At 38.4% G+C, this 144,179-nt stretch overlaps 5 protein-coding genes and 3 long non-coding RNA genes across 8 annotated transcripts in view; 3 read left to right on the plus strand and 5 right to left on the minus strand.

Annotated features, from left to right (window-relative positions):
* Positions 1-8,841: 8,841 nt before the first annotated feature.
* On the minus strand, positions 8,842-10,199 carry LOC116289615 (uncharacterized). Its single transcript, XR_004196348.1, has 2 exons — positions 9,865-10,199; positions 8,842-9,244 (listed from the first exon to the last, which is right to left on the minus strand). It is a non-coding gene; the product is annotated as an uncharacterized LOC116289615 (long non-coding RNA).
* Positions 10,200-15,018: 4,819 nt separating this feature from the next.
* LOC116289614 (uncharacterized) lies at positions 15,019-16,576 on the plus strand. Its single transcript, XR_004196347.1, has 2 exons — positions 15,019-15,353; positions 16,335-16,576. It is a non-coding gene; the product is annotated as an uncharacterized LOC116289614 (long non-coding RNA).
* A 28,925-nt stretch (positions 16,577-45,501) lies between these two features.
* Positions 45,502-54,552, plus strand: LOC116301980 (centrosomal protein of 19 kDa). Its single transcript, XM_031711158.2, has 4 exons — positions 45,502-45,690; positions 48,284-48,335; positions 50,344-50,419; positions 52,927-54,552. Exons 1-4 carry the CDS (start codon positions 45,615-45,617, stop codon positions 53,212-53,214), a joined length of 492 nt encoding a protein of 163 aa, XP_031567018.2. The 5' UTR covers positions 45,502-45,614; the 3' UTR covers positions 53,215-54,552.
* A 5,953-nt stretch (positions 54,553-60,505) lies between these two features.
* LOC116301979 (ski oncogene) lies at positions 60,506-63,882 on the plus strand. Its single transcript, XM_031711157.2, has 2 exons — positions 60,506-60,657; positions 60,926-63,882. Exon 2 carries the CDS (start codon positions 60,944-60,946, stop codon positions 63,104-63,106), a length of 2,163 nt encoding a protein of 720 aa, XP_031567017.1. The 5' UTR covers positions 60,506-60,657; positions 60,926-60,943; the 3' UTR covers positions 63,107-63,882.
* Positions 63,883-75,701: 11,819 nt separating this feature from the next.
* On the minus strand, positions 75,702-113,478 carry LOC116301985 (uncharacterized). Its single transcript, XM_031711161.1, has 23 exons — positions 113,365-113,478; positions 111,639-112,827; positions 110,398-110,639; positions 109,140-109,287; positions 107,081-107,268; positions 106,434-106,607; positions 105,515-105,631; positions 104,304-104,396; positions 103,604-103,768; positions 103,393-103,446; positions 102,854-102,942; positions 102,338-102,495; positions 101,300-101,412; positions 100,373-100,482; positions 82,162-82,253; positions 81,889-82,016; positions 81,044-81,342; positions 80,016-80,096; positions 79,391-79,458; positions 79,090-79,238; positions 78,548-78,722; positions 78,093-78,467; positions 75,702-77,950 (listed from the first exon to the last, which is right to left on the minus strand). The coding sequence occupies exons 2-23, from the start codon at positions 112,651-112,653 to the stop codon at positions 76,884-76,886; spliced, it is 5,100 nt and encodes a 1,699-aa protein (XP_031567021.1). The 5' UTR covers positions 112,654-112,827; positions 113,365-113,478; the 3' UTR covers positions 75,702-76,883.
* Positions 113,479-115,524: 2,046 nt separating this feature from the next.
* Positions 115,525-118,267, minus strand: LOC116301984 (uncharacterized). Its single transcript, XM_031711160.2, has 5 exons — positions 118,108-118,267; positions 117,847-117,999; positions 117,564-117,737; positions 117,323-117,487; positions 115,525-115,996 (listed from the first exon to the last, which is right to left on the minus strand). Exons 1-5 carry the CDS (start codon positions 118,162-118,164, stop codon positions 115,937-115,939), a joined length of 609 nt encoding a protein of 202 aa, XP_031567020.1. The 5' UTR covers positions 118,165-118,267; the 3' UTR covers positions 115,525-115,936.
* A 169-nt stretch (positions 118,268-118,436) lies between these two features.
* On the minus strand, positions 118,437-120,650 carry LOC148911215 (uncharacterized). The gene is made up of 2 exons (XR_016119766.1): positions 119,385-120,650; positions 118,437-119,300 (listed from the first exon to the last, which is right to left on the minus strand). It is a non-coding gene; the product is annotated as an uncharacterized LOC148911215 (long non-coding RNA).
* Positions 120,651-121,908: 1,258 nt separating this feature from the next.
* LOC116301981 (nephrocystin-4) overlaps positions 121,909-144,179 on the minus strand; it is a 29,358-nt gene continuing 7,087 nt past the window's right edge. The window contains exons 7-37 of the mRNA XM_031711159.2: positions 142,722-142,789; positions 141,936-142,016; positions 141,694-141,750; positions 140,891-141,023; positions 138,605-138,750; positions 137,947-138,126; positions 137,443-137,687; positions 136,820-136,859; positions 135,484-135,602; positions 135,057-135,248; positions 134,467-134,535; positions 134,104-134,209; positions 133,806-133,949; positions 133,160-133,261; positions 129,991-130,102; positions 129,578-129,791; positions 129,239-129,302; positions 129,000-129,058; positions 128,333-128,500; positions 128,176-128,234; positions 127,933-128,060; positions 127,583-127,672; positions 127,252-127,408; positions 126,879-126,964; positions 126,692-126,777; positions 126,096-126,155; positions 125,833-125,944; positions 125,061-125,172; positions 124,295-124,413; positions 123,265-123,360; positions 121,909-122,628 (exon numbers count right to left, since the gene is read on the minus strand). Coding sequence (XP_031567019.2) covers positions 122,488-122,628; positions 123,265-123,360; positions 124,295-124,413; positions 125,061-125,172; positions 125,833-125,944; positions 126,096-126,155; positions 126,692-126,777; positions 126,879-126,964; positions 127,252-127,408; positions 127,583-127,672; positions 127,933-128,060; positions 128,176-128,234; positions 128,333-128,500; positions 129,000-129,058; positions 129,239-129,302; positions 129,578-129,791; positions 129,991-130,102; positions 133,160-133,261; positions 133,806-133,949; positions 134,104-134,209; positions 134,467-134,535; positions 135,057-135,248; positions 135,484-135,602; positions 136,820-136,859; positions 137,443-137,687; positions 137,947-138,126; positions 138,605-138,750; positions 140,891-141,023; positions 141,694-141,750; positions 141,936-142,016; positions 142,722-142,789 — 3,545 coding nt within the window. The 3' untranslated portion in view covers positions 121,909-122,487. The remainder of the gene's footprint in view (positions 122,629-123,264; positions 123,361-124,294; positions 124,414-125,060; positions 125,173-125,832; positions 125,945-126,095; positions 126,156-126,691; positions 126,778-126,878; positions 126,965-127,251; positions 127,409-127,582; positions 127,673-127,932; positions 128,061-128,175; positions 128,235-128,332; positions 128,501-128,999; positions 129,059-129,238; positions 129,303-129,577; positions 129,792-129,990; positions 130,103-133,159; positions 133,262-133,805; positions 133,950-134,103; positions 134,210-134,466; positions 134,536-135,056; positions 135,249-135,483; positions 135,603-136,819; positions 136,860-137,442; positions 137,688-137,946; positions 138,127-138,604; positions 138,751-140,890; positions 141,024-141,693; positions 141,751-141,935; positions 142,017-142,721; positions 142,790-144,179) is intronic.

Raw genomic sequence — 144,179 nt, forward strand, 5'->3', positions numbered from 1 at the left:
TTCATAAATATAAATAACGACATTATAAGGATTTGCCCGGATTCTTTGCTTAGCCTCTGCGTAAGCGTTCATCCCGGTGTCCTAACATTACCTAGTTATATATCTTATTTAAATTGGAACTAATGAGCGTAGCCCCTGCATACGCCCTAACAGTAACGTTATAGTGGGTATCCAGCGTGTGCCAGTGTCTAAGCTGATCCGAGAGTTGGTGTTCGAATATAGCGCACGAAGGCGCTAGACTTCCATCTTCCAAATAGTTTTATCTTGGAATCTGACATCCCTTTTTCAGCTGCCCATGAGGCTGCTCCGATCCTGAAGCTATGTGTTTTGTAGTCCTTATGATCAAGGCCACAAAATCCGAGGGCATTATTCAAGGCATTAACAAAAAATTGTCTGCGTACAGGCGAGTTGTCGGGCCAGCAAAACAGGGGCCCGTTTGTGTATCCCCTTAGTGAAAGGTACAGGGCTAATATGGACAGAGGACATACCGGTTTTTCAGGACATATTGACAGGACAACCGGACATGAGGTGTCACTGTGTTTAAAGAATTTCATCGATAATTGCATGGCTTCCACCTGACCTAGCCGGTTCCTCTTGAATGATATCTGGTCAAGTTGGATGAGGTTTCTGACACATGTAGGGTTTCTGATTGTTATCTCGCCTATTCGAAGAGCGGCAAAAAAGGCTGTGACTGACATGGCTTTCATTAAATTTCCTTTATAAGTAGAAGATATGGTGTGATCAAAGGCTGATAACAGTTGTTCCAGAATTGGTAATGTGATGCGAAGTCTAGCGTCCCCTGGGGTCTTTTGCTTAGCATAGCCTCTTAAAGCAAGTCTTATGAGCTCTGATTTTGAAGGGTCCGGTAGAGAAGACAAGCGGTGCACATAGCCTATGGCTGAAATATATGTTAAGGCTGTAGATGCCGCATACCCACTATCTGATAAGTAAGCTACAAACAGTGCTAAAGTGTCAGGCGAAATTGGGATTTCTGTTTTTGTATGAAAAGTGTTGGCAGAAAACTGTGCGAAAACTGCCCACGGCCGTTGGTAAGTGTTCAAAGAGGATTTAGACAAGGATCCTGTCAACAGCTTTGTCAATGTGTGACCCAGTTCACTGGCCTCAGATGGTCGGGAACTGGTGTAGGACTCTGATCGCTGTTCACCGCTAATTCTTTGAACTTGTTTACCTGCAACCGAGACAGATGGTCAGCAAGTATATTTCTTTTACCCGGCACGTGCCTTGCTCTAAATAGTATATTGTTTTCAAGGCATGTTAATACCAGCTTGCGAATCAAGCTCAGTAGCTCTTTATCTTTAGAGGTCTGTTTATTGATAACGTGAACCACACTTTGGTTATCGGAGAAAAACAACACTCTTTTGTTTGCTAGATAATTGCTCCACATGCATACTGCTATTACGATAGGGAAAAGCTCTAAGAATGATATGTCCTTCTTTTTCCAGTCATTCGGCCACTCGCCATATGCCCAAAATTTGTTAAATACTATTCCATAGCCTAGGGATTTTGCTGCATCTGTATAGAAACGAAGAGTTGTGGATGAGGACCAGGCATCCTCGAGAAAAAATGATCTTCCATTAAACCCTTCAAGAAATTTTTCCCAAAGTCGAAGATCGTTTTTGACTTCTTGGGTTATCCTTTTTACTTCTTGGGTTATCTTCTTGGGTTATCTTGGTCTTGTCAAATGAGTAGGTCGTTTAACCCCGATTGTCAAGTTAATCACTGTGCGTCCATCGAGTTATGGATGGACTTGGGAGGTTGCTTAACACTCAAAAAAGCTAGAGTTGCACTCCGCTTCGCGTGAAGCCTGAAACAAATGACGACTGGGCACGAGTCTGTTAACAAGGCTACAGTGACCTACAAGTTTAGATATTGGTATATGCATTGAATTCACAAACTAGTCTCTTAGCTCCCCCAATAGCATTTGTACCTCTGGTTAAGCCCCACACGGGTTTTACGACCGCTTTGCTTGGTTATTTTAGGATTATTCTTTAGAGTCTTATGATAGAAACGCTCTTGTAATCTTTTCTATGCATTACGATGCATTCATATATTAGCCTTAGTTTCAGCTATGCTTAATTCTTAGATTTTCGCTCGGCGAAGCAGAATAGAATGAAGATCCCGAAGAAGGCAACACCGAGAGCGGTCCATCCCATAACATAAGATCAAATATACATTTAACTTAACAATCATGTAGTAGAAAGCTAGCATTTCAAAGGAAAAGGAATAGATTTATAAATTTATACGTTGAAAAAGAGAAAAAGCGTATTGATGTTTATCTTATTTTTGATAATTTTACTTTTGTTTTATTTGGGAATTATGAAAAAATCGATTTTGGCCGTCGGCGCCATGACTCAACCTGAATAGAACGTAGAATGGTAGGTCTGGAAAAAAGGTATATAAAAATGAAGTAAACTAGAGAAGATTCATTTCTTTTGGATTATATGGTAAAAGGAAGATATAAAAGATACATATAAGATGAAATATGAATAGCGAAGCTCGATCTTACGAAGTAATAAGGCGCCCACAACGAGACTTCCCTGATCAGTAATTGAAAATAGCTAAGGTCATTCCAATTTCTAAACAGGAATCTCGATTATTCTGTAATATATTATAGACCAATACTGTTCTTTTTGTCTTCAGTAAGATTTTTGAAAAATGTGTTTTCAATCAACTTATGATTTTTTTTTTATCTACTGAAATGATATTGGTACCCAACCAAAATGGTTTTACACCCGAGAAATAACAACCACAGACTGTTTAGTTGATATAATTGAGGAAATAACTATGTCTCTTGATCCAAACAATTCTTTTCATACCGTGAATCATTCTATACTTCACTATTCCTGCTGTACATTAATGATTTTGTCAAGGCTAGAGATTTGTCCTTTGTAAGACTCTTTGCTGAAGACACTACTTTATTAACTGTCTCTGGTAAAGCGGATCCAAGTGACCTTTTACTTCATATCATAATACTGCATTGCCTAATATTTACGACTGGCTTTATATAAACTTAAAACACTCATTAATAATTCATAAGCTTATTGTCCAATTGGAGCCACCATACACGTCACGTGCATGAACCTTTATACCCGATAAAGTCCTCTTCATTAGAATTCAAGTGAGTTTATATAAAGACACATGTGTCTTTATATAAAGACACATGTGATCTTTATATAAAGATCACTCGAATACTATGAGGATGACTAATGATCTTTGACTAACGTGCCTGTCTTTGCCTTGGCACGCAATATCCAACGTGTGGGAGCTTCTATTGAATCTGGTTGCGCATGCCCGTGACGTCAAATCTCTATCGAAGTATAAAAATCCATGTTCGTGACGTGTATGGTGGCTCCAGTTGAACCAAAATCTTATAAATTGTTCATGAGTGTTTTAAGCAGTTCAAAAAACTCGTAGATCGTGTTTTATCAGGTATAAAAGCACTCGGCTACGCCTCGTGCTTTTATACCTGATAAAACACTCCTACTCGTTTTTTAAACACTACATATAATTTTTCCCGCCTCGCCAAAAATAAAACTTTCTTACGTTTCCTCTTCTTCTCCTAGCTGATCACTACTTGGAGCAATCTTTCAGGTGTCAATGATCTTGGGGGAATGATCGATAGCCATCTTTATTGGCACGATCACCTAGACTACATATGAGCAAAATCAGCAAAAATATCAATTTTATGGCTAAGCTGAAACGTTTCCTCGGAAAAAATCTTTAATAAACTTTTTACTACTCACTTGTTTATCCTTATCTCACTTACAACTGTGTATTGTTGGGAAGTAACTATGCTAGTCGTCCTATATCTGATATTGTGAAGCTACAAAATAAGGCAATCAGAATAATTAATGATGTCCCATTAATGATGGGTTTAGGGTTAGGGTTATGGGGTTAGGGTTATGGGATTAGGGTTAGGGTTATGGGGTTAGGGTTAGGGTTAGGGTTAGGGTTAGGGTTAGGGTTAGGGTTAGGGTTAGGGTTAGGGTTAGGGTTAGGGTTAGGGTTAGGGTTAGGGTTAGGGTTAGGGTTAAAAAGGGGAATGCTGTAAAACGTTGCCCAATGACTCCAATATTTTGTGTAAAATAGTGCTATCAGTGTGCAATATCCGAATTCCAATCATTTGATTTCATTTTCAGCACGGTTATAGTATTACCCCTTTTACACTATTCCTGAATGACATGAGTGTAGGTTGGAAATTGACGTAGTGATAAAGAAGTTATCGTACAACAGAACGCGAGATCCGGGCCTGGTTCACGACGCCCGAGAGGATGAAGGTAGGGCCAGAAATGCCAAGCGTTCTCAAGGAGGAGTATGTTGTATTGGGTGAAAAACAAAATCTTAACATCAGAAGATCGTAACAACAAAGCAACTCCAGAAATTTTAAACTTTGAATTATTTTAGTGCCTTGGCGTGTATTGTCCGCCTTGTCACGTTGGGACGCATGTGGTCGCGCAAGCGTGGTTCCTATCGTTGTTCACCTAAAATCGTCTACAGCTAATTGTCGTTGCGTTCTGCACGGATTTTGACCTAGAGACGTTCAGTCACAATCCAACAGATGACAGTTTTTCAGCAAAGTACAAATACCAATTGTCTGAATCTGCTGGGTTCCACCCGTACTGAGTAGAATTACTATTGCAACAACACTTCATCAGTAGGGTTAAAACTAACCTTGCTCACGACGGTCTAAACCCAGCTCACGTTTCCTATTAGTGGGTGAACAATCCAACACTTGGCGAATTCTGCTTCGCAATGATAGGAAGATCTGACTTTGTAGGACTCAAAAAGCAACGTCGCTATGAACGTTTCTCTGCCACAAGCCAGTTATCCCTGTGCCAACTTTTCTGACACCTCTAACTTAAAACTCCTAAAGACTAAAGGATTGATAGGCCATACTTTCTCAGTTTGTATTCATACCGAAAATCAAAATCAAGTGAGCTTCAACCCTTTTGCTCTACATGAGATTTCTGTTTTCATTGAGTTCACCTTAGGACACCTGGCATTATTATTTGACAGATGTCACGCCCCAGCCAAACTCCCAACCTGACAGTGTCTTCGACTAGGATTGGTCTGCAAAAGATAGACCTTAAATCCAGAACGTGAACCTTGCGGTTCGCCTCCACTTCATCCAATAAGTAAAATGAATCCTCGTTAAATGATTTACGTTGTGCTCGTTCCAATTACAAGACTTAGAAAAGCCAAGTCTTGTTATTTCTTCTCATGCTCCCTCTCTATACAATACCTTACCATCAGCAGTTGAGATCACACGCATTCTTTAGCCGTATGAACCCAAAGTCCAGACTTGCCCTCCAATGGATCCTCCTCAAAGGTCTTCAGTTGTGCTCATTCCAATTGCAAGCCTTAGTAAAGCCATGTCTTGTCATTTCTTGTTAGGCTCCATCTCAATACATTACTATCAACAGCTAAGATTACACGCAGTGTTTGGCCTTGTGAAACCAAAATCCAGACATGCCCTCCAATGGAACCTCGTTAAAGGTTTTCAGTTGTGCACATTCCAAATACAAGACATAGAAAAGCCACGTCTTGTTATTTCTTGTCGGTCTCCCTCTCAATACAATAGCTTACCATCAACAGTTAACATCACACGCACTCTTTTGCCGTGTGAAACCAAAATCCAGACTTTGCCTTCTTTGCCCAACTTTCACAGCGTCTCCCCGAACGCACCACTGGCATGCACGCGACCCAAAACTCTTATACTATAGAAGTGGATTTGAAAACCCCGGGCTTTCCTGGACATTTTGGTATATAATTCATAGGAATTTGTTAAAATTTAGAACCGTATTTTTGCTGATTTTATAAGCTCATACTATCTGTTGGCATATACATTCGCCACTTATGGTTTCTTAGGTTTCGCATAATAAATAAATAATAATAATAAAAAATAAATGAATGAATGAATGAATGAATAAATAAATAAATAAATAATAAATAATAATAATAAATGATAATAATAAATAATAATAAATAATAATAATTAATTAATTAATTAATTAATCAAAAAATAATAATCATCTAACAAGCAAATATAATTTCTGGTAAAATTCTACCACTATCTCGATTAAATAAGATGCTCTTATCCTTTGCCATACTGCATGCCTCCCACCACTTCCGTTGATTCCATTTCGACTCTTTCGATAGGATTTTTACACTGTTCCAGTCGATGGAATGTCCTGTCTCATTCACATGGACAGCCAAGGCTGACTTGTCCGCTTTTTGAAGGCGAACTGCCGCCTGATGTTCTTTCTTTCTTTCTTGTACCTAAAGATCTGTAGTCATTTGTCGGAGGATTTAGCTTAACAGAATTTTTTAAAACCAAAAACGTTTGAACAGTTGAAGTGTATTGAGTTGCTACGTAACAAAAAGATAACACTTTTTGAATAAAGAAACATTTATGAATGAAGAAAATATAACTGCCAGGGATTAAATAAATTATTAGTATTAGTATTATTATTAGTATTATTATTATAGGATAATTCAGTTGTCTCAAGCTCTTGTTAGTTTTCTTCTTAGACAAAAAAGAATGTCACATATCGTTATGTAAGTGTTATTTTTATGGGTGAAATTATATTTTTTTCAGATAAAAGCGGTGGAAATCTCCAGCTAGCAAGCTCCTCCCGCTAAATAAAACACATAGGCAAATTGTAGATTTTCCCTTTCGACTTCCAGTCGGCAGTATACCATTAACTACAAGGCGCCAGTAATAAACAAAGAAATAATTGCCTGGTACTATTTTTAGCAACTGTAAAAAATTTTTTTTTTTTTACCATCATATTATCTTGTATCATGAATGCCAAAGATTATTCCAGCCCCCCCTCCCAATAAAAATACTTGGATATATCTTATCTGGTCTACTTACCCAAACTAGGCACTAAATAGTAACTGTACTAAATAGGTAAAATAGGTGAATTTATTATAACAATAGAAATTACTATAAATCAACAATTATAGCCTTCATACGTTTATTCGGGTAAAATGTCTATGTATATTCTAATAGCCGATACCAGACTAGAAGAGGAAGTATAGTTCATTAAAAACACATTATTGGAATGTGGGTTTACTCAAAGACCAAACATTTTTTGTCGTAAATTATTTTCACAAAGGATTTGACATTCATGATAAATTGGTGACAAAGGTTTTTGTTCTCAGCTGTTCGTATGCAGCTGGGGCCGTAGCCACGATTTTCCGAAGGTCGCGGAGGGGGAGGGGCGGTTGGGGGCAACTAAAAATCCACCACTTTGTTTGCCAAATCGCCAAACCAAAAAAAGCTCTTACGTTTTACGATTTTTACAAAAAATATAGCAATATAAAATCGGAATTACATTTTACGGTTTTTTTTACAGGAAAAATTAAATATACCGGCCGTATTAAAATCCAAATCAATTTAATGCATGATTACGTTTGGAATTAACAGTGATAGGTTTCTTAGGTTTTTCATTTTGCCATGACCAAAAACAGAGATGGTCCATCCCTATGCCTCGCCAGTATGCGGTCTTGATCATCCCCATCACTGACCATCCATCCCTTATCATCTCTACTGGCGGTCTTCTGATCATGCGTCAATATCATTCATATTCACCGTTGACACCAGAATAATCCCCACCAGAGATGCAATAAATTCATTTTATAAACCTGTTAGTTCTCCATCAACAGCTGCAGCAATATGACACTTGCGAATCACAAACATTTAACATCATCTTGTTATTAATCTTAACTTTACGATCACCATAACGTAACAACCACCCAGTCTACCATTACCAGTCTACCATTACCAGTCTACCATTACCAGTCTACCATTACCAGTCTACCATTACCAGTCTACCATTACCAGTCTACCATTACCAGTCTACCATTACCAGTCTACCATTACCAGTCTACCATTACCAGTCTACCATAAGTACACTTAATCGTAGCTAGTCCACGTATGCCTCTCGTCTAATCCTGCCTTATAAGATGATCGTTAAAAAGTCAATGAGCAAGCTTGCCGATGGTACCATTCTCAGTGCCCGTGCTTGGTCCCATAACCCTGCATCGAGGGCATTTATAAAATAACTATCATTCCTTGAAGTTCGCAATGGCTATTTCAAGCAGTAGATCAAGATCCCAAACATATATTATAACACCTCACTGGCCAATCATCATCATTGTAACTATTGCTAAATCACTTGCCATCACTATTTATCATCTCGTATTGTGATGTTTTGGATTGGTTAACCCAAGGACGTTTTGGACCGGAATTTATTGAATATTGCTCGCCTAATCAGGGATAACGAGGCATGAAGTATCTTCCCTAAGAGGCAATAAACCTAGCTTCTCCCAGGGTGGCCAGTATCCATTACTGCTAAACCCTCTATCAGCGGATGAAGTATTTGCTTTTGAAGCTAATGTTTACATAGTTATTTTGATTACGTGCTGATCGATATTTGATTTATAACGCCATCTTGTCGTTATGTGGAGATAATTTTATTAGGTATATTGAGTATACGAAGACTGACTCATCGCCATTGACAAGACATTCTCCTCATTCGCTCCGTTTTCCCAGAACGCGATAAGCTTTCCAGGCTTAAACTCACTATGGTTGCTAATAATAATGTTTTAGATAATATGTGCGAAATGAACTAGATGAACTTTACTATGACATCCTTTCACGCGTTAGAAGGTTGTTTTAGGTAGTGTAGTTGAATTCGCCCGTCTTCCTTTGTTCTTGCCCAATGCATGTTATATTGTACGACGTACCAAGCCTAGTCGCTACAGTGTTCCTTTTTATATACCGAAGCACTTTACAGTAAGTTTACTCATCAGTCCTGCACCTGTCAGTTTTATTGCTCTACATTGTTCAAACTCATTTAGCTTATATCCATTATTTTCTTTTGAACTGAAAACATATATTGTAAGCTAATTCACCAACTCAGAGTACATCCGTCTATTGTTCTCATTATAGCAATTTCAGACGGTTTTTGAAGACAAGGATACTGATTATATTTTATTGGCATTGATATTAACAGTTTCAAGAATATAAATACATTTTCATATAAGCGATAAATTGGTTAAAATATATCTCCAATCTTACTACAAGAACTGATTAGATTTTATTGGGAATACTTGTTTTGATTCGTCTATATCTTGCACAGCCACGGATTGTTCCAACTGACGCCCTTCTTGTTGTCTGAAGGAATACCATTGCGTTTTTTCTATCTAACAAATCCTGCAATGAGATTAATAAAAAATGCAAACATAAGTCAATAAATGATCGACTGTGTAGGTACGTGTGCAGTGTGCATTAACACTTGTTTATTTAGATAACGTAACTTATATTAAACACTGTGTTAAAAGATTATAAGTATACATACTAATGTTATAATATACTAATTACTTGTTTATCGTTGTCTGAACTAGGCTTTCACTAAGTGACTCGAAATTGTGATTCTTAATACCTTCAGTAGTTTACTCTAAGACGTTTATTCACAGAAGCGACCTTTCGTTAAACTTACTGTAAACTTCATTTGGAATTTCGTTTACCCAATGAGCTGGATATACGTGTTCAGTCTGTTTTACCACATTTCTACCGTAGGTTATTTGTACAAACTCCCCACCCTCCAACTACTGCATGAAGGAACAGAAAGAAGTGATCAAAACTACATGAATTTCAAAACGCCAGGGTTGGATACAGGGAATTTCTTTGAAATAATTTCTTTGGAGTAAACCAGGTGAAAAAAGCAAAGGAAAGACAAAACAGCGTATAAGTGTATTTGGTAAAGACTGAAAATAAAAAGGTCCACGTACGACAAGAAATCAACAACCATTAATCTGACAGGGGGGCCTTACCTGTTTAACGTCAGTTATTGGAGGCTTTTAGCCAGTAATTCGTCATCGAATATCGAATCTTGAGCCGAGGGAATGTTAAGGTTTTCGACAGTTCTTTTTCCCGTTCTACATCTTCCTTTAAAACACATGGGTCTGCCTGCTGCAGAAGCTTGCCAGTTGGGTGGCTCAGGCCTTCTAGATTCGGTTATATCCAAGAACATGACGGCTGCAAGAACAAGTATCAATCCTTTATTTAACATGGCGGATTAACAGCTTTGCATATAAGACTGAACTGGAGAACAAACTGAGGCAAAGATCAGATGCAGACACCGTTCGCAGTTCAACAAGAATGCCTTCTTTACTGAATAGTTGTCTTCTTATATAACTCGAAATTGTAAATATTCATAAAACAAAAATGAAAGCGTACTATCAAGTGGTTTTTTGATGGTTGAAGATAATGTCATGAATATTTTAATGTCACAACTGAGAAGTCCAAGGACGATCCGAACTTTCAATATTACAGCCTTAGCGATATTCACACTTATTTGAGCAATATTTTAAGCAATATCGCATATGAAAACAGTTGACATTCGTACATGAGTGTTAGGATTTTTCCCCGACAAACAATTTCTCACAAACACTAATGCTGACGTCTCTAAGGACGGAACTCGATAGCATGCGTGGGATCAACGGTTGCAAACACCAAAGGAGTGTCTAAATGGAAAATGTAAGCGTCGCTAATAGCGGTAAGTGGTGGTTGAAGTGAAGAGTGTACTTGATGATGGACGATGAAAGAGAGTATTGTTAGTGGGTAAAACGGTATGATAATGTCAACGTTAACGACACACAATCATTCACGGTAAAAAAAACTAACGATGCTTTCGGTGAAAGAAAAGCACGATAATCTGGATGGCGCTTTGATAAATTATGACTTAATCTGAAAAAAAACTATGTGGTACACACAACAAGTGAGTCGTGTCCATTTCCGCGGTTTTTGAACAGAAAAGAAAAAATAAAACTGCGAGACAAATCTGCAATACAAACCAGTGTACACGTATTTCCAAACGAAATCTAAAATAGGCTGTCTGAAACCAAACAGAAGTTTTGTCCTATTATGTTTTATGGCTAAAATACAAAAAATTACATTTCTACTCTAAGGTTTATGCCTCATATTCCAATCAAATTAAAGCAAACTACGTTGTTCGGCTGTGAATTACAATTTACAGCATGCTACTCGGTCTCGGTCCGACGTTGTTTTTTTTCCAATTTTTAAATAGGTATACGGGTGCATGTATATCGTTTTACATCGGGTATTCTGCGGTCAGGGTTGAGACTCCATGCACCATGCGTTGGTAGATATCCCCTCACATAAAAGACTTCGACAAGTTACTGTACAATTATTGCATTGTTCTTGGACCAAGGGTCTTAAGATCACTTTCAACAACGGTCCTTATTTTAAAACCTACGATTAGCCCTAAGTTCAATTTTGTCGATAGTCGAAGCATTTTGATAACTTCATTATATTCTCATCGTGTTATATTGAATGGCCTTGAATGGATTTGGATGGCACCGCATGGTTTTACTGCTATTCTTGCCACTTAGCCATTATGAACAGTAATTATGTAGACGACTTAAATCACTCCACTTCTGGCTTCCATTTTTCCTTTATAATTGATTTTAAATTACGTCCACGCGAACAATTTATATCAATGTTCAACAAGAAAAACGAGCTATATCACACACAAAAGAAAAGAAAAAAAAGAAGAAAAGAAAGAAAATAAAAATATAAAGAAAAAGAAAAGTGACCGCAAAATATAGTTATGGTCATAAGGGTTTTGTAGACAAATAAACCTCAGCAGAATTAAGAAAAAAATCTACTATTTCGACTGAGCTGCGTTTGTTAACTAATGCAAGATTATGGAGTCTTCGTGAAGTCAGTTCCTTTTCGTTGCTTGAACTCTACCAAATGAAAAATTGAAGTTTCCTGATAACTTTAACACTATAATGTGAATAAACCTCTTGCAGCCTAATGTGTTATTGGTAATGACACGAGTGAAAAACATCTGCGCGTGCTCTGAATCCGTATGCAAATTAGTCAAAACATAAGTAAATTTGACTTACAAACATGCCTGATAAATTGGACTTCACAAAATGCTAAAACTTAGTGTCCATGCTTGAAACTTAAGGGTAATTCTTTCATATTGTGTTTGTTAATACACTATCTTTGTTTGACAAAAGTATACTGTCGAAATTGTTTTGGATACTTGAAGAAAACAAACATTTATTTTCTCACTCAAACTCTTCAAAATTCTGAAGTGCTGAAGTGCACGCATGCGCAAACGTTTTTCCCTGGTGTCTGTTATATATTCAAGGGGTATTTGAATCGCCAAGCAATATCGATACATTCAACAAAGGCAGCTGACATCAAGTTTGGTAGCTTGCATGTTTTTGGCCTCATTTCGTTTTGGAGGCTTTCAAGCAACCGCCAGTGACTTATGAATGCTCTGCTAGAGCACTGCTAGGGCGCTCGATGGTTCTAAAGGAAAAAAATGTCAAGTAAAAAATAGTTGATTTGAATCCAGGATCGTGTGAATCGTGTGTTGAGTTTGATCGTCGAGGCGAGTTGTGTAGTCTTGTTAGTTTCCATCATAGCGCTTCTGAACGAAACTTGACTCATATGACTCTTTGAGTCTACAAACTAGTTTGCCCACATACCTATTGTAGACTGAGCATTTTCGTAAAGAGTTAGTGATAGTAATAATATGATTATATCATCATTTATCGTATTATGAAAATTTTAAAAAAGTCATTGATTTTGTCAATAAGATTGGGTAAGTACGGATGGATGGATATATAAATAAATGGAATAAAAAATAAAAATTGATTGATTGATTCTAACAAAAAATATATTGCATTTAACGGTTGCAAGTTGATTTTCACGGAGAAACGAAAAGCTGAGAACATGGCGAGAACCAACCAGCAAATCTACTCAGTCACTGTACTCACATAGGACACTGAGTCAAAGAATCAAACCCGGTGTCCTTAGTGATATACATGCCTTCATTTACAGTGCTACTAGAACCAAGGCCAACCAGACTGATTTTCATACAAATAAGTTAATTACAATTGAGTATTTTAATGAATCAAAAAATTTTTAAAGTTTAAAATCATACATTTTGCTTCATGCTTGTGATCAGGAGTGAACAAAAAACAGGGTTTAAATTCAAGAATTCGTCGCCCTATCATGTTATTTCAGCGTTAAAAACGTGATTTTTGACACGGTAACTCTATCAGCTACATAAGTATTGAAAACATAGAGCTGGTATCCCTTGAGGCTGTGGGTTAAGTAAATAGTAATAATTACAAAGTTAAAGTGTATTTGAAATCCTTAGAAAACAACGGATCATAAACACATTTAGCTGCCTAAGTCCTATACCTCTTGACCTCAAAACTTTGTAAAAGAGTCCTCTTATTTCAATGAGATTCGCTCTGCAATTCGGCAAAGCTATGTTACAATCTTATACATCATTATCGCTTTTGGTGCTGCCTGCTTTCATACAAGGAAAACAAGGTCTCAAAATACTGTTTTTGTTTTAACCGTTTAGTAATCATCAGTTCTTATCGTAATTCTTGTTATTCATGTACAATTGTTTTATTAATGCGGCCATCCCAGACTAGACTACTAGAATCCAGTAAACGTTTGCTTAATTAAACAGTTACGATTCAAAAAGGGCTTCAACTTCTTTAATAGCCTGAACAACCAAGCAAGTATAATCGCTCTACCAGTGCAGAAGTCCAAACAAATCGATCATCGATATAAATTAGAAAAAGTAAGGACCGAGAATTGTGCCCTGTGGTATTCCACAAGATAAAGCTAATAACCCTTAAGAGAATCAGTTTAGACTGCATTGCTGTTGTTAACTATTAGAACTAATAGATGAGAGTTATGAACTAAGAAGGGGTACGCGATGGCGATTGATTGGAACTAGAATTATTGGAAAATAGGTAAAAATAAGACCCACATTAATTAGTCTACAATTTATAATTGCTTTAAACATACTTTTATTACATGAAATGTTTGTGGCGTGTTTATCCTCACATTTTAATTATATGTCACATTAATTTTCACGATTTTTTCGAAGTGTCACGAAAACATTTTTTGTTGAATTAAAGTAATTAATTTGAACCATGATGAAGAACTAATCGAGTTGGCTGAAATTGTAGCTCATCGGTTAATTGCTATCATTTTTTAATTTATCGGAAATACGTGGGGGATAATGTAGCTATTTTACCCGGCTGCTTGAATAAGGTTTGGCAGCGGGGTAGGTGGGTGCGGTAACCCTGTGGTTGAGCCAATTGGTCTTGATTTCATCACAAGCTCAGCTCAGTAGCAGGTAAAGATTATCCAATTTGAATCATCAAATATCAAAGGAAAATATCTCTGTGATAATCACGTTCATTTTGTCACTGCCGACAAATCTACGTTGCTGTTCTCCAGACGCGGAATGCAAATCATTAAATTAAATCCATTTTTTCCCCTGAAAGAATAAAACGCATAATCCTTGACTTTCTTGTTGCTATTAATTGAATACTACCGAAGAAAACCTAATAACGAAACGAAATGTTTGTATTATAGCGGCAGTTACGTCAGCCGGACCCGGTCTTGGTGTGGATAGCGTTTTTACACGTGTTTTGCCGTCATTCGTGGACCTCATTAAACTTTTCAGAGAGTCTTTGTAGTATGTGGGCTATCCAACTCAGTGTAAACAATGGAGAAAAGACAATTACTAGTGGAGGTTTAGGCAGGCAGGAAGAATGCTAAACGTGCTTACTGAGTACTTTCCATCAAATCCCAACTGTACCGACCGGATAACAGGACTCGCTGCTCACCAAGAAACATAAACGCCTCTGTAGGAAGAAGATTCTAATCACGTTTTGATTGTATACAGAAGAAAACATTGTTTCTATGTCAATGCATCATAATTATCCATGCGGCGACATTGAAGGTAGATTTGACCTTCTTTGTCGCCTGTAGAACATGGGAGACTAATAATGTTATAGAAGAAAGAAAGCGCGCTCGGAACATTTCAGTTGGTGGTAAACTAAATCAGTTATGATTATATACAAGATACTAGTATTTAAGGAGATGATTTAGTGAAAGCTTTCACTCAACCATTGAATGCTTTGGTTTAGCTTCGTATAATATTCCTCTTACAAGAATTTTGTCCCAAAAGACCGATTAAGATGAAGATTGTTTCTAGTACGTCTTCTTTCTATGTAACTATAGTCATTGTTCTCATGATGGCGTGTCTTATAAATGGAAGGAACGCAAGGAAACCGAGCGGAGAGATTATTGAAAGTCTCGATGAAGCTGATCAAGATGTTCAACGAAGACAAAGAAAAATATGTTTAAAACCACGGAACTGCAAGAGAAACGACAGAGGTGATTGGATAACTGTTGGCGCGGAAAATAGGCTTCAGGAAAGACTTTGGCAATAGATGTTTTAAAAGTATGAAGCCATTATAGTACTATTAACTGAGTTTTAGAATTAGCACACTAATTATCATTCAGTAACTTCCTATTTCCTAAGAGATATAACAATTTCACCACTTCCACTCACTAAACAATAATGACAATTTAATACTGTCCATCTGATGGTCAGGCAAGTGTATACATACTTTTCAGTTATATACAAATACACTGAATCGAAATTTGAGAACTTTCAAAACATCACGAGTATCTATAAATTCCGAATTGTACGAAAACATTGTGCGATTTTTTGTTTATGATACACTCAACAAATTTGAGCAACTTAACTGGGACTCTACAGAGTACGATTTGAGAATTAATTGTACGTAAGTGTCGGTGTCATTCACACTGAGAGGATTGCCCTGTCTAAATAAAGGTTATCATTATAATCAAGGAATGCTGTAATAACAAACTTACTGTTTTCAATTCCATGGCAACCGATTTCAAAAAAAGTTTTTCAGTAAAGGGTTATTTGCATTTCGCAACGGCTGCATGTTGTAAGTTGTTCACCAAGCTTGAAACCTATTATATTCATACGTACAAATGAAACAAAAAACAAAAAACAAAAACAAACAAAAAAAGAAGTGCACACAAAGTTTGCTAAGATTCCAAATCGTTGTTAACTTTTGCTGATTGATTCAAGTGCATTTCTGGTTTGGTATACAACATGTAACAAATCCTTCGTCAACATTTGTTTTTGAAATTGCTGTCAGTACCGTAACTGCTTAATTCATTGCTTCCACGCTAAAGTTGTTTAGATTCCTGGGGTGCATGTTACGACACACGGCCGTCATGTTGGTTTGCGATAACAAAGCATTCCTCAATAGCTTCTTGTTAGATCAACGTCAAGTATACATAGTGTGCTAAGCCTTCTTTTTTTAATTATCTCATGTCATGTGTATTTCTATTATTTCATGTCATTTATCTATCCTTCTTTTTTATTATTTCATTCTTCTCGCAGGACATTGACAAGGAAAACGCAAAGGTCCATATGCCAAACCTTCAACAAATCCTAGACTAGTACTCTGGGGCAGCTTACTTTAAATGCATCAAGTAAAACAGCAAGAAATGTACGTGTAACACACAGCCTGAATGTACATGTTAACGAAGTGCTGTAGATTAAGCTCGATAATTGAATATAATCATCAGCTGAATGTGTTAAAATCGTAAAATTGAATTGAATTAAAAAATAAACTAAACATGGCCTGGGCATAACTGTGATCATTCAGCGTGGTTGAATGAGAGAGACCATATGACATCGTAAGCTATAAATCCCCTTGGTACCGTTCCATTACACACAATCAATTAGGGAATGTCCCGTCTTTTTAATGAGTATTTTACAAAATTTCAAAAACTAACCAATAGCTCTAATTCTCCACCTTTAATTTCATGATGCCGTGCCTCCTCAGGCCGAGCCTGTTTCCTTTTTGACCACCCCAAGTTTGCATATAACTAATATACTTCACTGCTGGCTTTTCAAAACGCATCCCACATGGAAAGGAGGAGGACTTTGCTAGTCACATATTTCCGAGTTTGAGAATTAAGGGACATATTTCCAAGACGGCGTCTATTTTTCTTAAAACACAGAGAACATACATCAAAAATAAAAATAAAACAAAGAACATACATTGGAACTTGTCCGATTGCCGAAGAATCTATGGAACACGCAGAACACGGCAGAACAACCTCAGACAAAAATAATTTTAATGCACCTTTATGCAAAAAGACATTTATATCTATTTAATAATATTGTTGTACCAGATGGGCAACAATGTACTCTTTTTTATTATTTTTCTTTCTCATTAAAAAGGGGCTACAATACACTCTTATTTATTTTCCTTTCGTATAAAAAGTCTATACACCTATGTTATCTTTATGCCGATACTTACGGTGGCCCATAAAAGGCATACAGGAAGTTAAACAAATAAGAAATGAGATATATGTTAAGTGTATGAAATGAGATGTTGCACGTTAGACAAGTTGCTGTATTAGTTAAGACGAAGTGCTACGAATAAGAAACAAGTTGCTGCATGTTAGACAAGTTGCTGTATTAGTTAAGACGAGTTGCTACAAATAAGAAACAAGTTGCTGTTGACGGAAGTGACCTATTCAAGCCAAAATCAACTCGATGGGTTACCAATTTTTCTTAAATATGGTGCTCCACTATAACATGTAACGACGATTAAATTAATTTAGAGTATAGAACAGAAGACTGAAAATCCAAGTTTTTATTTTTGTTGGGGTTATTGTCATTATTATCGTTTCGGCTTATTTGACACTTCCAAGCAAAAGACAAAGAACGATAGAAAGGCCGATAGGACCCGATAGGAGGTGATCTGAACGAAACACTTGAAAAACACTTCTTGATCCATCTTTGACTACATAAAAAAATTTTGTTGTTGTTGTTGTTATTGTTGTTGTTGTTGTTGCTGTTGTTCTTGGTCCAAAACTAGTCCCAAAGCGATGCTTATACAACGCTTTCAGTGCATTCGCGAATTTCGTTTTGAATTCAAGCGGGAGTCCATGTGGTGTATACAGGGAGGTACGGACGGACGAAAGTGACGTAGTCACGCCATGATAAATCAACTTGATGGTTTAAGGACGTTCATGGGTATTGTTTGCGCCTGTCCTTCCTACGCATGAATTTAGTGAGCGCGCGCTCATTGTGATGACGTCAACCAATGTTTTACAAGCAAAACTATAGAAACGTCTGTAATCTATTGTAGCTCTTCAACAAAGTCAGGAACCCCCTTTTATTTGTTTTTTTTGAAAGTACTTTGTCATACCCAACTCAGTTTAGAGGGAAAATATTAAAAATCTGACGATGGGATCAAATCGAAATTACATACTTTGTGTAAAATTGGAATTCTCTACTTTCACATCCCCATAATACTTTGCGTCTTTGGGGGGTAACCAGAGGATAAAAACCCACTTATTTTGCTGAAGGCTGATCAGATAATGTTGACAATACCTTGTTTGGTATCCAAAAATAAAATGAGGAAGTAAAATCAGAAAAAGATAGAAGCTTGAAGACATTTAAGGTAAATTTTAAAAAATTTTTCGTAAGCCAATACATATTCTGTAAGACCAAAACTCACACGCAAAAATAACTTGGAATAAACTGATAATCAGTATTGTCAGATAAAAGCAGGTATAGTATAAATCCAATTAAGAAACCTTACAATTTGGGACAGTTTTTCGATTGGTTACCCCCCAAAGACGCAAGGTATTATGGGGATGTGAAAGTAGAAAATAGAATTTCACGTAACGTGAAGGCTTCCGAGTCCATACTTGTAGCCCAATAGCCTTTTATATTTCAATAATAACTAGTTATTATCATATGTATTTCTACGATAACTAGTTATTTGGTTATTTTCTAGACTTGTGTAAAAAATGGGAACGATCAATTAATTTTTCAGTAATTTTGTTTTTGACAGCGTTCTATGTTTACATTGTTTGCGCGTTTTTACCGTATGAAAGGCGACCTTCTACGCATCCTGACGGCTGAACAAAGTATAGACCCCATTTTTATGTGCTTATTTTACTTCTAGCATGATGAACTTTAATCATGCAAAGTTTTTAAAAAATCTGACGATGAGATCTTTTGCCCATGAACGTTCTTAAGTATGGTGCTCAGCATCATTAAGGCATGGCTCTCAGATGAAAAACTGATTAGCTATATCATAGCCAGTTTTCTACGAATCTTCCCCAAACTTGGCAAGTTAATGTCTTTTGTGAAAAGAAGGAACCTTAGAGCCTTGGCTACCAAGGAAACTAAGTCACGTGACCACAAGGCCGCCATCTTGGATTTTTAAACAAGCCGTTTGTAAACGTACCGAAACATCTTTAAAAGTCATGAAAATGCAGATTACTATTCATTTTTACAATGCCTATATGAATCTAATTGGATATCTTGGAAATTATTTTAAGTTTAATTTTTAGAATATTTTCTATTTTTTCCAAAAAATTTAAAATATTCTAAAAATTAAACTTAATATAATTTCCAAGATATCCAATTAGATCCATATAGGTATTGCAAATATCAAAAGGAATATGGATTTTCAGGATCTTTGAAGTAGTTTCAATACGATTACAAACGATTTTTTTTTTTAATCCAAGATGGCGGCCTTGTGGTCACGTGACCTGGTTTCCATGGTAACAGATATGCGGTAATTGCTTGCGTTGATAAATTACTACTACGAGCCAAATTTGGGAAAGATTCATAGTAAACTGTCGAAGATATGAATAAATAACTGATTTTCCATCACTTCCTCAAAAGAGCCATGCCTTAATGGTGCTGAGTGCTCCGCTAAAAATCGATTTGCTGCAAATAAGAAACTAATTGCTGCACACAATAAAGAAGCGAGTTGATGCAGGTTAGGATGCATCATTTAACAATAAGTACTAGAACACAGTCCCAATCGGCCGGCAAACTCAGCTGCACGCGCAATGCTTATCGTTTAACTTGCAGCAACTAATTTCATATTTGCAGCAACTCATTTCAAATTCAGCAACTGCTCTAACATGTAGGAATTTGTTTCTTAACTGAGAAACTAATAACTGAGACAAATTGAAATATTTTCTCTGAGGTTGTTTCTGCGGTCTATCAATCGTGTTTAACAACATCCTATAGCGAGTTGTGAGGTTTCGTTTACTTTCACGCTTTAGAGTGACCTTCGGCCTTGGAATTTTCACAAATCATGTTTTATTTCATTTCTTTAGCTGTTGCGATTTGACGGGATTGTGCCGACTAAAGACTATAAACGAGCTATAATGATATTGATGCCATAGCACCCATATCCATATAGCCCACGAGCGCGAAATCTAAAAGAATATCATAAAAATCTAATTGTAACTTATTTGCAGCGACTAAAAAGATGTTGACTCAAACGATATTTTTAATTGAGTGTCATCATGTTCCCCTTATTCACACTGACATCTCGAGGGGGGGACTGACATATTGCTTTCTTTCTGTTAAATAAGAGGCAAACCAGGCCAGGGTATCTTTGCTAGCCTTGAAAGCATGAGCACTGTGGTTGACATAGTCGAACACTACAGATATGAGTTCATCTGAGGAGAAGAACTGATTTTCTTTCATCTATAGCACGATGTATGTACTCTAATCAACGCTGTTTCTAAGCTGACTGAAAGCGTCATTTACTAATTCAAGGTGGCGAAGGTCTTTGCTATGATATGAATTTCAGGTTAGATATGGGTCTAAAGTATTTTATGATTCCTCTTGGTCAGTACTGGGCTTTTTGAGACGGGACTCGAGAACAGCCACCTTAAGGTCGTTTGGTACTCAACTGTTAGTTTGCGATAGTTGCGATTTTAGATATAATAGGGACCAGCACGTGCAAACGGTTCTTGGCAATAGCAGAAGGTATCGGATCTAAACTGCAAGATTAAGAAGCTGTGATAGTAGCAAGTTTCATGTTTCAACTGGTTTTCCGAGACCAGGGAGAACGCAGAGAATTAGTTTTTTCCAATGGGAAATGGTTCTATCTATGCTAGAAACTGTACTTCGTTTCGTGAGGTCAAGGCTGTTCGCGGTGAAGAAATCAGCGAAGTCATTGGCTAGCTTAACAATTGCTGGCTGTTGGATGAAGTTTTTCTGTAGATCTATGTAGCATCTTACCAATAGCGCTGAAAAGCACCCTTTGATCAGAGATATGGTAGAAACTAGATAAACTAGTTAACCGCGTCGGTGTTTGGAATAGAACAGTAGGAGAATTGATACACCGTATGGTTTGTGATGTTTAGAAACTGACGTTTCGGACGTTAGTCCGTCTTCGGAGTAAATGTAAAGTGATGGAGGTGGAGATGTGTATGTATAGGGAACGTGGAAGGTGAATAACCAATGAGAGATAAGTAAGCGGAAAAACAAAAGAAAACAAGAGGATTAAAAGTAACAATAGACTAATTAAAGGCGAAGCGCTCGTTCATGCCAAGGGTCAGAGATAGAATGATCGGGAGAATTAAAATGGCGGGAAACTGGTTTGGAAAGATCATTAGTCCGAATATTATATAGATGATCCCTTATGCGATCACTTAAACGGCGTCCAGTTTCACCGATGTATAACTGATTACAGTTAGAATTATTGAATGCAACAATAACGTTAGATGTGGTACAATCAAAATGGTCAGTGATGGTAAAAGTAGATTTGGGACCTGTTACAGAAGTGCGAAGAGCGATGAAAGGACAAGTGTTGCAACGTTTGCGAGAACAACGAAAGGTGCCAGGTTCTTTATCAGAGGGAAGAGTTCCTTTAACTAGGAAAGCACGAAGGTTACGATCTCTTTTGAAGGAGAAACGGGGGCGTTCACTGAAAATATTAGACGTCGTGGAATCTGATTTGAGTAGATTAAAATTGCGGTTTATAATGGGTTTAATGGAATTATTGATAGGATGAAAAGTAGTAACAAACGGAATACGATTATTAACAGAGCGAGTTTTAGGTATGAGAGCAGTGGTACGGTCAATAGAAGATGCCTTCTGCAAAGCACGATCAACGATAGATGCCGGGTACTTACGATCAATAAAAAAAGAACGCATTTCACTGCATTTGTTAGAGAAATCAATGTCGTCACTACATCAGAGATATACTTGTCAATATTATAGAAGCGTAGAATTGCATCTTGGAGTTTATTATAGCTGCATTCAATCGTGAGCAGAGTTTGACATACAAGCCTCGATCTGAGGGAAGTTTTGATGCACGCCAACAACGTTCCTAACGTCTCTTTTTCACTTTCAGTTGATAGATTCCGTCAGAAAACCACGGTGAAGCTCTTGCCCTTTCGTGGTGCGTGTTGGGACGACCATCGATCTGAGGGTGTTGTCGTATAGTCCTTAGCCAACAAAGAGATGTTGATATCAGAAATTAGTTTAGCATAGTCAATGTCTATGAGATTTCTGTAAGATATATATTTTTCTTTGGAAGAATGGGTTTTTCAAAACAGACTTACCAATAACAGCAAAGTGATCAGAGATTCCAAGGATCTCTCACAGAGCGTCGAGATATGATGAGATTTAAAAACAAGAGAACGAACAGGAAGAAGACAAAGATAAACATACTAAACACAGTGGACATTACGAGCAGAGAATACATATGAACACAAAGTAATCTCGGAAAAACGCATTCGAATCTAAATCAGACTCCCCGGCCCTCATTTCAATCATGCATGTCAGGCTATCCATAAATGTAAAATGGCCTATACTAAAATCAAAAAGAATGTTTTTCTGGACGTTATGATCATTCATTAATGAGCAGTCCCGAACGAACTTTATAATACATATGGGATTTCGAAATAATACTTTACCACCAGTTAAAATAAAGATTGAATGAGGACCCTGTACTGACCCAAAACCAAAAAATAGAATGTGCTAAGGTCTGTAAGCAATTTATGTAACCCGGGTTTACAGGCGTGATGTACTGTGAGCAGGCACGCTCGGCGGGAAAACCACGTCTCTCCTCATTGACAGATTGCATAAGTCTCTTACAATACAATATTTTAGATACTGTCTCAAACTACATGTTCTGTCCAAGATATAAACGTTTTCCAAAATTCTTTTTAAAGAAACAAATTGCAGTTTTATTTGTTGGTTTATTTTCAGCTTTTGCCGAAGAAAGTAGTATAGGGAATGGGGGTTCCAGCGCAATCTCAACACGGGGCAAGACCCGCGTCAAAAATCCACCTACGGACGACCCCCACTCCAAGTGTGGTTGAGGGCAACAGCGCACTTAAATATGTTAGTCTATATATGGAGTGCGAAGAATGTAAGAAGTTCGTTAACGACTTTTGCATAATTTGTCTAAGACCTAAAGTTATCGTACCTAAGCCAGAACCCTTTTGGTGTTGTGGTAAGAAAATGCAAATAGAAGACGACACGTCAGCACAGTGTTACGAGTGTGGTAAGAATATTCGTAATGCCGTACCAAATGCTACCAGAGAGCAGTATTACGCCAATGGAGGTCGTAAGAAAACGCCATATAAGAGAATAAAATACTTCAGGGACTGGATGAGTCATATCCAAGGTTATCGACCGGTATATTTAGACAACGAAGTAAAGAAGAAAATCATAGACCATTTAGAAGAGCCAAACCCGCAAAGTCTACGGAAAACGCTGAAAAAATTAAAACTAGGGAAATATTACAAAGCTATTCCCTATCTTTTGTCTGAAATTACCGGTAAGTCTATTCCCGAGGTTTCTGATATCACAAAAGCCGAGTGGATGTTTTGTCGGCTGGATAAGGATATTCCTTATTATCCTGACGTAATCTACGAAATATTTTACGAAATTGACCCCAACCACCCCCTGTTAGGATGGATTCCGAGAAGATAGTGAATCTTATGGCATAAGATGAGCGAATAGCATAAATCTTATGCCATAAGATGAGCGAATAGCATAAATCTTATGCCATAAGATGAGTAATTAGCATAAATCTTATGGCATAAGATTACGCGTAATTTCCAGACTGACGTTCGATATGTAAATAGAATCCTGTCACGCTTTTTTCAAAGCAGATGTTTACTGAGCAAGCTTTCTTTGAAGCTCTTCTTTTGCCTCCTGGTAGATTTTTTTGCGAGATTCCTCGGAAAGATCTTTTACGACTGTTTTTTTATTCCTTATGTCCGTCTTTAATTTCTCGTATTTGTCTTCTTCGGTCAGAATAAGCGAGAATTCTACGTCGTCTATCTTTCTGTCACGCAAAGCCTTTGAGACAAGATCGGTAATTGTATTTACTTTAGCCCTTGATAGAGCTATTGTCGTGTCATGCTTGGATATTTTGCTTGACAACTGTTTCATAATGCCCGTAGCAACAGCAGAAATAATACCACAGGCTGCCCCAACGCCGGCCAAAGGAACTCCAACGATTATTCCCGGCCCAGTAAGCGAAGTAGCAACGCCGGAGCCCGTTAACACAACAGAAATGGATCCTGAAGTTATCGCAATCTTATGTAGCGTACTCCGGGCTCTGACGTACTTTTTTCGGACTTTTTCGTAGTGTTTTGTCTGCCCTTCCAAGTAAGCCAGGATTAAGTTTGCTTTATTCAGACGAAAGTTTTCGCCGTTTAGTTCGTTAGGTGTAGTATAGGGAACATCTGGGTACAACTTAGGTGCTGATGGTATAACATCCATTATATATACTAATGTACGACGCTTTTGGGAATGATATTGAGGAGCAGCCACATCACGACAACCGGGATTACTGGAACTGGAGGGCCTTCAGGAAGATGTTTCCGCATGCAGACCCTAGTAAGTTCGAAAGGAGACCCGATGGGATTTACTATAACGGCTCTAGGATGTACAGCAATGAGGATTTGAAACCTACGCTGGTCGATCAGATAGACTCTCAGCTGAAGCATCCTAAGCCTAAACCCGTGCAAGGTTGGTCAAAGGAATTATTGCTTGGTACCAGTACTTATCCGATACCCGCAGTTACGTTTAATGAACATCCAAGCTTGGACCTAACGTTGAACATGCGGGTCTCTAACAACCATTCCTTTCCGTTAAAGGTGCGAGATATCTTCAAAGACGTACCCATTAATCATACCACCGCTAAGGAATCTCATGAATGGTTAAGTGGTCCTAACATGCGTTATTGGCCGCAGCAACTAAACTTTGCGGTTTGGTGTGCCACCAGCGGCTGCGGTGTAAGTGCGAAGTTGATGAAGAATTCGATATTTATGTTTCACTTCCACTTTACCGTCCGAAGAATACTGCATGAGATGGGTGTTATTGCGCTGCCGGGAGATGCCGCGTTTTATCCAAGAGATAATAAATACAACGTTCCTGCTTACGACCGACTTTGTAAGGAGTTTGGTGTTGTAGGGAAGGATTTTAGATGCACTACCGGTGCTAACAATGGTTTGGGACATATTTGGGCTTATTGGGGGATTGGTGGGCACGAGCTAAGCAACAGGGAAGTTCATGCATTGAATCTACGATGGAACACTGGGTATCATAAGGAAACTCACGACAGTAGCACCTTCTTTGAACCAAATGCCAAAACCACTAAGGAAGTCAGAGACGGACCTCTGTTCAAAGACGAGGGCGGTAAGTATGCAGGGGCTAACCCGCTGATTATTAAGATTACCAACGACGAGCAAACGAAGCAATACTTTAATTTCATACCCCCAGAAGGTAAAGGACTAACCAAAGCCGGCCTTGCCCGTTTGAACCGCAGCATAGAAGCTTACGTGTATTCTATCCTTGGAGCCCAAGTAAATACCCGATCAAGCATAGTGGGGAATACCGGCGCCGCAGAAGAGACGCGAGCCGAAGCCTTGATCTTATTCGAAAGTTCAATCTTGGAGGGCGACATTAGCAAGGGCGTACAGCGTTACCAACTAGCTATACAAAATTCTAAGGCAAGGTTGGACTATGCAGTAGCCCCGGGTTGTTGGTTAATGCCTAGTAATTTATCTATAAATACTGGTTCTGTAGTAGGATACAACAACAAACTTCAACGAGCTACTAAGGATATGAAGTTTGGGGTGAACGACGTGAACTCTGACACTCTTAGGAACATCCCCCATTTCGTGGAGAAGTCAAAAAAGTCGCATGAAACGAAGCTACCCGTAGTTAAGAAACCATCAAAGAAGGCCCTGCCTGCGATACCTGAGGAATATGACCATAACTTACTAAAGGTCGGCTTAACCGCTGCAAGCATTGGTCTGAGCTATTATATATGGCGATGAACAACCCCTACGTAGCTGGAGTAGATTGTGTTTATACGACTTACACAGGCGAGAAAAAATACACCCAGGCATCTTGGGTTGATGTCACGGGCATGTCCGTGAATTTGAACTACTCAGGAAAGAAATTGATCCTTCGTAGTATTTGCATTGGCACGAGCAGCCATGCCAACGTGGGCTTCAGGTTCCTGGATGAGAATGGCATACTGCAGCCTATGCGTACGAAAACGAACAACAGGGAGCCTGCGCATTTCTCCGTAGAGCCGCCAACGAATAGCGCTGAGAATCTTACGACTTGGACTTTTCACATGGTTGCTGATTGCCATGGGAAGGTAAAGCTGCAAATACGCGTAGACGACACTGGGAGCGTTTGCGTAAATAGCATAGAAAATCAAAGGGATACGACCTATAACCACGAGACCATAAGCACTCTTACGGTGCTTAGCCTTTAGGCCTGAAATATATGAATCCGCATTGGAAGGAAGCCCATTACGCTTATTACTTAAGGGATGGGCGGTATACTGATCACACCTGGCTCGATATTGGGATGTGGGTTGAAGTTGGAGGTCTTGCGTTGATCGTTTGTAGCATTATCGTTACCTCGGGGCGGGCGGGAATCATAGGGTTTAGGTTGGTTGACGAGAACGATGAGCCTTTAGCCCCTTATAGGGCATCGACCAACAATCGAAGTCCTACTCATTTCTCGGCGCAGCCATATCCATTTAGTAATGAGGCGTTTTACGTGGCTACGTTTCAAATGGTAGTCAATTGTAAGTATGCTAAGTTACAGATTTACCCTGACGGTAGTAGCAATCTTGGTTATTATGCTTTCATAAATAGCACGGACGGATACGCTAACACCCCCGACAGGACCTGGCATCATAAGGTTATTAGTACCATGACCGCTATACCACTAGTTCCGCATTATCAGGGCGGCGCGAATACTATCTTTACTTATCCCCAGTCGAGAACGCCTCGGACACCCGACGACGATAAGCCCGACATAATACACAAGGATAAGATTAAGCCTTCATCTTCTTCAGGAGTACCACCCCAATAGCGACGACCAAGATCCAAATGTTGTTGCCCACAAACTTTAGCAGTTCTCCGCCGGCCCTAAGTGCCAAGGAAACAACCGAACCCAGCAGCCCAGGAAGACCGGCTGCCATCTTTTTTCCCAAGTCCGTCAGCCCATTGCCTAATTTCTTTACGCCCGCGCCTGTAGCCTTAAGCGTGGATAGGATAACTCCTACTACGCTCGAAATAGCAACCGCAAATGCCAGCGGAATACCATACTTCAAAAGGGCTCTTTTTATTTTTTCCTTGGTGGTAAGCCCCAGCTCTTTTTCCAGGTTTTCCTTTTGCGCCCGTAATTCCGCAAGGCGTATTTCAAGCGTATCTACTTCCTCTTGAGCTGCCTCCCTTTCCTCTTCGGGGCGAGCTTGGTCCGCAATTACTTCTTGCTGCCGCTCTATTTGCCCCTCCAGGTCTTCAATAGCCTGATCTCTTTGCCGGATTTGCTCCTCCTTAGTATTGATTTCAGCCATCAACCGTCGCCGTTCCACTAAAGAGCCGGCTATGGTGGTTTGCAGGTTATCGGTATCGTCTTTAATTAAGTCTAACTCTTGCAGGGCGAGGTTAAGAGCCCTTTGAGTTTGATTTCTTTCACGTCGAATTTGGGTTCTTTGGTCTACCAGCTCCCTTATTTCTTGATTTTTAAATTCGACCTCCCTCCTATGCGCGTCGGCAAGCCGCTGGTTTTGCTTCATGTATTCCTCCTCCCTTTCTTCCAACGTTTCCCGCAGTGCTTCCACTGAGGTGCCAGAGCTTTGGGCTTCTCCTAAGTCCTCCCGTGCTTTGTCTAATTCGCGCAGGGCCTGATCCACCTGATTTCCTATTTCTTTTATTCTTTCATCTTGATGGGCGGACTTCTTTTCAGCATCGGCAAGTAGCTGACCTTGCTTTGCATATTCTACATCTTTTTCTCTTAACTCCCTTTGCAGATCCGCGGCACGTTTTTCCGCGTTGGTCCTTTCGGTTAAGTTGTGCAGCCTTTCTAACAGGCTTCTAGTAGCACGCTGAAAGCCTCTTAATCTCAAGACGTCACCCCTAACGTTGCCCTCCTCATCAAAGAGGTTTTGCGGTTTTGTCCAGCGGTCTTTGTCGGGAAATCTTAAGTCTTGGACGCTTATGAGGACTTTGTTTCCCTTTTCCGTGAGCTTTACGTCGTCAGCATCAAAGTTGTCGTAGCGCAGCTCTAGCTCCCGCGCTGCCCACTCTACGGTTTCCCGTGCGGCTGCTTCCGGCTCGCCCATGTTTTGAAGCTCTATGTGCTCACGCGGAAACGTGTACTCGCGTGCTTTGGGATGTCTTAGGGCCTTTGCAATCCTATCCCTTAGGGAATCGTCGACTTGTTGGGTGGGAAGCAGCGGTTCTTCATCACCGTCGTTAATGTCAGCCTGACCTTCCTCAGTGGTGGGATCGAAGTCGGGGTCTGTTCCTTCTACTTCCATTATATATGATAAGCTCAAAGTTAAATCCCAACGTATTACCTAAGCAGGTTGGCGGACTGAAAGCAGAACGCACCTTTCACCGGGTCACCTTTACCCCCAGCAGCGCTAAGCCAGGGGAAACCCTGTACGTAGGCGTGCCCCGCCTAACGGATAACCTAGTCTTAGTTCCTGGCACCTTGGCGTTAAGGTTCGACCTAGCGGTGCAGTCAAGCCCCACAGACGAAAGGATTATCGTTAACAACGTGGGCCGCAACATTGTTTCTAAGATGCGCGTAAAGTTCGCCGGGGAATCGCTATTAGATTTGAATAGGTACGATCTGTATACCACCTATAAGGATCTATGGTTAACAGCATTTGACCGCGCGCAAAGGATAGAGCAGGGAATTGGTAGTGTCATTCTACGTAAGGTCCGCACACCTACGAAAACGCAACCTACTGACGGCAGCGGAGAAACCGCAGTGGCAGACGCAAAGCGAATAAAGACCGCCTATGGTAGCAAGTATGTCATACCGCTGGACTTTGAAGTGATTACGAATCACGGTGTGTATTACCCAAGACAGTTATCCGAGCTACAGTTTGAAGTAACTTTAGCAGATGCTAATAACATCATTGGTGGGCTGAGCACTGCACTTACCACGACAACCCCATACTCTATCACTAATCTAGAATTACAGTACGAAACGGTGTACAGCGAAGAGCTGGCCCGTAGCGCTGGCATGGAATACAGCTCCGGGAAGGCATTCTTATACGACCACGTAGTGATGTATAAGACGTTCAGCTTCCTGGATAAGACGGATGAGGTTATCAACCAAAGCATTAACCTCCCCCGAAGAAGTCTCACGGGGTTAATGTTGGTGTTTGCCAAACCCTACGAGGCCGGTAAGCGCGACTCCGAAGCCTTTCACAACCCCAACATTACTAACGTAGGGGTCAACATAAACGGCGTTCCAAACAAGGTCTACTCCCAGGGGATAAAGCCCGCAGACGTGTACAGAGAGGCCATGCGCAAGTTTGGCGACCAAATTAGCCCTGAGGAATTCTTTAAGGACAAATATGCGTTATGGATTGACATGCGCACCATTAACGACGAAGACCTACATGGTCAGGGTTTACGTCTAGTAAATACGCAGGACGGCATAACATTGGAGATCAAACGCACCAAAAACGCCAGTGCGGGCGACGGCGATAAGATAAACTGCTACGTCTTCGTCGTGTCTGACGCGCAACTGAGCGTAGAAATGAATCAATTGAAAAGCGTTGCATATTAATGTTAAAATATTTCTTAGATATACCATGTTACGCGTCTTCGAAAACAACAACACCAAACTGCAATGCATAGTGCAAGGCGACAAACTATACTTCAAAGCGAAGGAGGTGGCAGCCGCGTTAGGCTATGAGCGCCCCAGAGATGCAATCAGAGCACACGTATCTGAAAAATACCAGAAAAAATGGGCTGATCTACAAGGGGCTGCGAATCACCGCTCCTTTACTACGCAACCAAATGCCGTGTTTATATCCGAACCTGGTCTGTACGAACTGACATTTAGCTCCAAACTACCTAAAGCCGTGGAGTTTCGCGATCGGGTCTTCGAAGAAGTCCTACCCGCGCTAAGGAAAGCGGGTAAGTATGCGATGGACAAGCGCTTCGACGGTCCAAACAAGTTAGTATTTAAGATCGAAAATGAAGCCGACCTACACACGTAGGTTTTACCCCGATTTCATCATAGCGCCGGGTCTTGGCGAGCTTCAAGATTCAGACAGCAAGCGAATAACCTGCTGGCGAAAAGGCTACCAAGCCGGTCAACCCGACCTCTTAATCCTAAATGCGCATAAGGAATACCGCGGGTTGTGTATCGAGTTGAAAACCCCAAAAGGAAACGGCGTCTTATCCGCGAAGCAATCTAAGAAAATCTCGCAGCTTGACGTAAATGGTTACCTAACGATGGTTAGCAACGATTACGACGTTATCTGTCGTGCCTTAATAGGTTACGCGGATGGCATTCGTATTCCCTGTAGGGGCTGCGTGAAGCGGTTTAAGTCCTACGCCACTTTGAAAACGCATTTAAAGATATTCCATAGGTATAATGAAGCTCAGCTTGACTCACTGGCGTGATCTTGTCCACGGTAAAGCATACGAAATAAAAAATTACGTCGTCTTCGAAGACATCGACCGTTTACGGTTAGTCCTCAAAGACTTAGAAGGCAAGGAATATTCCCTTTGGGCGCCGGATTGCGTGCGGTACGTAATTCAGGGCGAGGAATTCACCCACTTACGCAGCTATGGTAAGGTAAATGGCCGATGGAAGTTTGACATTGAAAGAAGAGTCACTCCATCTCCTCTTTGTAGTTAAGCGCGTCTGCTAAAGTCCGCTGCGCTTTAGGATCCGCGGAGCACCAATGCCCCACAAAGGATTCTTCCAGGAATACCCTGTCGCAATGAAGGCAGGTGTATTTTTTACGCGGCTTACGAGGGGTAATGCAGTCGGCAGGTAGTTCGCAAGTAATACAGTCCATATATTGAAAGGGCGATCAGGAATCCTCCAAAGAAGGCGGCTGCGTAGACTAGCATATACCTTTAAGAGGGGTTCTTATATTTATTAATGTTTCTTCTTTTCTTATTGAGTTCTGCATACCTTCTCCAAAAGGGGTTCTTATATTTATTAATGTTTCTTCTTTTCTTCTTAATAAACAATCAAAGAATATTAATAAATATAAGAGTGTGTTTTGAGACTCTTTGCGCAAACCCTGCTTTACTAATCCTTACGGGCTTTCCTTACCTCCATGTTCTGAGCATGCCAATCATCAAAACGATCCAAGTACTCCTTAAAACCACGTGGACGATGCTGCGGGCACAAACACTGCCAGATATGATCATCTCCTTTCCTTAAGCCGCCACACGCATCACAGGGCGCACTCCAATACTCTGCGTTCTCCCAGCGCGTACCTTCGGCGCGGTCGAACTCCGTAAAGCGTTGGTCTATTTCTTTCTTACGAAGAGTTAACTTCCTTATGGTTTCCGCTGGGCAACATCTCGCAGCGATATCACCATGCTCCTCGCATACGACGTCCAAATCATAATTACCACGACATCTATGTTGATGCCATGCGTCGGTTAAGAGCTCCCCACAGCGCGCACACACATCCTTTAAACACACCCTATTTTCTTGGTGGTATTGCAACATTTGGGGCGTGCTAAAGAGCCGATTGCAATCAGCACAGCGTCTTTCCTTAGACTTCAAACACACCCTTCCTTCCACGTGATATCGCAGCGCCTGTTTACTGCTAAACTGCCGGCTGCAAGTGCCACAGGTGGTGACGTTATCCACCTCTTTAAAACATACCTTCTTTTTTTGGTGATACTGCAAAGCCTGTTTGCTACTGAACTCCCTGTCGCAATCCTTACACTTCATTATATAATAAGAATTTATTAACCCTTATAAGGGATACTTAATAAAGTCCTGCACGCTTTCTTTTGCCCAACCGGCCATCGTCAAAAGCGCACCAAACCTTTCCGCGCGCTTCAGACCGCACATTTCATCGTACAATTCCTGCACGCGCTCTTTCAGCCGGTCTATCTCCTCCCTTTGCATTTCTATGGTGTCTCTTTTATCTTTTGCGTCGGCGACAATTCTTTGCACTGCTTCCACCGGCTCCATATATATCAGGGAACAAGTTCCCTTCGAAAGAAGGGATATAATGAACCCAGATCACATGCCTTGTAACGCTCTGATAGTAGGACCCACCGGCTGCGGCAAAACGCAGTTCGTCGTGGAGCAGCTATTAGGACCCTTTAGATACCGCTTCGACTATATCGTGCTACTTTGTCCCACCTACGTGAATAACCGCACCTGGACGGGCATAGGAGTGAAAGATGACGACTTCTTCGTAGATATCTTAGACCCTAACGAGTTATCCAGCCATCTTAAGTTCTGGCATAAGCAATTCCCTAAAGATACACAGACTTTACTCATATTGGATGACATCGCCTGCGGGGACGACGTAAAAAGACGCACCTCCGAGCTCGTTAAGCTCGCTTTCAGCGGCAGACACGACAATATCAGCGTTTGGTTGCTCTCGCAGCAGCTTACCAGCGTCTCTAAGCCCTTCAGGGAAAACATAGGCTCTCTCGTAGTATTTTATACTCCAAGTAAGTCTGACCTGGAAACCATCTTAAGCGACTACGGCGGTGAGATATCCAAGGAACAGTTACACGAATACATGCGGCACCTAAAAACGCACCAACATTCCAAGATGATCTTCTCTTTGAGGTTTCCGTATTCCATTAACATATATGGACATTGAGCAGCTCTTAGATGAAGTCCACAAGCAGCTAGATGAAAGCAACCTCAAGGAACAACTTAACATCCTTGTGTCATCTGGGAAGTGCAAAGAAATGATAGGCAAGGAACTTACCCATGAGCAAGTTAATAAGTTGTCAGAAGAGGAGGTTAAGAAGTTCCATAAGAGGTACGAGGCCGCCCTTGCAAGTAAGACCACGGACGCCGTAGCAGACTCAGCCATTAAGCTGGCCACCAAGCTTCTCGGACTTGCGCTGCCCATAGACGACGTGGAGCAACTACGGAAGGACATTAGTGAAGACTATGTCATCGCCCAAGAACTTAAGATAACCTGCGGGTGGTTGTCTTTGAAGTGCGGTAAGTTAATGGCAGTCGCCTCTGCGGCACTTCACGTAGCTCAGCACGTTGACTTGAAGGAGGTACTGGTGTCTTGGAAGGACTTCAAGAAGGACAGAGAAGTCGAAAAGGTCTTCCAGGCAGCACTTACTGAGGTACCTGATCAAGTCGCCTCAAGTACTTAGTCAAGTCGTCCTTAAGTACTTACTTAAGTCATTCTCAAGTACTTATCAAGTCCTTCAAGTCCTTAGATATAAATGAGTGAACCAGAGTCGAAGGTAGAGCAGCCCCAAGAGGAGCAACGAATCACCAAGGCTAAATCTCCAGGCAGAGTTGCCGCGGGGAAGAAGCTCGCGGAGATGAATAAAAAGAACAAAGCCAAAAAAGAAGAAAAGGTGGAGGAAAAAGAAGAGGAATCCTTCATTAATCCTGGGTACGTCATTGGCGCGTTAGGAGTTGCTATAGCAGCAGGCAGCCTTTACTTACAATGGCGGGCTACGAAAAAGGTAGAACCACCAACATATCACGCGCCCGTGCACGCACCTGTGGAGCCGGCTGTTAGAAAAAGTAAGATCCCTGAAATGGAGTAATAACCTTCTCGCTCTGTAATATAATGTCAACCGCGTTATTGAAAACTGTTGAAGAAGCAGCTATCATTACTTCCATCGTTGCGGGTATTGGTTGGGTAGGTAAGAAAGTGCTCAAAGAAGACTTTACTGAAGACCCAAGCAAGAGCTTCGCTAATTTTGCTAAGATGACGGCTGCCGTGGGTGGGGCTATCATGGTAAAGGATTACCTACGAAAGGAAAAGTACCTACCTACGGTGTAATATATAATGGCTAGCGTGGTCGTAGGCGGAGTTATTGCAGCTTTAGCATTCACTGGAGCTAATTATGGTGGTCAGTATTTGGATAGATTAGTCAGAGGCGACAAAAGCGGAGATTTAGCCGCCGAAAGGAAGAGGCATGATTTAGCGCTGGAGAAATATCAAAGGGACGTGGCAGCTTGGAATGAAAAAAGACAAGCTTACAGGGATTGGTTGGATAAGAACTACCAAGACAAGATGCAGGCGGATAAGAACTTTGAAAACACAGACTACGCCTTTAAACTTTATGCGCAAGCACACCCCGCGGCATTGACGGGGTTGAGAAAGCCCCAGTTCAAGAATTACTACCAGCCTTCTAAGAAACAAAAAGATAGTGAGCTGGTCTTCGTAGGAATCGCAGGGCTGGCAGGAGGCGTAGCTTTGGCGTATCTGCTCTAATATATGATCGTCTTTTTGGAAAGCAATAAGAATAACTTTACCACTTATCTGAATCCCCCCATCAAAGCCTGTAAGGTTCGGTTGGTTAGTTGCTCTTTGTACAATTCTTGGTATAATTTAATTAATGGCTTTGTCATCGGAACTTCCGGCACCAAACCAAAAATACCAGATTCCCATTACACCCCCATAACACTGGCTAAGGAGCTAGCAAAGCATGGATATACTCTTACCACAGGATTACCCCATGAAATGAAATTCAAGAAAAATAGTGGAAGCGCTAATCTAAAGGACAGTTCATTGGTAGAACTCCTGGGCCTTACTAGTACCACGATAAATAGCGGTAATACATATGATGTGAAATGGAAAGTCGCATCCTCTTACGAAGTCTATTGCGATTTAGTCAATAGTTACAACAATGGAGAAAAGTCTTCTCTTATGTCCAAGTTTCTGCCCAAAGGTAATCCATTTGACCCAGTAGAATACACTCCCATTTCTTTGAGCTATGATTTGTCTAATTTGGTAGAAAGCATAAACATCACCATTAAAGTGGACGGAAAGACGGTGGATTTCAACGGGCGAAAGATCAATCTCGTCCTGGAATTCATATAATGGGCCGCGTAGAGGACAAACTCAAGAGGATTTACTATGGGCCTGAAGGCTATTGGAAAGGAGCGTCGGCCATCAAGAAACTCGCGACCGCGGCCAGGGTATCAGAAGAAACGGTTAAGAACTGGCTAAGAAAACAAACCATCTGGCAGGTTTATCTTCCCGTGCCTAAGTACATTCCCAGGCCCAGCTTCACCGTAAATACCCCCAATGAAGTTCATCAGGCGGATTTGCTTTTCTTACCGCACGATAAGGTGAGAAGAAAGACCTATAGATACGCTTTGACCGTAGTTGATATCGCAAGCAGATACAAGGACGCCGAACCCATAACCAGCAAGGATTCTGGGGAAGTCGCAGAAGCCCTAGGTAGGATTTATAAGCGCGTCTTGAAATGGCCTAAGCTGCTGCAAGTGGATGCGGGGACAGAGTTCATGGGCGTGGTTACTAAGACCCTGAAAGACCACAGCACTAAGATTAGGAGAGCTGAAGCTGAGTACCACAGGGGTCAGAGCATCGTCGAAAGATTCAATAAAACCCTGGCTGAGCGTCTCTTTGGATACCAGTATTGGAAAGAGCTGGAAGATCCCTCCAAACGCAACAGGGAATGGACTCAGCGGCTCCCCCAGGTCGTCGCGGCTTTGAACAACGAGGCCGCTAGGGCTACGGGAATAAAACCCAAAGATGCCATAAAAAAGAAACACGTGGAACACAAGTCCTACGTCAGAAGTTCAAGGGCGGTCTTCCCCCATGAAAAAAAATTAGGTAATGTCACAGTCCGATATCTCTACGGACCGGGTGAATTAGAAGGAGGATCCAAAAGAGCTACGGATCCTAATTGGTCTTTGGAAACTTATCAGATCCGAAGTGCGATAGCTAAGAAGGGTCAGCCCATCTTGTATTATCTTCACGATGGCCCCACACGTGGGTTCGTCATGGAAGAACTGCTTATCGTGTGATGTCCGAATGCTATCGTATGCACTCCGTCATCACACATCCATCGCTTACCGTCAAATGCAGACAGTGACACCTTCTCCTGCGTGACGTTATGTATCTGATGACCATAGCTGCGCAGGCTGTTCATCTTATGCCGCTGTTCCTTGCGTGTTCGTAATACGTTGAGGTAGGACTCGTGCGTAATGTCCTTCTTAACCACGTACTTTTTTACGCCTTTAGCTTTCTTTTCTACGCCGTCTAACTTTAGCACGCTGTACATCTTTGGTTTCAGACCCACGTACTCTACTATGGGTTTTCCTAACATTTCGTCTTTCATCTTCCCAATTACCTTCTTATTCTTCGCAGAGTAAAGGAAGTGCTCCTTCGGGTAACCGCTGGTGTCGTACTCGTCTATGTCGGGGAGGCAGTCTTTGTAAACGTCTTCCGTTTGCACTTCTAGAATTAGGGAGTCGGTGTCTGTGTACAGGAGGCGACAGCGGTCTCCGTACTTTGGCTTAAGCTTATCGTAGTAGAACTCGTACATAAGCAGCTTCGATAGATCCAGCACCGTAAAGCCTGTGTAAACGGGCTTGTTTAGTAAGAGGTTTGCCCTTTTCATGTGAATCACGTAGAAGTTCAGCATTTCTACGTATCTAACGAAGCCTGGCTGTGACACGTATGCTTCTGCTTCCTCTTTGGTGCTGACTATTTTTACGCTTACGCGCTTGCGGATGTTCTCCATTGTCTTTCCGAACACGCTGTTGTTCATCAGTTTGAAGAGGTTTTTCTCGAAGTCATTTTTCGCTGCGGTACGCTTTTGCGTGTTAAAGTCAATGTAGGGGCGCATCCAGGGTTCCTGCGTGAATTTTAGGACTCTGTGGATCTTCTCTACGCGCATTCCGTGTCGCACGTAGAACTGCAGGTTGCGGTAATGTACCACATACTTCTTCTTATCCATCAGGTTCATAGTTAGTTTCCTGTACGGTTTGTAACCAGGGCACATTTGCTTTTGCAGCGGACTTAGCTGCTTAAATGGTATCTCTATCGCTTCTGGTGCTAAGGGGAACTCATTGTGTTCGTCGTGCAGGCGCTCTGGGTACTCCAGATCCACTTCTAAGACGTAACCCTTGTCTTCCTCCTTTCCTACCTGCATGTAGAAGTCTATCGGCTTCACTGGATCCCATTCGAAGTCTCTCACAGGTAGGTACTGTGACATTGCCCAACCATAAAGGTTATTCGCATCCAGGTAGTAAATGTATGTGGTTGGTTTCTCTGGGTCGTGCTCTACTAAGGGGTTGTTTGCGCGGGCGTAACGTCGGCTGGGTCCGCATACGCCGCCACGAATACCGTCTTCCATAAACCGATACATGTCGTACTCCGTTAGGAGATCCAACTGCGCATTTGTCTTCTTTAACAAAGCACTCCAGCTGAGCCCAGGAGCCGTGTAGAAATTAGCGGGATCCAATCCGTAATATTCCATAGCCATCTTTCTGAAGCTTTGGAAAACATCTGCAAGCAGCACTACGTCAGACCTTAGGTAGATGTCGTGGTAGTCCCCCATGTTCTCACAGGAGTACTTTTTCCACACGTCTAACGCATGCTGGTACTCCTCATCCTTTATACCGGACTCGTTTAGGGTGCTGTAGAAGCGATCTTTGGGTGGTAGGGACTCTTTGAATCGATCCCAGGAATCCATGTATTCGTATGGGTAGACTCCTTTCCTTTCCGCGCCATATTGACTGGAAATGGGAAAGTTGGTGTTATACTTTACGAGGTTTGCTAAGGAGTCCGCCATAAACTGCTGCGAATCTAAGAACTTTAGCTTACCCACAGTTACGGACATGTAGCGCTCTTTGTTGTTGGGTATGCATTTGACGTCGGAGCCGTCTGTTCCTTGTAGTAGCAAATGGGAGTCATAACCGCGGAGGTTGTGAAAGAACACCGGAATCTCCATGTCTGGATTTACTTTGAAGTTTATATTGCATTTCCAATGAGCCGCTCCTCTGTATTTACCCGTGATGTGGCAGTGATCCCTAACCTTATCCACATAGAAATCCTCAACAAATGCTTTGTGGCAGTGAATGCAGTGCGTGGAGGGCTTTCCCGGCTTCTCACCTTTCTTAGCATACTTCCCGCATTTAAAATGAGCTTCTCCTAGATACTTTCCATCTTCATCCCACGCTTTCTTGGCTCGTCTTCCAAACTGAAGAAGCGTATGTTGGCAAATGTGGCATTTTTTTGCCTTGTTAAAAGCCTCCTGGTTCTCTTTGGTAAATTCCATCTTCTTTGGACGTCTTAATTGTTCTCTAATCTCCCCCTCCTCTTCTTGCAATGCTTCTAGAAACTCATTAGCTGCGTTCTTACCTCGGTAAATCACAGGAGGGTTTGCTTTACCGTCTGATCTGACTACTATGTAACCAAAGGAGCAGATCTCGTGTAATCCTACCTTATTCGTGGCACCACGTTTCTGCTCTTCCTTAGTTATCAACGCTTCGAAGTCTGCATATATCACGTAAGGCACTTGCATCTGCTTTTGATGGTCTGCGTATGAAAGCTCTTTGTTGGTGGGTATCTGGATCCGTTGCGCCACTTCTTCGACTCCGCGGCAGATCTCATCGTGTTTCTTTAGGGCATTTAAGGATGTAAATGACAGCAAGCAGCAGTCACAGAAGTACTTTTTGCCTTTGTGCTTAGTATGTCTGTAGAATAGTCTGCTAATGTGTTTAACCCATGAGTAGTGTCCGCCGTGGTAGAATAAATGTACGCGCTCTCCTTTACTTTTTGACAGAACTAACGGTACTATCGTCTGCTCTCTGACTCCGTAAACGTTAATTGCTAGATCGTTTATTTCCTCAAATATGGGGATGTCTATCAACTGCATGGGAAATTCCACACCATCCCACTCTAAATCGTCCGTGGGATACTTACTTGTCCTACAGGGATCCTTCTCTGCTGGATACAGTGCAGACCTGATTGCCCACATAAAGCATCGATTGTCTTCATTCTTCACGTTTACAATAGCCTTCTTCCTTTCTACCCACGTTGGTAGCGGTACGTAACTCCCCCCTCGTATGGGTACGTACCTGGCCATACTTATCTCTATTCCTTCAACCTCCTCTACTGTCCAACCCGATCCTTCTTTCGTGTAGTTAGACAGCGACTCCATTATTGCTTCTAAGGCTTCACTGAGTGACCTATCCAGATTCGTGGATTCTAATATCACTAACGACTTTGATCGCAACATTGCTGTCGTCATTACCTCGTCTTTTGACAAACTTACTTCTACCATTATGCTCGCTTTCAGGGCTCCTAATTCTTCTATACCTTTTCGGAGAGTCCTTTTAACCTTCCTTTCTGACTGACGCCAAAACTGTCTAACGTCAATCTCACCGTTACCGGGTATTGACACCGTGCTGAAGTTGCTTTGGGATTCCATCTATATAATAGGAAATATTTTATACCTAATACCAAGCACTTTTTAGGTCGTCGTAGTCGTACTCACAGTCCTGACAATGCCAAAACAATTTAACCTTAGTCTCAAACTTCTTACCACATCCACAATCATAACTGCTCATACACTTCGTCTTCATTTTCAAATGCTTTTTCAAATCCGCTTCTTTCTTAAAAGTTCTCTTACATTCTTCGCACTCCATATATAGACTAACATATTTAAGTGCGCTGTTGCCCTCAACCACACTTGGAGTGGGGGTCGTCCGTAGGTGGATTTTTGACGCGGGTCTTGCCCCGTGTTGAGATTGCGCTGGAACCCCCATTCCCTATACTACTGAAGAAACAACACTAACAACTGCTGCCTTCAAAGCACCAAGACTGAACACAGAAATGAAGGATATGGAACCATCTTTTATTTTCCTTCCTCAGTACATTATTTGCAAATGATACAGACAGACATATTTTAGCATCACTTTATATAAACCACTTGTAAAGGTATTAATCTCATGCAGTGGCGATATTTTATTAGCGATAAAGCCGCTTCACAACCGTTGAAAAGGTGCCAATGCCTACGGACTAAAACATCTTTTAACAACTGCATAAAACTAATCATTTGTAATGTCAGAAAGCAAAATATCTATCTATTCATTTAGTTTGAGTTCTTATCGTAGTAGTAGTACTTTAATAGCTGGTGATTATGATAAACATCCCATTGAAATTGAAATCCGTTTTTGTCAAGCTCTTTTTTTATTTATTCCAAGCCATATATCTCTGATCAGTTGGGACACCTTCCTTTAAAGCACGGAGGTCTTATAGCACGCTGCGGGGTTCTTGGTAGTTTGAAGTCTAAAGATTCGAACAACCGTTCACCTAAGTTTTCATCTGCGGAATCTCCTGACGGGCAACGTCCTTTAAAACATGGTGGCCGTTGGGGGTCCTGCTCTTCATAGTTCTGTGCGATTGATCTCAGGTTTTTTGCCATTTCAGTCGACTTAGAATTTTCCTCTCTTTTGTCGACGCATCTTTTGGTGAAACACCTTTTTCTGGGATGGAACAACTGTGTGGAAACAGCTACTATTGGCAATGACGTATCCAAGTTACTTTGACTTGTTTCTTCAGTTTTCCTTAAGATACCTGGATTCTGGCTTCGTCGTTCATAATCAGGTAAGGCAGGTTTACCTTTAACGTCCCTTGCTTGGCAAACACACAAAACGACTATAAACAGTACAAAAACCAAACAGCTCTTCATCATATTCTACTTTCGAGTGTCTTTACTTCAAAAGTTGAAGATCTGATTGCGCTTCAAATAAACATCGAGAAAAAAGGCCCCAACGCTATTTTATAAAGTGCGGCTCGAAAAAAAATACCTTTAATGACGTGAATACAACGAATTTGGATATTCATCCATCATAATTGTGTCACTCATAGAAAGTATTTAAATATACTGGTCCGCCTCGTCGGGTTAACCTGGGGGGGGCAAAACCAGGTGTCGTTCCTGCAGAAAACCAATATGTCTTTAATTTAGAGCTTCCTGGCACTAGTGCAGCTCTAGAATACAATTAAAGTTCAATTGTAATGCTCACTGACGTAATATTGCTGGCTATTAGAGTATTTCTCTTGAACAAAAAATCCACTGAAGAGGAAGGGATGAATATTGTTTCCTGTTGAATAACGATTTCTCAAATCGCCGGTTTATAACATGTCGTGTAAATTCAGTATTCAATTTCAAACAACCCGAGGGAAGAGAAGACTTTGATCAAACTCAATTTCCGTTTACTCTATCAGGAAGCGATGAAAGATTTTAGTCTTTATACAATCGCATTTTGTCCGTTGAAGAGATTAACCATCTCCTTCTCTTTATCTTCTCAATCCTTATAATACTTTAAACTTTCGTAGCATTAAAAGCCCTTGTGCGGACTTCTAAATTAAAGACGCACTTAAAGTTAATCGCCGGATATCCTAAATACAAAAATATATATATACAAAAATCGGGACACCATTAAGCAATGCTCAATATTAGTTGGACTATTGGCAACTAACCAAATAATTAGGAGAGCTTAAGAAATTATTGTACAAAATACAAGTCTTTACGACTTAAATTGCATCAGTGAATGTCGTTTATCACTTTGGTCAGAACCAGCCTCATTCAAGACAGCTAACCATCCCACACGGGAGCGCGCGCCGTGGTCCGATATATATAACTAGATACTTATCGATATTCTGGAGCAGTTGACTATTATTAATTTTGAGTTATTTTTTGATGCACAAAGAAAAGTCTAGTTCTGTTTTTCTGTACGGAACCAGTTCTCACTTCGATCTGTTTCGTAGATAATTGATTTTAATTTTAATCTTTAGATGCGTACGATAAATCACTGAATAGTTACGTACAGGAAGGGATATGAGTCATTCAGTTTGCCTAAATCCCACCACAGGTAGGGAGGCTCCTATCCATTTGTCAAGAAGTCTTTGATAAGGTTGTGTGGGCGCTTCCTTTAAATTTCCAATCTTTATGTTGTTAACGAGTAAGAGATGCCTCCATCAAACCTTCTTGCTTCTCAATCAGTCTCAGAGATCAGCGTCAGATTTAGTCTAACCTGGCCCAGTCCAGAGTTATTTTGTTTATTTGGTTCATCAGCAGCCCCCAGCCAAGAACGACCGCCACGCAGGCTATTGCCCTAACTAAGTTGATGTTTGGATCAGTATCCTATTACAGTAAAATATAGGAACGTAGAATGAATAACGATCAATATTGTTCTAGGCTGAGCACTGGCAGGTGAGGCAAGGGCGCCATTGCATGAGTAATTAGAGGTCAAGAAACTCAATAGGTATTGAAAACAACATAAAAACGACGTTCCTTTTCTCGAAATCAAAAAGGAAATGGGGAATTCAGTCAATGAGGCTTAGAGTAATTAATTCTTAATCTGCAGAAGATTACTTGTATCCTTACTGTGATAACTTGGTAAATATATATGTTTTAAAAAAATCGCTTTGTTTTTCCCGCAAATTGCCGGCAAACTTCAGATTAGAGACATTTTAAAAACAGTCTAGTTCGCATAAGAAGAGTGTGACGCGCCCATCATCGGAAACTATATTAGAATATTAATAGAATTAAAAATAGGCTTTGAATCGCAATTTTTGAACTATTAAACAAAAGTAAAACAAAAAGATTATTTCCGATGGTATTAGTTTAGTACTTGCATGCAGTAATTCATTCGCAATGCCAAAAAGTGGTTTATTTTTGAATGGATTCGACAACGTCTCTTCATATGCCATTCTTTAGACTAGGGGTTCTACTTTTCAAAGGTCCGATTACTGAAAAATCTATAAAATGGTAGTGTGGCTAATGGTAATTGATTTATAACAATCATGGAAGTAGATTTAATTTAGCCTAAAGCGTGTATTTGAAATTATGAATTTTCAGGGTAGGGCTGCAACATATTTCATTTCAAGATGCCTGAGATTAAAGACAAACCTCAGCTAAATGTTTTATTGCTAAATAAATCTTGTTAAATAGTTATTCTTTTTAATTCCTTTTTTTACGCTTATTTCCTACCGATACACAGTCGATTCGATAGACCGTTGTCGTCGACCGGCTCAAGCCCACGCGACTGGACCGAAAGGAATATGGGTAAAAATCATTGAAGCGGTTAAATATTCGTTCTGAATTAATTCCTGCTAGTAGTAAAGATAATTATGGCGATCAAGAACCCATTAAATGTGCTTGGGGTCTAAGTAAAGAAAAACAAAGTAGCTATGATTCAGTTTACAATTTTAAAAATGGGAAGGCATTATAAAAAAACGTTTCAACACTTTACGCTCGAGCTCGTCCTGTAGCCATTGAGCATAATCAATCAGATAAAGCTATGCAGTCAATCGCTTCAGTGATGTCTACCCAGATTTCCTTTCGGTCCAGTCGCGTAGGCTGGTCAACGACAACGTTTTATGAATCGACTGTAAACCCTAATCTCTCGCTAGCGCTACAAGACTTTTAGTCGAGCCTTTGTTTGGTCTTCATTTCCTTGAATTGTTAAAATCCATCCAACGCTCTAGACATTTCACTGAACGACCTCTAAATTCCCTTCAAAGGTGACTCATACATGATCAGGACACCTATTCCTTTTCTATTCGCTCCTTTTGATTCGAAATTACAGAAAATAATCATGTCATTTTTATCTAGGCGCCATGTATTTCATTCACCGCGGCCCTTGTCATGTTCGAAGTTCGGTTTTTTAGAAGGTGACATTTTAATGGGAATCGATTGACTTTCTCGCTAGGGGTTTAAATCAAGTAAAACGTACGTGCATACTGAAAGGTCGCTTCCAGCAAATGAAATAATGAAATTTTAAAAATCTTAATGGATGTTTTTAACTTTAATAGGAACGACAGTGCACCGAATAAGCTTTTACAGCCATAATAGAACGAATAAGAGACTCGAACAGTTAAGACAAAAAAATACACTGAATGAAAATAAGAAGGAAAGAGAGAATTACGGAAAGGAGGAATGAAGAAGGAATAAACGAGAAAGAGAGAAAGAAAAAAGGAAGTAAAGAAAAGAAAAGAAGAAAGAAAAGGAAGGAAGGAAAGAAGAAAAAGAAAAAAAGAAGAAGACAACAAGAAAATGAATAAATTAAGATGGACGACAAAGAAATGAAATGAAACCAAAAACAAAAAGGGGGGAAAAAGAAGAAGAAAAAATTAAAATGAATTGATTCTATAGTCGCCTATAAGGCTTTAATTCAGTTTGAGGAGGGATAGAAAACAGTAGCGCCTTATAAATCTCATTAGGGCTTGCCAATCACTTCCAATTATTCCTAGCACGGACGTCTATGAACTAAATAAATTAAATTCCAATTTAAGAAAAACAATTTTCTTGATAGACAAAAATCAAAGGAGCAGGAAGGAGTAGTGGGTGGAATTCTTCAAAAGACGGAGAATGAAAGCTTAATTGCCGGTTTGGGGCGAATAAAAACAAAAGTGAGGTTTGAGCATGCGCACTTTTCCGTTTTCAGATTCAAGGTACCTTCAGTCTTTGTCTGATTTCGTTTTAAAGATATTTTTCAATGGAGTCAAATTTAATATGGAATATAATCCTATTTCCTTTACATACCAGTGATCCATGTAGCATCTGATCAAGGAAGGATTATAATGGATTGCGCCAAAAACTGAACAGGTGTGGATTTGATGATTGGATCGGACAGCAAGCTAAAAGATCTCAGTTCAAACGGAATCAAAACTCTAGAAAGAAAAAAAAAGAAAAGAAAAGAAAAGAAAAGAAAAGAAAAGAAAGAAAGAAAGAAAGAAAAAGAAAAAGAAAAAGAAAAAGGAAAAGAAAGGAAAAGAATTCGGTGCACTTGCATTAAACAAACTTGTAAGTTCACAAGATCGGCAACAACAAAATCAATCCAGTGGTGCGCAGAAACTGTGACTACTGCCATTTAACCATGGTAACGCTAAAGCAACGCCAAGTAAGATAACGTGTTGATCAGGTGACCCAGCGGCCTGCTTCGCTCATTTGACAACTGCACAAACTGCAGTTATTAAAGCTTTTTTTTCTCGCGCAATGTGATTGGTCTGGCAGTGGCGTGACCTGGGCGTAACCGACAGCAACGACATATTGGGTCTATGTTTGCTAATAGCAAGGTGTAAATCCTTTACGGTCTAGGGGACGACTAACCTCTCCCTTAGCCAAGGACGGCTTCCTGATCAGTCACTAGGTAATAGCGGTACTGCTATACCGGAAACTAAATCACGGGCATAGCCGTAGATACTCACGCGCTGCCATACCAAGTGCGATTCGACAGTGCGTCTAGATGCATGGCCCTAAATTTCTTATTTCAAAAATAAAAATTAACCTAAACGGTAATCTCCACAGCATACGGGAAAAAAGGAAACTTTCGGTAGTATTTTTATATTTGAAATTTAGCTTGGGCTACCCGTGATAATATATCTAATTCAATTATGATTAATTCATGGTCAGCAGTATATATGAATTATCAGAGAACATGCGTAGCTAAACATAAGACCGCTGACCATGTAAAGTTTCAGAAACATAAACAGAATGGATAGTAAAAGCGAAATCCGACTCTGATGCAATTAACATGACAGAAGCACTGGAATAACACTTGGAATTCTCATCTACGATGTATTCACCTAAGAAATGTGGAGTTAGATACGATCCACCGACCCTTGTGGTATTTTATGAGGAGAAATCTTCAGGTAATGTAATGTACGTTGAACACAATTTGCAAAACAACCTACAACAGCTGTAAAACAAACTCGTTCATATTTTACATGATAAGCTTTAACCTTGTATTATTTCCGTTTTCATCAACGTGTATAAAGTTAACACTTGTGAATGTTTTTAAACTATGATGCTTATTGAAGGTTATATTGATACACTGTGTCATTTAAGCTTTTGAGAGGTGGAGGGATGGCTTGATGCATTTTACTTTTGATCTGCATATTTTTACCTTCCCCTTTCCTACTGCAGAAAAACTTTTACTCAGTAGAATATTTTGCATACAAATAAATTGATATGACATTCCCCCCTCCACACCCACACATATTATGTTTCCCTTCCCCCTCCAATAAAAAGAGGTATTTTCATTTTTTACAGGTATTTTTACTACTTATAGATATAAAATACTGCGACAGTATAAAACGTGAAAACATACTTTTAAATATATTTAGCCACTGCCTAAAAGCGGAGCTCCTGATACGCAAGTCACAGTGAGCCCAATTTTAATGAATGTGGAAGATAAAATTAAAATCGGAAAAAAAACTTCAATTTTTGTATCCAACATTCAGATAATGTCTCCCATAATAAAAAGCATGCACTGAAAACGAATCAAAATGCACTACATCGTTTTCTTTGCGCGAGAATACTCTCCCGATCTTACTTATATGAATTTTGTACACAACTCACCACCAACCCCCCCAGGGGCTAGTTTTTTTCTTGGAAGATTCTTCGACAAAGTTTTCGTTCCATGGCCGACATTTTTTAAGCTTTGAATTCCTGGTTAATTTTACTTATAAAACGAAAGATAACTACAAATAAACCAATACAATATCAGGTTTAGTGAAATTTACCTCGGATGTCTTTCATTGAAATTAAAATTTTGGAGATTTCCGAACTTTTTATATATGGACAAATCAAGACTATGAAACAGACTTGAAAACTGGTAAAACAAAAGGTGAGCAAAATACATAAGCTTACTTTTACTTAATTCTTTTACACTAATAACAATGTTTGGTTAATTATCCACATCAAAAGTTTTATGTTTTTACAAGAACCGTATTTTCATTCATAAACGTCTTAACTATATTTTTCGAGAAGCTTGAAAACATGAGCTTACTAGATTTTGAAAATTCAACTTTACCAGTTTTCAAGTAACAACAAAAGTTTTTGAAAAACTAATAAGTTTACATTCAGTTATACTTGACAAGAACAACTGAGGCAAAATAGAAAATAACAAAAAAATAAAAAATTTTTTTGTCAGTAAATTGGCATTTGGAAAAGTTTTTAAATATTTTCTTAGCTTTTGAAAGTGAAAGACAAAGTACCGCTCTTTATACCATAACATATCTCACAACAACACAAATTTAAGCTCATTTTTATAATCATGTACTAGGTCGAAAAGCTCAATAAACAGTTGAATATTTGGTGTAATTTTAAAACTCATTCAATATTTAGATAAATTATCTGTAGAAAGATATAAAATTATTGAATGAAATTAAAAATGAAAGTAATCTTACCATAATAACAAAACAGGTACACTTTTTTTGCACATTTGTTATTCTAGTTTTTTGCTCGTTTGCCAGTAATTTTAGGAATGTTATTTAGCTTTAAACTTTGTCAAAAATCTCTTGGATTTGTTTAATTGTGGAATTCAAAAAGTGCTTTTTCGAATGATTTTGTTTTTGATCATGTATGGACTACGAATACTCTTACCATAAGAACAAAACGAGTACTTTTTTCGCTCGTTCATCATGCTAGTTTGTCGCTCATTTTCCGGTAATGTTGTAGCTATGTTATCTACACTAAATAAAACAAAATAGAAAATGTCCTAACCTCTATCTTCACACTGTGGCAAATTCTTTTTTTCCAGGATTTCTTTAATAATTTTTTGTTTTGTTTTTACAATATTTACAAAAAAATGATGTCTTTTACAGGTATTGTTAGCAATATGAAATACCAACCGTTATGTACTTATTGACTGAGTGGGAGGGCCGTACGAGAAAATATTTGGCTCTGTACAAATGACCAAGAGCCAAACATTTTCCCGTACGGCCCGACCTAACTCAGTCAATAAGCATTTTATCATATGACCCTCATGAAAAGAAAAATAATAAAATAAAAGAAAGAAAGAATAGTAAATAAGAGCTAAAAATGAGAAAGCGTGTGGATTCGAGCAGGGCCGTATTGATTTGTACAACCCTGCTGGCTCAAAGATGTACTGCCCTGCTCACGCCATTTTCCCGAAGGTTTTTTCAAGAGCATGAGCCCGGGCAGATACGGGTCATATGAAAATGGTTCTTATGTCAGACAACCCAGTATTGGTCTTTTAGCATTGAATCGCAGAGGTAGCTAGAGCAAAGTAAAGTTTGTAAAATAAGCTTTTTAATGAAAATTGGCTTTGATTGAAAGCTGGTCACCTAGCATTTCTGCCTTATCATTTTTCTTACTGAGATGACTCTTAAAAAACTTGCAGAAGAAATACTTCAAATTGCAATCAGGTTTTTAAAATATAACTAAAGCATTCAATGTACAGTAAGGCAGCAACCTTCATTATTATTTCAATATTTACAGGAAAATTACACAGAAGATCAATACCAATAAGGAAATTCAATGCAGATACCAAGTAAGAATTCATTATTTTTTAGCAGTTTTCATATGACTGTGAAAATCTCGGTACCATATATGAATGCCTTTCCCCAACCATGATGTTTTGTCCAATTTTTGTAGGCTGATTTTTTCTAGCACAATGCAATTGGTTTGGCAGTGCCATGACCTTGGCATGACTGTGTTCTTGCTGTTTACAGAAGTATTCATTATCCAATTTCCAACCCCTAATGACCCTCCCTTCATTAGCACCAGAATCCTCTCTAATTTTTGATATTTTAATATTTCATTTTTCTTGAACAGTCAGAGACAATCTCAGTACCAAACTTTATTTATGTTATTAGTTCTCTTGTATACCAATTTTTCTTGGTCTTATAAGGAAATAATTTGTTCCTATAATAATGCTGTCGTAAGTCAGATCAGGTACAAGGGTCATTCTCATTCTTGTACCCAGACCCTACTCACCAAGAAATCCAAGGCTCTGTTAACACAAACTGGATGACCCAGATGTCGTCAGATATGAGTATAATCCACATATTCTGACTTCTGGTATAAATTGAAAACGAACTTTTTTCTTCAAAACAAAGACAATCAAGCTTATTTGTATGTTGTTTATGGAAAAGTTTTTTATCTGTGATTAACATGATTAACACTATTAGTAAAGTATTATTAAATTTCAACCATTGACTGTAAAATCAGCAAACTGGAAGCAGATGACTATGCAAAAAATTTCAGGTACTGTATGTTACCAGAGCCTTCGATTTTTTGTAAGGAAGCTGAGAAGGCTTTGGGTACAGAAATAGGGTTACCCTGACATGCAGCCAGTCTGGTGGCACAAAAGCTTCTATCAAATACTGCAACTGGAACAAAAAGGGTGGAAACGCCTCCATGCTAAAATATGCGCCAGTAGTAATTATGTCGGGTGAAACCATAGAAACAACATGGCAGCCGCCAACTGTCCCACTTTTGCTGTCTTTTCCACCAACTGGATTCACTTTTCACTCTGACCCTGGGAGAATATACAGGAAATAGTACTAAAAGTTCTGCTTCAAGTTTTGCAATCTTCAGTAAACATATTTTTTTAAAATTTACAGTGTGTAAACATATTTTTTTATTTTATGCCACATCTTATAGAGGAGTTCATGGAGTTCCCATGTTCAATTTGTAGGCTTGGTCTTAGGCTGCGTTCATAATGTATGGCATGGGGGGGGGGGATCAGGTAAAAATTTGAAATGACAGACAGACAGACAGGTACCGACAGACAGACATATTTCATTTGGCCAGAATAATTCTTAACACCCCCCCCCCCCCCTCCAAAGTCATGCCAAAAAATGTGATCCCCCTAAACAAGGCTTATAGCTTCTTCCAAAACTTGTCCATTCCCCCCATTTTTCCTACCAAAATTTTCTAGATCCCCCCTTAATTTCACCTGCCCTGCCCCCCCCCCCCCTCTGCTATACCCCCCCCCCCCTCTGCTATACATTATGAACGCAGCCTTATATTCTGATTTGCCTATTTGCCTTTCTTTGCTTATAATCTACAATAGTTGCAAGAAACATTAGTTATCCTCCTACTTTATTCTAAGAAACCTTTGTTTGATCATGCTTTCTTGTGCACCGTGCCTAAATCATACATAGAACAATCTTCCTCTTGAAATTAGATGTTCCAATTCTATTTTATGTTTTAAATCTCAGCTTAAGACATTTTTATTGAGTAAATCTGTTTATTGATATTATTCTTATATGCATGTATGTATATATTTACTTTTTACTTATATATATATATTTATTATGATTTAGTTTACAATTTGTCCGTGATGCGCATTTGAGTACGTATGTAGAATTTGCACAATACAACATAAAGTTATTATTATTAAAGTTATTATTATTAAGTACAATTATTATTGTACTACAATTGTCTGTTTATTGAAATAATGTGAAATTTACAGAAAAAAGCGGTTATCAAGACACAATTACATGTAAGCCATCCTAAACATAGTATGTAATGGAATTTTTTTCCTTTCCCAGTATATCAGAAGCTACTAAACATCTTAAAGGAAGTGACCATCATTTGAAATACCTTCAAAATATTCCTCATAAACAGGTAATAAAATGTACATGTAAATGAAATATTATTACACATTTAGGGTCAATATCTGTGTGATAAAGCCGTGAATAAAAACCATAATTATCAGTGAAGTGATATGATATCACTTCATTGTAAACTGGAAACTGCAAATTTTGTCATTTTATTGACCCTAAATGTGTAATAAACAAATTACTACGTGTTAAGAGCCTGATATTTTTTAAAATATCACTCATTTTCCATGTCATATCGCACACTCCCTCACAGAGTTGCTAGTTCGCAATATGATATGGAGACTTCTGAACAAAAACGATATCAAGCTCTTAACATGTGTTTATCTCCATGTATCTGGTTGTCTGCTCAAACCAACTGAATGAAATAAATAGTGTTGTTATAAGCTACAACATTTTCTGATATAACAAACACTCTCATGGGTTGAAAGGTGACCAGGTGACACTAGTTAAATCTAAATGTATCCTGACCAGCAAATAAGTTACTTATTTCCCGGTCGGGAAATAAGTTGCACGTGACAATAATTGGGAAATTAAACAAGTGCACGTGATCAGAACGTGAAAATTGATGATGGTGTGATATTTTGCTCCAATCAAAAACAAAAGAGTGGGAGCAGATGCTTTGCTTGAATTTTCAGTACAAATGGAGCTTGAAGTGAAACAATAGAAATTTTCCAGTGTTTCTACAGAAAAATTACAGACTTTTATTGAGAAAAAGGATTCAGAAAATACAAAAAAAGTGACTAAAAATGCTATTGCTACTTTCCTTGCTTTTTGGTAGAGAAGACCGTATGTGAGTTGTAATAATTGTAAAATCATGGTCAGTTTTCATGCAATTAGCTTGCTAAATAAAGTTCTTTTTTCATAAACTGACTTCTCAATATTTCTCAATTGCTATATAACAAAACACTTAATGTCTGGTCCCTCAGGAAATTAGTTTAGTTTTGTTTTTCCTCAAGTCTTGATGTTTCCCTCAGCTTCCTGAAACATCGAGACTCTTGGGAAAACAAAACAAACTATTTCATTTGCAACCAGACGTTAAGTGTATATTGTTATATACCAACTGTCAAAGACTATGTTTTCTCATTGGACAAGTGTGTGCCACATGATTGGTCATCAAATTTCACAGTTTCCCAGCAACAAGTTTCAAGTAGGCAATACGCCTATAAAAAACAAAACAAATAGTAATTTCACCATAAATTTAAGTTTTTCTAAGTTTAAAAAATCAAACAATGAAATAATTGTATTGTGTTATTTGTCAATTGCTAAATAACAAAATGCTTATTAGCTGGAACCTCAGAAAATCAGTGTGTTTTTTTGATATTTCCCTCAGATTTGCTACAGGAAATTTATGTCTTGAGACTGCAAAACACACTGTTTCCTTTGCTCCCAGTAAATAAGTATTAGTATATTATTATGTATACATTCATTAATATTGTTAATTACAGTCAAACTACCTCAAACAAATAGAAGTCATTAATGACTTTATTTTTGCATTATTGATTACATTATTAGTCTCCTACACAGATGCTATTAGTGTTGTCACACCCACTCTTCTAAGTAGCTACTTAGGGGAGCGAGCATGGCATGGCGACACATAGCGGCTGTGTAGGAGCTAGACTATTTCATTATTTGATTTGAACATTCATTATTGAAAACAAATCTTCAAAGCCTAGCATAAACAAAAGCCAAACATATATGCTGCTGAAATGCAAGAACAACTTTTTGTGCAAGGAATATGTAATACTAATGACATACCTTCTGTTTCTGCTGTAAACAAGAGCCAAATAGACCTAATAGGCTAACGTATTGATATAAACGTTTCCACCCAATTCCATCCACATGGGAGTAAGTTTCATTGTTCGTTATATTTTGGTTTCACAGTTGAATTCGTAGAGACAAACGCTTCTATTACCAGAAGGATTGAATTGGGTGGTAACGTACATAGCAACAGGTTAGCCGATTAGGTTATTAATCAAATTTCCAAACTATCATAATTTTTTGATTATTGAAGATTTGTTTTTAATAATAAATGTTTCAATCAAATAATGAAATGAAGAATGCAAAAATAAAGTCATTAATAATCTCTATGTGTTCATGCTTGAGATGGTTTGACTGTAATTTTTGTTAAAGGCCCATTGCCACTTACCATGATGCACCGCAGTCACAGATGAATTTCGTGGTCCATGAAATTCAAAGATTCATATATTGAATAATAACTTCATATTAAATCCTTTTCTGACATAGCACTAAGGCACAAAAATGATTCTTTCACATTCTTTTAAGAGTTTATTCAAAAGGTTAGAATTGTTTTTTCAGTGGTGACACGATTCAAAATGTAAACAAACTGTGATGAATCACGGTAAGTGACAATGGGTCTTTAAAGTTTTGAAATCTGCGATTATTCACACACTTTTTCATAGCTTTTCATAAATATACTATAGATTCACTTGTTCATTTGTTCATTCATTCATTCATTTTTATTCATTCATTCATTCGCTCATTTATCCAAAGATTGAAGGACTTTTACAAATGATTCAAGATAAGTTAAAAGGAATTGAACCAATACCACCTTCATCTTACCACATAAATGTAAAATTGAACCCAAACGAGGATATGAACAAGCTTGATGATGAAAGGTTAAGACAACGTAAAGCGGCTATGGACATTGATTTTGAGAAAAATCGAATTAAACCAGGTGATGATGACTTCATGTATGATAAAGAGATAGAGTTTCCAGATACAGGAAAGGTTGAATCAGGTTGGGATGAAGAAGACGATTACTCAGACCCTGACTTTTGAAGTATAATCATGTGTTTACTAAACCATAAATTAAAGTCAATAATTGCAAGCCAAACTTATTCCAAAAGAAATCTCAATTCCAAAAGTTTGCCAAACTTAATTGTGCTGTTTATAATATGAATACTATTGATATTTTTTCATGTTCAGTCTGTTTCTTGGTCGTATTTATACAAAGGAACATGAACAGTATGCTGATATTAGATTTTTTTCATGAACCTTGATAAAATATCTTATAAACAATTACATTCAAGTATGCACTCACTTGAAAAGTCATTGTCAGATTAAAAGCATAGACATAGAAGCTGAGACCAAAACGTATGTTGGGAAATGACAAATACTGTACCCCCTGATTTATTTATTTGAGATACAGTACACAGTAGATACAAAAAGTGTTAAAAGCCGCCATGCTTACTGTCAGTGCAACAGTTAATGACCATCTTACAAGTATAGGTATCATACCATGTAACATTTTGGTCTCATCTCCCATGTTGTATGTTTTGAAGCCAACAATGATTTTGCAACTGTGTATGCAGACACTGTACAAATGAGTGCAGCAAACGAGTAATGTTGGGGGTAAAAAAAAGTTTTCACAAACACAGCGTTTCGCTTAAAATATTTTTGAATTTAAATTACTATGAAAATCACCCAGGTGTGGAATAGACCCGAGCTTTCTTTTGACAGCCAAGAACTCATTTATGAAAATGGGTGGTGCAATCACCCAAAAGTGGGCTTGGCTGTCATAAGAAAACTCAGGCCTATTCCATGGCTGGGTGATTTTCACAGTATTAGACTTGCAACATTTTTAGTAAATCTAAGTGTTGCAAATAAAATATGATGATTGGCTTGGAATAAAAGTGCAAGTCCCATATTATTACTTGCTCATATAGTATATTTTACAACCACCACTCCCAGTACGGGGCTCTTCTTTGTAATTTGCTCCAACACACTACCACTACATTCTATATAAATTTAAAACATGCAGCACTCAACTCACAATTTACTTTGAATGATAGTATTTCCTTCTCCATTAGTACACTGTAATTCCTTTCTACCTACTGCAATAATTATGTCGGTGAAAAAGGAAGTACTAACTGGCTATTATGGTATTTAACCACTGTGCTAATGACCCCTACATGAAAACTATGAATTGTAGAGTAGCCATTTCATGCTCTGTAAATATTCTGCTTATGGTTACTTATAGTTATTATTGCTAAAATACATTTAACTGATTAAACTAAGATTTCAACTTCTGCAAGTGATAATCTTAATATCAGTAAAGAAGCATGCTTTATGATAGTTTGAATGATGCAGCTACAAATTAAAATATAATTTTACAAAGTACCCTATTTTTGTATTTTATAAACTGCATTTTTCAATAAGTAATGAAGATACACTAGTTTGAATGTTTTTTCATTTGTAACGTGGCTATAAAATAATTTTATAGTTATTGGTTTGAAGAATAAGAATAGATAAAGATTATTTCTAAATATCGGAAAAATTATATGTGGGTTTGTACTTTATAATATTTTAATATGAAATTAAAACCGTACAGAAAGAAATAAGAATTCTCCATATTTTATTTGTCTCACTTCACTCTGTTGAATGAAGTGTGAATTTGATTTTGTGTTGAGAAATTTTCAATTTCATATTTTGGGTTAACTGTTTACCTTAATATTGTTGATGATGATGGCTGTGATGATAATGATGATGATAAAAACTATAGACAAAATACGTATCTATAAAAAGCACATTAGCAAATGCATATAAGGATGGCAAATGATACATGCAAAACTATATGAACATATACTTTAAAATTTTTAAAAACTTCAAAAATATCTAATCCATATAAAAAGTTTATATATAAATTTTGCTTAGAAATGCTGTATAGTAATCTTAAAAAGCAGGCTACTACTACTCATAAATAATGTTTTGCTTTTTGGTAGTTTTGAACAACAGGTGGCTTGGGTTCTTATTTGCTTTTTTCAAAGCATGAATTGTGATATATTTTTTCCAATTAATTGAATAAGATGTTTATTTTAATTTCATAACAGCATTGAGAGAACGTTTTTTACCAGATCTATCTAGTTCTAATAATGAAGCTGAATACTGTAAATATAATACAGGTTTAACAGTTACATATCTCCCTTAATAGTAATTATAATAATAATTCGCTTTACCAGTTTCTGGTATAAGTGAGGATGTCTGGAAGGTGTAGACACCAATTTGTTTTGCATATTTATGGAATATTGCTTGACAAGATAAAAAATAATGCAATAAAAGTGTGAGCAAAATGTCAGCAAACATATTTGGCATTGTTATGACTTGTCAAATAAGTACTGCATAGAGCTGCACACGTAATGGATATATAATGCTTTTGAATGGTATATGATGGTATATCCTATGCATCACTTGTAATTTCTATGTGTTTACAAAGAAAATGCAAGTGACAAGTGGGATATTTCATGGTATGCCACGAGATAGCTTTATAAATTAATATTTTTAGTCTATGCCATAGAATTAGTATGAATTCATAAATTCAAAGTGCAGTGCATAATGGGAGGGAAGAGTGAAATACCAATGAATATACAACAGCTTTGCTGCATTCTGATTGGTTGTCTTTTCTATGAAGTGGGATAAAACATAATACAGCCATATTAATAAGATGAAAAAAGAGTGTTATCCACAAGTTGCTTGCATTGTGATGTTGCTAGAGAACATTCCATACAATTTTAGTTTCATATATTTAGTGGTACAGTCACTATGGGAATATGGGATAGATTTCAGACAGAAAGGTTGCTGGCATTATCAGATAAACCAGCAAAGGAGAATCGCAAAGTGAAGACTTTCTATCAATAGAATGTGTTTTACTCAGAACCATAAGAGAGCATATGCAATGAAATGCTATCATATACACCACCTGACAGATGATAATATATTCTGAGAGAGAGATTTCATGATCACAACTACCATACTATATTGTCTGATTCAATAATGCAGATGGGATATAAAAGAAATGAGGGATAGATATCAGACAGACCAATATTTACAGTAATCAGAGCACTCTTTGACATTAAGTAGCTGTCTGATTATTAAATGTGCCTTCAGCCCACACCTGCATGGTGTTATTAAGTCTATTTTATGTGTTGAAGTGAAATTAGAATTTAGTTTTTATTGAATTACATGATTGCTTTGAATTTGAAATATGTTAAAGGTTTTATGAACCTCTTCTCACTGATTAAGGTATTTATATTTTAAATATTTACTTTTTATTCTCTGTTATCACTTTTTTCCTGTAGTGTATGAAATTTCCAAACAAACCCTCATAGAGACTTTAAGATTTCAGATTAGATAATTAAAAAGTAGATTCTCAATCTAGTTGAGCCATCACTGGTTTATTAGCCTGTAATTTGTAGTCTGTATATGATTATTATTTCATGCTCATAATTTGACGTTATCTATTTAAAACCCCAATAATTCCTTTTTTCCTATGGCTTTTATACATTTTAAATGCGTCCATTTTTATTTCATAAGAAACTAACTTAAAAAAACGAAACCATAACAACCTGATAACTTAAAATGAAATAAAATGTCATAAAATTATAATAATATTTGAAAATTAGCATTTTAAAGAGACTGGCCAAATAAGAAATAAGAAATTTTGTGTCTTAATTTTATTTTCATTGAACAATGATTTTAATTTAAATTAAATGATTTTAACATAACTGAAAATCCACCAGAAAATATGAAATTGAAAAACGCTAAATCTTAGTGAGATATTTCTAGAACCTAATGTAACAGGTTCAAATTATAATTATTCTATAATTCTATTTATAATATTTGCCAAACGTCTTTTCATATGTTTTTTCGATGAAATCTTATTATTAGACATAAATTTTTTTCAAATATTTTAGGTTAAAGTTCCTTACTTTTTGTGTTTTGCGATAAACGTATAGTTTTTTCTGTCGGATTCAATCAAGCCTATCATTTCACCTGTAACTATATGACGCTTTGGGAGTAGTTTTCTTAAAAGTTGCTATGCTGATAAGCTTATAACGAATAGTTTGCGTTTCTGATTGGTTCAGTCTACGGTTCATTTGAGAGCCATGCTGGTTTTCCACTTATTCAAAATCCAGACAAGCACGAAAAGTTTTCTTTTTAGTTGTGCGACTTTGGCTGGTTTTTGCTGTAATGGAACATAAGATACGAAATAGGGTCGGGTTGGGCAGCAATGCCTTGAAGCTGCCTTCAGCTTTGGTATTAAAAGAATATACTTCTTCTATTCTAAAGTAACTTACGCATATTCTATTCTAGTCTAGTTCGTTTTATTCTATCTTATTCCATATTCTTAGTTAACTTTTAGGAATTCATTTAAAAAATTTGACCTTGAAGAAATTTAAAATTCAGGACCCCCTAAGATATACGAAGCGTCTGTGGGCCAATTACCAGCCACTCCAGGGCTTAAAGTCCTTGTAGCACCAGTAGATCAAGTTAAAATTGCCTTGAAAATAACTCAATATTGACATTGAGACTAAAGGCTTCAAGGTTGACGAGCGAGGCGTTTAAAACAATGCAATGTATCAGATGTAGTCGGGTTTTTTCGACTTTTTTTTGACTTTGTCAATCAATCATTTGACCAAAATGAACGACACCCGTCACTAGTCATTGATTGCTATGAATAGGCCAACCTGAATCATAGCAAGCTTATTTTTCAACGTGGCCTTTTGTTCTTATTCTTAGATTTACTTTTTTTTTAAGTCGTCAGCCATGTATAGAATTGCAAACTATAGCTTCTAGGACCTTCTAGAAAAAATTACCACTAACAATGTGAGGGAGGAAGAGCAATTTTGATAGCGTAGCAGCCGGGTACGATAACTGACTACTTTATGCTACGGAAGCCCCGGCGTATCAACCATGAGGCTGGCTATCAATCTATTTAAACACTGCAATGCTATAAAGATACCTTCAAAAGTATTGTTCGTGAACACTACACACAAGCTTAACTGTAATGCCCCTTAAATGATGTTATAATTACAGGCTTAACTTTACTTTTTGTTTTCTATCGATATCCTTTTAAACATAAATACATTGCTTTGAGTTCAAAATGGAACTGATAATGGTAATAAACATTTGGGAAGCGAAAAGCGATATGTGCCAGGGATACGTGAGATTTGTGTATGGGTATATAGCATAACGGATTGTGAGACTTTCTTTGAAGTCCCCTAAATAATTACCAAACCAATAGTTTGATAATAACCCAGAGAGATCCGATATCCATGTATGTCAAAGAACATAAGACACTAGTGGTTCAGGTAGTGAGAATTGAACTGCTATCGACAAACGGGTGTAGGTGTGGGATGTTCTTTTCACGGTTGTCGAGATCTTTCCACGAAAAACCTTTTTTGGTGTCTGTCGCGTTGTGTATTAATCAGTCATTTTGGCTTTTCAAGACTACATTGTGTTATCAATTATTTATCGTCAAAGTAAATCACACAGGTGGCTTGATGGTTTTTCCAAGAAATTCTGACACCGGCCAGTCTGATTGTTGTCTCGATCCAAATTTTCTAACAAAACCAAGTGCTTTGAATAAAGATATACTAATACCATAAAACGTTTTAAAAAACAAGTTGTAAAATCTCAGTGAATTTGACTAAGAGACATTCTGTCCTCGGTCTTCGCTGTGTTTTTTTTTTATTCGTTTGAGTCGATTGAGGGTCAGAATAGAAATAGATATATTTATAAATTGATTGATGTTTGTTGGTGTTCGTGCAGGTCAGACAAGCATACATGTGCTCTTATTATAGTCCTTGGCAACGTCAGTTTGGCGCCGAGAATAGGGAATCTAAAACGAAACGAAACGTGAGCGCACGTAATCGAATTTCTGCTTTAAAAGATAGCAAGCTTTTTTTTTACTCACGATTTTTCCCCAATTTAGTGCTGATCATTCATGAAAACTTTGTCTCGCCTAAATTAGCCATAAGTAAACATTAGTCAATCACGCTGGACCATTATCTGTGAAAGACAAGTTCTTGTTTTCATGATACGAGCCTTGCTTGATCTTAGATAGGAATCAGTGGATAGAAGTACCAGATGGGCAATCTATCTCCTCTTACATCTCTTAAACTCATCTCAAGAGAATATATGATTATTCTTTTAAGGTTAAAAAAGAGTTGTCATTTCCGTGACCACAGAGCCGAGGACCCTTGCCGACATAATCTTTCAGACAATAATTTCTTTAGAAGCAAACGATTCCTTTATTTAATATAGATATGGATGATAATTAGAAACCACAGTTATCATCAAAACAAAATATGTATCCAATAACAAAGAAGTTGGAGGAAAACCAGAACAATCAAAAAATTTTAGTTCAGTCTGCTTCCCTTTTTTCTCTTTAATTTGTTCTTTTCTTCCCCAGAACAAGAGCAATTAAGAGAGGGGGATGTTGAACGCGGACAACAAGTAAAAATTATAAGTCATCTCTTGTTTCATTATTATCACTGTATTTTTATATATGTTAGCGTATGTATGTATATATATATATGTTTATGAGCTTGCTGAAGTATAAGAATAAGTAAAAAAACTATATATATAATATATATACACAGCGAAAAATATATAAAAGGCTTATATAGGATATTTCAGTCAGACAATGTTTGTGGTAGACTTTTAGGAAACGTGTTGGAATAAAAACAATGGTATTTTTGACTAAATTCGAAAGAGTGGTTTTGTTTGCTCGACCGAACGAGACAAAATATCTTGGCACTAGAAAAGACTTTGATGTTTTTTGAGCTAAAAGGTTTCTATTTGTGAGTCTCATTGTCAAGGCTCATTAATATTTTAGCACATCCAAAAGCAGCTGTGGGTTTTTCCTTCATTTCTATAATTGAATGGCGACTACTTTTCTCTAGCTCACCGTATCTTAACGCTCATGGCGCCATGTTTTCAAGTGATTTCCTGATTATTCCCGCCATATGTCTGTGGACGGTGGCGAGCGTGCAACCTAAGAGGCACTCTGTCGGATAAAGCAAATATTAAAATATATCGTGAGGCGACAGAAAAGAAGCGATCAGCGATCTCCCACCCCCATTATTAACACATCTTAGCTCCTAAAGCCTTAAACCTTTAGACGTCACGGGGAAGTCTAGACAGAACAATCAATATGTCTAGACCACGTCTCGATGACTAAACGAAAACATTTTACATTTTGCATTCTCTCCTGGTGAAGACTTGTCTGGTGAGCTCAGATGTGATTGGTTGAGCTCAGTCAGGCAGTAATTGACCTGGCAAGTTGAATATTGTGAAACCTAAAACAACCCTTCTAGTGCAATCCTCTACCTGTTCTCCCTGCTTTATTGGAAAAGCTATTCACAGTTCAATTATTTACGCCACTGGGTTCTCGTTGCCTCTTTAAGGGATTGAATAACAGTATTTCTCTTGTATCTAAAGGTAAGATCACTTGATTTCTAGAAAGAACTTCGAAGTGTTTGCCTGAAATGAACTCTAATCCGACGGTTTAGCTTTCAGTCACGTTTTAAAACTGTGTCAACTCTTGTTAAATCGCAGTAAAAATTTTGCTAAACTAATCGAGTTATTTTTGAACTAATCACGTGTCCCCAGAGCATGTGCAGTATCTTGGTAGCAGTCGGTAGTGTTGTGAGATTTGTACTTCCTTCAATAGACCAGTAAAATAGCGCTTGGTTATCTCCGTGTCTAGGTGACAGCCCGTCAGAAGATGGAGAAGGAAAAATATCAGAGAACAGAGAATCCATTGCTGGACGAAATCCTTCAAAAGTATCGAGACTGTTCGACAGACTCCATCTCAGGTCCCAAAGGATTTGGCGAGCGAGTTGGCAAAAAGCCTTGGCCTACTACAGACTCAAAAGAGAAGCAAGTTATTGTTTCGTCTGTCGATAGTAAACGAACACTAAATCCTGTATTGAGGTCAGTTACTACAAGAATGCATGTGCAGTTTCGTGATCAAGGAACTCTGAAATTCAAGGAAACTTTGGTAGACCAGTTCCCATTGGCGTGCTTCAGTTACGGCGGAGAAAAGAGACTGTGTTTTAAAGATTTGGTTGATAAAGTTTTAAAAGGATTCAGTACCCAGGCTATCAATACTGCACGCGATCGTCTCCAGATTTTCTGCCCTCGGTGCACACCTCAACAACTTGAGATTCTCAAACTCGCTGGAGTGCTTCCCTGGTCATGTACCTCTGCAGGATTGATCTCTAAGAGCGATGCTTTTCGACTGATTGGAGTTTTAACATGTTCGACCGTCCTCGCCAGAATTAACCGGCTATTTTCGGTGGACAGTCTAGAGGTATATCACGAGTGTTTTGGCGGATGTGTTGGAACACTTGAGATAGACCTGTATACAGATCCTTACGCTGAATGCGTAACCTGTTCACAGTGCGATGGTATTTTTTCTCCAAGAACATTTGTCACTCATACCCACAGTTCTGGCGAGGTACACACATGTCACTGGGGGTTTGACAGCGCTCACTGGCGTCTTTACTTGATGCTTTGTAATGATCACCCTACTATACATGTTCAGATGATGTGGGAAATGCTAACGAGTAAATTCACCGAGGGAAGCCGACGAAGGCTCAAACGGGAGTATGTGGAAACAGGACTCGCAGACAAGGAATACAATTCTTCGCATTCTGGAGAGTCACGGATAAGTCCATCTCTTCCGGAGAAGAAACCCAAAGATGGAAGAAGTTCAGCAAGTCCTAAGGATAAGGAAGTAAGCGAGGAACGATACGTCTATTGTTCTAATGGAGTTGTTACAACAACAGGGGGGGAAATCATGTGCCGGAGATCTGCATTTAGACCCTGGTCTCCAGTGGGAAACAGAACAAATGGAAGAACAGTCGAAAATGGAATTGGAACTCCTTTGGCAATGTTAGGTCCTGTTTCGCCAGCCAGAATTTTTGCCCCTTCGACAATATCTTGCATCAACTCCGACTGCCATGGTACCAGTCCTTGTTCTCCTAGGGGACAGTACGCTTACAAAAGTTCCCTAACAAAGTCTGACGAAGGTTCGGAGTCGAATAAAATTTCGGAAGTTATTTCAACTCCCACATCCAAGGACCCAATGTCTTTAGAGAGAACAGCTAAAGATATGCTTGATGTTGTGGCACAAAATGACCACGGATGGAATGCTTTTGAAGAAGCCTATTCGCATATAAAGAATGGAGTAAAAGAAGAGGTCAATGTTGACCGTGTCGTTTCATTCAACGAGGATAATATTTATCACACTCTTCTTGGCTACTCTAAAAATGGAGAGTTACCAAGTGTGAAAGAGCTAAGCTCTCTTCTTGCAAAAGACTTCAAAAATCTTTTCATTCGAAGTGAAGCCAAAACAAAGCAGGTTTTGCAAGAAAAATCAGATCTCGAGGACATTTGTGAATTTTCGAAGAGAGAAAACGCGAAAAAAATGGAAGAGCTTTACGAAGAGCTTCGAAAGTGCAAAAAAGACTTAAGACTTTGCCAAGCTAGATACAAAGATGAAACACACGAGCAAAAAAATATAATTAACGGTCTGGAAGCTGAATTAAGAAGATATAAGTTGGATAAAGAGGGAAGCGAAGCAAATGGATCGAACGAGTCTCTTGAAGTACTTCAACAAGAGGTACGAGATATGTGCATTAAGTTGGAGCAAAAGGACAGTTTTTGTCGGGAACTGGAAAACGAGTTAAGTTCCATGCACGCGTGGATTAAATCCCAGAGATATCATCCGGCTTCCTCTTTTGTCTACAGCTATGGAAGCCCTCGGCGCCCAGAGTCACGTACGGTCATCAGAAGTGTACAACTCGTTAATGGAAACTCGGAGAACAGTCCTGTCAAAAGTAATGGAATTGCCCACCATGATAGTTCAGAAGAAGATATGTAAGCTCTACAGACAGAATAGAGATTGGTTCAGTGAATCTAAAAACAATGAATTATATCACTAACTGATTCAAAAGTATAGTTCATGTAGTTTCTGCTTATTAAATGCGTGTTAAAAAAACTAAAGCTTTGAATACTGGCAAATATCCTTTTTAGATTCTCTATTCTTCTCCTTCACTTTAATTTTAATATTTCGATTTTTTTCAATGAGTCGAGTTGCCGGCGCTTTATAATATTGATTAAAGCAAAAACAGCGCTTTATCAAAGACTGGCAAGCTGCTTAGAATCTTGAGTTAGACCAAACAATTCTTTTTGTTATCTCCGCTTATAAATATTTACATTGGACTTTCCATTATAGTCAGACATAACATTCACGGCTCACTATAGTGGTCGTCTGCGCCTGCAAGAACTTGGCAAAAGCTGTCAAGTTAGTGGCTATTTTTATCAGGATAAGATCGATCATCAAAATCCATGAAAGCAATATGAAATTCATCTCGAATAGATTGCGTTAAGAAATAAAAGCGCTACCAGTCTAGGCGCTGACTTTCTAGAAAAAGAGAATGTTAAATGATTAAAGAGAAATGGTTTGGCAATGAGTTCAGTTTGCGTGTGTGCGCTCACGGAGGCAAGATTGTAGACATGATAAAAATTGCGACAAAAAGAATTGTTTTCTAAATAGATTTTAATTTGTAAATGACCTGAAGAGAGGAGATAGTTCTTGTGAATATATGGTCAGTCAAAACAGTATATAGACAGTAATAAAATACTAAGCAAAACAGAGACACAGGCGCAGTTGATCGAATAACAACCTTGAATTATTTAAGTACTAAACGAGTTAACACAACTGTGTGCTTTAAATATATTTAGGAGTGTCTAGAGGGAAAGATTTAACTTCTATTTAAAAACGAGTTTCTAATCAGGGAGGTCTTGTGTTAAGTCTCCTAACCTATGGGGGCCTGGTCAGTGTTCTATATAATAGAACAGTTTTTTAAATATTCAGCGAGATCAGAATGTTTGTGACTGTATGGAGACACTACAGATCCACAGGGTTTCTAGCCGTTTGCATTTCCAAGGATCAAAACGACCAAACGAGTGTTTTTATATTTCTCAGTGGGATGCATTTTCAGTTTCTCCAGACAGCGCAAAGTTTAATATTTTTCTACAAGAAACACTGACCCCAACTGGAATTGTTTTCGTCTAAGTTGGCCAGAATTAAAGGAACTTAGTGAATATCTTAACTAACCTTTCCATTTGACAGTTCAGATTATTTGAGAGCTTATAATAGTCACCGTTGTGTCTGCTTCGTAAGCGCGCCAACGCCTTCCCCTTTATTTTGACATGAAAAAGATGTGGCGAAGTGCTAGATAAAAGCTAAAAATAGACTAGTATTTAATCGACCAAAATCGAATAATTTTCGCCGGCGTTCACGCATTGCTACCGGCCTAGTTCTATCCGAGTTGCCTTTTTTGAAAAACTGAAGATGGTATGCGTTTACTTCGAACCAAACGAAACGGTCACTAAAGAAACTAAGGAACCTGAGAAGCAACGAACTGCTAGCTATACCTTCGTCTCCGTGAACCGAGTCGTTTATGACAGGGATTTATTAGCCTAGTAAAGTAAGGAAGTCTAAGCTATATTTGGAAATGAAACACGGAGATGACTCGTCGCACGTGTGCTCAAACGTTGTCCAAACAGCTGCCCGCCATGGTAGCAGAGCGAAACGAGGAACAGTTTACCATGCAACCCAAAATGAAAATCTTGGTTCTTTGCCAGAAATCAATGATTATCTGACACACATGCTATAAACCATACTTGACAGGGTCATTGATAACTAGTTTCATATTCTAGCTATTTGACTGCCATTTTGTTAATCTTGTCTGGAGATACCGAGTCTTATTAATAAAGCTTCAAAGTTGTCTATCATAAAACGTAGCATTAGTTGTGTTGTGCACAAGAAATGTTTGTACATAATACATCCAGCAAAGTTCATCTTGTTTATCTATTGAACAGTGGATTATTACTCAATGGTATTCTAACGGCTGCGCAAACTACAAGGCTGCTGCTGATGTGATAATTTTTATCTCATTCCGGCAATCATTTGTTTTTAGTTTTACACGTCTTGGATTTCAGGGTGCAAGGTTTGGTCATATATCATCAGCTCTTTCTATATACTCTAGAATTATTATATATATAACATATACACAGCCATTTGCAAAAATTATGGCCGTTTCAAATATACATACAAGTATATCAAAAGTATATCAGACACGGCGGGATATCTTTCTTGATTTTTTTTCAGAAAGCCCTAGTGATATACAACTAAAAAAAAATATCGTGGATGATATCCCATAATGTTTGATATGCTTTTGATATACTTGTATATATATTGGAAGCGGCCATAATTTTTTCAAATGGCTGTATATATATATAAGGTGCTGAGGGGCAGAACGTAAAACATGCTAAAATACGATTGCTTAGCCACTACATTTTGTGGAAAAAACTTTTTTCACTTGACTTTGTACAAAACCTATGTCTCTGATATATAACAGAAGATAAATAACACCAAATAAGTTACTTTTTTACATTCTGCATCTCATTTGATATCTTGCATCTCATTAGATATGTGTATAAATGTATTCTACAACCTTTTTGCAATCAAGTGCATATATATAGACAACTCGAAAAAAACATCAGGGATGATATCCCACAATTTTTGATATGTTTTTGATATACTTGTATATACATATGGAAGCGGACATAATTTTTGCAAATGGCTGTATATATATATATATATATATATATATATACACTTGATTGCAGAAAGGTTGTAGTATACATTTATGCAAATACCTAATTTATTCAGTATATCTAATGATATGCAAAACAGAAAACTCGTTTTATTTATTATTTGTTTCATTCAATGAAGGTCAAAATAGTTTATTCTTGTGTTTTATATCCTACAGATTATAAATCAATTGGTTTTGAGGGTTAAAAATGTAAAATTGCAATATGCATCTCATTAGGTATTTGTATAAATGTATAAATGTATACTACAACGTTTCTGCAATCGAGTGTATATATATATATATGTAGTGTTTAAAAAACGAGTAGGAGTGTTTTATCAGGTATAAAAGCACGAGGCATAGCCGAGTGCTTTTATACCTGATAAAACACGATCTACGAGTTTTTTGAACTGCTTAAAACACTCATGAACGATTTATAAGATTTTGGTTCAACTGGAGCCACCATACACGTCACGAACATGGATTTTTATACTTCGATAGAGATTTGACGTCACGGGCATGCGCAACCAGATTCAATAGAAGCTCCCACAAGTTGGATATTGCGTGCCAAGCCAAAGACAGGCACGTTAGTCAAAGATCCTTAGGGTTGACTATGGCCTTGATGAAGCTCTATGTCTTCATCTAAACTTGGATGCATACTTCATCCCTGATGAAGTCATCCTCATAGTATTCGAGTGGTCTTTATATAAAGATCACATGTGTCTTTATATAAAGACATATGTGTCTTTATATCACTTGAATACTAATGAAGAGGACTTTATCGGGTATAAAGGTTCATGCACGTGACGTGTATGGTGGCTCCAATTGGACCATAAGCTTATGAATTATTAATGAGTGTTTTAAATATTTATAATATATATTCAAGGCCAATTGTCAGATATCATCTAAAATGATAATACTAATCAAGATACATGTAGTAGCATTAGCAGTAGTCATAAACAAATCAAGAGAAAAAGAAGACAAAACAGAAGTAGTAGTAATCCTTGTCATTGTCCACTCATTTCAGTAAAGATGCTATGTTGTGGATTTCAATTGAATTTAACAACTCATTTTTTCAAAGGATGCAAAACATTTATTTCGTGAAACATGATGTGACCGTTTACGTGAAATACCTATTTTCTTGACATGTTTTAACCATTCGTACTCCCCTTCACCCTTACCACCCTATGAAATAGGAATAGCTGAACTTATAAAAACCCTAACTTGATCAGAATAAGCAGTCAAAATGAAAATATTAGAAGAATTTGGCCGCACTTCCATGCTGTACTTTTCTTTTCTACGTGCTATATAGATGCTTAACAAGATTCTTAACAAGAAAACTAGTTGTAAAAGACGTCTCACTGTCATCTCGACAACATCATCAGGTCAAATGAAAACTGTAAATTCTGACAACATACTGGCTTTCTAGAAAACAGCCACCCCCCTTTGGAATTATCCTAGGATCCACCAAACCCCTTAAAGAATAATGTAAGATCTAAGGAGGAACTACATACTAGCTTTCGCGATCGAAGAGTACAAGGACCCCCCCCCCCCCTCCCTCCCTTGGAATTGTCCTGGTTCAAGCACTGTGTTAAGTTACCTCTAAAGTTCAATGTGCATTTTGTATTAGGAGTCGGGTCATCCTCAACAGTTGGAGAAAAACGATTATGTCTGATTGGAAATAAGACCAAATAAAAACAAGGTCATTTATGGAAGTTTCCGAAGTCAGTCCTTGTTCGGAATAACAAATAAATTAAACTATTATTATTAATCTGTTAATATTGCATTGTTATTATTGTTTTGAACCTTGCGTTGGTCCACCTTATCCAGACAGTTTTGCTAACATTAGAAGGTTGCTTCACCAAGGTCTGAATCTGTGAGTTAAGCGAGGTTACTTGTGCACGTTTAACCAAAAAGAAAATCCAGGATAAAACTTAATCACATGCAAGTGAAAAGGAGCAAAATATGTTCGCATTGGATATATTGCGTCCAGATTGCTAATCAGCCTGGTCAAAGAAGCTAACAGATTCCTGGGAGGACTATTGCGAGTACTGCTGGGAACAAGAGTCACTTGTAGAGGTTACCGAAGTGAAAATATCTTTCTAAAATAGGTGGAAACAAAGGACATTGGCACCGGCAATAAATCTTTATCAAAGAGGGGTCATGTCTGGTTAAGAAGAGACACGACGCGTTAAGCCTCACGCAGAGAACGTTGCATGCATTACATCCAACGTCCAAAAACACCATTTACTGCAGAAATAAAATAAAAACCTATATCAATTTATACCGTCTGATGTTATGGAAAACTCCTGTACAAGGGAGCTAACATAGCAGATATCAGATCACTGCAGCCTTACGGATAATGTGCATTATAATCTAGTTAAAGCATTGCCTATACACCTAAGATCCTTTAAAACCACACAGGTAGTGAAAACAAATGAATGCAACAAATTAATCAGCCCTGACAGATGTTTTATTCTCTGCTGAGGATGCATGGCTTGATTCTGGGATATGAAATACGAAAAATAAATTAAGAAAAAAGTATTTATGATTAAATGTGAATTAGTTTAATCCGTGGTAAACCAGTATCAGATGCCGGCCGAGGGTTTAGATTTTTCCTCATCGCGTGATTTAACGTGAAAGTGAATACAAGAAGAAAGAAATAACATCACTTTAATGATATTAATGCAGACAAAACAAAGTGCAGACAAAGGAAGCGACACCCGCTAAGGGAGAACGGCTTGGCTGAACCAAATGATACGATCCTGATGCCAGAACGAACTTTCAAAGTAAAAACGGGGGCGGATCTAATGATTCCCACAAACCGAGGCAAATAATGTAATATTCTTTGCTTTCTTGTAGATGGTTTTTGTCATATTTTTTTAACAAGTCCTGGACAGGAAGGAGTTTCCCAGGCATCCAGTGAAGTAAAAAGGAAAATCAACTTAAGACATGAAACCAAGTCAGCAAGTACATCCATCTCCAACAGAGATGAAGTTCAGACTTCCAACAGCAAACTATTTATTTGGAGAATGGGTGTGTTTTCTGATAAAAGTTCAAGGGCTACGTTAAGCAAATCTTTTAATAAGATGTTTTGGGTGGAGTAAAGTTGAGTCTTAATTGAACGCCAAATACAATGTGCATAGTACCACTGAGTTCTCATATCTAGCTTTGCAGGTCACTTCTCAGAAACTATCTAAATATTCAGTTGTTATTCTTACCGCTGCTACACTAAGGGATAAATCTTTAGACAAAACAAAACACAAAAATAGAAAAGCTACAAAAATCTTTTTGTCATCAATGCTTTTCGTTGATTTATAATGGTTTTGTCATGAGACGGTACCATGAATCTTTCTCCCTGTGAAGGTGTCATTGCTTTAGTAAAACACACCAAATTGCCGGGTATTTCTAAGGCTTAGAAAACACTATCCTAACTAATGAATTCGTTTTCTCTAGAGCTACTGACCTTGGCCGGTTAGACTTGGCACCGCAGGCGAAATACCTAATTACAATTCATTATCAGATACGCCCTACTAATTCCGTTCTCACGAAGGTGCTTTACCTTGGCCTAATAAATGACCACTACTTGAATTCATCTATTTTGTATCCACACGCCCCTTGTGGAATCATCTTCAGTTGACAGGGCAAGCGTGTTTAAATAAAGTTAACCCACCTTAAATAAAGTTAACCTGTATATTCCCTTTCATTTGCTCTTCAAATTGTTCGTTCCAAGAGAAAAGAACTTCTAACTGCAAGTTTGCTCATCTTCACTAAGAAATGTTTTATGCATGGCTTTTGGTTTCTTTTCGGGAGAATTGCAAGAGAAACTAAGAGAGAATTCTGGACCCGATGTCTGATTGCCGTCGTGTTTGAAGGTTCCACACATAGACATCACTTTTCAAAAAAATCTTCTAGAAAACCCGACCAATTTTAGCTCATTCGAGTGGTGTTTCGTATAAAGACCATACAAAACCCTATCATATCGGACTCACTTCAAACCAATCACGCGCGGCTCTTTATTTCTCATTTTTATTACGTTAGTCAATTAATTTAGGGTACTCGTGCCACAGTTCTACAATCATATTCTTTGCTATTATTTTGTGCTAGACAGTCTCCCCTATTGTAAATGTTTAAACGATAATGTATTCAAGGGATGTAATTACAAAAAGTGCTCTGCGTTGTCCAAGAGTCGGTGTGGGTGTTCTCCTGATTCTCGATCGTTTAAAAAAGCCACGCAAGTCTCCTTTCAGCTAATCGTTATTACTATCGTAGTTTTTGATAAAAAATTTGTATTTATGCTAGTGATACTTCTTTCTTTATCGCACATAACTAACGAGAGTGAAAAAGCATATACGACTCAAAACAGTTTTCCTACAATAAGCAGTCTTACTAATCACGTTGACGACTTTGATCGTTTTGTTTCGAATGCATTAATTGGAAAATAATGATGGCACTAATTCCACTTGGCCCTATATTGTAGGCTTCTCGAACTTTCGGGCGTGGGTTAAGATATGGTTAATGGATTTTTGTTTGTACTCAAAGCAAATGTTATTTTGATTCAACTATTCTATGACTATTCTTTTCGTAAGATACAACAAACAGTACATGCAAAAAGACTTTTAATATAGGTGTAGACGTGGAGTGATTCCGTCACGATGTCACGACGAGTATCGTAGTCAAATCTGCCGACACCTAATCCACTGTCCTCCCATTTCAGAGCCATCCCTAGAGGGAGTATTAGAAAGCATATGAATATAGATACAACTCAAACAAAGAATCTCACGTGAACTGAAGTGGGAAAATATTGGATTGGGTCAATAAGACGTTTGCACGATGGCGTCATTGACCTTTACTACCAGATTCCCTTGCACACTTTCTTTTTTTCAGTTAATTAGCACCAATTATCTTACTATTCTCATGAGGGAATACAAATTGAAATAAGAAAGAAAATTCGTAAAGCATACATCTTGGTAGTGGGAGTCAAATGACGCCATTATGCAAACGTCCTATTACTAAAAACGTGAAAGATTGGATTCTTGAAAGTGGAGGTGCAACCAGGATTTATAATATCGACTCTAGACTGTTCTTTGGCTAACAACTTTTTTAATAACAGGATCAAGATTGGATATTGTCAACTAATGAGTTTGCCTAATGGTCGTGGGTCGTGGGTCGTGGGTACGAAGTCGTGGGTCGTGGGTATGACGTCGTGGGTCGTGGGTACGAAGTCATTTATAAAGTTAAATTTATCACTATACTTCCAAAACGAAATCGTGTGGCTTTGTTCCTATAAATTCGGTGTAATTGTGGGTTGTGCAAGGTAGTCTGTGTCTGATTTGCGTGACAGTGTTATAAAAATACACCAATTGGTGGCCTGGAAAACCTTTTAGCACTTTCTTACATTTCATTTATATTGGCCTTACTGTTCAAACATAAATTTGGCGGGAAAAAAAAAGAAAAAGAAGAAAAAACAACAACTAGTCTTCTACCTTGTCTCGCTTCAACGAGGAGTCTTCAATGGACTTTATCAAGATGTTACCTAGAAACTAGAGCGACAAGCGGCTGCAAACGTGTGAAGTTGATGGACAGCAAATTTGCGTTTTCGGCATCGCGTTTCTCCTCGTTCTATGTTTTTTGTTGTTGCGGGAAAGCTTGTTTCACTATTTCTTAGTAGTTCTCTGCGTTAGTATGGAAATCCTGAGTAAACGACTCGAAAGTGCGGGGTTTACCGTTACCTACGACTCCAAGGTTGATAGGGACTGCTTTTATGCAGCGGGAGCGTATCAGTTGGGCTTAAATACCAGGAAGGTCAAAGAAGTTATATTCACTAACTTAGAGAAGAACCGATTTGATGTAAGTATAATCAAAACGATGTTTTATTCTTGATTTTGCGGGTCCATACCTAAATTATAAGGAAAGTGGAAATTCCAATAGAGTCAGCTCTTTAAAAAATCATGTCCACCAACTACATGGAATGAATAATCGCCGGTTTAGGAGATTCCAACACGTGTCTCCATCTTCATCTTCATCACCAGTCTCAAACCTTTTATTCAGTTTTATTGGAACTAAATTTTGATTTTATGTCTTAATGTATACGAGAGATCTAGTATCTTTTCTTATTGGGTGCGACTGGAAAGAGCCTAGATTTTACTCTGCATTGCTCACGCTGTGTGGACACTACAAAAACTTTTTTGAATTTCGAATCATTCTCAACACACTTCTAATTCGATCGCTTTTCACATAGTCTATTTTTGCTTCAAATTGTTGGTGTAAAGTTTATGGAAATATCTGATAAGATGCTCCTTTCGTTTTCTATTATCAAGCCAAAACTCAAAATATTTGCTTTTAACAACTACCAATGACAAACAAGAGGTCAAGATTTGCGTGACTAGCTAATTTTGAGGACAGCAAAGTTTGGGGATTTTATAGACGTTACCGGTTAATGAAAAAACCTATAATCTAATAATAGAGACAAAAAGCTATAAGCTTTACGTTAATACTTCGAGTCGAGTTCGCGAATTTACAGGAAGAAAGCCACACAATCTCGTTTTAGAAGAATAGTGAAGAAATGATAAATTTGGAAATTTGGGGAAAAAAATGGAACCCACGACTTTTTACCCACGACCCACGACTTCGTACCCACGACCCACGACTTCGTACTAATCCAATGAAAACATTTTTTCCCAAATCAGATTGACAGATTTTCCCAATGAAAACCTTCATAATACTTTTTGTACATTTACTGTTATCTTTCCTGTATCATCATATTTAGCACACAAACATTGCCACTACAAAAAATGCTTCTGGATGTATTCCATGGTGATGCGGATTTGCAGTAAGTCAGAGGAGAATTTCTCAGTTGACCGGCATTCCACGAACCAATTCGTATAAAGGGTTTTATTTTTTACTCAGTCTTGATACATTTCCCCCCACACAAATATGTAATTTGTCTTTCTCAGTTTTGAGTAATGTTTTCTTCCTCATTGTAAAGACAATACCGATCTCACAACCAATACACAACACATCATTTCACAAGACTAAGATACGTAATATACTAGTCCAATAAAATACTGAACTTGCAAGTCGATAAGTTTGATATCAGAAAGCATGCAGAAGCTTTTATTCCAGGTTTGCCGCCGTTAAGGACGTCGTCACCAATGAAAGCAACTTCTTTCCAGAACGATTTCAACATCTCATAATGTGAGGGGGGGGGGGGGGGGGGGGGGAGGAGTCACCCAATTTACCCCCTGAATTCGCCCTTGTTTTTCCAAGGCCAGTTCTTATAACCGAGGTAAGAGGTCTACCAAAAAGGCGTTTCTAGTCAATTGATGCGGATAAAATTTGAGCGACATTTGTTACTGACCTTTTTCCTATTCAGTCTTTCCAAGGGTCTCAGACTTGTAGGCGACAAGGTTCAATAGGAAGCACGTACTCCTAAAGACTTGTACCTTTAGTGTTGATGGCTTTCTAAAGTTATTTTTGTCTCGACGGACGGCACCGAGTAGAGATTAATATCGTCTTAGATATCATACAACATAAATACTCGACTACTCTTTAGACGTTTTGGCGCCAGCATTAAGCAGACGCAATTAATATGGCGATCGTGACCTAATACCGGTGGATGGATAAACTCAAATGAAATCTAAATCAAAATCTCTTTAAAGTACCACATCTAGTTTTCGTGCTTTTCTTTATGAAAGTGATGTCAGCGTCACTTGCGCTCCCGGGGCGCTTGTCAACAAGTAATTCTTAATATAGAAAGCTTGGAAAGCAAGTACTGACGTACTGTAATTGGAACTTAGTAAGATACTCCCTTTTGTGTATCTTAAAAGCTACTGCATATTGTGACTTTGAATATTTTCATTTTCTTTTATAAAGTAGAGATAACATTTCGTCTAGTTTGTGTCTTTATGTCTCATTAAAGAGGACTTAAATCCTTAAAATAACTACTAATAATGCCTAATAATTTTGACTGGCGTATGATTGTCAGTGAGTATCGCAAACTTCGTGACCTCATAAAAACGTCTTTCGCCCTTATTCAATAGATATAGCATCTTTATTGTTAATCAAGACTATCAGGAGAAGGGGTCAACATTGGCAAGTATGCGAAGAATGTTAAGAGTTAACAGACCAGTAGGTCCTCAGGTAAGCAATTGATCAAGAAAGCATAGCTGTTCCAAAAAAGCCCGCGAAAAACGATCTAGTTTGGATAGTTCAGTCCAAAGGCAACATTCCAACGCTAGTCCAGTGAAAAGTCACTAGAACAGACAAGCAGGAAGCTAAAGTCTCGCCTGTACCTTGGTTAGACACAGACAAATTCACAGACTGGGACGGCCGGTGAGGAGAGCTTTTGAGACAAACGAGAGCTAGACGGATGGTTAGACGAGATGGCGTTAGAAACATGAAACTAATCACATCAATGTGCTGTGATATATTTAGGTGAACCCAAGACACAATGATGATTATAATCACATATCTGCACATATCACAAACACATATCACTTATTAACAGCAGTTCAGGAATGCAACAAGCTGAACCGCTTCCCGAAAACCAAGGGTTAATGTACGTAAATCCCTACAGACATTTGATTAATGTGTAAAATGCTTTTAATGATTGCTCAAGGACACTGCATTTCGAGTATGGGGGGACATGAACTTAGCGACCACCGCAACGACAGGTAATTGATCACTGATAGCATACTTAGCATACTATACTTGGAACCTTCCAAATATCTTGTGATTCTTGGCACCATTTCAAACCATTTTCGATAAGTTCATGCTAAATATTAACATGATACCCTGATGTAATGAAGTGCGCACAAATTGCACAGTACTTTTTAAGGAGACAACTAAGAACAATTATCACCATCATTTTTAAAATTGAAATAATTTTAAAATGACTATTTTGACTAAATCAGTATGCTGTAGTGTCAAAGAACATCTATAACCCAGCCCCACCTTCCTCCCGTACATTTATTATTAGCGCCGTCCCACTTCTGATCGGTTGGGAGCAGGTGCATTATAAGAGCACACAGCACGCGCTCACTTTTTTTTAGAAATCTCTCGCGCGCTGATTGGTTATTTTTTATCATCAATAAGAGGGCAGACAGATAAGCTGACGTCAACGAGCGCGCGCTCTTTCCGTTGGTTGTTTTGATCAGTAAAAATTAGAAGGTTTTATCGTTTTTGTTATTGTAAAAAACAAAATGACATCAGGTTTTTATGTTTCTGTCCTCTTATTGACAATAAATTTCGTCATCACATTGTCAAAGTAGTATGCGGATCCACACTACATGTACTTTGACAATGTGATGACGCAATTTATCGTAAAAAAGAGGACAGACACATAAAAATCTGATGTCAATTTGTTAATTCTTAAGGTATTTAATACAAGGCGTTGCCAGTTGCCAGAGTCAGAAAAAAATCGGCAATATCTTAAAACGCTATTTACAGATAGAGCAGCCAGTAATAAATTGCATGTTTTTGGTGTTCCAATAGTTTCAAAGCACAAGGTTTTTTATTTTTCCAAACACTCGCATTTTAACCGATAAATAATTATAAAAAATTCTCTTTTACTCCGACGGACTAGCGTCCGAAACGTCAGTAAGTTTTTTCATCTTCTCACGGTCTATAATTTACCCTTTTATCATTACTGTTTCATTAGAAACACCGACGCCAGCTCACACTAGTTTTTAGCTAGTTATCTCTTCTACGAGACTTTTACTTTGGACTTTTACAATGGACTTTGTCCATTTTGCCGGGTTTGGACCTAAGCAAATAACGTAACGAGGATTCGGCGTAAAAATGGAAACCAGAAAATACGTAGCAAATTGTTATCGTTTATTGAGCAGCGAAACATAATTACCGGCTTTAGTAGAAAATAACAAGTCATTCTTATAGGCTGGGGAAAAATATAGTCCTGCTGTCAACCAGTGACCGCAGAGCGACACTGTCCCATTATTTACATTTTATATTATCTGAATATTACAAGTTTCAATCTTCAATACATTGTTGAATTATAAGATAATTTAAAATACTAAGCCAATAAAAAATATATCAATTTATATTAATAAAATCATCTAAAAAAACTTTATCAATGAATATTTCAAAATGTAAAGCCTGGTTTCCACTAACAACGCAAGCCAACGAACGAAAAACAAAATCTTTCGTTCTCTTGAGCTCCTTTTTTTAATAGTGAGAAACATGGAGTTACGTCTGCTTGCGAGAACCAGGCTTTACTCTACCGAAGCTAGAGACTACTTTGTTCGTGAACATGCGGTTTTTAAGATTCTGCTGTTGCATACTATCTAATGTCTAGTGCGCATCTTTCAATTGAGGGACAAACGTCAGTAAAATTGAGCACGATCAAGTGCGCCAGTTGGTCCTTCGTAGAGGAACGCTGCCGCGGAAAAAAAACAGGTGCCACTCCGCAAAGCGAAAAAATCATGCAGTGCAGGTGACGTCATAGTCGCCATATTGGTTGATTGTGACAAAAGATGTGGTTTTTGTCCCGTCGGTAGGTAATTCAAAGTACGGGGGTACTCCGCCCGGACAGTCTTATCTTCCCCTTTATTATAGAGCGTTTTCACGTGACATCACAGCGGCCATGTTGTTGTATCATATATGTTCTTTCCTCGGAGAATTGAACGTTATTTTTATGCAAAACTGTGCAGAAAGTTTCTATTGTTTGGTACAGCAATATGGCTGCCTTCTCACGTGAATGAAAACGCTCTATACTGACACCCTACCCTTTTCTATATCTAAACTTGCCTAACTCATTGTGGTACATCATGTAAACGGACATTTACATTTGATTTACATTTTGAAAGCATTCCCTAGATTGGAGATATTTGAAAACAGAGCTATATTCTAAGTGCGCATAGAAAGCGGAGCCTTCAATCCAATCCGCTGCCGCAATATTTGCATACCATTACAGAGATTTGATCAGATTATAATTTTTTTTTTTAAAGTAATGTCTTCTAACAAAAACGCAAAATATTGTCAGTTGATCTGCCATATCATGATTCTCGGCTCTGTACTTTTTGTCTCTTGCTTCTTACGTCTTTGATCCAAATGTCCCTCCCCAGCCGTGACGAGTAGGACTGGATATTTGAGCTTTGGCTTCAAGTTGACAATCTTCTTACTTTCTCCCTTGTCGGGAGACTGGGCATCAGAGGACGGAGGGGAAAATAAAGAACAACTGTCATTGGTTTTCTTCATCGACTCGTTATCAGAATCTGAATCACGAATGTTTGATTGCCTTGGGGAAGAGTTAACGAACGATACATAATCCGCAGATTCACCGAGGCTGTCTGAAGTGACGTTACTTGGTTTACTCTCTGTGTTATCTAAATCATCACTAAAGGCAGCGTCTAATGCATCATCTACTGCTTTCACATCCTCCACTTGATTAACATCATTGTTGTCAGCTGGCTTACCCACATCTAGTGCTTCACCTATCGCTTTGGCATCTTTCTGAGCTTCACTCAGTTTAACGTATTGTCCTGTTGAGGGAACTCGTTCTCGAAATTCAGTCGAAAGCTTTCCGAGCGCTGTACCTTGAGGTTTCAAGCTATAACTGCTATCGCTACTGGGTGATAGAGAACTACCAGCTGTTGCCATACTGTTATTCTCGGCCGAGGCGCTTTCGCCATTCTGCAACTTCGTGGTCTTATTTCTTGTAGATGTGCTGTCCTCGGTTTTATCTAGCTCCTTGGAGATACTTCCGGTTATCAAAACTGCCGAGACATCAGGAGGGTCTGGAACCGAGGCACTTGGAGAAGTGCCAAAGCCTTTAAAATCTTCCATCAGTTGAACAAAATCCGTGTCCGCTAAATCTGGAATCTGATTGGATAATTTACCACTACTATTAATATCACCATTACCTTGTGTACTTCCGATTCGTACTGTGTAGTTTGAACTGCTTGTCAAAGATGTCCCTGGCGGTACATAATTCTTTTGGTCTTCGACAAAAGAAAAGTCGTCGTCCGAATGTATATCTTCGTCATCTTCCTCATCATCGGCATCTGCTCGGGGTGCTTTCGACGACATACTAGGTTTTGCATTTCCTGTTTTATCGATAGGAAACAAAATTACATTAAGCCTATAATATGTTGAAAGGGCTAGGCCTTTCAAATCATCTCTCTAAATATCTGTGATAAATGGGTGGTTATTGTAGTAACTGTGATAAAGCTAGAAGCGACTGCTTACCATTTCTTGCCGGCTGAGGACCATTTGCAGCATAAGAACTAGACCCAGAAATCCCTGCGTCAGTCTGAACACAGGCATCCCGCGTCTCGTGTTCTTTGAACAGCTGGTATCTTTTCTTATTCCCCGAACCTGATCCAATAGGTACCTCGGCGTTTGGGTTGTTTTTTAAAGGGTACATACTACGTACGCGTCCATGGTATGCATGGAAGGATACACACGCTCGTCCCGACACCAGTGGGATTCCATCAAGGCGCGGGAGTGGGAACAATAGTACAAGACCTACACTTGTCCCCACCCACAGTAAGCCTTCATCTGCCACCATGCATGTCACACACAGTTTAGTCGATTTGATTTTCTCCAGCTGAGAATCAATATCTAAAATAAAGTAACATCACAAACGAATTAATAATTTTCTGGATTAAATTTCAAATTTTCATATTTACTGATCCCCTTACCATTCTGCATGGTATTAACAGTGTACGCTATATTCATGTCCTGAACATGTTTCATCGTCTCGCTGTGGAAAAGCTTAATTGTCGGTTGTTTCCATAGAGACACCCAAACACCGATACCATAGCACACGAGGTGACGAACGGTTACCTTGGAGCTGGGATCCACGTCGATTACGTTCTAAAAAATTGAACAAAATAACTCCTTACCGACAGACCATTATTTATATGCAAACCAATATCTGTAGAACTATCTTTGACTGACTAGGAATAATAACGTCATATATAATAGCCACTAAAAGCAGCACGGTATATACCAACGGCTCTCCTGAAAAACTGTTACCTTTCAAACATTTTATTGTGAAAATGCGTGCTTAAAATCACGACAGAAGTGACAACATCGCAATACTGCCTTGTCATTGTACACTATACTGGAGAGTACAGCGGCGCCTTCACACTGCTTTCAGATCAACCTCACTGAGCTGCGTAATGCATGCTCTGCTGTATTTACAGTGATGAAGAGGGATAAACTCAGTTTAACTCATTACCATTACTATTTCCTTTTTGTAATCAAGCACGTGGATTTGATTACTGCTACCGCACCACAGGGTTCCTGTGACTTTGACTAGAGCCATACTCATTACTGGTAGCTTACTGAGGCCAATTGCTTTAGGCTTGCTGAAGTCCCAAATACCATCTAGAAGAATGAAAAGTAAATGTGAATGAAAAGAATCTTTTCATATCAACGTAAACAGTTTGTTGACTGATTACAAACTTAAGGATCCCTTGCACTAACTGCTTTGACAGTCTTTAGGAGAGGCTCTAGGACAGATATTGATAGCCATTTACCTTTATTTGGTTTGAACACGACAACACTTCCATCTGCAAGACTCGCAAACACTTTTCTCTTGACAGTTCTGTTGGTAATGTCAGAAGACGATTTTAACACTACAAGCTAAGACTTGACGGGACGTTTTGGACACTGCTACCAATCATGTCCCACAACTACCAACAATGTTAAGACTTGGTGGTACTGCTAGATACAACTACCAAACATGTCCAACAGCTACCAACAATGTTAAGACTTGGTGGTACTGTTGAATACAACTACCAACCTTGACCAACAACTACCAACAATGTTAAGACTTGGTGGTACTGTTAGATACAACTACCAACCATGACCAACAACTACCAACAATGTTAAGACTTGGTGGTACTGTTAGATACAACTACCAACCATGACCAACAACTACCAACAATGTTAAGACTTGGTGGTACTGTTAGATACGACTACCAACCATGTCCAACTACTACCAACAATGTTAAGACTTGGTGGTACTGCTAGATACAACTACCAAACATGACCAACAACAGAGAACAATGTCGAGACTTGGTGGTACCGATTGAAATGTACAACTTTAGACCTACATTGCATTGCATAGATAATGGTAACCATGGTAATACAATGGCTTACTTTAGAGCGAGAACAGAGTCAGGTAATTTGACAGACATGACGTATCGTCTTTCAGAGTCGACACCATTGAAGATATAAATTCTAAAAAATAAATAGTGTTCAACAGATTAGCATACAAGAAATGGAGATTTTCAAACGCTATTAGGTTATTATGGTGTTTTATTCCCGACAAAATTCAACATCAGGTTTTCAACATTCTAATAAAGAATTCAGTGTTTCACTTGCAATGCAATATTGTTAGTTGCTTTTCCGACACTGAAGATTTCGATTTCAACTTAGCTGTAATCTCGTCCAACATTCGAGTTCCGCGATTCAACATTCGTTAATAGCTTTCCGTGCCTGGACAAAATTCAACATTGCTCTTTTGACATACATCAATTTCAGCATCCAACTTTGAGAACGTTATTTTCCAAACAGTATATTAAAATGTCGGGAATATAACGCTATAGGTTATGCCCTTACTCACATGTAAGCGCAATAGGCGGCCACGTTCGCAAAGGATTCGTTAGAGATATTAAAAAGCTCACGGACTCGCTTGTTTGTGATATGATATGGAAACTCGTGAATAAAAACCATATCAAGCTCTTAACATGTGATAATCTCTATATAGATTCCATTAATACGTTGTTGAATAGGGTACTGACTTGTCTAACATTTTTACCAAAATTTCCTTAAAGGTAGGAACGTCGTATATGATACGTTATTTAATTGCTACCAATAATTGTATTTGGTTATCCACGTGTCTATACCATACATGAAGTACCTTACGGCTAAAGCCTTGCAATCAAGTGTGAATTTCAAGACATCGAACATGGCCAATTTATATTTTCAGGGGCTTGAAAGTGCAGTTGTTCTAAGAACCACTTTGATTCCCTAAAGCACTATTGATCGAGTAAAACACGTTATCTGAAATGGAACCACATTCAGCTAAACTGAATGGTTTTATGATCTAGTACTACAAGACATGACTCAAATGGCTTCCAGCAGAGACCATCTAACCCCCTGAATGATACATGAATATCACTTACTTTCCTGACTGGGTTCCAAGCCAGACAGTCGGGAAAGGAAAACCAAACTTGCCACTGATAGGCCCCGTTACTTTCTTGTCTTCACCACAGGTTCTCTTGACAAACTCACCGCACATGATCTGGGAATCACAGACATGAAACGATTCGACAATCTTGGGGGATGAAGAGGAGGACACACTAATTACGTTAACAAATCCAACACTGTCCCCACCACCGCACAGTAACCACAGGTTATTGTAGTTGTCATGGATACCAGGTAAAGGGTCGGATGCATCTGGACAACTAACTATACCCTGGACCTGTATAAAGAAATGTGAAAAATAAAATAAACTGCATTGCAAAGATTATGTTATGTCGTACAAGTAATAAAGTTGTGGCCCACGGGAACCAAATCAAGCAACTACTGATGTCGTGCGTAAGGCTTAATTATTCGGTACTTACTTAAAACAATCATATTTGTTTCAAAACTTGGCATGGTGAATGCGTGACCTCCGAGAATGCGTAACGCAACACTGCATGTCTTGTATATATATATTTTTTTACACCGGCCATGCATGAGGGAGTTACAGATTTTGGATTTTAAAATAAAATGAAAAATTTTCTTCTATGCGTGCAAGTAGAATGAGCTTGAAGACAGACATCCATTTATTTACGCAGTGTGTCCAAATACTAAAGATTGTTCAGTTTAAGGAAGCTGTGGAGAGTCTATCTTCTAAACCTAGACTGCAAGCACGCCATGATTAGCCCAGTTTCTTAGCAACTAGTCTCACAGTAACACACGCTTTCTAGGTCTTAACAGGGGTATGGAATAATGGCAGTACATGGCTGGCCCACGGATATCTTACCCTGGCCTTAGGATTCAAAAGAAACAAATCAGTATTGTCTTTGAGAAGAGGCATATTGCGACGCAGGACAGGCACTCCTCCTGTCCCATCATCCTCTGGGAGATACCAGCCTGGGTTATTTTCTGGAGCTGAAACATTAATAAACAAGAGTTAAAACAAAACGAGGCAGAAGACAAAGGAACTTAGAAGATTAAAAAAAAAAAAAAAAAAGGAAAGAAAGAAAGAAAGAAAAAAATAACAGGAAGGAAAGGAAAAAAAAACTGATTGACCTACCAAGTCTAAGAACAGCAGTATTAAGAGCTGTTAACCAATCGGCCTTGATCGTGGGGGAGTCAGTACTAAATATATAGTTCACTCTTCCAGTTCTTTAACGCATAACAGAAATATACATGAAAAACAGGAATTCATTTTTTGTATTTCGAAAACGAGAACTGGATAGTAAAAAGTATATTAAAATGTTAGAAAAAAGTAAAACGTGTCTGTCGGTATTTATACAGCTGTCTCAAAAAAGTTTGATAAAGGGTTTTGTACATGTTACATACTGCAGGTTGTTTGCCATGTATTATGCCTATATGTATATAATGTCAGCACAGAACAAATTACTGCAGAAAAAACATACAGACCATTTTTGGGAAAATTCCATATGGTTGACCTTTCACTTATTGTATTCACATCGCCCATACACGGGCCGTGAAGTGAGTAGTATAGGGGATGGGGGTATCAGCGCAGTTGACCACCCGAGGATTAGCCGCGTCAAGTTAGGGTAGTACGGGTATTATCCGCGTAAAGTACTGGTCGAAGTGAAGATATTTGTGTCCAAATATGGAGTGCGAAGGTTGTGGTAGAGCTTTTAAGAAAGAAGCAGATTTGAAGAAGCATTTAAAGATGAGAAAGACGAAATGTATGAGCAGCTATGATTGTATGTGTGGTAAGTCTTTTCTGACTAAGGTTAAGTTGTTTTGGCATTGTCAGGACTGTAAGTATGACTACGATGATATAAAAAGGAGCTGGAACTAGATATATAATATTTCCTATTATATATGGAATCCCAAAGCAACTTCAAGACAATGTCAATACCCGGAAACGGTGAAATTGACGTTAGACAGTTTTGGGTAAGGTCGGAAAGGAAGGTAAAGAGGACGCTACTTTCTAGAAGCATTGCGAGAAGAGGAGGAAGAGATAAGAGAACAATTAAGGCGTCCAAAGAAGATGGTATTTACCAAAGAGAACCAGGAAGCGTTTGCTAAGGCAAAGAGATGTCACGTATGCCAACAGACACTATTACAGTTTGGAAGACGAGCCAAGAAAGCGTGGGATGAAGATGGGAAGTATTTAGGAGAAGCACACTTTAAATGTGGTAGGTATGCAAGGAAGGGGGAAAAGCCTGACAAGCCTTCTACCCACTGCATTGATTGTCATAAAGCATTTGTGGAAGACTTCTATGTGGATAAGGTGATAGACTATTGTCAAGTAACGGGTAAGTACATAGGAGCAGCGCATTGGAGATGCAATACTAAAGTGAATCCAGAAATGGAGATACCCGTATTCTTTCACAATTTAAGGGGTTACGATAGTCACTTACTACTACAGGGAACTGACGGGTCTGAGGTGAAGTGTATACCCAACAACAAAGAGAGGTACATGTCTGCAACTGTTGGTAAGCTAAAGTTCTTAGATTCACAGCAGTTCATGGCAGACTCTTTAGCCAACTTAGTCAGATACAACACCGAGTTTCCCATTTCCAGTGAATACGGTGCAGAAAGGAAGGGAATTTACCCATACGAATACATGAGCAGCTGGCAGAAGGTCGAAGAGCCCCTACCACCGAAGGAAGCATTCTACAGCACCATAACCGAATCCGGCATAAAAGATGAAGAATACCAGCATGCGTTAGACGTGTGGGAGAAGCACTCCTGTAGGAACATGGGTGACTACCACGACATTTACTTAAGGTCACACGTAGTACTGTTAGCAGACGTCTTCCAGAGCTTTAGAAAGATGGCTATGGAATATTATGGGTTGGACCCAGCCAACTTTTTCACGGCTCCGGGGCTTAGTGGGAGTGCCTTGTTAAGGAAGACGAATGTGCAATTAGACCTGCTAACGGAATACGACATGTTCAGGTTTATGGAAGATGGTATTCGTGGTGGAGTTTGCGGTCCAAGCAGGCGCTACGCCAAAGCGAACAACCCCGCAGTAACGTACGACCCAGACAAACCCACTTCATACATATTTTACTTAGATGCGAACAACCTTTATGGTTGGGCAATGTCGCAATACTTACCCGTACGCGACTTTGAGTGGGAAGAATTGCGTTCAAAGGACTTTTACATGCAGGTAGGTAAGGAAGACGACAAAGGTTACATCTTAGAAGTAGACCTAGAATACCCCGCGCATCTGCATGATTCACACAATGAATTCCCGCTAGCAACAGAAGCAATAGAGATACCTTTTAAGCAACTGAGTCCACTGCAGAAAGAAATGTGTCCCGGGTACAAACCGTACAGGAAACTCACCATGAACTTAATGAATAGAAAGAAGTATGTAGTACATTACAGGAATTTGCAGTTCTACGTAAGACATGGTATGAGAATAACAAAGATACACAGAGTCCTGAAGTTTACGCAGGAAACCTGGATGCGTAGCTACATCGACTTTAACACCCAAAAGAGAACCCAGGCAAAGAACGACTTTGAGAAGAACCTATTCAAGTTGATGAACAACAGCGTATTTGGGAAGACCATGGAGAACATACGCAAAAGGATAGGCATAAAGATAGCTAGCACAAAGGAGGAAGCTGAAGCTTACGTGTCGCAACCAGGTTTCGTCAGGTACGTAGAGATGCTGAACTTCTATGTGATTCACATGAAGAAAGCGAACCTATTCCTGAACAAACTCGTATACACGGGGTTTACCGTGTTAGACCTATCAAAGTTGCTCATGTACGAGTTTTACTATGACAAATTGAAACCAAAGTACGGCGACAAATGCCGACTGTTCTACACGGACACAGACTTTTTAATACTAGAAGTAATGACGGAAGACGTCTACAAGGACTGCGTACCAGACATTGATGAGTACGACACCAGCGAATACCCCAAAGACAGATTCCTTTACTCCGCAAAGAATAAAAAGGTGATAGGTAAGATGAAAGATGAGATGAAGGGGAAACCCATAGTAGAGTACGTGGGACTAAAACAAAGATGTACAGCGTGTTAAAATTAGATGGCGTAAATAAGAAAGCTAAAGGCGTAAAAAAGTATGTGGTTAAGAAAGACATAACCCACGATTCATATTTAAAGGTCTTAAAGACCCGGAAGGAACAAGGACACAAGATGAACAGCATACGCAGCTATGGTCATCAGCTGCATAGCGTTACTCAAGAGAAGGTGTCTTTATCAGCGTTTGATGGTAAGAGATTCTTCTTTGACGAACCCACGCGTGGGACCATCATGAAGATAATACAAGATGGGTTGACCCTTCTTAGCTATTGCACTTTGGATCTGGTAAGTTTTCAAAGACCAATTAGGATCCGTAGCTTTTTTGGATCCTCCTTCTAATTCACCTGGCTCATAGAGATATCGAACCGTGACATCGCCTATTCTCTTTTCCTGGGGGAAGACCGCCCTTGAACTTCTGACGTAGGACTCGTGTTCCACGTGTTTCTTTTTTATAGCATCCCTGGGTTTCATTCCCATGGCCCTGGCCTCCTCGTTGTTCAAGGCCGCGATGACCTGGGGGAGCCTCTGAGTCCATTCCCTGTTGCGTTTGGATGGATCTTCCAGCTTATTGAATCTTTCGACGATGCTCTGACCTCTGTGGTACTCTGCTTCGGCTCTTCTAATCTTCTAATCTTGGTGCCGTGGTCTTTCAGGGTCTTGGTAGCCACGCCCATGAACTCTGTTCCCGCATCCACTTGCAGCAGCTTGGGCCATTTCAAAACGCGCTTATAAATCCTACTTAGGGCTTCTGCGACTTCCCCAGAATCCTTGCTGGTTATGGGTTCGGCGTCCTTGTATTTGCTTGCGATATCAACTACGGTCAAAGCGTATCTATAGGTCTTTCTTCTCACCTTGTCGTGCGGTAAGAAAAGCAAATCCGCCTGATGAACTTCATTGGGGGCATTTACGGTGAAGCTGGGCCTGGGAATGTACTTGGGCACGGGAAGATAAACCTGCCAGAGGGTTTGTTTTTTTAACCAGTTCTTGGCCGTTTCTTCTGATACCCTGGCCGCGGCTGCAAGTTTCTTGATAGCTGACGCTCCTCTCCAATAGCCTTCCGGCCCATAGTAAATCCTCTTGAGTTTGTCTTCTACGCTGGGCATTATATGAATTCCAAGACGAGATTGATCTTTCGCCCGTTGAAGTCCGCCGTCTCTCCGTCCACTTTAATGGTGATGTTTATGCTCGACACCAATTCGCAAGACAAGTCATAGCTTAAAGAAATGGGAGTGTATTCTACCAGGTCAAATGGATTGCCCTTGGGCGGGAATTTTGACATCAAATGAGAGGGCTTTCCGACTGTTCCCTCGCGTGGCTCGGGAACCGAGACTGAGTGGACCAAATCGCAATGGACTTCATAAGAGGATGCAACTTTCTATTTCGCGGGTATGGCCGTGTTGGTAATCGTCTTGCCTGAGACACCTAATAAAGATCCCAATGCATCGTCTTTTCCTAGGACTACTGAGTAATCGTTAGGTAGGTTATGCTTGAAAGTCATTTCGTGCGGCAATCCTGTGGTGAGAGCATAACCGTGCTTAGCTAATTCTTTTGCCAGCGTGATTGGGGTGTAATGTCCATTGGCAGCATTACGCCTTGATAGTTAGATCCTCCCGTATGCTCAGTGACCATGCCATTGATCAAGTTATACCAAGAATTGTACAAAGAGCAACTTATGAGCCGAACCTTATGGGCTTTGATGGGGGGATTCAAATAAGTGGTGAAGTTATTCTTGTCGCTTTCCAAAAAGACGATCATTATATTAAAGGCACTTTACAGTGCCCACGCCAAAGCTGCACCTCCGGCCAGCCCTGCGATACCAACGAAGACCAGTTCGCTATCTTTTTGTTTTTTTGAAGGCTGGTAGTAATTCTTAAACTGAGGTTTACTTAGCCTAACCTCCAGATGCGTCTGCGCATAAAGCTTAAAAGCGTAGTCCGTATTTTCGAAGTTCTTGTCTGCCTGCATCTTATCTGCGTAGTTCTTGTCCAACCAATCCCTGTAAGCTTGTCTTTTTTCATTCCAAGCTGCCACATCCTTTTGATACTTTTCCAGCGCCAAATCATGCCTTTTCCTCTCAGCAGCGCCACTATGATCGCCTCTGACTAATCTATCCAAATATTGACCACCATAATTAGCTCCAGCAAGGGCACTAGGACACCGAATGTGGTTGGATTTCTATAGGTTTTTTCCCCTTTCGATTATTTGAATTAAATTAACGTTATATACTGGTTTACTTATCTTGCGTCTGCGTTCCTTCGTTGTCTTCGTTCGCTGTTGTAGTGCAGACGTTTTCATTCCAAAGGTCAAACGGTTTGAATAGCCTACGAGCGTTACTTCTTTAACGGCGTTCCGTACTTGACTCTGTTTGTACTATACCAACAACAACGCGACCGCGCGATACTCCTTACGTCAGTAATATTCAACCGTCCAGTTAATATGGTTAATCAAATTCACCTTAAGTTCCATATAGAGCCCCGGGGTAGGCTACTAGCCTGCTTGCCATTGTTCTCTCGTCTGCTCGCTTAATCCAATTATTTTGAAAGGTGGGGTGGCAGTGTGTTTACACAGCGATGACAGATGCAGCACCAACGCTAGTGTACGAACCACTGCCGAGCCTAGACATTGGGTAACACGATCTCCCTCGGCCCACACTAGTGTTCATGAGAAAATAAAATATTAAGCGAACAAACAAAACGGAAAATCAATCTTTTTATCAAAAACATATTTGCTTCAATTGCAAAGAAAATTACTAACTTACCTTTTAATATTAGAGAAAAGCATATCTTGAACCCAGGGTACTGTTTACGAGATGAAATATAACTTCACCACCCCAACGATCTGACAGTTACAGTTCAAAAAATATTAATAGGACGGTTGGTAATTCGACCAGTAGGTCATTTTAGGTCACGCTCACGTTGACTGGACGTGTGCAAGCAAGTAAACAAATGAAGATTAGATAGCAATTTCGAAATATCGTACAAATAATTCCTTTATTGTAGTTTATGATACAAAAGGGGAAGTTTCTTTGAGTAAAAGTTGTCGCATGAGAGTGGGGATTTCAGTGTGTGTGGTAATAGCGTTGTTGTAGTTGATCGATGGTACTTAAATCTCTAGTGTCCTGTAGTGTATTAAGTTATGGAGTCCGTAATCTGGTAGTCACGTCTTCCGGTTCGAATTACTAGCGTTCGGGTCCGAGTGTGGGCCGAGGGAGATCATGTTACCCAATGTCTAGGCTCGGCAGTGGTTCGTACAGTAGCGTTGGTGCTGCATCTGTCATCGCTGTGTAAACACACTGCCACCCCACCTTTCAAAATAATTGGATTAAGCGAGCAGACGAGAGAACAATGGCAAGCAGGCTAGTAGCCTACCCCGGGGCTCTATATGGAACTTAAGGTGAATTTGATTAACCATATTAACTGGACGGTTGAATATTACTGACGTAAGGAGCATCGCGCGGTCGCGTTGTTGTTGGTATAGTACAAACAGAGTCAAGTACGGAACGCCGTTAAAGAAGTAACGCTCGTAGGCTATTCAAACCGTTTGACCTTTGGAATGAAAACGTCTGCACTACAACAGCGAGCGAAGACAACGAAGGAACACGGACACAAGATAAGTAAACAAGTATATAACGTTAATTTAATTCAAATAATCGAAAGGGGAAAAAACCTATAGAAATCCAACCACATTTGGTGTCCTAGTGCCCTTGGCTCCAGTAAATGCTAAAGCTGCAATAACTCCGCCTGCGACCAAGGTAGCCACTTATATGTTAGGAAGGTACTTTTCTTTCCGTAGGTAATCCTTTACCATAATGGCCCCACCTACGGCAGCGGTCATCTTAGCAGAATTAGCGAAGCTCTTGCTTGGGTCTTCAGTAAAGTCTTCCTTAAGTACCTTCTTACCCACCCAACCAATACCTGCAACGATGGAAGTAATAATAGCTGCCTCTTCAACAGTTTTCAATAACGCGGTTGACATTATATTACAAAGTGAGAAGGTTATTCCATCACGGGTATTCTGCTTCTCTTAGGAGGCTCCTGCCGTCACATGCACGGCTTTCCATTCCACTTTTGGTTTCGCAGCTTGCCATTGAAAGTAAAGACTGCCTGCAGCCAAAACGACTCCTAATACGCTAATGACGTACCCCGGATTGATAAAGGGTCCTTCGTCCTCCTCTTTTTCTTCTTTTTTGGCTTTGTTCTTCCTGTTTATCTCAGCGAGCTTTTTCCCAGCAGCTACCCTGCCCAGGGACTTAGCTTTGGTGATCTTCTGCTCTTCTTCTTGAGGTTCTGCCTTTGATTCGGGTTCACTCATTTATACTAAGGACTTGAAGGACTAGATAAGTTCTTGACAGGTAGCTTAAAGAGGACTTGGAAATAACCTGGGCGCGACCTGGGTAAGTACTTGAGGATGACTTGATAAGTCACTTGGGGTGACTTGATCAGGTTCCTCGGTAAGTGCTGCAGTGAGTACCCTTTCGACTTCTCTGTCCTTCTTGAAGTCCTTCCAAGATGTTCCAAAGGAACCTAGAACCTCCTTCAAGTCGACATGCTGAGCCACATGAAGTGCCGCAGAGGCGACTGCCATTAACCTACCACACTTCAAAGACAACCACCCACAGGTTATCTTAAGTTCTTGGGCGATGACATAGTCATCTCTTATGTCCTTCTGTAGTTGCTCCACGTCGTCTATGGGCAGCGCAAGTCCAAGCAATTTAGTTGCTAACTTAATTGCCGAGTCTGCTATGGTTTTGCTTGCAAGGGCAGCCTCGTATCTCTTATGGAACTTCTTAACTTCCTCTTCTGACAACTTATTAACTTGCTCATGGGTAAGTTCCTTGCCTATCATTTCTTTGCACTTCCCAGAAGACACAAGGACGTTAAGTTGTTCCTTAAGGTTACTTTCGTCAATTTCCATAGGGACTTCATCTATGAGCTGCTCAATCTCCATATATATTGACTTGATAAGGAAACCTTAAGGAGAAGATCATCTTGGAATGTTGGCGTGTTTTTAGATGCCGCATGTATTCATGCAGCTTTTCCTTACTTATCTCACCGCCATAGTCGCTTAAGATGGTTTCCAGATCGCTTTTACTGGGTGTGTAGAAGATAACCAAAGAGCCTATGTTTTCCCTGAAGGGCTTAGAGACACTCGTAAGCTGCTGCGAGAGCAACCAAACGCTAATATTGTCATTTCTGCCGCTGAAAGCAAGCTTTACAAGCTCGGAAGTCATCCCCACAGGCAATGTCATCCAGTATGAGGAGGGTTTGCGTATCCTTGGGGAATTGTCTATACCAAAACTTAAGATGTCCAGATAACTCATTGGGGTCTAAGATATCTACGAAGAAGTCGTCATCTTTTACGCCTATGCCTTCCCATGTCTTATTGTTCACGTAGGTGGGGCAAAGCAGCACGATATAGTCAAATCGGTATCTAAAGGGTCCCAACAGCTGCTCTACCACGAACTGGGTCTTTCCGCAGCCGGTGGGTCCTACTATCAAAGCATTACAAGGAATATGGTTCGGATCCATTGTATATATGGAGCCCGTGGAAGCAGTTAAGGAGATGGTTAACGTGGTCAAAAAGAAGTCAGATCTGGTAGAAACGCAAAGGGAGGAAATAGACCGACTGCGCGAGGAATTGCATGCTTTAAAGCGCGCAGAGCGGTTTGGTGCTTTAATGACGATGGCAATGTGGGCAAAGGAGTCCGTAGCGGACTTCATGAGGTATCCTTCGTAAATATACATGGATTACGTTTGCGAAGGCTGCGGACAAGAGTTTGACACTCTTGAAGACCTACAGGACCACCTACAATGGATTTATTAAATCCTTATTATATATGGAGTGCGTTGATTGTGGTAAGAAGCTTAAAAGCAAGCAGATGCTACATTACCACCGCAAGAAAGCGGTGTGTAAGAAACCTAAAGAGTTCATATGTAAACATTGTTCAAAGAAGTTCAGCACAAAGCAATTGCTGCAGTATCATTTGCACAATCGGGTTTGTCTAAAGAATGTCTGCAAATAGTGTGATGGGGACAAAAACAACGACGATTGGCACAAAGAAAGGTGTAGAACCAAATACGATCTGGAAGATATCGTCTGCTACAAACATGGGGATCTGGTAGAACGCTGCTGCAAAGAGGAGACTATGAAGAAGTTAATCCTGCGTAAGAAGGAAATAGATATGAACTTTGTCCTGTTTGACAAGGCTGAAGGAGTGCGCTGGGAAAATAGGGAATATTGGGAGCAAGAATGCAATGACTGTGGATGCGTTAGGGAAGGGCAGCATATTTGGCAGTGCTTAGCAGTGAAGGCAAACCCAAAGACGTTTGAAGAATACATGGTTTGGATAACCTACTGGCGGCGTACTAACGAGGCTTAGGAAACTATTTCAAAAGATCCCTTATTCTTATTCGTATTTTATTAAGGACCTGGAAACTATTTCAAAGAAAGGTCTATTATTTATTATGTTCTTATTGAAGGGAATCCGGAAACTATTTTGAGAATTCCCTTATTTTTATTCATATTCTATTACGTATTCCCAAAGAATATTCTATTGCATCTTAGGAATAAAATCATAATAAGAATGAGAAATCTTTTGAAATAGTTTCCGGGTACTTAATAAGATCGCAATAAGAATAAGGCATTCTTCGAAATAGTTTCCAGGTCCTTAATAGAATATCAATAAGAATAAGGAATCTTTTGAAATAGTTTCCAAGTTTCCCTAATAAGAATGCAATAAATAATAGACCTTCCTTCGAAATAGTTTCCGGATTCTTAATAGAATATGAATAAATAATAGACCTTTCCCCAAATAGTTTCCTAGATATATGTTTGCCTACGTAGTAGCATCCTTTGGAGGTTTCCTGGTGGGCGCCTGTGGTTACCTTAAATATATGGACGGCGTCACATGCGAACCCCCAGCAGAATGCCTCAAACCCCGCAAGAAAGTCACCTTCGTAGATAAAAAAAGATATGACTGCCTTCATTGCGGCAGTACTTTTGAAAAGGAAGCCTTTGCAGTTCACTGGTGTCCAGCCGACCCAAAGGCGCACGTGCCTAAGAATGCAGAGGAGACTCCGGCTCATACTTGACTACGTCAAATACCCACCTGCCATCCTTTTTACCATGACTCATGATATGGGTAACCTCCTGCCCTTCGACGGCGTACCTTATCCTATCAGGCGCCCATAAGGAGTACGTCTTCTTTCCATTCTTTAAGACCAAACGCAGACGGTCGATGTCTTCGAAGACCACGTAATTTTTTATATCGTAGATTTCCCCTACAGCCAACTCCCTCCAGTGCGTTTGTACCAGTTTCAGTGCGTTAAACTTGTCTTTGTTCATATATTCTATGGAAGTTTTCATAATGCACGTCCAAGGTGCCCATATTTTTGAACTTCTTGTAGCAGTAACGGCAGGGTAGACGAATCCCTTGGGAATACTCCGCGATACTCCTGCAGATGTCGTCGTAATCGTTGCTTACCATTACTTTGTACCCATTCCTTTCGTACTTGTCTAAGGTTCTCCTTTGATCCTCAGATAATACCCCATCCCCTTTAGGTGTCTTTAACTCCAAACAGAAACCATTGTATCTTACGTGAGCGTTAAGGATTATCAAATCCGGTTGCCCTCTTTGATATCCTTTTTGCCAGCACTTGATTCTCTTACCATCACTATCCTGCAGTTCTCCTAAGCTGGGGGCTATTAGCAGTTGGGGGTAGAATTTGCGGATATAATCTACTACTTTTTTGTGTAACTCAAACTCGTTCTCTATTTTGAACACCAACTTATTTCGACTGTTAAAGCATGCGTATTGCCCCGTCTTACGCAGCGCAGGCAGGACATCTTCAAAGACCCAATCGCGAAATTCCACAGCCTGTGGCAACTTAGAGCTGAATATCAACTCGTAAAGACCGGGCTCCGAAATATACACGGAATGTGGGTGGATAGTAGGAGGGCCCTGTTTTGGGGCCCTTTGCAGGTTTGCCCATCTTTTCTGGTACTTCTCGGACACGTGAGCCCTAATTGCATTTCCGTGACGTTCGTAACCTAACGCCTCCGCTGCCTCCTTTGCCTTAAAGTACAGGTTGTCACCTTGCACTATGTATTGCAGTGTCGTGTCTTTCTTTGTGAAGTTGCGCAACATGGTATATTAGTCGAATATTTTAATACGCAACGCTCTTTAGCTGATTCATTTCTACGCTTAGCTGTGCGTCGCTAACCACGAAGACGTAGCAGTTTATTTTAGTAGCATCGCTTCCTTTGGTGCGCTTGATTTCCAAAGTGATGCCGTCCTGGGTGTTTACCAGCCGCAGACCCTGACCATGCATGGATTCAACGTTGGTGGTGCGCATGTCGATCCATAACGCATACTTGTCCGTGAAGAACTCCTTTGGGGTAATTTGGTCACCAAACTTGCGTGCGACTTCCCGGTACGTATCCGCGGGCTTTATTCCTTGGGAGTAGACCTTGTTAGGTACTCCGTTGATATTTACCCCTACGTTGGTAATATTAGGATTGAAGAACGCCTCGGAGTCACGCAATCCCGCGGTATACGTCTTAGCGAACACCAACATTAGCCCCGTAAGGCTGCGTCGTGGTATGTTAATGCTTTGGTTGATAACCTCTTCGACGTTGTTCGTAAAGCTAAACGTCTTGTACATTACCACGTGGTCGTAAAGGAATGCCTTTCCGGCGCTATATTCCATGCCAGCACTGCGGGCCAACTCTTCGCTGTATACAGTTTCATATTGCAGCTCCAAGTTGGTGATAGAATAGGGATCCACGGCTGCGGAACTTACGTTCTTTACCTGTAAGATGTTCGTAGTGTCTGCTAGGGTCACTTCAAACTGTAGTTCACTCAATTGCCTTGGGTAGTACGCACCATGGTTTGTAATTACTTCGAAGTCCAGCGGGATGACATACTTAGTCCCATAGGCTGACTTTATTTTGTCTTCTCCCGAAGCGGCGGAGGTTGCGCTTCTTACCTTGCGTATGGCTGCGCTTGCTATTCCCTGTTCTATCCTTTGCGCGCGGTCAAAGGCCGTTAACCATAAGTCTTTGTACGTCGTATACAGATCGTACCTGATAAAGTCCAAAAGGGATTCCCCGGCGAACTTGATTCTCATCTTAGAAACAAGGTTTCTACCTACGTTATTGACAACATGACGCGCGTCTGCGGTGCTGGGCTGCACCGTTAGGTCAAACCTCAAAGCCAAGGTATCAGGGACTAATACTAGGTTATCCGTTAGGCGGGGTACGCCTACGTACAAGGTTTCTCCTGGTTTTGCGCTGCTGGGTGTAAAGGTAACCCTATGAAAGGTACGTTCTGCCTTTAGGCCGGCAACCTGCTTAGGTAATACGTTGGGGTTTAACTTTGAGCTTATCATATATAATGGAAGTAGAAGGAACGGATTTTGACCCCACCACCAAAGAAGGCCAAGCAGACATCAATGACGAAGAATTCGACGGATGGACCCAAGGCACGGAAACCGATCCTCTAATCTACGACATGGCTTTGCAAAATTCGTATGGCGAAAGACGGAGAACGTTCAAGGCCGCCCTAAATCGCATGTGGCAATCAAAGAACCCCGGCAAGTCCGTCCCCGAGTACTTGGAACTTCGGGATATGAACGAACCACGAGAACGGGAAACCGTAGAGTGAGCAACGCAGGAGCTAACATATCGCTATCCCCGATTCGAGGCCGACGATGTAAGGCTCACAGAGCGCGGAAACAAAGTTCTCATAAACGTCAGAGACATGAGGCACGCCGGGGCCAACCGTTGGACGAAACCACAACTTCTCTTCGATGATAGTGGCTCAGTCAAGGTCAATGTGGAGAGATTAAGGGGCTTCCGAGAGGCTACCCAGAGTGCGCTAGAAAGATTAGAAACCCTGAACGAAAGGGTCATGTTAATAAGACATGCCGAGGAACTAAGAGAGGCGCTAGAAGAAAGGGAAGCAGATTATACGAGGCAGAACAGGTTGCTTATCGATGCTCAGAAAAGAGAAGTCGACGGCAAGAATAAACAAATAGTAGAGATGAGAGAACAAAGAGACAATGCTGAACGCGAAAGAGACCAAGCCAGAAAAGCCTTCGAGCTCGCTCTGAAAGACCTGGACATGAGCAAGGAAGTAGCCAAAAACTTGCATATCACCATAGCCGGCTCTTTGGAGGAACGGCGCCAGCTGGTTACCGAAATCAACACCAAGGAAGAGCAAATCTGGCAAAAAGATCAGGCCATTGAAGACTTGGAAAGACAAATAGAGCAACAACAGGAAATAATTGCCGACCAAACTCGCCCCGAAGAGGAAAGGGCGGCTGCCCAAAGGGAACTGGAAACCCTACAGGAGAGAGTCGCGGAATTGCAGGGGCAAAAAGACAACCTGGAACGGGAACTAGGGCTTACCACCAAGGAAAAGGTAAAAAGGGCCCTGGTGAAGTATGGCGTTCCGCTGGCATTTGCAGTTGCTATTAGCAGCGTAGTAGGAGTCATCTTGTCCGCGCTTAAGGCTACGGGCGCAGGTGTAAAAAACTTAGGTTCTGGTTTGGCAAAAAGATAAAAAGATGGCAGCCCGCATTCCCGGACTGTTGGGTTCTGTCGTTGGATTGGCACTTACGGCCGGCGGGGAACTGTTGAAGTTCGTGGGCAACAACATTTGGATATTAGTTGTCGCTATCGGGATGGTCCTCCTGAAGAAGATGAAGGGCTGATCTTGTCCTTCTCATCGGGCATCCGGGGCATCCTCGACTGGGGATAATGAAAGACAGTATTAGCGCCACCCTGGTAATTCGGAACTAGCGGCAACACACTCATGGTAGAAATGGGTTTATGACTCCAGGCTGCATTAGCAGGCCTACGACCTATACGATTTATCCCAAACTTACCATCATCAGAAGTGACTTGCAACTTAGCATATTTACAATTGGCTAGCATATGAAAAGTCACTGGCGTTAGGTCTTCAGGGGACCTAGTGTAGGGCTCCATTGAAAAACGGGTAACTTTCCTAGTGTTCGTTGAAGTTCGATAAGGAAGCAAAGGCTTATTATTTTCATCGATAAGTCTAAACCCCACATTCGCATGCGTATTTGCATTAATGCTAATAGTGCAAATGACCAATGCAGTGCCCCCAACTTCAACCCACATTCCAACGTCATGCCAAGAAACATCGTCATATCCCTCTTCATCTACGCGATGGGCGTAATGTGTTTCCCTTACATACGGATTCATGTACTAACTACCGTAAGAGTGCTAATGGTCATTTGGTTATAGATAGTATCCCTTTGATTTTCTATGCTATTTATGCAAACACTCCCAGTGTCATCTACGCGTATTTGCAGCTTTACTTTCCCATGGCAGTCAGCAACTAGGTGAAAAGTCCAAACGGAAAGATTCTCAGCGCTATTCGTTGGCGGCTCTACTGAGAAATGCGTAGGCTCTCTGTTGTTCGTTTTCGCGCGCATGGGCTGTAATACTCCATTGTCATCACAAAAGGGAAATCCTATGTTCGCATTACTAACGGCTCCCAAAAAAAGACTGCATAAAATTAACTTCTTCCCAGAGTAGTTCAAGTCCACAGACATTCCCGTGACATCAACCCAAGATGCCTGGGTGTATTTTTTTTCGCCTGTGTAAGTCGTATAAACGCAATCTACTCCAGCTACGTAGGGGTTGTTCATCGCCATATATGATAACTCAGACCCATGCTTGCAACTGCTAAGCCGGCTTTTAGTAGGTCGTGATCATCCTCAGGTATGGTTGGTAACGTGGGAACATGCTTTCGGGTCGTGTGCTTAGGAATTGGTTTTTCTGCGTGTACCTTCTTTGGCTTCTCTACGAAGTGAGGAATGCCCTTGGTCATGTCGGAGTTCACGTCATTCACCCCAAACTTCATATCCTTATTAGCTCGTTGAAGTTTGTTGTTATAACCCACAACGGAATTGTTGTTGATAACCAAATTACTTGGCATTAACCAACAACCAGGACTCAAGGCATAATCTAACCGCACTTTAGATTGCTGCACCGCAAGTTGATACCTTTGAACTGATTTAGAGATCTCATTCTCAATAACAGCGCTTTCGAAGAGGACAAGGAATACTTGTTGTATTTCCTGCGACGCACCACTGTCATCTACAATGGGGCTGCGGGTGCTAACCTGCGCTCCTAAGATACAATACACGAAGGCTTCGATGCTGCGGTTAATCCTTGCGAGATTCTTTAGGCCCAACCCCTTTGCGGCAAAGAAAGGTGCCCAAGGATACTTCTCTTGACTTTGAACGTAGTAGATTAGATTTCCCTTCGTTCCGCTGCCTCCTAAGTCGGAAAATTCGTAGGAGCTAGGATATCCCATACCCGGAGTTTCGATACTAGCACCTCCGGCATAGGTGTAAGTTTCTCCTAAACCATGGGCGGCACCCTCTTTGTTGCGTCAGGGTTGGTAAGCTTAAACTCATTCCTTGATCGCTCCCATGCAACTTTATCATATTTGTTATCCTTGGGGTCAAAGACAGTGTCACCCGGAAGCGGCGCGCCTAGCTCAAACAATATCCTACGAATGGTAAAAGCAACATGAAATCTTAGGAAAGGAATATGGAACATATCCGCGGCTATACCACATCCCTTAGTGGCAGCCCAGACGGCAAAGTGTAACTGCTGTGGCCAATATTGCATACTAGGACCCGATAACCATTTCCTAGATTCTTTTCCTGTCGTGTGTTTCATGGCAGTTTCTCTAAAGACATCTCTGACCGTCACTGCGAAGGTCGTCGAATTGGTCACAGGAATTTCCAGGGAGGTAACCATCTTAGCAAACTCATCCGCGCCGCCCTTGTTGTCATAAAATGGGTAGCTAAGGGCAGTCTCCATCAAATTCGCAGGAAAGTTGGGCTTAGCAGGTGGCAAAGGCTTAGGACTCAAATCCTTATTGCTGTACATCCTAGAGCCTTGGTAATAAATACCATCGGGTCTGCGCTCAAACTTAGTAGGGTCTGCATGCGGAAACATCTTCCTAAAGGCCCTCCAATTCCAATAGTCGCGGTTGTCATGATGTGGCTGCTCCTCAATGTCATTACCAAAAGCGTCGTACATTAGTATATAATGGATGTTATACCATCGGCACCTAAAATGTACCCAGATATTCCCAATTATCATACTACACCTAACGAAATGAATGCTGAAACTTTAGGCTTAATAAAGCAAATCTAATACTGGCTTACCTCAAGGGGCAGACAAAACACTACGAAAAAGTTAGGAAGAATTACGTTAGAGCCCGCTGTATAAGGTCGCAATAACTTCGGGGTCCATATCCGTCGTGTTGACGGGCTCCGGCTCCGCTACTTCGCTTACTGGACCCGGAGTACTCATAGGGGTTCCTTTGGCTAGTGTTGGGGCAGTTTGTGGTATTGTTTCGGCTGTTGCTACGGGCATTATGAAAAAGCTATAGCTCTGTCAAGGGCTAAAGTAAATACTATTACTGACCTTGTTTCAAAGGCATTGCGTGACAGAAAGATAGACGACGTAGAATTCTCGATTATCCTGGCCGAAGAGGAGAAATACGAAAAGCTAAAGTCCGACATTAGAAATAAAAAAACAATTGTCAAAGATTTGTCCGAAGAGACACGGAAAAAGATATTCCAAGAAGCAAAAGAGGAGCTTCAAAGAAAGCTCGCTCAGTAAATATTTGCTTTGAAAAAAAGCGAGCAGGATTTCATTTGCATATTGAACGCCGGCTGTCTGGTTCATATGCGTAATTAGTTTCTCGCCAAGGTTGTTTACATTCCCAACTTACTTCGGCTTTTTATATTTTGTTCGGGTTTTGGTCGTGTGCTCGGGTATTAGTCGTGTGCTCGGGTTTTGATCGTGTGCTCGGGTTTTGGTCGTGTGCTCGGAAAACGCCGGCTGCTATGAGGGAATGGAATGTTGATGTCTAATGTCGCAACGTAACCACGTCTTTCATTGTGAACAACTTTCCCAATAAAGTAGTTTTTACTGCGTCAGTCGTCTCGGAATCCATCCTAACAGGGGGTGGTTGGGGTAGACTTTGTAAAATATTTCGTAAATTACGTCGAGGTAATAAGGAATATCCTTATCCAGCCGACAAAACATCCACTCGGCCCTTCTCATAGTATCTTCAGAAACCTCGGGAATAGAGTCACCGGTAATTTCAGACAAAAGGTAGGGAATACCTATGTAATATTTCCCTAGCTTTAATTTTTTCAATGTCTTCCTTAAGCTTTGCGGGGTTGGTCCTTTTAAGTTAAGCGCAATCATTTCCATTACTTCGTTGTCAAGGTACACGGGGCGATAACCTTGGATGTGACTCATCCAGTCCCTAAAGTATTTTATTCTCTTATAAGGTGTTTTCTTACGGCCTTCATTGGCGTAATATTGCTCTCTGGTAGCATTTGGTACGGCGTTTGTGATATTTTTGCCGCATTCGTAACACTGCGCTGACGTATCCTCTTCTATTCGCATTTTTTTACCACAACAGACGTACTTATTTGGCTTGGTGGGCTTAAAGCGGGGCTTAAGACATTTCACACAAAAGTCGTAAATTGGGCTGAATTCTTTACATTCTTCGCACTCTATATATAGACACAAATATCTTCACTTGGACCAGTACTTAACGCGGATAATACCCGTACTACCCTAACTTGACGCGGGTAATCCTCGGGTGGTCAACTGCGCTGATACCCCCATTCCCTATACTACTGAAATGCCCCCCCCCCCCCCCCCCTTAGGGTGCTCCGCGGCCCCATATGCAACAAGACCTTCGTACCATCAACCAACGCATTTTGAAATAGCAGTATTTTATAAACTGTTTCTTTATACAGTGAGTGAAACAAATCCCTGGTTTACTAGGCATACGTTCTGCATGTGAAATGTAGACTTTTGTTGCATATATTTCTCTAGACACAATGTGGTCACAATGATCTTTTTGCACCACCCGGGGGGGGGGGGGGGGGGGGTACTGCCCTATATTCGCTATACGGGTACGTGCCGCCAAACAGGGTACGGTTTTCAGCGATTTTACTCTGGAACAGGGTTTATAAAATCGCTCTCGCTCTGAGACAGGGTATATGAAATCACACTCTCTCCTCCCTGGAACAGGGTATCTATTTTCACACTACCGGAAAAGGGAATGGTTTTCAGCGATTTTACTCTGGAACAGGGTCAGGGTTCAGAGGGCTCAGCGGCACATCCCTACCCTAAACGGGCAAGAGTACCCCCCGGGTTTTGAATAAACTTGGAATATTGCTTACTTAGCTGGAAGTGAGAGCTCAAGCCAGTAGAGATTAGCCAATCGTGTTTCTTCTTCAATAGTTCTTTGAATAGCTTTGTGCCATTTTTGAACTTTATCATTATCAAGTATCTAGGGCCAAGAAAATATATTGGTTTAGCATTTACATGAATGGGACGAGAAAATAGAGAACTAACTATTTGTAGGAGTGAAAAGTCTGCCATTCTTAAACACTGAACAATTATTGGATGGCACTTATCGTAATATCATCATCCTCATAATAAGGGGCATTACTTGGCAGCCATGTTTATTCTCATGAGAGTTAAAATCTTTTTTAAGCAGCAAAATGTTTTTTTACAAGCACTTGACTGAATGCGATGGGGCTATGCGTGGTGGCATCTATTGTTCCATTAACATAGATACCACGTGAGAAAGGCCCATAAGTTGTAGATATCTGATGAGGAAAGGCTTTGGACAGTTAATTATGTTTATATATATTCTCCCCAATTATTTTGATTATTCCCTGAAATACTCAAGTCAGCAGGTATGTTTGAATCTTAGTCACATCTGGCCTCTGATTGGCTGTTAACACAGTCTATCTTTCATAGCATTTGAACCTGACATAATAAATGTTAAGGGTTTATGCGCGTGGTGCGATGAAGATAATGATGATGATGATGATAATAATAATAATAAACCGTTTGCAGAAACATGCCAAGTCTCAAAGGCAAAATAGAAGTGTAAATGTTATGGTAGGTCGGATGTTATTTCCTCCCATCTTCAGATGCGCGTGAACAATGCCCATGAACGACCTTAAGATTTCATTTCAGTAGGCTCCACTGGAATGTGTTGACAATAAAGAGGTGATCAAAATGGTGATCAAAATGCTTGGATGCATGCCTATTCGGGCCAGGCATGCAACATCTAATGCCAGACTTTACTTACTCACCTGATATGTTCTTCTTAAAGTGGCAACTAGACCAGCAATCTGACCAATAATAGCAAGATCGTGTTGAAGGTCAGCAAAATGCTCTTGACAGCCTGTTTGTTGACGATATTGCCCTAGAAAAAGAAATACCAATTATGATCCATCGAAAGTGCAACAAATGTTTTCATTTCAGTCATCCACAACATACAGTAAAACAGCAGGCTAGCTGTCAACCCGGGATAAGGGGGTGGGGGGGGGACTCTGGGAAAAAAGTACCGGGGATGCTCGTCAGAAATTTTTAAAAAGACCCCTAAAAGATACCGTAAGTCTTAAAAAAGGGCGTGGCTGAATGAATTTTAACCCCTAAGAGATACCACAACAAACAATATTTACACTAGGCATCTGGCCTATAAAAAGCGCCTGATAGGATAAGCCATATTGATATGCGCTTCTCTCCTTTTCTGACACCGTAAGAGATACCAGAAAATGCTGATTTTCAAAAATTCGCATTTAACACCCTAAAAGATACCACATTTACCCCTAAGAGATACGACAAGCATCCCCGGTACTTTTTTCCCGGAGTCCCCCCCCCCCCCCCCCCCCCCCCCCGGGGGCTGTCAAAAGACAAAATGCAAGCCAAATCAAAATAATGACATTAATATTGCCAAAGAGTGCCAAATGGAAAAGAAAGCCACAGGTGAAATTCAAATTCAATCTGCAATACTCTAATAAGGCAATCAGTATTAATTAATATTAGTGAAAAACATACAACCATGTTCAGGACATAATAAACTGGGCCTGTGAAGCATAGTTAACATTTGGAGTGGGGGAGGGGGGGGGGGTGGTTAATCTGGGGGGTTAGAGAGAACGGATGCCTTCACCCTCCTGAAAATGTTGAAATTGAGGCTCTCGAAATTGCGATTTGCAGTGCTGCAATTTTGAGAGGCAAATGCAACATATTTACAGCATTACAGTCAGGTTAAAGTTTTTGCCAACTTATATTAGCATTGATTAAGCTAGACTGGGTGTAGCCCTAATTTGATAAGTCAAATAAATTACCTCCTTTGGCTTGAGTAACAGTTGTTTTCTGAGGGGTAGCATAAATAGAGATTCCAGGACCATACTCAATAACCTCAACATCACTTAATGGTACATTCCATTTCAGTTTATACTTGGCTCTGACATCAGTGATCAAGTTAGCCACCCTGTCCTTTTTCCTAAATAACAGTATTCCTTGGTAAAAATCATATTTAACAAACCCAGCATATTTTTATTTTATGATATAGAGTGCAGTCATTATACAGTCATAATTATTTTCCCCATTATACATTTTTTGGGACATACAATTCCAATATGGTGTCTATCTCATTCCCTAAAACACCACAGTGCACTGCAACGTCAACTCGACCCAGTTTTTCCTCAACATTGGAATGGTTAGGTAACACAACTACTGGCATTGAAATCTTGGACATTTGAAGCCATTCTATTAAATTATCTGTCAATAAATGTTATTTAAAAATGTTGTCTTGGCTTTGACGTCATAAAACTATAGAACTGCTAGCGTTATTAACATACCCTTTGATAGGAGAAATACACAACAACATGTCAGAAAGCATGATCAGCCTTCGTCGCTTTGTTCGCACAATGGTGTCATCCTCAATTACCTATGAAAATTGATTATCAAACAGAGGGAATATTTCAACAAAGAAATTGAAACAATTTTTTTTTGCTATGTTTGTATTACAGTCTGATACAGGGCAAAATTACTTGATGCTGAAAGGCTAATGAAGGAGGGCTTTTTTCTATAATTCAAGGCCGAATCACTAGAAAATGAAACCTTGAAATATTATAATCCAAAGTTTGATAGAAGAGAGCACATGTAACGAAGAAACAGGTAAAATTCTTTTGAACCATAACTACATTTGATTTAATAGTTCAGGATGATTTACAATGCGAGCCAGATTGTATTGGTTCCTTAAAGATGTTTTTCTGTTGAATTTTGCCAAGGCTTCATGACTTGGACAATATCAAAGCACTTGTGAAATCAATCCTTAATTTTACTGGGCCCCATATGATTACATCTACTGATCTAAATCAACAAGAGTACTACTTACACACTGAACAAAGTCATCTTGTCTGATAAAATATCGATTACCACTGGACAATGGCTGTAAAAAATAAATAAACACCCAATCATGTCAGATTGCAAGTCATTTCCTAACTAGAGCATTAATCTACTGCTGTACACTTGACTGAAAACAGTAAGAAAAAAATAAACCATAGTTCCAGAAAAGGGGATCAATGTTTATAAATGAATATACAAACCTTGCCAATGTGTGCAATACTGGCGTCCAAAAGCTTAACCTTCAGTCTTAAGTCTGCCTCTCTCTTTCTCTCACTCAAGTTGTCAGCAAGATACTCTAATTGAGTCAAAGCCATTTGTAGAGGGATCCGATCAGGATGTTCTACTGGAGTTACCTTGAGCAGTTCCTGAAAAATGTTATAAAAAATGTATTAATTAATATGATTTAACCAAAAAATGTTAAAAAATATAAAGCTTTTATCATTGATTTGTTAACAAATATATTAATATGATTTAACCAAAAAAATTTAAAAATTGTAAAGAATTTATCATTTGTTAACAAATACTTAACATGCCATAAATGGTCAAAGTTATGCAAGTTGTATATTATTTTGTTTACTAAGGCCCCATCCACACGTATCAGGAAATTTTTGTATCCGCAAATTATTTTTTGCGGATATGAAAATGTTTGCATCCACACGCAACGTAATCGAATCGTTTTCACCGTCCACACGTATCCGTTTTCGTAAAATTTGCGGATACGGACACAAAAATTCGCGGACACATGCGTATGCAACCCGTATCCGCAAAAAAAATTTGCAAATACAAAAATTTCTGGATACCTGTGGACAAGGCCTAAAAATTGAATGACATGCTACATTGTTATAACAAGATCTATTCTAACATGTCTTTGTCTCTATTAATCACTTCTTGTTAACTAACCTGCACAAGATCAATAAACTGAGGAAACCTTTTAGTTGGCTTCAACATTAAACTGTGTAATGTTGTACGTTCTCTACAAGCTTGTCGTCTTGCCTATGAGAGAATTGAGGAAAGTATGGTAGTAAGCTTTAACCTGTAGAAACGTCAGAAGGACTTTTTAAGACTTGTGACTCTCACTCTGATTTTTTTTAACGAAACGTATTCAAATTTGTCAAACTTACTTATAGTGAGGTGCTGTCTCAGTAGGGGTGGATCCAGGGAGGGGCAAAGGAGGACTGTTGCCCCCCTCCCTCCTCAGCCATATATAGTTTTATTTGACCAAATTAATGGAACCGATTTACTTTTTCCAAGTTCATTTGCAAAATCCAGTCACTCTCCCCCCCCCCCCCCCCCCCCCCCCTCCCCCCAGGCTCAATATGTTTGGCTGGATCTGCCCCTGCTCAGATAACATGTTTTTGCTAATTGGATTAATATTCAAAACCGCTACCAAGTTCGCTCAAAAACTATTGGTGATAGCGTAGAATGGAACACTGTACCATCTAGTATTAGGCATATTACATCATTACCTTCTTTTAAAGAACACTTAAAGACATATTTTTATAGAAAAGCCTTTATTCAGTTGTTTTTGCAATTCCCATTGATTAACTTAGCTTTTATGTTTCTAGTTATTGTGTATTGTTTCTGTATTCAGCGCAGATGAACATCTTGTGCTAATCTGCGCTTTATAAATGTAATTTATTATTATTATAGCGTTGGTCTGTTATGCGGGAGGTCTTAGTTCAATTCAAGCCTTGGCCGAATTAACACTTGGGATCTTAAAATAACTTAGGAGAAGGTGCTACCTTCGTAATTATATGTAATTACATGCAAATGGTTGAAACTTCAAGTTGCTCCGATGACCACTTAAAATAAGGGTCTCATCTCTCCACACTTCACCATTGCTAACCAATACCGGAGGGATGTTAAAGAACCACGACTGAGGAAGTAAAAAACCCTGGCATTGACCAACCTTGCCTAAAGGCTCTCCAAAATACTCAGTGACTCATAAAAATACACAGCCGTGTCACATGCTTAGCCGAATGATAACCTCTATTTATCATTATCATCATAAAGCTAGTCCCAGTCCTTTGATGTTTTCTAAAATGGTATATTGCAATGCTATTTTCCATCCATTTTAAATATCATTCAATCAATCAATCAATGTTTGTTACCTTTAATAGCTGTGCAAAAGCAAGATGTGTTTTGCAAGCTGACTTTATGGTGTTCATTGCTTTAGCAAAATTGTTAACATACTCACAGTATGCCTCTAGAACCATTGACTTGCAGAACTAAAAGAAAAAGCATTCAATACTTTATCATCTGATACATTGTAATGTCATGTTTGATAGCATCATTCATACTAGATACAGTATAAGTAAATGATGACCAAATTAGTTTTAGCTTGGTCATATATACAGTACCTCACTTCTGTCTTAATGTTACTAGTCAAAATGAAGCAGAAAAGAAAAGATTGACAGGACAAGTTCCTATTCTGGCCAAACATTGTCCAATGACAATGTATGCAGTCTGTGATAAGCTGAAGAATTCAGGGAAGGAACGTTTCTTATTGGGGGAAGTGTTGAGGGATTCCCAAGTTTACTCAGTAAGAAATTCCTGATTCTCTTATTATTAATAAATCAATAAGGAAACAGCTTTCATGGAAATAAAAATGACGACCCTCCCCTCTGAAACTCCAAGTTCCCCCAAAAGAAAAAAAAGGAACATAATATCTGATTTAAAACAATGAAAAATAAATTTTTTTGTATTTTGTATTTTGTATTTTGTATTTATTAGCTTTCCCATTAGGGCAGGGAGACCACAACAGCTTTTTGCCAATCACAGTGGGCGCTGTAGAGCTTAATACGGGCACCAAAGATGGTTGCACCAGCATCTTCAGTTAGTTGTTCTTTTACGTCCGCCTTTACAGGGTTATACAGTGAAGACAGACGGGGCCTACAGTTTTAAGTCCTTGTCCAAGAAGTCTTATACTTAAAATCTGCTTCTTCATAGCATTTATACAATACTTTATCTATTTTTGACTTGGTAATAGCAGTGAGTCATGTTTACACAATATACTAAGTATATACTTACCAATGCATACAAGATATCACCTATTTTTTCTTCAGTGTTCCATTCATTCATTCTTGCAGACAGAGCAATGTTAAACATAACATGACATTCCAACACTTTGTGGATTCCTTGGAATATTATGTCAATCTTGGAGGATTCCAACAAGTCCCTTTCTCTTATTGGTAACTCATATTTCTAGAGAGGAATCATAAAACATATAGATTTCACAATAATGGGGATTGCTTTTGACATAGCCTAACATGGCCAACTCTGACCCTAAGTAAAATGTATTACTGGTTTTAAAAACTAAATGTTTTTGACTTTTTAAATTTATACATGTACATATCATTTACCTGTTAAAAGCAGGAACACACAAGGAATACATGTGTCAGAGGTTTTAAATGCACAGTACCAAAAGGACTAACAGCCTCAGTCCACTTTCAAGACTGAGGGCAGTTTTTTTCCTTTACAGACCAAGTTTAGGCCAGAAAAATAACCTTTTTTCTCCCATTTGAAATTAGGTTAAAAAAGTGAGTTATCCACAATTGTTTTGGTTTCGAAAACCAACACTTTTCACTACAAGTGATCTATCACTAATAGACCACTGGTAGCTCAGCCAGTCACAGCGTGGGATTTGTGTTAAATCATTAGTACATTTCTACTAGTACCTTAATCAGACTGTCCATCAGCTTCATGTAGTCTGCTTCACTTTCCAGAATAAATTTTACAATCTGATATCTTTTAATCTGTACTGAGGTTAATCCTGATGGCATAACAGGCATGACAGGCTGCTGGTAGTTTTCTGTGTCTGCAATGTTGGGGTCAACATAGTCTGACTCTTCTTCTTTTTCTTCTTCTGCAAACCAAATTCAAGGACTGAAACTTATATATTCAGCAAAAAAAAATTGAATACAAGAAAAAAAACTTATTCAAACTATCATATACAAAAAGGATTCAAGAATAGTCATCACAATAATTTTTTTTACCAATCATCATAACCATCACTGAGAAAATCAAATTAGTCCCTAACTGCAATCATTTTTTAAGGTAACTAGTCGTGACGCCCCCTTGTACTGATGCCCCTCTCCATGATGCCCCCAGCGTATACCATGACGCCCCTAGTCTGTACTACCATGACACCCCCTAGTATAAACCATGATGCCCCTGATCTCTCAGACTAGGGGTGTCATGGTACACACTGGGGGCGTCATGGATGGGGACGTCATGACAAGGGGGAGTCATGACCATAACTCTTTTTAATGCACTTCTACATTGTCAAATTAAGTCTTGATTATAATACCAGTAAATTAAAATATTTAAGTAGTTTATTAACAAAACACTCTAAGACTCTTCTCTAAACTTGCATTACGAGAGTCTAGTAATGCAAACAATATATTGGGAAAAAAATTAGCAATTTTCTAGAAATGGGTGGTTACAGAAAACAAGCTTATCCCAAGGGTCCTTTCAGTCAAATCATGGCTGTGGTCGGGGAAAAGATGCTGTTGTTGACTGAACTGTCTCAAACAATGATTGGTTTGTTAAAGATGAAATATAATCATTCTTGCAAGCTTTCCTATTGGTTTATTATCTATTGACATTTAATTAACATGTATTAGAGACGGCATTCAATTTATACAAAACAAACAACATTTTCACATTGATATTTGTTTTGGTATTTTTTGGTCCATTTGGAATACTAGCAATACTACATACATGTAAGTGTATTATTTGTGGAATGATGAATAATGTATTTATTAAAGTGGCTTATGGAATATTTAGATCTAGTGACTCTGTGGCTCATTGTTCGGCACGTTATTTGTAGAACAATGAATAATATATGGCCCGAAGACTCAAAAGTTACTTGAAAAGCTTGTATTTAATTTGAATACAAAGCTGACAAGCCAGTGGCTTGCAATATATGTTTTCTAAAGTCTAGCCCCGATTTATTTACTAATTATAATCAAATATAAACATTAAACATGTAATCTCAGTTCTGATGACAAACCAATCTTATCACATTGATATATAGTTACAATATATCCTCTACATGGCAAAAGTACTTTGTGGCCTCAAGTATTAGATTTTTTGTTCTCAAAACTCCAATAGATTAAAGTATCAGGAGAGGATTGGGTTCCCTATAAACCATGTCTTAAGGTGCTAGACCTTTAATACAGATTTTACAGTATGTTGCCATAAAAGTATACTGTAAATTGTCTGAAAGCTAATTAAACATAGTTTTCAAAAATCTATTTAAATTTTTCTTTTTTTTTTTAACAAAAAAAGCTTTTGGGTTTATCCAAAATTTTTGAGTGACAAAAAATAGCTTCTTTCTTAAGCTCATTCAGATTCTCATTGAATTGAATTGAAACTTTGGATACTAATAAATCTAAAACAATGTCTTGGATTTCTAAATGTTTTTTCTTATTCAAAAGATTTTGTCAATTTTGCAATCACAACCATCGAAAACTAAAAATCCAGATTTAATGTGTGTCATTGCCCTTGTTTTAAAAAAGATATCAAATATCTGAGACACCGTTTTGAGATTCTTATCACATGATTCCAGCCAACATCAGGGTCTCCTCCCCAACAACCACCATATATTGAATTGGAGTCAGCAAAAATACCCTGAGGATAAGGTTGCACTAAGCATTGAACCTTACCACAGACAGTAAAAGGACAAAGACAGCATGAATAAAGACCGGAAATGATTACAACACATCTCCTTACCTTGGCCCGTATTTTTGGATCCATCATCCGCCAGGTATGGTAAACTAGCTGCTTTACTTATTCCAAAACAGCCTTTAAATCCCTTGAGACCTGGGATACTTAAGTTGACCTTTTTTGTGTGAAAAGGACTAACTGTCTTTTGATTGAGCTGGAAAAAAAAGCAGGTTTAAAAATGATGAATTTAAAATGTGTAAAAGCAATTAGTCAAGAGCATGGTAGTACATGTAATATAATGTAACAATAAGTCATCAGTTTAAAATCCTTGCATTACTCTTGAAATCATCATTGCATGTACATGATCAGAAGTGGTGGTGGGGGGAGGGGGGGATATGAAAAATACAGAAACTGTTTTTTTACAAACATTTGATCATGATATAAAAAGACTGGGCACGTTTAGAAAACTAAAACAGCAAACACAAAAAAAAAAGTTAACAAAAAACAGTAAAATGTCCTATATCATTGGTAAGCATCCATGTTATCATGTGAATAAATGTATTGGTTTATGAAGTGATTATTGGTGATTATAATAGGAAATTATGACACACCCGATTTCCTGTGTATTAAATGACCATTCTTTTAGATTAATTACAGAGTGATAATACATGGTCAGGCGTAGGAATCCAAAAACATTAATGTCCGCTTTCAGATGTAAAATTATTCGACTGTATTACTACCCAACTAGCAGTGTAATAACCTCTGAGGGGAACACTTGTTTTAGACTTTTATAATTCTATACTTGAATATCAGAGAAAAGATGAAATTTAGGACAACAAAAGTATTATTTTCGCATGAAAAAACTTTGAAAAACCCATAATCACTGCTCAAGCAGTAATTGTTGTCTAAGAACCTCTGGTCGCTCCACCAATCACAGCAAGCAAAACTCTATTATTCAAGTGTAAAATTATACCAGATCAAGAAACAGATAAACCCCTTCTGGCTCACTGCAATATTGGTTGTTAATATCCTTGGATAAGAAATGGTGCTCAAAATATCACATATGCCCTCTAAGCTTTGCTTCTTGGCCAACTGTTTATTTTCAGACCATTTCTCACCCTCAGACATTGTCAGTCGATATTCCAGCTGCCCAGCAGAAGGGGCTTAATTACTAAATATATATCTATTTTAAACCTCCCTGACCCATCCCCCTATGTAAGAGGTATAAAAAAATATTCATAGCTACTCTAACTGACAGATAAACTTTATCTACTTTCTATGAATCTTTTAAATTAATAAACTTTAAGCAATCCCTTTCACTCACTTGTCCTTTTCTAGGTGTTTGCCTGCTCTTTGAGTAAAAGACTGAAGAAGTATTCCTCCTTTCTTCATATTCTTCATAGCCTGACCCTGAATCATCATCTTCATCATTGTCATCAAGTTTAATCTTATCAATTTCTTGGTCATTGATATCTTCAAAATCATCATCTTCATCATCAAAATCAGAGCCCCATGGGTCGTTATCAGAAATATCATCATCATCATTAACTGGCATCATGTAGTTTTCTTTAAAAAAGAAAGTCAAATACATGAACAATTAAAAGTACAGTAGATATACAACATGTTTGAGTCTAGAGGGATGGGTAACATTCAAATGTGACCACTAATAAATGAACAATTTTGAAATATGACTAGACTAAGTGGTCTCTATAACACGCCGGGCACAAATGACACCAAAAAGTTTCAAAATTACAAGTCAGAAATTTATTAAACTTGGGAAGAACATTAGGGTTTATCAAACCCATTAAAATATATACTTGTTAGTGTTAATGTTATGACTACAGTATGACATATCATATTGACATCATAATATCATTTCATAATATAGTTTTTATATATTAATTTCATAATTGTTTTTATATAATGTGAGCCTGATTCATTCTTTGTAAAATATGTGTTTTTTAACGCTTCTCAAATAGCTTACACAGATTTGAAAACCATATCCCAATTATTGGACAAAGCAGTCAAAATTTATTGAATTTTTAAATTCCATAATTTTCCAGCCAAAAAAAATGTCAGGAAAAAAAGAATTGAAAGTGAAAAGCATTGATCAAAAAACTATACATATAATAATAATAATAATAATAATAATAATAATAATAATAATAATAATAATAATAATAATAATATTGAAAACTTTATTGAGTTTTTCCCAACTACAATCGTAAATCTCGCTACTTATAGGTAATTTACAATTGGCTACTTGAATCGAATACAAAATGTGACAAATGACAAATAATAATAATAATAAACTAATAATTAACTATAATATGAGATGTGATAAGAATATTGTCACCATAATTTTAAAACAAAAAAAAGAGAGATTATGAATATAAAATAACAAATATATGTAATAATTACTTATTCATCTTTAATATCATTTATTTATTTATTATAATAATAATGATAATAATAAATAATAATAATATTAATAATAATGATAATAATAATAATAATAGTGCAAGGTGACTGTTCTATTCTGATCCATTCTACAAGTTTGCTCACCTTTGTTGACAATAACTTCATCATAGATGTCAAAATCTGTATCAGTTCTTTTTCCTATACTGGCAAGACTTTGCGTAGAGCTGTCTAAAGGAACATCATCATATAGGTTCTCATCTCTAAGGTCCTTTGATTGGTTAGCATCATAAGCTGCCAATTCTTTGCTTGTATTATCATTTTTGGAATACAAATAGTCATAAAATGATTGTCCTTGTTGAACTGTCGTGTCTGTAGAGTCATCATAAATAGAAAAAAGCCTTCGTCCATCCCCATTATCTGTTATGTCTTCCACGGATAATGTCATATTTTCTTTGAAAGGAGTTGACATCACCACAGGCCTGCTTATTATATCCCGTGTTGCTTGCTCTCCTTCTGAAAGTTCTTCTTTTGATTGCTTGTGCTTTTCTCCCTTGTGGATTTCGGTATCAGCTCCTGGAAGTCGTGGTAGCTTTCTCCGTGGAGGTTTAACAGGATCAATTTCATTCTCTTTAGATTTTCTCATTTTTACTTCAACTTTATCATCTTTTGAGTTGCGCTTGAATGAACTCACTCGTTTTGGTCTAGGAGGTTTTATGGGTTCAGGAGAAGTTGGTTCTCTCGACTTGATTTTTCCTTTATCTTCAACATTTATATCTTTTATTGCCAATGGCACCCACATTTCTTTATTTGTTGTATTGCTGCGAGTTCTTTGTACTGTCGTATGGAATTCCCCTTTTTCTTCAATAGATTCACTAGTTACCCAACTGACACCTTTAAGTGAGCTATCTGAAAGCCTTCGCTCCTTGACTGAAGCCGTATCACTAAAATCCATGTCTTCGTCATCAGCTGTATAAAAACTGCTCTTTTCTTCCCGGGAATTTTCAACTTTCTCTACTCTGATTTGTACATCTTTACTGGTATCTTTGGGTTTTCCATGTTGTGTTGGCTCTTTAACATCTTTTTTGGTCTTTATTTTCTTTCCAGAATCATTAAAAGGTTTAATTGAGGCTTCCTTGCCTTTCCTGTTTGATTTTTCCATGCCCTTATTAATTGATAGGTGCTTGCAGTTTTGTCTGTCTTACATCATCATATCACATATTAAGTACGTGACAATGCAATAGAAATGTCCATCTGTTAATCCATAGAGAAACTCCAACAAGGAGAATCACTCCAAATCATCCAGGAAGTAGAGGAACTCAATATGCATATGGCTCTGTGGATGACATTTAAATTATTAGACATTTATGTAACTAACTAGTTATATTAGCTATATTCCTTGTTTGGCGAATACTTTCAAGTTCGCTCTAAAAACTAGAATGCTTTACACAGCACATTTTACAAAGTTAATATAAAAATAGGCTATTATTTTGCCATATTTAATGACGCATTGTATGTAAACAAAAACACACCAAGAATGCAAGAAATTTGAGATTAAGATATTTGTCATTAAGTCAATCATAAAATTTTAAAAATAGATTGGCATCACGCCTTAGAATTTGGAAAGAATTTAATATAACATCCTACATAACTATCGGTAGGCCTTTCGGCTTTAGAATAGAAGTGACAATGACTTGCTCATAGTCTCGGAGTTTTAAACGATGTATAAAGCTTATGTGAGAACTAGAAGCCGAGAAATTCATGTCGTATCTGATCTTCAAATCAAAATGGTTAAGCTTAAATCTGTAGCATTATTTCTCATATTATTTGACTACAATATCCCTCCTGCCACGGCCCAACTCATTATGCTTACCTTAAGTGGCATGTTACCTTTGAAGAAATCTTGAAAAGCATAAAAGTAATCTTGGTAATTTTAATTTTTTTACCGAGAGATCACGAGAAATGTCGTCTATACGGAAGGACTGGAACGAGCACCACCAACACAACAAAACACGTAAAGCACTCTGGGAAACCGAGTATTGCATAATTAAAAGGAAGCTTTCATTTTTTAGGAGGGGGGGTGGGGGCGGGCCGGAGCAATTGCGGGGGTGGGGGGGGGGGGGGTGGGCGGGGAAGTGGGGGGGGGGGGGGGTGGGCGGGGAAGTGGGGGATCATTTGCCCAGAGAACAGGGCAATTTTTTAATAATTTTATTAAAAGTTATAGTTTTTACCATGGAAGTGGGGGGGGGGGGGAAGCTAACATTTCTATGCTTGATTCCTGTGATTCCTCAAGCCCACCCCCCCCCCCCTCATAAAAAATGAATGCTCCCTTATGCAAAATACTACGCTTAATACATTTCCATAAAAACAATTTTTTAAAGTGCAAATGAACCCTTCGACACTGATACTTGCAATGATTCTACATGAAGTAAATAGTTGAATTGTAAAATATTTCTTGATTTGAGTGAAAAAAAACAAAAAAAAAACTTGTCCTACATTGTAATAAAAATATAGAAAACTCACAATGTGTAGTTCCAGAAATTATCCATACCCATCCCATAGTGGAATTTGGAATTTCTGAAGGATCAGGGGGAGGGGGGTCAGAGAAAGAACGAAAATTACAGAATTTGTGGAAGGAAATTGAAATTTCTGATGGTAGAGGGGGTGTTTAAAAAAAATTCCTCCGTTGGGGGGGGGGGGGGGTATGGATAATTTTTGGAACTACACAATAGTTATTGAACCTCTCATTAATATTCTTTTTCATTTGAATTGGTGGCCTGGAAATCCATAATTTCAAGAGAAGTGACACCTTAGTTTTGCAAATTTTCTCAATTCTGATCACAGGTAGCCCAAGCTTGGTTTCTGTGGTGTCCTGTTATAAGGAAGTGTATAGGGATTCATCACAAAATTCAATAAAATCATTGAAACGTGAAATAAAGCCTCAAAATTTTACCTGATCATTGATAAATAGCACTTCTTTCACTCTGTGTGGTTACTTTTTGAATTTAGCTCGTTTTAAGATTTTTTTTCCCAACCAGTCAGAAATGCATGCCATATGCTTTTAAAAATATCCCCAAATACACATAACTTATCATAAAATGCATGCTGCGTGTAGCCATCAGCTTATCATGTCAAGCCGCTTCTTCTCCATTGGGGTTGTTTGCATCATGGATGGATTCTCATGGATAGCTCTTAAAGACCCATTGCCACTTACCGTGATGCATCACAATTTGTTTACATTTTTAATCGTGTCACCACTGAAAAAACAATTCCAACCTTTTGAATAAACTCTTAAAAGAATGTAAAAGAATCATTATTGTGCCTTAGTGCTATGTCGGAAAATGATTGAATATGAAGTTATTATTCAATATATGAATCTTTGAATTTCATGGACCACGAAATTCATCTGTGACCGGGGTGCATCACGGTAAGTGGCAATGGGTCTTTAAGGATGTTCATGAGCATTGTTCCCCGAGCACCCTTTCTACTCATGACTTTAGTTGGCAGGTGCTCATCGTGATGACATCATTCCAATGTTTTGATAAACAAAATATTATTAAAAAAGCAGGGACCCCCTTTTTCATTTCGTTTCTTGAAAGTATTATAAAATACTCAAATTTTAGGGAAAATAAAGAAATCTGAAAATGGGATCAAATCAAAATTACGTATTTTGTACATAATTTGAAATAGAATTTCACCTAACATGAAAGCACCAAGTCCACACTTGTAGCCCAATAACATTTTATATTCCTAATTTTGAGTGTCTGAGTATGCATGTCTTATTTATATATTCCCCTCAATTGAGGTTCCCTCCACATGAACTACCACTACATTCTTAGTATATTTAAAGCAAAAAAAAACCTGAGAAAAACCCTTGTGGCAAGGAAAAATAACACATCAAACAAACTCAACTCACGTAATCCAGTCTGAGCCAGGGCTTTAGACCCAGACTACCTCACTGATAGGAGAGCAGTAAACCACTACACCACCCCATGCATTAGCATTTCCAGTCAGTCAAAAGTGAGTCTTAAAATTCTAGAATAGCAGTTCATTATTTTATTGATTTAAGGATGGTATTAAAATGACTTTTAAGCAATAGGATATCTGCACTATATGTAACAAGTTCAATAATCAAATGGCATATTACAAAATGGGGATATATAATATAGATATTTTTATCATCTGGCAAAAATTGCATCTGGCACAATTAACAATAAGCACAAACATAGCATTATATAAAAAGACTTTGTGGCTTCTGAATATACAACAATAAAAAGAAAATAACCAAATCCAATTAGAATACTTAAAAATTCAGTTTGGTATGTATAATATATAATATATATATGATGGTAAAATGTACACTTTTTGTAGTACATATCTTATGAATACTGTCATGGAAGAGTTTACTAAAGTCTTTTGGTAGGAGTCTCATCAGAACGAAAGATCTATGCCTTGACTTCTTGCTCATCACTTTCCTTTGTCTTTTTGATGAATTCTTGTCCTTCCTAAAGTTTGACAAACATAACATGACATTAATGCCATGGTTTCAAACCCAGCTTCATATACGAAGTTGAGAAATAATAGCTATTTTGATTTTAAAAAAGTGATTCTCTAGTATGTAAAGATGTATAGAGATTATCACATGTTAAGAGCTTGATATTGTTTTTATTCACCAGTTTCCATATCATATCACAATAATCAAGTCTGCAAGCGAGTAAGTGATATCATATGGAAAAACAAGTGAATCTAAACGATATAGTGCAGTTATTTGTTTATTACACATTTAGGTTCGATAAAATGACAAACTTTACAATATTCAGTTCACTGTGAGTGATATTGTATCACTTCACTAATATGGTTTTTATTCACGGCTTTATCACACTGATATCGACCCTAAACGTGTAATAAAAAGCAAAATCGAATAGTAATTTAAGGGTTTACTAAAACTTCTGTTTCTGGTACCTTTACAGCAAAATAGAAACATGGAATATCAAAAAAATTTAAAAACTAGTAAAAGAAAGGATCAATCTTTTTTTAAATATTAACATTATAATGCTTATATATTTTCGACCTCTCTTTAAAAAAAGAATTTTACCATAAAATTTAAAACAAAAAATACAAAAACATTTACATAACAATGATAAACAGCACCGTCCGTTGCTCAAAATCATAATCATTCATAAACAAAATGTAGCCGACTCCTATTATTAACTCCTTCCGTGCTTTTTGCCTTTAAATTCCAAATATCAAATAATTAAACAACTAAACTTTATTTCCGGGTGGCGCAATTGAAAAAATAATTTAAGGTATAAAGAATCAACACATTTCTTGGGAAATTATGAGTTCCTGGAATGCTTTTGATCAAACTGCGTCTCTCCGAAAGTTGACTTCGAGCAAAGTAGTTACAACTTTGATATAAAATATTCATAAAGTCCTGTGTTAATAACGATTAATTGAGTTTGTGTGCAGTTAAATCCCCAAGGGTTTGCATATTCTTCTACGTACAGTACTTTTTAAAATATGAACAATAATACAAGAACAAACAAAGTCTCTCGCGTGGAACACATGCGAACGCTTTCCTCACAATGGCCAAACGCTCCAAGATTTTATATTTCTCGAATTGTTTTACGTCTTTGAAAGGATTTTCCGGCTACGAAAGCGAATACGTAACTTTTTTTTGCCATAATCTTTGCCCCTATTTTTATATTCTTAAAAATTGGCGCAAAAGTCATTCAAACAATTTTGCATAAATTACTAACAACAAAAGAGAACCGGTCGGTTTTCAAACTGGTAGACAACAAAAAGTTTTCAAATAAATATCGTACGATTACCTCAACAGAAGCATCCATGGTACTTTTACGCTTAAGATCAGGTTTCTCTTCGTCTTCTTTCTGTCCATTTTGTTCAGCGCTTTCTTCTATTGCTTCTTTGACTGCTTTAGCTTCGGCACGTGTGCCAGCTTCTGCATCATGTCCTTCTAAAAGAGCGGCGCCTTCCTGCAAAAAATTACCAGCAACATTACTAGTATTTCTCGTACAGTAGGAAGTCTAGTATGCTAGAACTCTAACTTACCTCAGCCGTCACTACCATAGTCCCTGCTCGCTTAACAGCAGGTTTTTCCTCGTTTTCTGCTTCGTTCCCGTTTTCTTCGGTGGCTTCTTCCTCGAACTCTTCCTTTTCTTGAAGGTTATCTGTTTGTGCCCTAGTTTTCCCTAATTCTTCGCCATCAATGAATTCATTCCCCTCCTAGGAATAAACAACAAGGGAAGTCAAGCTTATTCCTTAAAAATAAAGACGCGAAAGATTTTGACAGCACTGCAATTCAAGTCACTGGTGTATGTAATGTAAAGCTTACCTTGGCGGTGGCTGTCATGGTGGTTGTTCGTGACAATTTGTTAGGCGATGTTCCTTCTCCATCGTTTTTGTTTTCCTCAATTTCTTTTTGCTGGCCTCTTGTTTTGGCATTTTCGTCTACTTTCCCCTTAGTTTCCAAGAACGCTTCGCCTTCCTTTATTCAAGAAGCGAAAGAGAACATCCGTGATTATTTTTTTCTTCCCCAAAGAGTTTTTCGGGGGAGTACGTAAAATTCCATTCAAAACGAGCACACAAAACAAACCTTTGCTGTTACAGTCATAGTGGAGTCTCTCTTCAATTCTGCACACTCGTCTGCCATTTTAAGAGCAACAACAAGGAAGAAATTAAGATGTACTTTTGACAACAACCAAAGTGAAAGAAGAAGAATCAGAAAGTGAAAGACGCTGTTCAAAAGTCTTTGAGCAAAATTATAACTCAAAGGCGGGAAAACAAAGCCTCTTGTCGACGATGATTGGTTCGTGGCTTGTCAAGACTACAATCATAGTTCCGCTTCAAAATGATCTTATTGGTCAATTAATCATCTATTGTATGCAAATATTTAATAGATTTGTCAAAAAAAAAAATCCTCAGTTGTAAAAATATAGAAACTTACTTTTAATATGACTTTCAATTATTTAAACCTTTAGGTCATATAGTGTTTTAGATATTCTTGACTATCTATATTTTAGGATACCTTAACGAATATTTGACGTCTTGGTTGGATGCTTTGACATATTAAACAAAAGGCAACACGTGCCACATATAATAAATGCATAATGTCAGACGTTCTTAGTACGGCCGCGCTTAGTACGTGTGTTTATGATCCAGCCAGGAATCCAGCATTTAACTTTAATATATTAATTTGTCTGTGCGTACGTAGTATGCTTTCGTAACCATTGTGCCTTGGGAAGTACGTCAGCATATATTGATGAAGGATGATGATCTCTTACCCTATTAAATAGCGACGCATTTTTTGGAGGGTAATAATCCTCATTGAGGTAAAGAACCATTATAAAACACTGCAAACAATAGTTCGACAGATGGTTGGATATTGGCTATCTATTACAAACTACCCACATCACATTCAAAATTCTGCAAAACTGTATAAATTACCAAAAGTAGTATCCATATCATAAAGGGAAAATAGTTCCTTGCAGTTAAATTATCGTGGGAGATGTGCTTAAGGTAGTCACTTTGGTAACACATGTCGGAAAGTTCATTTGTGCACTGGATTATATTCTACACCATTGTTTGACAGGACTCCAATTATCCGAAAGCAATGCACCTAATTAGTTGTTGGGTGGAACCTGATCCCTTGCAGCTGCAGATGGCTGTAGTCCGGAAGGAATTTGGTCCTTTGATTGCCAACTGTCAGTGAAAAGCACAGGCTCTTTATAAACCAGCTTCGTTCCCAGGGCCTTCTCTTCTCGTTAGAGCCTCCTCACTTCGAAAACCCTGAAATTCAATGATTTCATTCATTGGCTGTTGAAAACAACATAGCAACGAACTCTGATTGGTCAATAGCATAATTAAACATACCAACGGAAACCAAGCCAGACAAATATAATCAACAAGAACGGTTTAACTATATTTTGGAATCTTGAATCAAACTCCGTTTGTGGGGCATATAAACTGTTGTAAATAAAAGACGTAAACAAGCCGTCAGTGAATTTGCATGGGAATCCGAGAACAATGTCCGAACTTTTTGGTGACCGTAACACAACCCAAGCTAGCGCCGAAAAGGTGAATTCCCAGAACCTACGATTTGACTAATAAGTAGCCAGGAGTGTGGGAACGAGAATGCAAGCCATCTTGAAAAAAGCGAGAAGAAAAGGCCCTGGGAACGAGGTTGATGCGGAACTCATCTTATGTTACGTTGGGTGACCTGTATGCTACATGCAAATGCCGTCCATAACGAAAAATCAGATCTGTTACTGTAAGACTTTTCTTACATTATCACTGTGACAGGATTCTTTATCTAAAGTTCTAATTTTTTCAGCTAGAGGTTAAATCATTGACAACATTTTCCACTTAGTTTAGCGGGCGGTTTTTTTGAGCAGTTGGACCGCGGAAATCGAATGGTTCGAATTTCGTTGCTCTTGGGGAGGGTAGCATCGTAGACTTTGAAGCGGCAAAAGTTCATAGCTCACATTATGACGAACGGTTGCATTCTTGTCATAACTCTAGGCAGATAGCCAAGAGGCTAATCACTGTGGTGGTTTTGATCATTAAAAACGAAACGGAAAGAGTTAATGACGCACAGGAGTAGGGTAAGGCGATATTTAAACTGCATCAGGTTACTAAGAATAGCCTGACCGGGAATTTAAATGGCGTGCTCGTTATTAAGAAGTTTCCCTCTCTTATTTATGCTCTCTTGGTGATTGTGATATGGTATGTAGACTGCGGGCAGTCCCACTTTTCCCTCCAGACTCAATCAGTAAAGGCGACGAGCTTTTTAGGATTTCTGTGGACTCGCGCGGAGGCGCTCGCAGTCATCTTATGTGTTAATAAAGGAGATGTTCAAAAAATATCAAAAAAACAAAACAAATACCGATTCCGATGGAATTTTGAGAAATATAGGCCCGTGACTTGCAATAAAAATTAAGTAAAAAAAATTTTTTTTTCGGATACGAAAATGTTCGCGTCCACACGCTGCGTATTCGAATCGTTTTCACTGTCCACACGTATCCGGAAATTTTTTGATCCGCCCCGATGTACGCTAGTGCCTATTCCCTCTGACGGATAGTTTTTCTTATTGAGCATGCGCAAAATCGCGTTTGACGTCAGCGTATTCGAAAATTTGCGGATACGATTACAAAAATATTTTCGGACACGTCTGGACGGGGCCTAAAGCGCATATCATTCCAAATAAAACTTTTTATTCATCTGAAGAAGCGCGGCAACGCCTCGTGCAACTCTTACGCTTCTTTCGTGCTTAGGGTGCCTCCTGCGTGCATCCAGAATTAACTATACGCATCGCATGCACCATTGTTAATTTATGCATGCACGTATAACCATTTACCAATAAAAATAATACGTCGCCTTAAAACCATAAATGTTGTGAGAAAAAATATTAGGTTTTATAATTGATAGTGATAATGACATTGGTGATGTTGATGATGATATTGATGATGATGATGATGGTATTGATGATGATGATGACATAAGTGATAATGATGATATTAATGAAGACGATGATATTAATGATATTACTTATGATGATGATGTTAATGACGATATTAATGATGATAATGATGATATTAAGGATGATGATATTAATAATGATGATAATAATAATGATGATATTAATGATGATAATATTAATGACGATGAAGATGATATTAATGATGATGATATTAATGATGATGATGATATTAATGATGATGATGATATTAATTATGATGATGATATTAAAAGTGACGAAATTGATGATTCATGATGATGATAATAATGATGATGTTGATGATGATGGTATTGATGATGATGATGACATAAGTGATAATGATGATGATATTAATGAAGACGATGATATTAATGATATTACTTATGATAATGATGTTAATGACGATATTAATGATGATAATGATGATATTAAGGATGATGATATTAATAATGATAATAATAATGATATTAATGATAATAATATTAATGACGATGAAGATGATATTAATGATGATGATATTAATAATGATGATGGTGATATTAATTATGATGATATTAAAAGTGACGAAATTGATGATTCATGATGATAATAATGATGATGTTGATGATGATGATTCGTGATATTCTGCAGATTAAGGACGCTCAAGGGCAAAGGATCCCATCGTCAGATTCTTTTAAAATTTTGCATAATGAAAGATGATATTAATGACGATGATGATATTAATACTGACGATGATGATATAATAATAGTGACGATAGTTGATGATGAAGATGATATTCATGATGATATTCATGATGATGTTATTAATGATGATGATATTAATGACGATTATGATGAAGATGATGAGAACAATCAACGTTATTTATACTGAGAGGGTGACAATAACAATTGACAATAAAAAACGTGTGGCCTTCCAAATTTATTAATAGGTAAAGTACAATGCCAAATAATGTTCTAATAAATTTATATCTGAAAACAAGCTAAATATACATATTTATCAAATATTTGAAATATAACGTCCTCGCTAATTGGGGCATGGATTAAATATTTGACATATAACGCGCGCGCTGATTGACTGGCTACCTTGTTAAAATTAGAGGCATATACATAAATAGTTTTATACATATAAATAGTTTAATTAGTCAGGGTAAAGACACGCTCGCGCAAAAATGATAAAACATTTATAAAACCGAGATATAACGGCTGCCTATGTCTGTGTATTTGGATATAAACACTCAGAGAGCTGTAAGGCAAGATAAACACTTATATCACATTACAGAGATAAGTAAAAAGGTTTTGTCATCCGTTCATCGACATAAAAAGATCACGTGATTATTTTCGCCATTCATAACGAGAAAACTTGGCTTATCATGAAAAAATATCTAAGTTTAGGTTCCCAACTTTAGGGCAGATATGTAGTTTAATAAAGTCTATAAAATAAATTACGTGACTTGTCTCCGTTGCTATACAAATCTTGTTTTACTTGTAAATAGCACTTATGCTAAAAGTCTCTTCATTCTTTCCCTCTGAATCGTTGATGAATATCAAGACTTGTTGGTTTCCAATCGTCGACTGAGGAGCAAACCGCAATCCAATATGATATGATTCTCCAGGACCGACCTTAAAAAATTAAACAGACCAAACTAGTAATACCATTAGGCATTTTTAGGTTCAGAAAATTTCGGTAGTTTTCCAAACAACACAGTATAATGTTCGGGTTCGGTCTAAAATACACGAAGACTGGTAATGATCCCATAATGCAACTGATTGTGGGAATGAATTCTGAGACAAAAAAATATGATGAAATCTTCTGTACCAATGATCTCAGTTCTATGATTATTACTAACATTGAACTTTTAGAAAAGAAAAAATCTTTTATCAAGTAATTCCAAAGATGTCCAAACTCACAGTACAGCAGAATAACTACCAAAGCTGGAAAGCGGAGCATATCAAAATTGGGAAACTTCTAAGTTTGAAGGAAATAAGTTCAAAACTGGCGAAGACATGAATTTTCAAACAAGGAAACTTTGTTGGTAAGTAAGATGCTTACCAGCAAAGATTTCCTTACAAAATTCTTGTAAAAATCATATTTTCACTAGTTTTGAACTTTTAAAAACTTCCTTCGGACCTCACCGTTTTATTAATTTTAAACACCCTCTTTCCAGCTATGATAATTATTTTCCCATATTACTGAGTTAAGAAATACCTGATAAACTGTTTCTAAGAAAATCCCTATTTTCCTGATGATTTTCTTACCTCGATTACGTTTTCTTTAAACTGAAGTATATCAGGCCTGTTACATCGCAGATTAAAGGTGTTTCTGGTAGGGTATGGATTGGTGAAGGACACTCGCTAATGATGATGATAATAATAATAATGATAATAATAATAATGATGATGATAATGATAATGATAATAATGATAATGATGATAGTATTAATAATGATTGTGATGATAATAATAATGATAATAATGATGATGACAATATTTCTATATTGGCACTTAACCCGTAAAACAAAATCTAATACGCAATCATATGTCTAACAGTCCATACAAAACAAAAGAAAACAATGGAATCAGTGATTCTTCTAAGGTTTATCCCACATTATGGTAATGATGGTAATGTAACTAATAATAATAACAACAATGATACGGGAAGATAGCAAATCTGCTTTTGAAAACAGTTTTACGATATTTTCTGCCCAGTACAAAACTACACAGAAATATTATTTATAGAATTTGTACTTTTTAAGGCTATTTGAGGTTATTCGAGACTCTTGAGGTATTCATCCGAAGGATTTACAAAGCGAATTTGAGATGTAACACGAAAAATCCATCAATAGAATTGAGTTTCCAGTAACGCGAACACTAGCAATCAAGAAGAACTCCAAAAAAAGCTGGCACCTGATCAATCGTGCACTCAAAACCGACTCGAATTGTCCAGCAGCGAAAAGAGAAAAAAGAAATAGGACCTCTGCTAGAGAGGTAACACTTTTTATAAGTGGACAATATCCTGAGAACAGCATTTTCTTTCCGGCAAAGTGAAATAAAGGGAAGAAGTGTGCAGTGAAAAAGGGATCAATGGTTCGTCTATTTACCAAAAAAAAGAAAAAGTCTATTTGAAATAAAGAAACCAAGAGATATGCAAACCCAATTAATTATTTCTAACACAATTCAAGTTTTAAGTGACCGTTTTTCGAGACAACTAGCAAGACAGGTAGCAGGTGATTAATTTTTTAAATCAAGTGTACACAGGGATATTGACTTTGATAAAATATTGGTTTACCTTATTGGAACCTTTTCCTCCTCCAACTTGAAGCTGTAGCTCAAAGGCTTTAGAGATGACTGGTTGTTGACACGAGGCACAAACTAACCACGTGCGAACAAGCTGATGAAATTCACTGTCTATCGTGTAACGTCAAGGACATAACTTAGTACATGAAGGAGGAAGTTTGGCTACTTACACATGATGGCTGGTCCAGCGGCTATCAACACAGGAGGAGGCGCATTATCAGAGATAAAGGTGGATCTAGCCTCCTTTGCAGCCGTTCTTAGGGTCGTCACGCAACGACGCAACGCAAAGAACGGCTGCAAAGGAGGCTAAGGTGGATCCAGGTTTAAATGAATGCCACTTGCGAGAGCCCGTCTACTCGCGAAATGTCGTCCACAAATACAACTGTCTTGTCGTTGGCAAGCTGCTTTCAAATCATCGGCGAACTTTTTTGGACTGACTAGACAATTTCTAATTCGGTCGAAGGTTAATCAATTGTTCCTAAGTTTACGTGGTTTTAAACCTGCTAAACATTTCCTGCTCTATTATTAATTACATCCATTTAAAAAAAACACAGGCTCAAACGCCGGATTTTTATGAAACCAAGGAAGGGAATGGGATTAAAGGGTTATTGATCATCAGCTAGCTTACTGAATGGCTGGTTTGTCAGTTAAGTTTAACATAAGACTACGCTCTGACTAGCCTAGGCTACACATTAGGATCAATTTCTAAATGGGTTATTTTACTCAAGAGAACATTTAGACAAATTTTAAAAGGATACCAACGACGTTGACGTACATAAAGCGAGTAGATCCCGAGGAGAGTGGGGTGAGGCTGAGAGTAACCTCACGTACCGTGTTAGCCATCAACATAATGGGATCCATAGGACTAACCTGAAACACAATCACAGACATATTTATAATATTTCATATTGGCCACTACCTGGACGATGATGATGTGACCTTCATTGAAACCCATGTATATATTCTATACAGCCCAATGTAAGGGAATCCGGAATCCACGAAATTTTAGGCCTTGGAATCCGGAATCGAGTCCACCAAGAATATCTGTCATCAGGTGCTGATTTAATCGATAGACGATTCTACTTATACTGGTAAGTATATCAAATATAATTTTCAGAGAAAGTATCTGAAAATTAACGATATGGAATCCGGAATCCGCAATACAAACGTTTTGGAATCCGTAATCCAGACCCTTGGAATCCGGAATCCACCATAAGTCCGGATTCCCATACATGGGGCGATATACAAAATTGAAGGGTAACAACTGGAGTTAGTCAAGACAGAGGGAGTTTATTTTCTCGGGAAATATAATAAACCAGATATTTTTGTTATTGACATAATGCTTCTTGTTGTTGTCCAGTAATTTAAAATAGCAAAAACTAAAAAGAAATTTGCCTTTCATTCCCCTGTGACGCACAATTATCCTCTTACCTTGATCTGCTGTACGAGATCAATGGGCCATACCGGGAATTCTCATGCATAGTAGTATCTCACACTAATTAACAATAATTTCTTTTAAGACTATTATACCTGTAATTCTGCAGGATGAGACGAGTAGCACCTAACAAGTCTAGAAGTCTGGGTACCACGTAATATTACTGATAATCTACTGGTCTGTCCCTCGACGGCACTCATGTCAACCCTGACCGACGCCAAAACAAATATAAAATAAAATAAATTTGAATGATTATCGTATTTTCTGCTTGGGACGAGTGGGTTAGTGTTTTCGTCATTTTGACGGTTTCATAGCACACAAAAAGAACTAGTGTTGTGATCTATGTGCCCCAACCTACCTCTGTAACGAATGAACATAAAATTGCCAAGTCTGACAAGGAGTCGCAAAGAAAAGATCTCTGTTGAAAAAAAACACACTAACTGTTTATACCTAATTGAAAAAACGTTGTCGGGTTCGAGAAGGTCATATCATGGAAGCTAAGACCGAAAAGGATTTAGGGTACACCAAAATGTGTATTATATTTGCATATAGACATGTAAAAATCCACAGTAGAGCAAAGTCGGTTGACCTAGATTAACATGGCAAAGCCATTCTCCGAAGATTTACGCTGGAGAGCTGTTTGGCTGCGGTATTTTGTCTTCCCATGCTCCCCTTCGGTCTTAGCTTTGATGATATAACCTTTTTTTAACCCGACGTTTTTTCAAATAGGTGTATACGGATTACTTGCCAGTTCTGCAAATGCGTCTTTTTACAGTGCTGGTTAATTATTACAGACAAAAAATGGGTGGTCTTTTCACTTAGTGTGAGCCATACGATTTTCTCGTTTTCGTTGTTGTTGTTGTCGTTTTTATTTGTTTTGTTTTTATTTGCTTATAGCAGTAGTCTTCAGCTTTCTTTTTCCCTAAGGAAGTGAACGTGAGCATGTTTACTTACATGTACAAAAGAACAAAAAACCGCTTGACAGAAGGAGAAGGACCACAGGCAATTTTGAGGAATACATCTTGGGGTTCTGTAGGCTTCTGTTAAAAAAAATATAAATATGATATCGAGTTATTCATTCATATTGACAGTACATCACACCTAGTGCTCCACAATCAGCAAGATATTACTGGTCACTTACCACTCTCCTTGCCTCACAAACAGCGTTCACATCACTACATCGAACATGAACCTGAGGAGGAGCCTGATCATCAAGCACAGGAGCACCTAACGTCAAACACATTCATCTTACCATGAGTACTATATCTGGTATGGAACCAAGGATGCAAGGGTGAGAATCTGAGAAGGGTCTGGTCATCAATCGTTGAAAAAGATAATTTAATGATATAGTACAACATTACATCAGGGCCCGGTTGTTCAAAGCTGGATTAGCGCTAATTCAGGATTAACTCTATAGGTCTTATTAAGAGTTAACCCAGGATTAGCACTAATCGGGCTTTGAACAACTGGGCCCAGAGGATTAGCTGCACAAAGACATCAATCAGTGAGTTTACCTGGTAAAGAATGCCATGGAGGCAACCGAATGGACTTTTTTAGGAAAGATTGCTCCGGATGGTAGAAGCGAAAGGTTTGGTCGATAATGTGTGGCCTTGGTTCTATGTTCAGGTTTAGTATGGCAATTGGTCGGCTGTCTTTCATTACGAATGATACCTTCATTAGAGAAATATAAAACTACATGACTAAGTTATGAACATACCATTAGTTTGATCCAGTACATATACAGTATCCATAGTAAGGTGAAACAAAGTACGTATGACAACAGACTATCTGCTAGCTAGTCCATGCCTGGATTATCGTACGATGTTTCGAAAGACACCCGTGTACCTTAACTGTATGAGGCTGAAGCTTGTTGTCTTCGACGGTCGCAAACGTTTTAAACGTGGTGATTTGCTGTTTGAATGGATGAGATGGACCCTTCAAAATTAACAGAGATTTATGTTCTCTTTATTTAAAAAAATATATGGATACGAAATTCCTGACGTTAGCATTGGTAAACAAAGTTGAAGTAGTGGTACTAAAATCATAGAATAAAGGTGGAGAGGTGGAAAATTGAAATGAGAGGAAGGCATATTAAAATGGAAGATGAAATGGAAGCAATAAACAACACGATTTGATTAAAACTAAAAAGAGGAGGTAAAAGCTTACAGTGTATGCAAATGTACAAGCCTACTTACTTGTTGTGGAACACTATGATCTGCTTTGAACGTTTGGAATTTAAATGGGATGTGAACGCTTTCTCGTGGACGCAGAAACACTTCAGGGAATGTTGTATCTGCTGTGTTAAACATGTTTTCTTCCATGGCTGTAACATCCATGATAGAAACATGCATAAATGTTTGGGCAAGACAACCAATAACAAGTTGTTACGTAGTTGAATCTTGCGTATCCTAATTAATTTGACAACAAGGGATACTAACGTGAATACGTTTCTGTGAATTTCTTGAAATGCCTCCATTCTCTGGTATCTGTTATTACCCTAGAAACATAATAGAATTTGAAGTAGTACGTTTCTAGAATGGATGTGTACATAATGTATATAAGTATATGGGCATAACGAACAACTGAACTACTTACATGAGTTCCTTGTCATCGCACTGTATAGCTATAGTCTGTTCTATATCGTATGGATTTCTAATAGCGAATTCAAAGAACTCGGCAGTACCAAAGGATGGGTAGATCGTATAAGTAGTAGTAATGGTGGCAGACAGAAGCGAGACTATACCCTCATGTTTGTTCTTGTCTCTGAAGTCATAATCGAAAAAAAGACAAAAGAAAAAATAAATGAAGATGACAACAATAATAATTATAATGATCCTATTGATGATCATAATGATAATATCAATAATAATGTTGATGACGAAATTAATAAAAAATGAATACTTTTAGAGGATAGAATTTATAAAAATCAATGATCATAATATGTATAGTTCACTCAACAAAATTTCAGTAAAAAATGCAAAGCGACGCCGTTCATCTTTGTCTATTTGGCGGCCGATTTTCAGTCCATCGCGCAACTGAAATGCATAATAAAGATTAGCTCTTATTAGTTTTTACGGCTTTTTTTTTTTTTTTTTTTTTTTTTTTTTTGTTTGTTTTGCCGCTGTTGACATTGTTTTGGCCGTGTTTCCATAGCGACTTAGTTCGGTACTCCTACGGATTAACGCTATAATTGTACTCCTCTCGACCAATCAGAGTCGAGTAATTTTGTTGAGTGTACTGCAAGCATGATAATAGATATTACCTGTATAACTGTATTGTCTTCAAGTCCCTAGCTCGTTGAAGTTTTTCTTCTTTTTTGATCTGTTAGGAAGAATGAGATAAATGCACATGTGGACATGCAGTCGATATCATAAGATAAGTGATGATTATTTAGGATAGGAGTGACAAAACTGACTCACTATAAGTGCACATGTGGACATGCAGTCGATATCATAAGCTAAGCGATGATTATTTAGGTTAGGAGTGACAAAACTGACTCACTATAAGTGGAAGGTTATCACTGACTCCTGTTGTCTGACGAACAGCCTGCATTCTTTGAAGCTTTCTGTGAAGTAATATAGAATATCAAAAACTAGCTCCCGGGGGGGATACTGCCCTATATTCGCTATACGGGTACGTGCCGCCAAACAGGGTATGGTTTTCAGCGATTTTACTCTGGAACAGGGTATGAATTTCAGCGATTTTACTCTGGAACAGGGTCAGGGTTCAGTGGGCTCAGCGGCACATCCCTACCCTAAACGGGCAACAGTACCTCCCCCTCCCCCACGGGAACTAGCTCTTTTGTTTCACTTGATGACCCCTAACCCTGATATGTTTTACCTTTGTCTAATGGCGTCATCTTGATTGATAGATTTATCATCCTTATTCACTTTTCCTTGCCGACTAAAAAGCACTGAAGCTAATTCCGCATCACATTCTGCTAGTAACTTTGCTTTACATCTATCCTTTCTGCCTACAGTGGAACCCATACCATTGAATGAACCAGTAATTGTTTCGGACATTACCACATGAGAACGCTTTTTTGGCACTGTACCTGGAAATGAGCAATTAAAGAATGAACAATACATTTGCAGCTCCTATTTATTCACGTCTTTCTTCTCTTTGTGGTTTTCAGGCCGATTTTAAATCAACGAGGATGATTCAAGTTGGGATATATTAAACACAAGACCCTGCCCGTCAAGGAAAATAACCAGCTTATATGATAATAACCTACGAGTACAAGGTTAGGTTACCTAATCTAGCAGTAGGCATTTCACTGTGATGTCCTATGTTTGCAATACGAAGATGGAGTCTCCCCTTGATGCTACTCTTGATACCAATAGGGCGAACTGTTCCAGTACGGTTCTAAAAGATAGATAACGATACTATTATACACACAAGTAAGTAAGTAAGTAAGTAAGTAAGTAAGTAGTAAGGTAAGTAAGTAAGTAAGTAAGTAAGTAAGTAAGTAAGTAAGTAAGTAAGTATACGTAAGTAAGTAAGTAAGTAAGTCAGTAAGTAAGTAAGTAAGTCAGTAAGTACGTAAAGTAATTAAGTAAGTACAGTCAGTACGTACTCGTCCGTCCTCCGTCCGTCCGTCCGTCAGTCCTTCCGTTCCGTCAGTCCGTCCGTCCGTCAGTCCGTCCGTCCGTCAGTCCGTCCGTCCGTCCGTCCGTCCGTCCGTCCGTCCGTCGTCCGTCCGTCCGTCGTCCGTCCGTACGTCCGTCCGTCCGTCCGTCGTCCGTCCGTCCGTCAGTCCGTCCGTCCGTCCGTCAGTCCGTCCGTCCGTCCGTCCTCCATCTCTTGCTTTACGTCTCTCGTTACTTCTCCCCTTTTGCACTGATTGGGGACACTTTCCACTCACGCACACAACGCTCAATTCATGTGTTGAGAATCCGGAGAAAACCCTAGCATAGGAGAGAACAACACATCAAACAAACTCAATTCACATTGTGAATTCACAATTCTAACCAGCGACCAAACCCGTCAAACTTTGACAATGTGATGACGGTATTTATGGTCAATAAGAGAATAGACACATTAAAAACTTATGTCTATTTGTTTTTTACAATAACAAAAACGATTTTTAGTGATCAAAACAACCAACGGAAAGAGCGCGCGCTCGTTGACGCCAGCTTTATCTGTCCGTCCTCTTATTGATGATAAAAAATAACCAATCAGCGTGCGAGAAATTTGTAAGTTATTGTAAAAAATATCTTACTCCTTTGCTGCGGTTACTTGTAAGACATCGTGACAACACTCAAAGATAAAATTTGTATCACAAAATGGCCATGTAAATTGTCCTCCATTTGATATATGATGATGATGACACCTTACTTATACCAATGATAATCACATATTGTATTATGTCCTGTGATATGATGATGATGACACCTTACTTATACCAATAATAATCACATATTGTATTATGTCCTGTGATATCATGATGATGATGACACCTTACTTATACCAATGATAATCACATATTGTATTATGCCCTGTGATATGATGATGATGACACCTACTTATACCAATGATAATCACATATTGTATTATGCCCTGTGATATGATGATGATGACACCTTACTTATACCAATGATTATCACATATTGTATTATGCCCTGTGATATGATGATGATACCTTACTTATAGTAATGATTATCACATATTGTATTATGTCCTGTGATATGATGATGATGATACCTTACTTATACCAATGATAATCACATATTGTATTATGCCCTGTGATATGATGATGATGACACCTACTTATACCAATGATAATCACATATTGTATTATGCCCTGTGATATGATGATGATGACACCTTACTTATACCAATGATTATCACATATTGTATTATGCCCTGTGATATGATGATGATACCTTACTTATAGTAATGATTATCACATATTGTATTATGCTCTGTGATATGATGATGACGACACATTACTTATAGTAATGATTATCACATATTGTATTATGTCCTGTGATATGATGATGATGATACCTTACTTATACCAATGATAATCACATATTGTATTATGCCCTGTGATATGATGATGATGACACCTTACTTATACCAATGATTATCACATATTGTATTATGCCCTGTGATATGATGATGATACCTTACTTATAGTAATGATTATCACATATTGTATTATGCTCTGTGATATGATGATGACGACACATTACTTATACCAATGATAATCACATATTGTATTATGTCCTGTGATATGATGATGATGACACCTTACTTATACTAATGATAATCACATATTGTATTATGCCCTGTGATATGATGACGATGACACCTTACTTATACCAATGATAATCACATATTCTATTATGTCCTGTGATATGATGATGATGATGACACCTTACTTATACCAATGATAATCACATACTGTATTATGCCCTGTGATATGATGATGATACCTTACTTATAGTAATGATTATCACATATTGTATTATGCTCTGTGATATGATGATGATGACGACACATTACTTATACCAATGATAATCACATATTGTATTATGCCCTGTGATATGATGATGATGACACCTACTTATACCAATGATAATCACATATTGTATTATGCCCTGTGATATGATGATGATGACACCTTACTTATACCAATGATTATCACATATTCTATTATGTCCTGTGATATGATGATGATGATGACACCTTACTTATACCAATGATAATCACATACTGTATTATGTCCTGTGATATGATGATGATGATGATACCTTACTTATACGAATGATAATCACATATTGTATTATGCCCTGTGATATGATGATGATGATGACACCTTACTTATACTAATGATAATCACATATTGTATTATACGCTGTGATATGATGATGATGACTCCTTATTTACACCAATGATAATCACGTATTGTATGTCCTGTAATGTGATGATGACAGCTTACTGATACTAATGATAATCACATATTGTATTATGTCCTGTGATATGATGATGATGACACCTTACTTATACCAATGATAATCACATATTGTATTATGTCCTGTGATATGATGATGATGACACCTTACTTATACCAATGATAATCACATATTGTATTATGTCCTGTGATATGATGATGATGATGACGCCTTATATCAATGATAATCACATACTGTATTATGTCCTGTGATATGATGATGATGATACCTTACTTATACGAATGATAATCACATATTGTATTATGTCCTGTGATATGATGATGATGACACCTTACTTATACTAAGAATAACCACATATTGTATTATGCCCCGTGATATGATGACGATGACACCTTACTTATACCAATGATAATCACATATTGTATTATGTGATCTCCAAGGCATTCCAATGAATAACTTATTGAAAATCATTATATTATACTATAAACATTACTAGTCTTACCACGTCTCCAGTCATGGCAGGTGAGTCCTCTGAATACTCAACTGATACAATATCCACTTCATGACTAACAAGAACCGCTTCTCTTCCCTGCCGAAGGAGATGCTGAAAATGTTTTGGTGGGCAAAATTAGTAAATTTAATGTATAATTAGGATCTTTGTATTTGATGTCCAGGGCCCAGTTGTTCAAACCCTGATTACTGCTAGCCCTAGGTTAACGCTAAATAATACCTACAGAGTTTATCTTTGATGATAGCACTAATTAATCCGGCTTTAATTGAAGCGTGGCAGGCCCAGCATTTGGGTTAGTCATCAACCCTTGATACCATATTATCATACTAGGAAATTATGTTGTGATAAGGGGAATTCCCTATCTGACCATCATCAATAGGTAACATAGAATCACTATCCCATATCTCCCATACACTTAATCGAGAAATGGGGACCAATTTGAATACTATTGTTCAGGACTGACTAGCGACTGACTAGCCTCTCGTACATGTAAAAACGATTTTGTGTTTCAACGTGAACACGAGGTTACGGAGTCGATAGTTGGTGCTGAACAAAATGAGTTATTCAAATTGGTCGCCATATTTCAATAAGGTGTATGCCTTCTTATTATACATGGGAAATGTTGTCATGCATTTACCTTTAGTTCCAAGGAAACAGAACCAATAAGTAGGAGAGAATCTCCATCCCATACGTCAATGTGTATATTTTGAGCAAGGAGATAACGACTAAAGACTTTACGTTCACCTTCTTGCATGAATGCTGGGTCAACAAGATACTTCAGCTGCAAAAGAAAAACCATGGATAACCAAATATGGGTATTCTTGACCTACGACAGCTGAATATCTCATAGTCTTATGGATAACTTTTTTTTGTTGTTTTCACTTAATTTTCTTGTTTTATAATAATAAAATGCTTGTTACTTTCTGTTCACATACCACAAGTCCAGGTGCTTCATTTGATATGGAACCATCTTTGGAAAGTTTTTGTAAAATACATAAAAGACCCTGTTGATCTTGTTTCTCTGAACCTTTTAAAAAAAGCCTGAAAATGGGTATGTTTAAAGTTAAATGTATGTTTTGTGCACTGTTTGTAATAAACAAGAAGAAGTGTTTTATTGGGTTTAAAACCATGAGGCATAGTCAAGTGGTTTTTGGCCCAATAAAACACGATCTGGGAGTTTATGGAAGTGCTTTAAGACTGAATGAACTTAGGTATAATTGGGAGAGAATTCCCAATGTACAGTTCTATAAATATGTATTGCACATCAGCCTTTTTTTGTCAAGATCATGCAGTCTTACTTTTCAGTTGTGACTTGTGGAAATCTGTAGAACTGAAAAGTGAAGAAGACTGATTGATGCCCAAAACAGCTGAAATATATAAAAAATGGAAGATTAGGGATGAAGCCTGAGGGACAATTGTGCTTGATCAGGGTTCCCAGCAGCCATTTTGAAAACAAAAATTCCCTGACTTGTCCCTGACTTGTCCCTGACTAAATAACAATTTTCAATGACCTTGTTGAGCTGCATTGGCAAGCATGGGCCACATGCCTAACTTTTACCTGGGCCCTGCTCTTATCATATTACACAGGATACCCAACGTAATTAAACTGTCCAGCATAAATGATACTAAATACTTCAATATTTTTTTCATCATATTTTTTTTATCGGTCTATTCAAAGATTGCAAACAGTTTGAGTACCACACAGATACTCATGGTTAACTTTAAACAAAATTCCCTGACTTTAGGTTGAAATCGCAATTTATCTGACTAAATAAAAAATTCCCTGACTTTTCCCTGACCCCTGAGAACCCTGTTGATAGAACATTATGATGCAAAACAGTCAACAGTCAGTTATTGTAGAGCTATATGCTAGGAGAACCTAACTAACCTTGAAAGGGCAAGAAACTGTATTACTATTTCATTGGCTTGTAAGGAATCTGACACCTCATGTTCTATATTCAATGGCACCACCTCACCAGGGTCAATCACCATTGGTGGGTTACCATGACGATCAGTAATAGATGTATAGCCAGTACTGGATAGCTGAGCAAAGGCTGCACGTGTCAAAGTTGATGTACCACTAAGGCAACAAACAGAAATATTAATGAATTAATAAAAAAAGGAACGGGCTCTTCAAGTGTCGATTTGGAAAGCCATTTTGTCTTAGTTTTTTGTAAGTTATTGCACCTAAAAAATGATTGCAGCCATTTTCATAAATTATGCAACTAAAATATTATAACAAAGGCCTGAAGTGTGCTTTGAATGGATTTATTTATTGCATAATATGCAAAGTATGTAAGGTAAATCACTCTTACCTTGACATCCCTGCAACATTGCTTAGCAACAGGGGAGTATGATAAGGACTATAAGGTACTTCTGTTAGATTAGAAACAGGTGCAGGTGCAGGAGCTGTGCCATGGGCTCTTGGAAAACCCTGTAACAAACCATCCCAGAACACAGTAAGTGAATTAAATATTTACTATTGAATGACAACTTAAAGTATCACAATGTATTATTGACAAGGATTATTGACAAGGCCGATCAGAAGAGAGGTGAAACTTTTATAAATTTTTTAAAAAGGACTGGTCATAACAGGCCCGTAGCTAGGATTTTTGTTGGGGGGGGTGCTAATTTACAAAAAGTGGACCAACCATATACTTTATTTTTTAATAGTCCCATAGGACGCATAGGTATAGATGAATTATATACTGAACAAACAATAGTTAAATCGTGCAAATCTCATGGATTGACATTACTTCGCAGCGGCTTTTCATTTTCTATTTTCTTGTTCACGTGTTTCCATTTCTAGAGTTTCGGTGACTTTTCAATAGGATTAGACTAACAATTTTTGTGAATACAGTCGATTGCTACTACCGTCCACTGACTCTAACATGTTAATGTCTGTTACAGTAAACTTAAAAGTAAAAACTTGCTTAAACTTCAAAGTTCCACCGCCTATTATTACCTATAATTAGTTGACAGACATTTGCTAATGAGTTTAATAGGCAGTGAAACTTTGAAGTCCTTGCCGAGAAAACATGTTCTTGTCTAGACAGTGGACACTTAGACGGTAAAATTGGGAGCGAACAAAAATTAAGGAAATATACGCGTATAGTGGTTCTCGCTGCGGGTTTTATTTCAGTTGCATACTTTTCTAATAATCAACCAGAATCTGTATAGAGAAGCGTTGTTGTGTCATCAGATGAAAAAGTAAAATTGATTTTTTTACTTAGTTTTATGTGAAAATATCATACCAGCCAAAATCTCACTTGCTTAAAAAGCGGACCTTTAGCCCCCTGCACCCCCCTAGCTACGGGCCTGCATAAAGTAAAGGGTGTTTGTGTGTGTGTGTGTGTGTGGGGGGGGGGGGGGGGGGGGGTGGGGTTTGGGGGGTTAAAACAAGGGGGTTGGTCACACAATTTTGAACTACTGAAAAGGGGTGGGCTGCCTATAAGACTGTACATTAGGGGTGGGTCATAAGTTTTATTTTCTGCATTGAAAGAAAGGGGGCATGATATTTTTTGAACTCATCTTACAATGAACCAGCAAAAAAATAGCTCCTTCAAATCCAGCTTTACTCCCCCCCCCCCCCCCCCCCCCTACACACCCCTACTTTATGACTAGTCAAGAATTATGGATATTAGTCTATACCTGTGTATTGAAGTCTCTATTAATGGAATCATCACTAGCTCTGAGAAGAGGAAAACACAAAATAAAGTTTTAATGATAAGAATATATGACAGTGGTATAAGTGGTATTAGTATCTTGATGCTATACTTTGGATGGTAAAAAAACAAGCTAACATGTAACACCTCAAAAACCAAAGTGTTCAGTTCAGTTTTTGGTTTGTGTCTACTCAACCAATACTACAAAATAGTGTTGAACAATGATCAGGTAAGGCCCAGCCCTACAGCATGTGACCTAAGCATAAACCTCAATAACCACTTGTGAACTTTCTCAATATTATTATTATTGTTATTATTTATCACTATCATTATTACTTGTGCTTTAATTTTGCTGTTGGTGTTGTTTTGCATATTTCAGATAGATAGAGAGAGTGAAAGACAACAGAAAAATCTCATTTTCAAACAAATTTTGTTGGCTTGTCAATGTGAGGATCTTTACATTTTTAAGGAATTCCTTTTTAAAAACCCCTCACAGTTTGCTAATATTCACTAGTATCGTGATTATCCTTTAATTTTGATCAGACCAGCTGCCAATATAAGCATGGAGTATATTGTGGGCTCAGTAATACTGGGTGTGATTGGTATTACCTTGTCCTCTCTGGTAAAGGTGGCCGTCCCATGATTCCTGGGCTCAAATTTACATTTGGGTCAAGATTTCCTGGAATATCAGCTATTGAGCTGTAAGGTGTAGATACCAGCTGCCCTGACCCAAGACTAGATGCTGCTTTCATTAATTGTGGTATATTCAATGTCTGAGAACCGTGAATACTGGAGCGCATGCTGCTCCCTTTTCTTCTTTGCTGGGTAAACATAAATTTTATTTTACCAGGAATCTGGGGGAATAAGAAAGCAGGCACAGTAATGAGGGTTATGTATGTATTACATACTATTGATAGTTTTCACGGCTGACATGTTGGAGGAATTTAACAAAAGATTCATCATTAGTCTCTTTTGTTCTCTTTTATCCTCCAACATGGCCGCCGTGTCTTTTGTAATTACATTCTCTTGGGAATGATTGAAAACCATCAATAGCACACTAAGAAGGGAAAGACAACATGTAGTGCAAGTCAGATGAAATTGCATTTCACAAACCTTATTCTTGTTAGCTTTATAAACCATTTTCATGCCAGGATAGACTTTTGCTCCATCTTCTAGATCTAATGAAATTTCCTCCTCTTCAGCAATTCGATTTTCTTCAAAAGGAGTCCACACTCCAAATTTAACAGTAACTGTATGTTTGTTGGATCTCATCAGACTTCCTGACAGAGATGGCTGCAACAGTACGTAGTAACAAATCAAGGCAAGATCAGTAAAAAATTCACATTACGTGCATGACAAACATATGCACATGGTATCATACATGTGCATACACAGTCTGCGCTTGTATACCATTGAATATTATCTTAGTCGCACCTAACCACTCTTGTGATCTTATGATAATATAAATGGGAACTCACCATTTTATTGTTACCTCCTACTTCAACTTCAATTTAAAACACTTAACCAACATTACCAACGTACCCAACATTTTTGACCCGAAGACAAAACAAAATCGGCCTACGAACCAACAACCTATGAATTCTAAGGCCATTCACTACTAGTGGTCGGTCACTAAATATTTATAGACCTGCCCAATATATAGTAGCTCAGCCATGCAATCAGTGTGCAGGATTTGTGATAAAGGATCCCTTATAAAATAGACTATTATCTGATCAACAGCATATCAATTAATTAACCTAATGTGATTTACCTTTTTCTTCTTGGTTTCAATCAGAGGTTGAGCAAATGGCTCAGATATTACATACTCTACTTCAAAGACAACTGCACATAAATGATGCTGTACTAGTTCTACCAACTCTAGTCTACTTCTCAACACAAGGCAGATTATCTTGGATGCTAAATAAGAAATTCAATATTAATTTATAATAATTATTATATAATCTAATTGATACATTGAGGTTTTATAATTACCAAAATTAATAATCTTATGATCATATCAAAACTGAATTGTATGATGGGACTTTCAACTTATGGTGTTATTGCTAGCATATCAATTGACATACAGTAGAGACCTTACACATCAGGACAGAAAAACCAGGATGGTGACACTAGGATGATGACACCCTTGGCGGTAACTAGTTGTTTTGTTACATGTCAGTTTTGTTACATGGTATTTAGGTCAGTCCATTACATGTGTTAATGGTCAGTTTTTTAAAGAATTTTTTCAAAAATTTTGTTTATAGAGGATAACACCTGACAGTAATTTAACTGATAAACTCTTGGTCTTCTTTTACAGTGTGGACACTCTAACCATGAACGCTTCAAGGTTTTTTTTGACATTTTTTTGACTATCCTATCAAAGTTCTCTATAGTAACAAAGGAATTAAATTTTTTAAGCGAATCGAATCACAACAAATGGCATAAAATCTTTAGATGTTTTATTTTTAGCTCACTCTGTGTGAACTAATGAACTGCTAGATCACATATTAAAACTGGTGTGCTGCAAACGCAGACTGCAGACCAGATCAAAACAAAAAATCCAAATACATGAAATAACTATTTGTTAATAACTATTTGTAATATCACTGGCGTTTTCTGTTCTGTTTCTTTAGCGTTAATTATTGCAAGGAGATAATTTTCCGGTGTAAACCGCTTAATCCAGTGTTATGATCAAAGCTGCCTGTGGGGAATGCATATAACAATTCGTTTTTGTTGTCGTGGAAGGGGCTGGGGAAAAAAAACAAAAATTGAGCACAGTGGAAAATAATCGTGTAAGGCAAAACTGTAAAAGTAATATATTGTGTGTGTTAAAAAACAATCTTGCACAAAGAATATATCCTCCTAGCTACAAGGAAAAAAACACAAATGGTTCGGCCCCTCTCCTCAAATATCAAAGTATTTAAGTATTGAATATCATCATTATTATTATTATCATATATCTTTTTCTTTCCATTGCTTTTCTTTGGGTGTCATATAAGTTATTTCATATTATAAATACTGTAACTGGGGTCGATTGACACCGTACATCAATAACGTTAAAATGAACAACAACAAATTTACTATACCATTGAAAGCGTGTCAGTGACAGCGATCCTGGACACTAAATGGACATTAAATGCTTTTTGAATTTATAGACAAATTTCATGTATTTGGATTTTTTGTTTTTATCTGGTCTGCAGTCTGCAGTCTGTGTTTGTTGTACACCTGTATTAAAACATGGTAGTATGCAAAACAGTGGCACAAAGTGCAAGCTTAATATTTTTTATTAATAATTTACCGAAAAAACTGTTATAAAATAATTAATACATTTTATATTATGACATAAATTTTTAAAAACTTTAATGGCAACGAAAAAACAAGGGACTTTTGACTTTGCATGAAATTTTTTTGGGACTTCAGTTATGTAAGAATCAGGCTCTTGATTGGATGAATCGAAACATGTCAAAAAACCTTAAAGTATTCATGGTTAGAATGTCAGCACAGTTAGCTTATTAAGTAGGGATAGATGAGACCACCATTAACGTGGTCATCCGAGCAACATGAAGGTCTAACCATTTGCAGATGTAATATTACAAAGGCAACACCTTCTTATTTTAAGGCTCTACTGTACAACAGTCCAATGCTCTTACCAACTGAGCTAAGTGGGCAGAGTTTTACACGTGTATGGTCACTTTGGTGCATGTCTACGTTCAAGTCATAACCTAATGCTCCAAACAAATAACATGAGATAACACAAGGTGTCACGATGCACTGTATTTTCCATTCTATAAATTGCATGCAAGCTGGAAGCTGAACTTGCATGAACTATTCTGTCAAACCAGATTGTTTTATAATAAATTATACTCATTCATTTATTGGTAGGATCTTGTCAATGACAAGATTTAAATTATTGATAATCATGTATGTTGCAAAATAAAACAAGTGCTAAGGCAATCTTTGGATCTTAAATATCAAAAACATAGTGAAGAGATTGATTATTATTATTAATAATAAATATAAATTCAATTATTGTTTATGAGACAACATACTGACTAACCAGCACTCTTGAGAGATCCCTGTGATGGAGATGGAGATCTTCTTCCTGATTTACTACCACCACCTTCATATTCAGGCTCTAGATATACTACATGAGGCTCACTAACATAAGTCCATCCATTATGTACGCCAACCTTTTAATAAAATACCACAATTTATTATACACACCCTGTACTTCTATAACATTTAGGGTACCTTTTTAATTGTAAACTTTTTTAAAATGGTTGTAGCCCTCCCCCTTACGCTCCGTAAGAAAACAAAATGTCCTTTTTTCATGAGGGTAGCACTTAAAAGCCAGTGGCTAACAAACCTGTGGCCCTCATTCCATAATCGAATTGGAATTTAGGAGTTGATTTTTGTAGAGGGAGGAAAACCAGAGAACCTGGAAAACCCTCAAAGCACAGGAGAACCAACAAACAACTCTACTCATATACAAAACCGAACCCGGCGGGATTTGAGCTCGGGCCGCATTGATGAGAGGCGAGCGCTCACACCACTACGCCACCTGCTTCCCAACAATATGCTTCCCAACAACTCATGACCATCCTTTGAAGTAAACAAGGTACTAGCAATATTTGTCAAATAAGCATGAGCAAATAACTCCACATTAGTGCCCAAGCTTTTACTACTGACACTCCCCCCTTAAGCCCCAGTGCTCCCCCCCCCCTATAAAAACCTGCCCTTCCTTAACAAGCCTTTTCCCTCCAGTAAAATTTAGCAAGCTATCAGCAGCCTGAGGGCTAAACTATTAATAGTTTTATGATGCATCATGTAAGTTTATCTTAAATTAAAACCAATACTCACCCTTAATCTCCTTTCAACTACTGAAACTCTCAGACCATCATCAGGCGAAATATTACTCTAAAAATAACAGGAAGTTGTTATTAATAGCATAAACCAGTTTCCTTTAGCAAATATATATCATAATTATACATTGTAGGTTGCAGAATGGTGGATATTTCAATGTTTTGTCAAGCTAGTCTATAAAAATCAGCAGTTTAATTTTAAAAACAACAGGTAAGCAGCAACTTAATATTATAGAATACTTTATGCAGTCTATCGAGATTAAGCTTGTCCAACATTTGTTCTTCAAAATCCTCAATTGATGGTTCAAAATGAACACTTAACTGAAACAGAAACATTTCAAGGATTAGACAGTGATGATTTCCGATTTATAGCTATTGAAACTTTAGACATTTCTGCTCACACTTTACGAGAGCGTCCTTCAGTATGAAATTAGAAGTCATTAGCCACACATAGAAATTCAGAGGCCAGAATTTGGCTTAATGCTAAAAGTGCTTGAATGTTCAATCAATCTTTTAATAAGATCATATTAGCGATCTGTTGAAAGGTATTTTACTTTTAACAATTATATAATATGACCATCAAAAATTCTCAATGGTGATTGGTCTGCTACTTGTTGATTTTTGACACCAATGTTGCAAGAAAGTTGAAATCAACATGCAAAAAAATTAATACTAGAACAAATTCAATGTTTTTGATGGTCATATTATTCAAAAAAATAAAATGGGTTCTTGTGCAATTCTAAATTATATCGAGTCACCTCCAGCTCATGCAATTTGAAAATCTTGATTTTACTGCACTCATATATATTTTTCAAATGGCACTCAAACCCATTCAATTTCCTATGCAAATTATAGTTTATTGATTATCATTCATGAAGATAATGACAGCAGACTTCAGGACTCAATGAATAACAACACAGATAATGCATTAGCTCTGTGTTTGTGTATTTGTGATTACAGTATGTATGAATGGAGAGTGCACAATTAAAAAAATATGTATTAGCTCTGTAACTAATGTTTTGTTACCTTGTTGATAAAACATGGGTATGTTTTTAGTAGTCTAGGCTTTCTCAGAATATTAATGACTTCATCATCTACAAACAAAATAAAAACAAATTTACAGATATCCTGTGAAATATGTCTCATTAAATAAAAGGATAAAACCTTTACCACCATGAGTATAAGTGCTATAATATATATAAAGAAAACCACAGTCAAATGTTAACCTGCTGTAGTGTGCCCTAGTCATATTGATAGAATTATACTATCAAATAGTTGACCCATAGTTCCTTTTGTGGAACATGGTCAACTCAGGTGGTAAGTTGTCACAAATGTGTCGTAGTGGATAATTTTATCACCGTAAATACGAAAGATAATAGACTGACGTTTCAGACGTTAGTAGCATGTTGGAAAAATCACTGTATGTTAATGTTGGTGGGTAGATGGTATGATGTATTTTGAGTGAGTACATGTAGCTATAGGTTCTTGGGGTTCATGTCACGGGTTAGATGGTTGTATATTGGTTGTCTATTCTGATGTTGGTGAGTAGATGGTATGATGTATTTTGAGTGAGTAGCTGTAGGTTCTTGGGGCTCATGTCATGGGTTAGATGGTTGTATATTGGTTGTATATTCTGATGTTGGTGGGTAGATGGTATGATGTATTTTGAGTGGGTGGCTGCAGTAGGTTCTTGGGGTTTATGTCATTGGTAAGATGGTTGCCCGGGGGGGGGGGGGGGGGGGGTACGCCCCTATATTTGCTATACGGGTATGTGCCGCCCTATAGGGTATGGTTTTTCGGCTTTTGGGTCTGGGGTAGGGTATCATTTTTTGACATTTTGTCTGGGATAGGGTATCATTTTAGTCTGGGATACGGATACGGTTAACAATTTGGTCGTTTTTGTCTGGCAAATAGGCTAAGCTTTCTGCCGACCAAAAACAATAAAAATGTTAGTAAAATTAATATTGATTGCAATCGATTGTAAAAACGTATTTTCCGTCTTTTAGTCTGGTATAGGGTTTATAATTCTTAGTTTTAGTCTGGAGTAGGGTATGTAAAATCAAAATTTTAGGTCTGGGATAGGGTCAGGGTTTTGAGGTCCTGGCGGCATACCCCTACCCAAGTTGGGGTGGTAGTACCCCCCCCCCCCCGGGATGGTTGTATCCATGTTTAACTTAATCAAACATTCTCTAAATAAAGGTGTGAAGTCATCAAAAAATGGCTATTGTATGTGCCTCTGTGTTATGGGTAGAACTGCAGTTGTTGGTCTGTGGCCTGCAAACGTTGATCATCGGGTTGTGCTATGTGGGTTGGTTAACAGTAAGCTGTTGGCTAGTAATGCTAATCAAAAGAACTGAAATTTTGAAAAACTTTAGGAGGAAGATCTGACTGAAATAAAGATTTTAACTCTCTAACCCTCTAAAATCTCTCTCAAGTCATTGTTTTTTTATTTCAGTTCTTTGACTGATGGTCATCAAAATGCTA

The sequence above is a fragment of the Actinia tenebrosa genome, unplaced genomic scaffold (genome assembly GCF_029948245.1).
Source record: "Actinia tenebrosa isolate PJP-AT-01 unplaced genomic scaffold, QUT_ActTen_1.0 PGA_scaffold14__42_contigs__length_11649687, whole genome shotgun sequence".
Classification (NCBI taxonomy): Eukaryota; Metazoa; Cnidaria; class Anthozoa; order Actiniaria; family Actiniidae; genus Actinia; species Actinia tenebrosa.

Excerpts from the sequence above, each read along its gene's own strand:
- LOC116301979 (XM_031711157.2), top strand. The coding sequence starts at position 60,944 with ATGGAGAAGGAAAAATATCAGAGAACAGAGAATCCATTGCTGGACGAA.
- LOC116301984 (XM_031711160.2), bottom strand. The coding sequence starts at position 118,164 with ATGGCAGACGAGTGTGCAGAATTGAAGAGAGACTCCACTATGACTGTA. Across the intron at positions 117,488-117,563 it reads CTATGGTAGTGACGGCTGAG|GAAGGCGCCGCTCTTTTAGA; the intron begins GTAAGTTAGAGT and ends AATTTTTTGCAG. Across the intron at positions 115,997-117,322 it reads CCATGGATGCTTCTGTTGAG|GAAGGACAAGAATTCATCAA; the intron begins GTAATCGTACGA and ends GTCAAACTTTAG.
- LOC116301985 (XM_031711161.1), bottom strand. The coding sequence starts at position 112,653 with ATGGAAAAATCAAACAGGAAAGGCAAGGAAGCCTCAATTAAACCTTTT. Across the intron at positions 81,343-81,888 it reads TTTTGAATCCTAAGGCCAGG|GTCCAGGGTATAGTTAGTTG; the intron begins GTAAGATATCCG and ends TTCTTTATACAG. Across the intron at positions 79,459-80,015 it reads GACTCTGTTCTCGCTCTAAA|AACTGTCAAGAGAAAAGTGT; the intron begins GTAAGCCATTGT and ends CATTACCAACAG.
- LOC116301980 (XM_031711158.2), top strand. The coding sequence starts at position 45,615 with ATGTATTCACCTAAGAAATGTGGAGTTAGATACGATCCACCGACCCTT. Across the intron at positions 48,336-50,343 it reads AAATTCAATGCAGATACCAA|TATATCAGAAGCTACTAAAC; the intron begins GTAAGAATTCAT and ends TTCCTTTCCCAG. Across the intron at positions 50,420-52,926 it reads AAAATATTCCTCATAAACAG|ATTGAAGGACTTTTACAAAT; the intron begins GTAATAAAATGT and ends ATTTATCCAAAG.